The 136,660-nt window shown below is 53.5% G+C and overlaps 7 protein-coding genes across 30 annotated transcripts; 2 read left to right on the top strand and 5 right to left on the bottom strand.

The window, feature by feature from the left end:
* The first annotated feature begins 28,403 nt into the window (after positions 1–28,403).
* ZC3H12A (zinc finger CCCH-type containing 12A) lies at positions 28,404–38,053 on the top strand. Its single transcript, XM_038160910.1, has 6 exons — positions 28,404–28,557; positions 28,636–29,079; positions 32,041–32,180; positions 33,465–33,699; positions 35,026–35,132; positions 35,237–38,053. Exons 2-6 carry the CDS (start codon positions 28,679–28,681, stop codon positions 36,247–36,249), a joined length of 1,896 nt encoding a protein of 631 aa, XP_038016838.1. The 5' UTR covers positions 28,404–28,557; positions 28,636–28,678; the 3' UTR covers positions 36,250–38,053.
* Positions 36,344–45,171, bottom strand: LOC119711128. Of its 9 annotated transcripts, XM_038160920.1 has the most exons (5): positions 43,411–45,171; positions 42,946–43,002; positions 42,688–42,775; positions 42,287–42,610; positions 36,344–42,078 (listed from the first exon to the last, which is right to left on the bottom strand). In XM_038160920.1, the coding sequence occupies exons 1-5, from the start codon at positions 43,534–43,536 to the stop codon at positions 42,014–42,016; spliced, it is 660 nt and encodes a 219-aa protein (XP_038016848.1). In that variant the 5' UTR covers positions 43,537–45,171; the 3' UTR covers positions 36,344–42,013. The 9 variants fall into 9 exon arrangements, with proteins under 9 accessions (XP_038016848.1, XP_038016842.1, XP_038016843.1 ...); XM_038160914.1 differs by having other exon boundaries at positions 42,287–42,389; positions 42,456–42,605; positions 42,688–45,171; XM_038160915.1 differs by having other exon boundaries at positions 42,946–45,171.
* Positions 45,172–46,585: 1,414 nt separating this feature from the next.
* On the bottom strand, positions 46,586–53,052 carry MEAF6 (MYST/Esa1 associated factor 6). 5 transcript variants are annotated; one of them, XR_005259673.1, is made up of 9 exons: positions 52,902–53,027; positions 52,671–52,786; positions 52,496–52,583; positions 52,038–52,083; positions 51,322–51,514; positions 48,604–48,633; positions 48,443–48,500; positions 47,813–47,846; positions 46,586–47,352 (listed from the first exon to the last, which is right to left on the bottom strand). XR_005259673.1 is itself a non-coding variant. In XM_038160972.1 (8 exons), exons 1-8 carry the CDS (start codon positions 52,995–52,997, stop codon positions 47,344–47,346), a joined length of 612 nt encoding a protein of 203 aa, XP_038016900.1. In that variant the 5' UTR covers positions 52,998–53,052; the 3' UTR covers positions 46,586–47,343. The 5 variants fall into 5 exon arrangements, 3 of the variants coding, with proteins under 3 accessions (XP_038016900.1, XP_038016898.1, XP_038016899.1); XR_005259674.1 differs by lacking the exon at positions 48,604–48,633; XM_038160972.1 differs by lacking the exon at positions 48,443–48,500 and having other exon boundaries at positions 52,902–53,052.
* Positions 53,053–54,253: 1,201 nt separating this feature from the next.
* Positions 54,254–58,666, bottom strand: SNIP1 (Smad nuclear interacting protein 1). 2 transcript variants are annotated; one of them, XR_005259668.1, is made up of 5 exons: positions 58,403–58,666; positions 58,228–58,330; positions 57,248–57,813; positions 55,312–55,705; positions 54,254–55,205 (listed from the first exon to the last, which is right to left on the bottom strand). XR_005259668.1 is itself a non-coding variant. In XM_038160892.1 (4 exons), exons 1-4 carry the CDS (start codon positions 58,663–58,665, stop codon positions 55,441–55,443), a joined length of 1,197 nt encoding a protein of 398 aa, XP_038016820.1. In that variant the 5' UTR covers position 58,666; the 3' UTR covers positions 54,254–55,440. The 2 variants fall into 2 exon arrangements, 1 of the variants encoding a protein (XP_038016820.1); XM_038160892.1 differs by having other exon boundaries at positions 54,254–55,705.
* DNALI1 (dynein axonemal light intermediate chain 1) lies at positions 58,588–65,101 on the top strand. Of its 5 annotated transcripts, XR_005259669.1 has the most exons (7): positions 58,589–58,744; positions 58,867–58,946; positions 59,025–59,194; positions 59,453–59,543; positions 61,638–61,816; positions 63,648–63,812; positions 64,759–65,101. XR_005259669.1 is itself a non-coding variant. In XM_038160896.1 (6 exons), the coding sequence occupies exons 1-6, from the start codon at positions 58,664–58,666 to the stop codon at positions 62,699–62,701; spliced, it is 660 nt and encodes a 219-aa protein (XP_038016824.1). In that variant the 5' UTR covers positions 58,588–58,663; the 3' UTR covers positions 62,702–63,362. The 5 variants fall into 5 exon arrangements, 4 of the variants coding, with proteins under 4 accessions (XP_038016824.1, XP_038016825.1, XP_038016821.1 ...); XM_038160896.1 differs by lacking the exons at positions 63,648–63,812; positions 64,759–65,101 and adding an exon at positions 62,643–63,362 and having other exon boundaries at positions 58,588–58,744; XM_038160893.1 differs by lacking the exon at positions 59,453–59,543 and having other exon boundaries at positions 58,590–58,744.
* A 645-nt stretch (positions 65,102–65,746) lies between these two features.
* GNL2 (G protein nucleolar 2) lies at positions 65,747–75,735 on the bottom strand. The gene is made up of 16 exons (XM_038160891.1): positions 75,385–75,735; positions 75,222–75,306; positions 74,453–74,547; positions 73,424–73,563; positions 72,006–72,190; positions 71,682–71,748; positions 70,446–70,604; positions 69,773–69,886; positions 69,487–69,615; positions 69,068–69,172; positions 68,798–68,956; positions 68,536–68,652; positions 67,805–68,241; positions 67,094–67,173; positions 66,326–66,420; positions 65,747–65,929 (listed from the first exon to the last, which is right to left on the bottom strand). The coding sequence occupies exons 1-16, from the start codon at positions 75,446–75,448 to the stop codon at positions 65,780–65,782; spliced, it is 2,181 nt and encodes a 726-aa protein (XP_038016819.1). The 5' UTR covers positions 75,449–75,735; the 3' UTR covers positions 65,747–65,779.
* Positions 75,736–79,884: 4,149 nt separating this feature from the next.
* RSPO1 (R-spondin 1) lies at positions 79,885–106,705 on the bottom strand. Of its 7 annotated transcripts, none has more exons than XM_038161143.1 (7): positions 97,354–97,423; positions 96,905–97,229; positions 87,141–87,527; positions 85,119–85,310; positions 84,190–84,339; positions 83,664–83,852; positions 79,885–83,102 (listed from the first exon to the last, which is right to left on the bottom strand). In XM_038161143.1, the coding sequence occupies exons 3-7, from the start codon at positions 87,232–87,234 to the stop codon at positions 82,951–82,953; spliced, it is 777 nt and encodes a 258-aa protein (XP_038017071.1). In that variant the 5' UTR covers positions 87,235–87,527; positions 96,905–97,229; positions 97,354–97,423; the 3' UTR covers positions 79,885–82,950. The 7 variants fall into 7 exon arrangements, with proteins under 7 accessions (XP_038017071.1, XP_038017072.1, XP_038017074.1 ...); XM_038161144.1 differs by lacking the exon at positions 97,354–97,423 and having other exon boundaries at positions 96,905–97,024; positions 97,155–97,344; XM_038161146.1 differs by lacking the exons at positions 96,905–97,229; positions 97,354–97,423 and adding an exon at positions 106,572–106,705.
* Between the last annotated feature and the right edge of the window lie 29,955 nt (positions 106,706–136,660).

The raw sequence follows: 136,660 nt of genomic DNA, 5'->3' as shown, positions 1-136,660 counted from the left end.
TTTCCTTGGGGACTTATTACTGTGGGAAAATCCTATCACGTTTATGCAAAGTTTTCTGCCAGAGTCTATTGGGATATTTTAATTTCAGTTTCACAATGAGATATTCAGGAATATTGTGAATAAATTGGAATGATTTTACAAAGGGAAATTACGAACATTTTCACCAAAGGGGGAAATTTTTGGTTGGTTTTTTTTTTTAAACAAAAAGCTCCCAAAGTTAGTTTTCCCCTCCTCAAATCCAGGGGCATTTCCAGTGTGCTGTGTGAAGCTGAGCCCATGACTGCTGGTATTCACCAGCTGCCCTTGCTGCCAGTGCCTGTCACTGCCCACAGGCTTCCCCCTCCCCATCCCAGCTCTCTGCCATCCCTCACCATGCTTGGCTTCCTTTCTGTCCCTACAGACTAAAATTATAAATATTCCAGATGAAAAGCTTTGTTCTCTTAGAATGAAGGTGAAGGAAAGCCCATAAATTTTGCAGCCTACGTCTGAGAATCCAAAGGACAGCTGCAAATCCCCTTTTAAAGAAAAATCCCTCCTGCTTTATAAATATTAATTGCAAGTCAGTGGTAAGGAGAGAGAGGAGCAGCCTTTGGCTCTGATCTGTGATTGTTTGACTAATACAAGCAACAGTTGAAACACGCCAGTTATTATTTGATATGACACTAAATTAGGAGTTTCACACTTCATATTAAAGCTTGGCTTCTCGAGAGCAGGAGGAATGGGATTCTGCAGGTCAGGATGATGCTCAGCAGATCTGGAGATTAAATCACTGCCACGTGGGTCACGAAGGTGCCACCTGGGTGAGGTCCCCAGGCTGTCCCCAGGGATGGCATGGGAAGAGTGAGGCTGTGCTGATGCCTTGTGGGGCTCCCTAAAAACAGAGGCCAGACAAAATTAAGGCAATAAAAAGCAGTTCTATTTATTGAAGGCCTTCAGGTACATTTCAGGCAGACAAAGCCCCCCAGGGGCTGCACCCAAAATGGACAATGGGTCACAGGTTTTCACACTTTTATAAGTTTGGGCCATTTGCATATTGGGGGTTCATCTTCCAATTCCAGCTCCAGCTAATGAAGTCATTGACCCCAAGTTTGCTGCCCCCAACTCACTTTTGTTTCCATCTCTGGGGGCCTGAGGCAGTGAGGTGTCCTTGATTGCCAGGCCTGGAGAGGAATTGTTGTGTCTGCCCAAACTGGGGAAGCAGCAGCTCACACTGTGTGTGGAGTTTGGAGTTACACACTAAAGAACTGCAGGATTGCAAATATATGAAGAATATAAAAGCTAAAATCCTGAGGCATCAGTGCCAGATACACTCCAGGAACAGAACTGCCTCTAAATCTTATAACTAGGCACTGGAAATGTGGAAAATGGAATGTTTCTTCTGGCCAGCAACGTTTCCTTAGGGCCTGGGGGTCTGTGCAGTGAAGCCTCTGGAGAGGGTGGATGAGGCACAGCCCAGGGAAGGAGCAGGATGCTGGTCCTGTGTTTCCCCCCGAGAATCCTGGGGCTGGCAAAGATCTCCTGCAGCAGCACAACCAAAAATCAGGTCAGGTGTCTGCACAGGCAGCTGGGCAGCAGCTGATGGGGAGAAAAGGTGTGGCTCCCGAGGAGCAGGGAGTGGGCATGGAATCAATGGTGATCCAGGCAGAGCTGGCATTCATCCTCTGGTACATTAACTGGGCGTTCCTTGTACCCACCTGCACCACAGGCTTTGGGGAACATGGGGCATTGTTTCTTTTTTATGGCAATAATTAATTCAGCTGCTGTTTGGGAGGCAGCTTCGGGTGATGGGTGAGCTGACAGCCTCCTGCAGTCACACCAACACCACAAACAGCACCGATCCCAAAACCTGCCTGGGGCTGAGCAGAGCCCTGTGGATCCCTTGGGAACAGGCATACGAGGAATAAGCTGAGGATAACCAGAAAAACCTCCCCTGGATTCCAGGACCTGCTCACATCCTCTCACAATTCAAAGCCCAAGGCAGAGCGACCCTGAGTGACTCGGACCATTTGAAGTCTGTGCTGTAATGCTGCTAAAATTACCAACCCTCACAGTTCTCAGGAAATAGCCATTATCAGAAGCTACTTTTATTGCCATGGAAACAGAAAGATAACAGAGCAAAGTCCGGCCACATCTCTCAGCTGAAGGTGGATGTGTGTGATGTTTATGGATGAGCTGCTGGCCTGGGGGGGACTGCCAGGACAGGACAGGGATGTAGAGGGGTTCATGTGCACATGTGTGTGTGGATATGTGCGAGGGCACAGATAAAAATGTCACTGCCACATTTTCTGAAAAAATCCCCTTGCCCAGGATTTCTCTCCTAAGAAGCTGAGAAGCCTCAGAGAAAAAGGGAAACAATATTATCTCATTTGCTTCTCCTGTGTTTTGCTGCTTTGGAATGTGGTTGGAGATTGTTTATCCCACATGGGAATTGTTTTTACTTAATGACCAATCACAGTCAGGCTGTGTTGGACTCTGAGGAGTCAGTCACAAGTTTTCATTCTCATTCTTGTGAAGCCTTCTGTCTGTACCATTTCTCTATTCTTTAGTATAGTTTTAGTATAGCATAATATAATGTAATATAATGTAATGTAATATAATGTAATGTAAGGTAATGTAATATAATATAATATAATGTAATGTAATATAATATGATATGATATAATGTAATATAATGTAATAATATAATATAATATAATGTAATGTAATGTAATATATTATAATATAATAATAAATTAGCCTTCTAAGAACATGGAGTCAGATTCATCATTCCTCCTCCATGTGGGGAACCCCAAAAACACCACATAAAAATGTACCTGGGAACCTAAGGAAAAATACAGCTTTGTGTCAAACCTCCAGAATTCTCTGTTTGTGACCAAACACTGAATTCCGTTTTTCTGGGCTTGTAGAAGGTATAAGATTGATTCAGGCAAAACCCAGAGCAGGAAAGGAAGGTCACCTTGTTAACCCCTGCCCCATCTGCACTGCAGATTCCTCCTTGTCCCTCAGATTTGGGATGAAAAACTCCAAGGCAGGGCCGTGGAACATGGAAGGATGTGGGGCTGGTGCCACAGGAGCAGCTGCTCCTCCGAGGCTCTGGGGGCAGAGGCAGTGCCAGCTGACAGAGCAGCCCACAGGGCCCCTCTGCTCTGCAGAAGAAAGAGGTGGTGAAATTTTAATCAGAGCTTCCCCAAAGTGCACAGGGCTGTGAATGAGGCCCTCAGAGTGCTGCTCCACCTCCATCCTCTCATCTCAGGCACCATCATCTGCAGGGCCACCTTGGAGTGTTTTGTGCCCAGGCTTTCCCCAGGACTTCAAGCCACCCAGTTTACGTTCCTTTGAAGCACGAGACCTGCTCAATCTCTAATTTATATTTTTAATTAGGACACCAAAGCGTGAGAGAGCTCAGGGGAACCATGTCCCTTTTAAAAACAAAGTTATTGCTTTAATAAACATGGGAGGAAAGCAGTAATGGACATGGGAGCTTCCCCTGGTTAAAAATTTAGTAATCCAGCCCTGCTCTTAATGAGACTGAGGATTAGTCCCAGGGAACAGGAACCTTTTTCTTGGCAGTGTGATAAGGATGGATGACGTGGGGAGTGTGAATGCATGGCAGAGTCCCTCTGGCAGGGGCCTCTGGGGCTTTGGAGCTCCCTCACCTGCCAGCCTTGTTTGGGTCTCTCCATAAGGGAATTCCTGGCCAGGGCACCCACACCTGGCACCCAGCTCTGAGGAGATGCTGTGATCTGGGTAATGACTCTGAACTCTTGTTAAAGCCCATTTTGTGCTGTGCCTTTCATTATTCCTGTCATCTCCTCCATCCCCTGCTCCCTTTGAAGCAGGCGCTGCTCTGCGCGAGGCTGAGCTGCGGGGTCAGTGCTTCTGAGGAGCACATCTGCACAACGGCAGCAGCTCTGTCCTGGAACAAAGGGGCCCAAAACACCCCAAGGAGTGTCAGGGCAGTGGTGGGAGCTGCAGTGGTGGGGCCCACAGTGGCAGGGGCAGTGGCAGTGCCAGCACAGGGGACACTCGCAGCCCGTGGCACTCGGGGCAGCCCTGGTGACCGAGCTGTGGGAAGGCTGGTGTGTGGCAAGTGGCTCAAAACCAGCAGTGACACCCTTTTGGAAATAGAACCAGTGACACCAGAGCTCCTCCCGTCTCTGTCTGTGCTCAGGGTAACTGATTGAGCCATTGGGAACGGCCCAGAGTCAGGCAAAAGGAGTGTGGCTGCCCCTTTATTCTGCTTTTCAGCTTCTCCCTCCTCTGTTCCTAGTTAAAGGCATAATTCTCTGTCATATCTTGCTTGGCAGCACGTCAGGAGCCTGTGCCAGGCAAAGCAAGAAGTGAGACTAAAGGATTTCCTTTAGACGTTCACACACTGTAAGATTCTCTCAGTGTTCACCAGATTGTTTTGTGTTTGCCCTTGAAAATGCTTCTTGTGCAGAAAACTCTCACCCACCCCTGTCCACCCGGCCTGAACCTCCTCGAGACTGGAGCAGTGTCTGGCTGATCTCTGAATGGCCCCAGCTCTGTTCCAGGAGCAGGAAACCCGAGGGCAGCACCCCACGGAGCACACACAGCCACGAGACAAACAAAGGAGGATGGGTTTTTGCAAGACAAGCCAGTATAAAAGGCGTTTATTCCTTCTTTATAGTTCATTACAGCTGAAACGAGATCTTTCTGCTCAGAATTCAGATGCTTGGGATCCTTTCTAAAAGTGCTGCGAGCTCTTTCATCTAATTTTGGAAGAGATATATTCACATTGCTCCTGCTGCACTTTGTTGTGTCCCGAAAGGCTGACAAACCTGCGGGCAGAAATTGCAGGAAAATGCAAGTACACCCAGATAAAAGGTGATTACAGTGCCTGCCACAGACCCAGGCCAGGTGAGCAGTCACTGACCTGTCCTGTGGCTCCAGGCTGTGCAGGGATGGAGATTCCCACTGCACTGTGACCTCCTGCTCGTTCCCAGGTGCCCTTCACAGTGGTCCTGGCAAGGCTGGTGCACCCTCTCCCCCTGCAATCTCTCCTCCACCATTTAGGGATGCTTTCAGCCAGACCATCCTTTCCCCCAGCTGCAGTGCAGAGTGTGACACTGCCTTGCCCTGCCAGGGGACAGGAGTTGCCTGATGCTGTCACTGGGGTCATTCTGGGGGGTGGCTGTGTGTCCATCTGACGTCTGCACTGTGCAACGTCCTCCTGATGCCCTGTGCTCCCTGCTCTGGGGTTCTGATCCCTGTCTGGGGGTTCTGATCCCTGCTTGGGGGTGCTCCCTGCTCAGGGATTCTGATCCTTGTTGGGGTTCTGATCCCTGCCCTGGGGTGTTAATCCCTTGTTCTGGGGTTCTGATCCTGTGCTCCCTGCTCTGGGGTTCTGATCACTGCTCTGGGGTTCTGATCCCTGTTTGGGGGTTCTGATCCCATGTTCTGGGGTTCTGATCCTTGTTCTGGGGTTCTGATCTCCTGTGCTCCCTGCTCTGGGGTTCTGATCCCTGCTCTGGGGTGCCAATCCTTGTTCTGGAGTTCTGATCCTGTGCTCCCTGCTCTGAGATTCTGATCCTTGTTGGGGTTCTGATCCCTGCTCTGGAGTGCCAATCCCTTGTTGTCGGGTTCTGATCCTGTGCTCCCTGCTCTGGGGTTCTGATCCCTCCCCTGGGGTGCCAATCCTTGTTCTGGGGTTCGGATCCTGTGCTCCCTGCTCTGGGGTTCTGATCCCTGCTCTGGGGTGCCAATCCCTTGTTCTGGGGTTCTGATCCCCTGTGCTCCCTGCTCTGGGGTTCTGCTCCCTGCTCTGGGGTTCTGATCCCTGCCCTGGGGTGCCAATCCCTTGTTCTGGGGTTCTGATCCCATGCTCCCTGCTCTGGGGTTCTGATCCCTGCTCTGGGGTTCTGATCCCTGCCCTGGGGTGCCAATCCCTTGTTCTGGGGTTCTGATCCCGTGCTCCCTGCTCTGGGGTTCTGCCTTAATGCCTTTGCACAATATATATGCATTTATTAGTCCTGTGTTAAGCAGTTTAATGAATCCAGGCCTTTGGGGAGAATTAACAGTGAATTAACACTGCATCTGAAAAATTAAAGGAATAGTCAGGCAAATTTCTTTTTATTGACTTTTAGTGAGCCATTTAATCCAAACATCTCGTTAACTGCAGTATAACGATACACTGTAATGGGTTCTGCAGTAAGAACAATTAGCTTTGCAATTAGCAGAAGAGTGAGCTCTCTGCAACCAGGAACACCCCGTGGAGAGTGAACAGCAGCGTTTCCATGGGCAGAGCAAAGCCATTTTGCTTTAAACCCCAATATTTCCCCTGTTGACCCAGTGACCAAGGTGTGGGGAGCAGGTTGGCTGCTCAGGGTTGTCTCATTTCTCCCCTGTCACTGGCATGGCCCTGACCCCTTGGTTTTGAGAGGAATAGTGGATTTGTCTTTCCAAACAAGCTGGGGGGTCTGCTGGTAGATAAAACCAGCACTGGGAGATAAAAGAAACCATGGGAAGGATTCCACTGATTGGTGAATGGAATAAGATATTTGCTTTTACAAATAAACTGTAGGTTTGCTGAGAAATGAAATGAGACATTGAAAGATGGAAGAAACAATGGGGAAGAAAAACCCCTAAATTACGTAAGAATTAAAAATTAAAAGGGAGAGTTATACATTAGAGGGGAATCTTTGGGATCAGGGGTTCTGGGAAGTCTGAACCTCTCAAGTACCTCAGAAATGGGGAAGGAGAGAAGGGAAATGCAGCTGGGAAATTGGGATAAAAAGGAGGCTGTGTCCTCCAAAAATTGGAGAGACCCCAGGGGAATGCCCCATGGCCTCTGCCTTTATTGGAATAAAGTCAAAGGACTCCTCTGTCTCCTTTTTGGCCACAAACCTCTGGTGTTTGTGGATTAATTTTCCTGACACTTTGCAGGGTGAGCCTGCAGTCACCAGCCTGTCCTGTCAGCGCCCATGGGCTCCCCAGGTGGGTTCAGGATGGATTTCTGGGGAAGCCTGGCCTGGTGAGTGTGGCTGCTTTGGTGCAGGCAGGGAGCACCCACTGCTGCAGCCCTGCCTGCCCCAGGGATGCTCCCGGGGAGCTCGTGGCCAGGCAGGCTGCATGGCTGAGGGCACACACAGATATTTGTGCTCCAGGAATTTTCTCTGCCAAAGGCAGAGTGTCTCTGTGGCTGCCCTCAAGCCTGTTTCTGGGAGAATATCCCCCTGGGATGGTGCTGAGGTGTGGGATGTAGTGGCTATCCATCACTCCAGGCCCGCTCTCTCTGGAGCTTCTCTTCCTCGGAAAACTGAAGACAACAAGGTTTGACATCTCAGGCTATTGAATAAATAATAACCATCAAAATGTCAGCATTTAGGTTTTATTTAAATCTCCCCACCAACAACACTAAGTTAAACTTTATGATGCACCATTACAGCCTCCGAGAGCGTTCTGCCTGCTGAACAATCTGTTCCATGAAAACTGATATCATCTGCTTGTTATCTGCAGCACTGCCTTGTAGTGGGGCTTTATTGATTTTCTGCACAATCACAGTAAAAAGCCTCTTTTTTTTTCCCCCCCTCTGGTATCTTTTCATGATTCTGGATGATTTGTTTCCGCTCATCTGTCATTTTTCACCCACTCTTATCTTGGCTGGTTTAGAATGGTGCAAACCCGCAAGTCACTATTTATTTGCTGAGCCACATGACCAAACAGCAGCTGGAGTGGAGATGAGGAGAACTCCCCAGAGCTGCACAGACAGACAGACAGACAGACACCTCGCAGGGGGTCCTGCAGCAGGAGGCAGGAGCTGACAGGAGCTCTGCCACCCTGGGAGATGCTGGCGATGTCCTGCCCACACAGGTGTTGGTGCTGGGGGACACCTCAGAGAGGAGGAGTGTGGTGGGGAGGAATCTGCTGGCAGGGTCTGTGTCTGCTCTCCGCCTCAGGGACATGTCCCAGCACAAGGCACAGCTGTCTCAGGGAGCAGGGAAGGGTCACAGCTGTCTCAGGGGGGGTGAGGGGAGCTGGAAAGTGACACAGAGGTGTCCCAGCAGTGGCTCTGACTCGGTGTCTGAAGCCACCCCACCCATGGGGTCAATGTCCCCTTGCTCACGCCCTGCTCAGGGAGCTGCTGCCCTGTCCTCACTCCATCTCCAGCAATAATCTAAAGTCAATTTGCTGTAACAATTGAGACCGTTCCCTTTGATGAATTCCTGTTTGCCTTTAATTTGTTACAAGATGATGAGAGTTGGAGGAAATGTTCATCTGTCAGGAAAGTGCACTCTCAGACACTTAAATTTGTGAACTTTGATATCATCAACTGAGTCATTTTCCAGGGACTCTCTTCTAACTCCCAGCATTGTCAGTGCTGGGTTTTCTGTCTTTCTCACATCTTCTGTGGCACCAGGCTGGATATTTTACATTAGGAAGCCTACCTGTGCCTTGGTGAGATTTAGATTCTTTGAAATGTCACTTGCCATATGTCGCCATGATTATTATGAATTACATTCAGATGAAGAGCAGCTTCTCCTGGGTCTGTAGTGCCAGACCTTTGCACTTCACAGGGTGCCAAAGAGCCCCTCATGAAATGCCACTAATAAACAAACCTCATCTCTGCCCAGCCGGGCACTTGCTCCATTTTAAGCTTTTGATTTGGTTGCCTTTGAACTGAGGGTTTTGACTCGCAAGAGCCATGGCAGGGCTCAGCAGGGACATCCTAGTGGCACCAGGGTGCCAGTTAATGCCAGCAGAGCCATTGGGTGCCCTACAGCAGAGGTGTAGGGCAGCACTGTCTGCTCAGGCAAGGGATGCTGGAGCTCAATGCCAGACACAAAATTGGGATGGTTTTCCTGCTCTTCCCCCACAATTTTCCTGCAGCTTTAAAGCAGGCAGGGATACAAATAGGGGAAAAAAAAATCTCTTTGCATTTCTGAGGGTTATAAAATAATCAGGTGGCATTTCCCTTCATCACTACTAATCACAAGAACAAGCTCTCACAAGGAATTAGTTTGCACTAAACCTTCTGTAAATCTTCGAAGCCACAGACGAGAATTGCAGAACTGGAGATTATGACTTTTTAAAGTTAAATTCATTACCTCAAATTAGCATCAAACTCCACAGCCCTGCAAGCAGAGCTGATGGCACAGCCCCTGCCCTGAGCTGCACAAACCCAGCAGCTCCAGCGGGGTGAGGCAGAGCAGAGCTGGGAGCCAGGCTGGAGAGTCTCGGAGTCTCTGTGGTCGAGATGACCCCGAGCTGGTAGAAAGTCTCTTTTTTCCAGCCCTGCAATTGAAGAGTCAGGATTCCTCGGCTCTGGTTCTCAAGGTTATTTTCTCTTATCTAATACATTCTTTTCCTGACCCGCTGAGCTCTGTCCAGCAGGTTGGGTTGAAGCACACTGACCACCCTTGGGGTGGTGTTAGTTTTTTATACTAAGAACTACGTGTACTTTATTTACAATCATTTTCCAATACCTATCACCCATGTTAGACAGTCTGTCTCTACTCTAAACCAATCCAAAAGTGCCACCATCACCCAGAAGACGGAGGCTAAGAAGAAGAAGGAAGGACAAGGCACGCCCAATTCCCTCCATCTTTGCTCCTGAACCCCCATCCTAAAACCCCCAAAATTCTGTTTTTCCACTCTGTGACAAACTAACTATCATTCTACTTAAACTTTCGTGGCTTGTAAATCTTCACATAAAGTTGGTAATTTTCTCCATGGGTTAAAATCAAAGGCACAGGGGTCTTGGGCTCTGTGCCAAGGTCTCTGAGCCCCCTGGCAGGGGCTTGAGCCATCCAGGGCAGCCAGAGGGGTGTCCTGGGTTCTGACAGGAGAGGGGCAGTTCATGTTGCTGCGTGCTCCAAACAGGGTCTTCTCCTGCTAGAAAAGATCATTGGTTATTAGGCAGAATAGATTTTAGCATTGATTTCTCATCCCCTTCAAGACACCTTTTGCCACGCTGGTCTGTTGAAGCTGAGCCTAACAGCCTGGGCAGGGAGCTGTGCCCCTGCAGCCGTGTGAGCCAGAGGCGAGGTGAGGAGGATTTTGTGGACAGCTGGCTAGCTGAGAAAGGTAAAAAACATAGACATAAGGTCTATGGTGTGGAGGATTTTGTGGACAGTTGGCTAGCTGAGAAAGGTAAAAAACATAGACATAAGGTCTATGGTGTGGAGGATTTTGTGGACAGTTGGCTAGCTGAGAAAGGTCATGTAGACATAATACCCTTGGTTAAGCAAGAAGGAGACAAGTAAAGGAGTCAGCAGGCAGTATAAGGCAAGGACACTGTGCCCTTGGTGCAACAACAGGATAAGGAGGAAGATCTTTGGTTGGAAATATGAAGAAAAGCAGAAAAGCTGTAACAGTATAACTACAAGAATGCCAAAGTAGGTGCAGCTGGCTGATAAGTGACTGACCAATAATGAGCTCGCCCTTTGCAGTATGTGTTAGCCTCATTAACACCAATATAAATATGTGTGGCTATCAGGAAAGTTTGAGGCTTGCTGATCACTCATATTGCGTGCTGCATTTCCCCCGCCGATCCGACAGTGAGGGAGGAGGAATCCTGCTCTTAGAGTTCTGGTTGGATGAGCTCCCATCTCCCTGGCAGGGACAGAAAAGGGGCAGCAGGCTCTGGGGGGTGTTAGTTATATTTTTATCTATCCAAAAAAGAAAAAAAACAGTCTGAAGACAGGGGATGAGGGAGCTGCTGCTGGGGATGGTGGATCTGCTCCCCTGCTCCTGGGGGAAAATGCAGGGATAAATTATTACAGCTCCAAGAGCACAGGAAATTTCAGAAATCATTTTTGAAACTGATGAGTGTGAAATCCCAATAAATCGCTGAGGGGTGCTGGAAGGACCTGGGCAGTGGGAAACCCAAAGCTGAGCCACCCTGGTCCTGCCAGGAGCAGCATGGTCCCCCTGGCTCTTCTCAGGGGGTGGGAGGGGAGCGTGCAGAGGACAGGTCTGGCTCCAGCAAGCTGGGAACATGGCACAGAGTGCACCTGCCCCTCCCTGTGCCAAGAGCCAGCTGTGGAGGAGCTCATTGCTCAACACCCAATCCAGGTTCATTTCTTGTGCACAATGGAGGGAAATGGCTTTGCTGCTGGGATCAATCCTTCAATCTAACACCTCTCACTCCATTGTAACTGCATTTCATGACCTGCTCGAGGATTTTCAGGTTTTTCACTTGAGGGAACAAGAGCTGTGGAGAGAAGGACATGAGGATAAAGAGCTCTCTGGTTTCCATTCACTGCAGAATGACCTGGGCAGGAAAGGAAAACTCATGAGCTGTGATGATACACTGCTCATGTCGTGCTGCTCTGTGTTATGGCTTTGTGGGGTTTTAAAGCAGGGCTCACCACCTACTTGAGCATCTTCTGCCATTCATGAAATGCTCCTGCCAGCACGTGGCTGTGCCTCAGCCTCTGTGTGAGGGGAGCAGGGCTGGCCAGGCACAGCCAGAGCACCTCTGCCAGCCCAGAGGGGATTTGGCAACGGCAGAGGGGCACCATGAGGGTACAGAGGGGCTGGGTGAGGGTCCCTGCAGCCCACATTCCCTGAAAGGCTTTTCCAAGCAGCCTGCCTGGCAGCTGCTGCAGACCTGGAGGCAGCCACAGCACTGCTGAGTGCTCACTCAGCCCGAACCGAGGGCTGTGGCAGTGAGGGGATGGCCCAGCCCTTCCTCTGTGCCTTCAATCAGGTGATGCTCCAGTGAGCCAGAAACTGAACTGCAAAAGCCATTAGATCCAGCAGCAGCACAGCCAGGCTCGTGCTCACAGCCACACAGAGCTGTCTCCCCAGGCTGACCCAGCACTTCTCCTCCCAGTCTTATTTTCATCCATTTTTCATCGCCCTGGGCTGCAGCTGCAGCAGGCTGTCCCAGGAGCAGGGCTGGGGTGGGTTTTCCATCATGATTTTGGAGCAGACTGGTGAGGGGAGTGCATGGCCTGGAGCCCTGGGCACAAGCCAGCAGCAACAGGCTCCAGGGCTGTGTCCTGGAGGGGACCAAGGGGTCCCCAAGTGCCACCTGGTCCCCAGACAGCAGCTGGGTACAGTATTAGCAGGGATCCCCGACAAAGGAGAGAAAGGAATGACGGGGAGGACTCCATCTTATCAGAAGGCTAATTAATGACTTTATTATACTATATTATTCTATATTATATTACACTGTGTTACATTAGATCTGAACTGAATCTGCCAGGCACTCAGCTCTGCACACACTGCCAGAATCTTGTGACTGTCACTGACAGTCCCAACACACACACAATCACACACCTGGCCCTGACAGGCCAAGGGAACAAAACACCATCACTTTGGGTGAACCATCTCCACAGTGCATTCTACTTTGGCACAAACACAGGCCCAGCAAACAAGATAAGAATTGTATTTTCTTTCTCAGAGAATATGAAACCCAGAAACATTCTTGGGAAGGATTGTGCCTTGCTTTTCTCTGGGAAATGTGGCGGCAGCGGGGCCAGCCCAGGTGTGTCTGGCAGCACCAACCCTGTGCCAGGAGGGCAGGGCAGGACTGCCCCATGCCCCACACCTGCCTGCACGAGGGCACACATCCCCACGGCAGCAGCACCCTAACAGTCCGTTAATTGTGCCATTTAATGAGATGACAAATATTCATATTTCAGTAATGACTCTGCTGCATTTAGCTCCTCGCTGCAGTGACGCAGCTTGCACCCGTTCCCTCGCTCCTAATGAACAACCACTTAGAATTTTAAAAAGTGGAGAATATCTTTCTGAGTTAATTAGCTTGAAATTAGCTTAATCACAGCTCATTTAAACTTATCTAAACAACAGCATGAGGAACTCTAGGAAAACTTGGGCTCAGCCTTACTCAGCTTTCCACCCAGTGAGCCGGCCAGCTGGGGGTTCTACTCCTCTGTATCAGGCTGATTTGAATATTAATTGTGTGTGACCTGTTGCATTCAGCTCATGCAGATCCAGCCCACAACTGCTTTATTTACCTGCTCTGCCTCCTGCAATAGCTGTCAGGAGGAATGAATAAAGCCTGGGTTTGATCCTGAACAGAGAAACGTCATGCTGGAACAAGTTTATTATTTCATGCGCTTTTCAGGGTTCCTGAACACGATGTTAAGATCTGATCAATTGAACATCTGGGTTTCCTGGAGGCTGAGGCAGGATCATGCAATATTTACATCAATAGTCTGAGATCAAAGAAGGCAGCGAGTCTTCAAGAAAACCTCCACGCAGAGGGATGAAATGGAGAGCAGGAACCCACAGCTGAAATCCAAGTCAAGCCCTGTCCTGCCCTGCTGGAGCTGACAGAGAAGGACACGAGGAGGTCCCTCCATGCCTTAGGGAGCTGCTGGGACTTGGGTACCATCAGAAGGAAGGGATCCACGAGACCCTGGGATCCACTTGGCCCACTGTGGATGGGAGCACACCTCAGGAGTTTGCTCTCGTGTGCTCCCACCCAAACTGCCATGTTTTTAACCTGCTCTTAGCTTCAACTTCAAAGCAGGCAGACCCTTTAATGCTGAATTTCGGTTTCCAGAGCAAATTCCACAGCACATTCCCCCCACGAGCAGCTGGGAGCTGCCTGGTAGCAGGAGATGCTGATGGCAGTGCCAGGCCTGCTGCTACTGCAAATAGGAGGAGAGAGAAGGGTGAAGGCAGAACCCTCAGAGACCTCATTAGTGGAAGCATCTTCCAACTGCTGCCGTATGGCTGTCAAAGCCCAGCCCGCTCAGGGTTCCAGCACAGCCCACAGAACCCTGTCCTGGGCACAGAGGGGAGCAGGGACAGGCTGGGCTGGGCTGGGCTACCTCTGAGCAGAGAGCTCTGGGCTGCAGCTTGTTCCTGAGCTGTGCCACTGCCCATCTCCTTGCTTCAGATTTGGAGGCACAGCTGTCCATCCCCACAGCAGAGCAGCTGCTGATGGAATCAGAGGTGGAACGTGGGAAGTTCTGTTTCAGTTCCATTACACCAGGCTGAGGCTTCTTCTGCTGAGGGTGACGAGCAGCTCACCCCACACATCCTATTGAGGAAGAAGAGCAGCTCACCCTGATACATTCTGCTGAGGAAGAGGAGCAGCTCACCCTGATACATTCTGCTGAAGGTGAGGAGCAGCTCACCCAACACATCCTTCTGAGGAAGAGGAGCAGCTCACCCCACACATCCTGCTGAGGAAGAGGAGCAGCTCACCCCACACATCCTGCTGAGGAAGAGGAGCAGCTCACCCAACACATCCTGCTGAGGATGAGGAGCAGCTCACCCAACACATCCTGCTGGGGAAGAGGAGCAGCTCAACCTGATACATCCTGCTGAAGGTGAGGAGCAGCTCACCCAACACATCCTACTGAGGAAGAGGAGCAGCTCACCTCACACATCCTGCTGGGGATGAGGAGCAGCTCACCTCACACATCCTGCTGGGGATGAGGAGCAGCTCACCCAACACATCCTGCTGGGGATGAGGAGCAGCTCACCCCAATACATCCTTCTGAGGATGAGGAGCAGCTCACCCCACACATCCTGCTGAGGAAGAGGAGCAGCTCACCCAACACATCCTGCTGAGGAAGAGGAGCAGCTCACACAACACATCCTGCTGAGGATGAGGAGCAGCTCACCCTGATACATTCTGCTGAGGATGAGGAGCAGCTCACCCCACACATCCTTCTGAGGATGAGGAGCAGCTCACCCCAACACATCCTGCTGAGGATGAGGAGCAGCTCACCCTGATACATTCTGCTGAAGGTGAGGAGCAGCTCACCCAACACATCCTGCTGAGGAAGAGGAGCAGCTCACCCAACACATCCTGCTGAGGATGAGGAGCAGCTCACCCTGATACATTCTGCTGGGGATGAGGAGCAGCTCACCCTGATACATCCTGCTGGGGATGAGGAGCAGCTCACCCTGATACATTCTGCTGAAGGTGAGGAGCAGCTCACCCAACACATCCTGCTGGGGATGAGGAGCAGCTCACCCTGATACATCCTGCTGAGGATGAGGAGCAGCTCACCCTGATACATCCTGCTGGGGATGAGGAGCAGCTCAACCTGATACATCCTGCTGAGGATGAGGAGCAGCTCAACCTGATACATCCTGCTGAGGATGAGGAGCAGCTCACCCTGATACATTCTGCTGGGGATGAGGAGAAGCTCACCCAACACATCCTGCTGAGGAAGAGGAGCAGCTCACCTCACACATCCTGCTGGGGATGAGAAGCAGCTCACCCCAATACATCCTTCTGAGGAAGAGGAGCAGCTCACCCAACACATCCTGCTGAGGGTGAGGAGCAGCTCACCCTGATACATCCTGCTGAGGATGAGGAGCAGCTCACCCAAAACATCCTGCTGGGGATGAGGAGCAGCTCAACCTGGCATATTCTGCTGGGGATGACAGGCAGCTCACCCAGGTACCTCTCTAATTGCAGGTTTGCTGCAGCAGCAGATTATTTTCACTGTGTCAGTGCTTCCCAGAAGGAGCTCCCTTCAGGGACACTCTTATTTCCCATATCTTGGAAAATGTAAGTAGCATTTAGGGCCTGTTTCACCGCTCTGGTATTTGTGCCACTCTCATTAGCTGTATGAGGCAGCACTGTGCTTCACCACAAGTGGCACAACTCCCGTGTTTTTAAATCAGACACAAGATCAAAATACTTGAGGGCTCCTTCAGCAGAGAAACAAACACCCTCTGCCCACTGCGGTGATACCTGGTCCCTCCGGCTTAGTCATTACTCTGCAGTTAGCAACAAGGTGAATTTTAATTCCAGACCATTTTTTCAGTCCTGCTGCTCCTTGTGTGTGTTGTGTCTAATAACAACGTGAGCCATATGGTGCCTCCAGCACTGGGACTGCAGCCATGGGGTAACAGATGCAAAATAGCCCAAGATAATAGAGGGGAAAGTTTGTCTTCTCACTTTTGAGGAGCTTGAAGAGCTACCAAAAACAGCAACATGAAATATTCAGCAAATTAAACAAGGCTGGAGTACATAAAGTCCAGCCCAACTGGAAATTAGTTCTTCTGGGGACCCTTTCTAGGACACTTTGGAGGCACAGCTCCAGAGCCATGTCTGCAGGATGAGCTGCCTGAGAGCTGCTAAAACATCTCCTTCACTGATCCTTTTAGGAACTACCCAAAAAATGTCCTTCAGAGCTGACTGGGCTGGGCCTGGAGCAGGGAGAGGGCTGAGATGGCACCCTCGGGTCCTTGCCTTGGCTGGATTTGGAAGTCCCAGACTTTTTTCCTACCCAGATGCTGGCCTTGCCTACAACACACAGCTGAGCTCTGCAGAGTCCTGCCTCACCCAGACAGCCAGGTCCCATTGTCCAAGAATTTCCAAACTCGTTGGCACAAGATAATTGAAGCAAAATGAAAGTTAGATTGTAAGGGATAACTGTTACAGCTCCTGCAAAGAGCAGGACGAGTAGAGGCCAAGTCAAAGCAGCTCCTAGCCCATGCCAATACTGGGCTGAGACTCCACGAGGGCTTGGCTTTGCTGCCAGCTCCTTCCAGCCCCCTGGCTGCTCTGACACAGGCAAAGGAGTGGACTGAAGGCAGGAGTGTGTTGAACACCAAGGAAAGCTCCTGAGGATGCTGTGTTTGGGTTCACTGCTCTCAGGGCACAGCCTGAGTGCTGGGGAGCTGGTGTTGCTCATTAGAAAGGCATTAAAACATGATTTATAAATGACTGTGGAGTTCCACAAATGCCACCGCCCCATCAAACAGTTATTCAGTTATTGATTTGCATTAAACAAGTAGATAAATACTTAATCTGAGCAGCAGCAGCACTCTTATCATAAAGTGAATTAGTGCCTAAAATGTCTCTGGCTCATTAGCAGACTCGGAGCTGTGTCACTGCTCCCAGGGCTGCTGCCAGAGCTGTTCATGACCCACATCCCCCCCGGCCCCATGGCTGAGCTCCCCAGGCTGCAGGACATGAAATGAACCGAAGAAAGATTCTCTTTTAGAAGTGGCAAACTGACTGAAGGTTTTGTCTCTTTACATTGGTGGTGGAAAGGAAAGAAGGGGAGAAAGGTGCTCTAAAAGTTCATTTAGTTCTCATCATTCTTCTTTTCATTGTGTTAATAAAGTTTTCTTTATACCCTTTAAAGTTTTGAGCCTGTTCTGCCCCTGAAGCATTTTCTCCTAATCCTTATCTCAGCCCCATGAGCTTTATTTTAACTAGTTTTCCCCTCCTCTGCTCCAGCTGTAGCAGAGGAAGATGAGTAAATGATTTTTGTGAGTGCACTGGTGTTTGGCCAGCGGTCAGCCCGCCACACAACCTGCTTTGGCCAGTGCCTCCAGAGGATCCGTGGGCAGCAGCAGCAGCTTGGGGGGGACACAGCCTGCTCCCAGTGTCGGTGGGAACTGAGGCACCTCCCATCCTGCCTTCTCTCAGCACCCCAAATTAGCTGTGATGAGGTGTGGAGTGCCAGGGCAAGGGAACAGCTGCAATCCGTGCTCCTGCAGCTCCTCCTGTCTGTCCAGGGGCTGTGCTGGGGCACTGGGGCCATCCAGTCCCCTCCAGTGGCTCTGCAGAGGGGTGCACTGAGCTGCTCCCACGTTCCCTCCTCCCCATGGGTCACATCCCTCTGTGGCACTGGGGTTGGCTCTGGGCTGCTGGCAGAGGCAGTGAGGTATCAGGACAGGCAGAAAGGCCACAGAATTGTAAATAGTTTAAAAGGTAATTAAGACTTTGGACAACTTTCTTATTACAGGTAGGAGCTAATATTGATAACCTTCTTCCTGAACTGTTCTCCTGTGGAAGCATTTGCTGCGGGAAAGCAACTGAGCAAAAATCCATTCTCATCATCCCTTTTCACATCCCATCCTGTTTCCCAGGGCGCCTCCTCTCCTCCTGCCACCCATCAACAAACAAACAGCTTGGCTCTAATTGCGAAGGACACCCTTAGAGCTGGGAGCTGGAGCCCAGAGGGATGGAAGGGCGGGGTGGGATGTTCCCCACGCTGACACCGTGTCCCGGCACGGGGCGGGAGCAGCCTGGGCTGATTTACTCCAGATTGGAGCTGGGAGTAAATTGGAAGGCATGAATCATCCTGACGCAGCCGCCGCGGAGATGGATTACCTGCTTTGGCAGCTCGCTGCTCTCTTTCCACAGCCCTGCTTGTCTCCTCTCGGTGAAGTTTCATTTCCCAGACACAGAAGCTTCCTGCTCCATGCCCATGCCCCAGGGAGCCCTGTGTCACCCTCCAGCTGCTCCCATGGCCAGGCTGCACCAGTGGCTGCCAGGGGCACTGGGTGATTCCTGCTGGTTGGAAGCTGGTGTCCCCCTCCAGACCCGGGCTTAGGGCCCCCTCCTTCCATCTGGCACCTCCAGACCGTCAGCCACAAACAGCATTGGGTTGAAATAGTGCCACATCAGCTCTGTCTCCTACGTCAGTGGATGCAAAGTGCACCATCTCTTTCTGCCCAGGCTGCTACAGGTGTCCAGCACATCCCTTCCCAGCTTCTTCCCCCCAAGAATTGCATCTTCTTTTAAGACCTGTAGCCGAGCAGCAAGGGCTGGATGGCTGCTGCCCCTCCTTTGCAAGTGACTTTTACCTTCTCCATCCCTGTGGAAACCAGAGCTGGAATCACAGGGAATAAGGCTGCTCCACATTTCATTCACCAGGCAGACAGACTCTCCCACTGTGATCTCTGGGGCTCCAGCAAAGAGCAGCACACTGAGAGAAAGCTTGACTCGCTTATATGATGAGGCAGAACTGAGCCTTGCTCTGGTGCAGCAGGCCTAAATTCCCAGTTAAATACGGTCCTGACACCTTCTCACCTTAAAGAATTCAGCACTTCAACACCACAAATTATGAGCTAAACAGGCAAATAAGCCCCAGCCCCGTTTTGCAGTGATTGCAGCAATCAGAGCCCAGCTCAGGTTGGCTCCCAGGGACTGTAAATCCTGAACTCTGCAGGCACGGCCCGGGCTGATGGTTGATAGCAAGTGATTAGCCTTAATTCCCCTCTTCCTCTCTTTTAAGATGGTTCATCTGGAGCCCCCACGGTGTTCCTCTGATCACAGCCCTGCGCAGGAGCAGCACAGGGGGCAGAGGCTGCCTCTGCTCCTGCTCAGACACCTCCAGCCTCCCCTTCCTGCTTTCCTTCTTGTCTCCTTAACTCCTCCTGGCACAGATGTTTTCCTTGGTGGGAGGGGATTTGGAAGCAGAGGGAAATCTGGGGATGGAAGCAGCCCTCTCCTGAAGGGTTCCTAGAGCAGCCCTGCACCTGACACAAGCTGCTGCTCTGGGGCAGGTACATTTTGGGAGCCAACTTCTCCTACCACTCACAGCATCCAAGCTCTGGCTTGGGACATCCCCAGCTCTCCCCAAAAGCTGGCATTCCCAGACTATGCCATTCCCCAATGTTTCCACCGGGCCTGTGGGGCTCTGGAGTTAACGAGCAGGTTGTCTGCATTTATTTTTAAGAGGAGGTGGATTTTTGATCACAGCCTTGCTTCCACCCTCCTCTCCATCCCCTTCTCCAGCTTTCTTTGAACAAATCATTCCATTTGCAGAGTCCTGTTGTTTAATTTTGCCAGTTGCTGAGTCTCAACCTCCCGTTAATTGGTTTTGCCCGTCTTTGTGCATTCCGTTAAATGAGAAAATGCCACACATAAAATTTTAATTTTGAAAGCCGCCTTGTTTGTTTTATATTGAAATTACCCACGCCACGTCGGCCCACAGAAACAGACGCTTTCTCATTTCATTAAAAACTCTTTGTGATGATAAAAAGCAGCAGAAATGAGATAAAGAGTGGTGTTTCCTTAAAGGCACATGAAAGTGAGAGAGATAAATCCCGTGTATTGTAGGGATCAAATCCAGCGCAAGGCTGCGAAGTGGCGATACCAGCAAGGAGGCTGTGCCAGCAGCAGCGCAGCAATAGCTCCTCTCCCAGGACGCTGCAGGCTCTGCCTGGCCTGGCCTCTGTCACCTGCCAGTGCTTCTGTCCCCTCTGTCACCCACCAGTGCTTCTGTCCCCTCTGTCACCCTCCACTGTTTGCCCCCAAGTATCTGCAGTGAGGCACGCAGGAGCCCCCCAGCTGTGTGCACCCCAGCCCTGTGTGTCCCCAACGCTGTGTGTCCCCAGCCCTGTGTGTCCCCAACCCTGTGTGTCCCCAACGCTGTGTGTCCCCAGCCCAGTGTGTCCCCAGCCCTGTGTGTCCCCAATCCTGTGTGTCCCCAACCCTGTGTGTCCCCAATCCTGTGTGTCCCCAGCCCAGCGTGTCCCCAGCCCAGTGTGTCCCCAATCCTGTGTGTCCCCAGCCCAGTGTGTCCCCAGCCCAGTGTGTCCCCAGCCCTGTGTGTCCCCAACGCTGTGTGTCCCCAGCCCAGTGTGTCCCCAGCCCTGTGTGTCCCCAACCCTGTGTGTCCCCAGCCCTGCTGACGGCTGGCATGGTAAAACCAGCAAAGCCAAAAGGGCAGAGGGGCCCTTTGCTGCCTGGCAGGTGGGAATGGGGAAGAGGGAGCAGCTCCTTCCTCTCCAGCCTCGTGTTTCAGACCTGCTGTGTGAGCACACACAGGGGATTTAACCAGCTCCTCGTGAGGGATCCTCAGAACGACCAAAGCCCTTGATGCCTTAAATTTTAGCTTTTATATTTTTCAGATTCTGTGCTGCTTTAGTTTGTAGTTCTGAGCTTCATATTATGGGATGGTGAGCTCTCTGCACAGAGCAGGGAGACAAAACAATTCCTTTTCCAGCTGGGGACCAAGGCCAAATGATCCAAATCTCAGGCCCAAGAGCATAAACAACGTGGGCTGAAGAGAGAAAAACAAGAAGGATGGGACTGCATGGGCTGGAGCTATAATTGGACAATTAACTCCAAGATGCAAATGGAGCAGAACTTATAAAAGTGAGAGACCCTGTGAGTGCTCGTGCATTTTGTGACCATTTTGATTCATCCTGGGTGTAGCTGGGTATGTGCTCTTGTGCTGCTCAAGGTGCATCCATTGAGGCCTTTTAATAAATCCCTGCTTTATTCTTTAACTCCATCTAGCCTCTGTTCTAGGGCAGCCTTCACAAGGCATCACCCTCAGCAGCTTCAACAGCTGCTGGTCGTGGCAAAGCAAACTTGTTGTCACCACTGTGCTGTCCCCTGCTCTGGGGCACTTGTGGCCACTGAGCACAAAGGGAGCTGAGGCCACTGGAAGCTCCTGTGCACAGGGAGGTGTTCACTGATCCCTTGGGTGCTCAGTAATCCTATATTTATTCTGCCCAATGGGATTTGTAAATCAGCACAAATGAAGAACAAACTTCCAGCTTCAGACATGATTGCTTCACTTCCCTTTACATCAAAGTGAGTTTTTTCCACTTGATTTTCAATCTTCTTCAGCAGTTGCTGAATTGCTGTTCAGCTTTGCACAATTTTTTCCCACCCACTGCCATTTTAAAGGTCATTTAATTATTATTACAGAGAACTACAAAAAGATAGAGAATTGTTTAAATACCTTAAGCTACAACAGGTTATTGGCATGGATTTTTTATAGTCATGTTAAATGGATCAGTATTTACTGCTCAGAAGCCTTTCATTGCACTGTAACCTGCTGATGCTCAGAGCAGTGAGCCAGCCCAGCAGCACTGCAATGGGAGGTGCTCAACCTCTCCCTTCAGGAAGAGTCAAAGACATTTCTTTGGAAATTTCAGACCCCCCATCCCCACAGCATTCCTCTCTGGGCAGCTCTGCAGACCCTCCCACAGGGCTGTGGGGATCACAGCTGTGCAGGAGCAGCCTGAAGCATGTGGTAACAGCAAAACCCAGAAACTGAGGCTGCTGGTGAGGCACAGCACCTCCTGAGGAGTCAGAACAGGCTGCTGGGCCTCTGCTGTTCATGGTTCCTAGGGAGCTACTGCATGCACAGGTTTTCCCCTTAATTTCATCCGCACATTACTGTGACTGTTAAAGCAAACTGAAATGGGAAGCAAAAGCCAGCCTCCTGTTTTCATGAAAACATGTTTTCTACCAAAATGCAATTGTTTTCTACCAAAATGGGCAACTTTCCACCCTCACAGAAACACTGTATGGAGCAGGGAGGAAGAGAAGGAGGTGCTGCTCTTCCTGGCTTGCAAAGAGACAGGATTGCAAACGGGGACAGGGGTGAGGCACACCAGATCCACCTCCTGCTCTGAGCAATCAGAATTTGCTAGTAGTTACTGTAGAGAGAATTTAAGATTATAAACCTAAGGACAAGTTTTCATCTCTGCACATCAGATTGGACAGACAAGCCCAACAAAGAACATGAGTTTATCAGCAGAGCTGGGAGAGGCATTAACCAGCCTTGGCCAATCATTAACCTGCTTTCTGCATCTCATCATCCTTCTCATCCCAAATGCTCTTTCCACAAAGCTGAGACATTAAAGCAGAACATTTAGACTAAGCTGTAAAGCCTCGCTTAGGCCTCTAGGTGGAAGGCTGAGAAAGCAAATCTGATTCTTAGGAAAAGGGGTAGTTGTCCCAGGGAGGAAAATAAACGTGCAATCACTTCTTTGCCCCTTTTCTTATGTCAGCTGTGAATCAGGTGTGTGGGCTTGGGAGGATGTTAAGACTGGCGAGGTCTTAACTGAAACCGTCTGACAAACAGACCTCAGATCCCACACACTGCATATTGTGTCTCTTGAGTCTCCGCTCCAGAAGCTGTTTTGCAATAAATGCATCACTCCTGCACACGGTTGTGTAAAAGTGGAAAGACAGGCTGGGGCCGGGCCGGGCTCTCCCGTGGTGGCACAGCAGGGGGACCGGCATTGGGGCTGGGGGTGGCAGCGGCCCAAGCCTCCGGCCACAGCATCCTGAGCTCCGTGCTGTGCCAGGGCAGCTCCCGTGGCCCGGACAGCGCTCAAACCCGCAGCGCACAAACCCGCAGCGCACAAACCCGCAGGCAGCCCCGGGGCAGCAGCAGCCGCCTCGCAGCGGGGAAATCCCCCGGCGAAGGGAGCGAAAGCACGGCGTTGCCTCACTCGGCTGGGCCGCTCCCGGAGGGGAGGCCGGGGCTGCTCTCGGCTGCGCGGCGAGCATTGCACAACGGCGGCGAGGAACGCTCCGCTCGCTGCCGCACGGCTCAGCCTCGGGCCGGCGCTGCCAAGGACCTTTCCCCCGCTTCGCGGGCGGCTGACACCTTCTCCAGGTGGAGCCCGAGCAGGTGGGAACCACCTCCGGGCCCCTGCCTGCCGCCACGCTGACAGCTCCTGAGTCACAGCGCACCGGCCGCGGGCGCTGACATCACGGCAGCGGCGAGCGGAGCTGCGGCTGTTTGTCTGTCTGTCCCGCTGACACACATCCGTCCCGTGGGACGCCCGCCGCTGCCCCACATTGCGCAGGCCGGCGGGCAGCGGCACGGCCCCCACGACCACATGGCCCCCGTGACCCCACGGCCCCCATGACCATGCAGACCCCATAACCACATGGCCCCCATGACCACACGGACCCCATGACCATGCAGACCCCATAACCACATGGCCCCCATAACCACATAGCCCCCATGACCACACGGACCCCATAACCACATAGCCCCCATGACCATGCAGACCCCATAACCACATGGCCCCCATAACCACATAGCCCCCATGACCACACGGACCCCATGACCATGCAGACCCCATAACCACATAGCCCCCATGACCATGCAGACCCCATAACCACATGGCCCCCATGACCATGCAGACCCCATAACCACATAGCCCCCATGACCATGCAGACCCCATAACCACATGGCCCCCATGACCATGCAGACCCCATAACCACATGGCCCCCATGACCCCACAGACCCCACAAACCCATGGTCCCATGACCCCACAGACCCCATAACTACACAGACCCCATAACCACACAGCCCCCACGACCACATGGCCCCCATGACCACATGGATCCCATAATCACACGGCCCCCATGACCATGCAGACCCCATGACCACATGGTCCCCATAACCACACAGTCCCTATAATCCCACGGCCCCCACAACCACATGGCCCCCATGACCACATGGCTGGCCCTCATAACCATATAGCCCCCATAACCACATGGCCCCCAGAACCACAAACCCCCCATGACTCCACAGACCCCATAACCACATGGACCCCATGACCCCATGGTCCCCATGACCCCACGGACCCAAGGCTGGGGTCCCTGCTGACCCTGCTGTCCTGCAGAAGGAGGAAATGAATTTCCTGACAGGCAATGTGTGGTGAGAGTCAGGACCTTGAATTCCTAAGAAAAACATTGGGGAAACTCAGCCTGTCCCCCAAGTGATTCACCAGCCAGCTTTGCAGAGAAGGTCCCCACATTGTTCAGGAGTTAAATGTTGGGTTTGGGATTTCAGAGGGGCTGCCACGTCCTTCCCTGAATTCCTGGGTGCCCAGAGCAGACACTGCTGCTCTGCTTTTCTGTTCCCTAGAAAAACCACTTCCCAGATGGATGTGACTTCTTAGGAGATATTTGCTTAGCAATAGGCATAAATCTTCTGCTCTTCACATCGGTCTGGGCGAGATAAAATATTCTGTGACTGTCTATTTAAACATCTTATGTTAATACCATGAAGTGTTTGTTCAACTTTTATTATTCTTTTAGTTCTGAACCAGCGAATGCTCCCAGGCATGTCAGAGTACAGCAAATCCAGAGCTGCAGACACTGCATCCAAACTAAACTGGGGCTGAGCAGGCAGGGATATTTCTGGTTAAGGGGAGCACTGACATTTTCCGGCAGAGAGGCTGCAGCTGGGAAGAGCTGAGCAGAACAGTAAATGCTGCTGTCACAGCCACTTGCGCAATTGCTCGGTTTTCCCCAATTATTTATTACTTGAATTTGTTGCTCCTCTCTGCTCTTGATCTAGCTGCTGGAAAGCTGAGGTTGCCTGGCGAGCCAGGAGCGCTGCTTCAGAACGGAGAGGGTGCTGCTGGAGTGTGGATGCTCTGGGTGCTGCTGCTGGACACGATGCTGGGATGAGGTGACCACAAAGGGGAGGTATCACCAGATACTGAACCCCTGATGCAGCCTGGGCAGCGACTGTGGGACTGTTCCCCCCGGCTTTGGCACAGGGGTGTCAAGGAACTGCTTTCTGCTGAAAGCCCAGGTGATGGCGAGGCTTCTGCTGCCTCTGTCACTTCAGCCCTCATCAATGACAGATTTATAGCCCAAAAGGCCATCAAAGGACAGCTCTTTTCCTTGACAAAAGTGCATGAGAAAAAAATTGTCAGGGTGTGCCCAATCCATCTGTCATTGAGGAGATAGGCTCATCCTATAACTTAATGCCATCAATCACTAAGACCAAAGGTAGAGATCAAGGCTGCTTACTCACAGGAGTACCTAAGGCTGTGTCTAGTCAGGCACACAGTGACAGACAAATAAATTTCCCTGGTATGGTCCCTGGGGAGCTTGCAGTCTCCTCCAGAGCTCAGAAACATGCCTGCTCTGCAAGGAGCCCTCAGGCTACTCAGGGAGTAGTTACTCTGCCGAGTGCTTATGAGGATCTCCTTAAAGCCCATGGAATAAGTTGAAAATAGAATGTTTCAGAGAAAAATCCATCTACTTGTCTGCAGCTGCATAGGAATCCCATACTCGGGGGTGAAGGCAGCACTGGGAGGACCACAAGCAGTGTGACAAGGACTGCAGTATACAGGCTCCAAACGTCAGTTCTGCACATTGTTGATAAGCTCCTCCTCTAGACCTCACTTCCTGTATTTTCCTTTTTTCTGAGAAGAGCTGAGCTTCGTTTCTCCTCTGAATCACTTCAGCACACAGCACCGGGCTCTGGAGGCCAGGAGCTCTTGCCCAACATGTGAGTGGGAGTAGTCTTCCCTCAGTGCCTCATGCCACTGGGTGTGTGTCCAGCCTGGCTTTGCTCAGCTGGCAGCTTTCACTCCAGAAACCGCGATGGTTCTGCCATCAGACCCTTGTCCATCGAGGCCAGGCAGAGCAGCAGATGCTCTCAAATAGCATCTCCATGAACCTGAGTGGCTGCACTGTAAAAACCACCAGAAAGGGATGTTGCTCAGCTTTGCTTCCAGCATTACTGCTCAGCTTTCCTCATGAGGCATGATCACTCTCTTCCAAAGAAAGGGTGTAAATCATCATTTGTTTTCCCTTTCATTCCAGAACGTGCTGAGTCCTCTGTAATAAATTATACTGCTCACTGTAAAAGAAAATCCCGAGGCAGCTCTGTGAGCCTCTTGAGTTGCAGGTGATGGGAGAATTCAGTTCATCACCAGAAGCACCTGTGGGTGAGTGCAGTGAGATGAGCCATCAGGTCACTCCGCAGATGAGCAAGGCATTGAGCACACCAAAGCTGCTGGAAACACACAGATCCCAAAGCAGCCAGTCCCAGCCCTGTCAGCTCCCCAAGAAGCTGAGGAATGAGCTCAGCTTGGAGCAGGTGCCTTAGCAGGTACCTCATTGCTCAGGGTTTGTCTATACAGGATTCTTAAGAAAATTAAATTGAATTAACAAAGTCTAAAGTTGAACATTAAAATTCTGCATAAAATTCTCGTTCAGAATTAAAGTGGCCTTAATTCAGTTTAATTTACTCCCAAATGCTGCTAAATAAGGCCATTTAAGTTGTCTTTAATTAACATAATGGTCCCACATAGGCTTTTATAAATGAGATTTAATTAGCCCTCTTTTAGAAGTGAGTTAGCTGCCTTGAGCTTCCATAGGGAAGCAGCCGGGCCCAGGGCCACTTTGCTGACAGGGCTCCTGGTTGTGGCTGGTTAGCAGGACTTGCAAAGAGCTGGCATCACCTCCCAAGGAACTGGCACAAGGCCAGCTTCTACCCCCCAGCAGATAATGGGAGCCTTGAATATCAACTGTTTTGGCTGTGCATGAGTGTGAGATGAAAGGCTCTGCCTGAGGATGAGCTCTTCCTTTAAAATCTGGGACATGGGGGTGGTAATCCCTAGAAAAATGTGACATCAAGATTTTGAGGAATGTTCAGGAACAAGGAACCAGGCTGGAGGAAAGCTGACACTGAGTCAGCAGAGAAGGGGATGGAGGTGGAGGACAGGCAGGGACTGACCCCATCCATGGGACAGGGCTCCTGCTGTCATAGAGCCCTTTGGGGTCCCCACTGCCCCTGGATGCTCTAGTTCCTTTTTTGCACACCAGAATTCCCAGCTCAGCAGGATGAGATGCTGCTGGCTGCTCTTAATGACCATCCTGAGAGCACCTGGCCTCGCCAGCCCCTGTCCTCCCCTCGGTCTCACAGGTTCCTCCTTGGAAAAGCCCAGGGCTTTCTTGTGCTGTGATGGGGACTTCCACCTCTTTCCTGAGCCACAGATGTGTTGCAGAGGGACAGAGGCTCGGCAGTGCCAGCTGACAGCCACCACAGCAAGGGCATGATGCAGCTGCCCTGCTGCAGGCACTGCACTCTATCATCATCATCATCATCATCATTGCCTGGAGGTGGAGAGCCTCAGTGCATTCCCAATCCCAGCAAAGTTTCTGTGAATCTTCATATCCTCAGAAGCTGCAGCCTCCACCATAGCCCTAGCAGTACCAAAAAAAAAAAAAAAAAAAAATAATAGTACTGTTCAAAGCGGTTTGCAAATGTGGAAAAGAAAAGAAATAGTCAAAATCACCCATGAGGAGCTCTGAGGTGGGACCGGCACATGACTCCCTCTGGCTTTTTGGGTGGAGAAGCCAACAGCCTCCCTCTCTCCTGGCTTCTCTTTCACCAAATGAGAGCCATGTGGCTGCTGCCACTGCTTTGCATAAATCAGGAGATTCAGCTTTGTGCCTCTTCCTTGGGGTTTGTCCTATAGGAAGTAAATCTGTGGCCATTCTTTCTGGCGCAATAGACTTTAGCCTGGAAGCAAAAGCACACAAACAATGCTAGATTCATGCTGACTGGAGTAGATTCCAAGGGAAAGAAGTGTTGGGAAAGCACCTACTTAAGAACTAAGGATTATCTCTGATCTGAATCTCTGTGTGTGTGTGTGTTACTGTTGAGCACACAGTGCGGTTTCAGACACGGCCAGAGACAAGGAAAAATGATTGTTTCGGGGTAACCACAAGGAAGATGAATGCAAATGCATTCCTGTAACTGGGAGAGTTCCTCCTCCTGAGCTGGGCTCCGGTACATGGCCTCGGGGAAGCAAATTTGCAACTACCTTCATTAAATTGTATAGGCGTGATTAATCAGAAGTCAGAGATGTGAAGTTTTTGCACGTTTCACAATGTAGATTTTAACCCCTGCGGTTCCACACAGGTGCGGTTCAGCGCTTGGCAAGGGACAGACACTGGCGGGTGACAGATGTTTCCTGCCAGCGCCTATCTCCTCCGCACCGCGGGGCTGATAAGCTGAATCACGACCACCTGCATCGCGGGGATCCAGGCGCTGCAAGGCACATGTGTCACGGAGCCCGGCCCCGCGGCGACAGCCCGGCAGCACGGAGGCCGGGCCGGGGAAGGCCGGGCCGGGGAAGGCCGGGCTGGGCGGGCCGGGCCGGGGAAGGCCGGGCCGGGGAAGGCTGGGCTGGGCGGGCCGGGCGGACGCTGCCGCTCCACCCCTCGCTCTGCCCTTCCGCCCTGCGCTGCTCTCCGGTATAAATAGGCGCCGCCGCCTGCCCTGCTCCGGCCCCATGGAGAGGCAGCGGCAGCCCGGCGGTAGCAGCGGCCCGGTGAGCGCGGGGGCTCGGGGCGGAGGCCGGGGTTCGGCCGGGAGCGGGGCCGCTGCTAACGCCGCTGTCGCCCCACAGGTCCCGGCGGCGAGCGGAGGCCGCGAGTCCCCCGCCGGGAGCCATGAGCGCGGGCAGCGTCGCCCCGGGCTGGCCTGAGGCGCTGCCGGCCGCGGCCCGGCCCGCAGCGGGGATGAGCGGCGGCGAGAGCCCCGAGGGGCCCGGCGACGGCCCCGAGCTGCAGCTGAAGGTGGATTTTTTCCGCAAGCTCGGCTACTCCTCGGAGGAGATCCGCGTCGTGCTGCAGAAGCTGGGCCTGGGCGCCGACACCAACACGGTGCTGGGGGAGCTGGTGAAGCACGGCCCGGCCGAGCGGGACGGCCCCGAGGCCCCGCCCGAGCCCGCCGAGGCCCCGCTGGTCCCTCGGGGCGGCGCCGGCAACAAATCCCCCGCGCCCGGCCCCGAGGAGACGGAGAGCGACAACCTGAAGCCCATCGTCATCGATGGCAGCAACGTGGCCATGAGGTGCGTCCGGGCTGGGCGCGGGGCTGCCGGGGTGGGAGCTCTGCCTGCGAGCTCTGCCAGGGGCTCAGGGCTCGGAAAGAAAAGCTGTGCGTGCCCCGCTCAAAGCAGCCGCTTCTGGGTGCCGGGAAGGGGGCTGGTAATATTTTCCAAGGTGCTTCTCTGACACACGAGGATGAGCATCACGTTTGCCTTTGCGGGCCCGTCTTGCCGCTGCTCTGCCTGCCCGGAGCCGCCGGTCACGGGGCAATGGTGAGGGCAGCAGTGCTTCCTTTGAAACAGACACTTCCTCCTGTGCTCAGGGGATAACTGAAGAGACGTTGTCCTCTCGACTAGTGGCTTTGTGTAAGTTTCCGTAGCAGGAAGTTGCTCAATAAATAATTACAGGGTTAATTAGAGAAGGCTTTGTAATATGGAGCTCTTTTAGAGACTTGTCTCCAAATTGTGCCTCTTGTATGTTGGTGAATTTCTGTACAAGGTAGAGAGCGTTGAGATGTCAGAGGTGTCACCAAGGCAGGGCTGTGACTCATCCTCAGCATTTCATGTGCCCCAGTGTTGCTGGAGTAGGTCCTGTTGGACTCTGTGACCAGAGCCCCCAGTATCCATGAAGCAATCTGAATCTCGGGGCTGGATATTTATTGGTGTGATGTCCCCATTTTCACCCTGGCTTTTGCTCCCATTTTGGTGAGCACTGCTTGCCCTCACCCCAACCCCAGCAGTAAGTCTTCCCCACCTTTGCATAGCAGACTCTTGAAATGGAACACACCGGGTTCTGAACTAGGTCCTGAAAGCTTTTTTCTGTTGCAGCTCAGAAGCCGCCTCCTTTGTTGTTTATGTTTGTGTATGCAGATTTTATAGAAAATAACCCTGGGTGCGGGTGGAGCTGCCGTGTTGGTTGCAGAAGGTTTGTCTGAGGTGAAAGTGCTGCGTGGAGGTTTGTTTGCAGGTGTGGTTTTCGCCAAGCCCTGGCTGACAGTCCTGAGAACAGAACTGAGAAAGATGGGGCACAGGTGAGCCCCAGGGCAAGTGAGGAATGGTGGTGGCAGTGGAACAGGGCTGGAGGGTGAAAGCCATGCCTGGCACCCCTGAGGAGAGCCTGTTCCAGTTCCTACCCTCTCCACAGCTCTGGGAGCACTGTGGAAAATGGCCTTTTGTGAGCCCAGGCTGATAAGTGACTCTGGCAACAAAGTTAACCTTGGATAAGTGCTTGGGCTTCACCAGCAGGATTGGCTGCGTTTGTTAATGCAGAGCCTCTTACTGGTGAAAGTTACCCCAAAATGCAGAGGGGAAATCACAGCAGCTGTGAGTCAGGGCAGGCCAGAGCCCAGGGTCTGACATGAGAGAAGCAGCCTGGCTTTTTTAAGCAATTCGCTAGAAGGGGAATTCCACTCTGAAACTTCCTGTATTGATGGTGTGATGTTCCCTGCTGATTCATTTGCAGTGTGTACAGCGGCCTCCCTCAACAGCTCTTGACAAACTTATGCAAATCATAGTGGAAATTAGCTTTTACTTCCTTCTAAGGGAATTTTTCCTTGGCTGCTGCCAAATCAGATCAGCCCAATTAGCTGCCTTCTGGAGGTTTGAGGTTGGTAGCAGAGACTCAAAAAATAAAAACTATCAACAACCCAAAACAAAGACAAACAAAAAGGAGTCCACCAAAAAAGGATTTGTTTTTCACATTTATCTCTAAAAAAATTGTAGTAACCTGTGCCTGGCTATTTATAGCTAAATCCATCTGATATTGGAGAAAACTTTTAGAGCATCTTCTGATGGTGATTTTCAGCCTTCTGTAATTTAGGATTCTTATTGAAGGTGTGTTAGGTGTCTCTTTGGGTGTTAGTTCTGTTGCCAAGTGTTTAGTTCTTCTAGAACAAGTACTTTTGTACAGCTCTTCAACTTCCTTTGTAGTTTCAAAGAAAGGGTGAGGCCGGGAGGGGAACTGAAGCTTCTCTGTAGTGGTGCTGCAACAGTGCCACTGCAGGAATGGGGCTGGTGAGGGGCTGGTGGGGGCTGAAATGCCATTCAGGTGCAGATGGAAGGAGGAAGATTTGGGACACGTCGTGACCAGGTGAGGAAAACCTTCCTGAATTGTGAGAGCGGTTCCCCTGTTGGTGTAGTGCATGTTCCCAGAATGCTGTCACAGAACACGGACAGTTGGATCCCCACAGTGACGTAGCAGGCTGGAATAAAGTGTTGGAAGCTTGCCAAAACCACTATCAGCAGAAGAGCTGATTGCACTGTAAATACTAGTGCTTGTAAAAGAGGAGGGGTAGTTTCCTCTTAGAAGTTCTGGAAACTTATTGAATGACCTAATGAATAATTAAGAAGCTTTTTGCATCGGTACATGGCTTCTGACAAGCTTGTCAAACTTTGTTCTCCAACTGCCATGAGCTGGTCTCTCGTCCAGCCCTGATGACAGGAGATGATGCCATTTTGTGCAAATAGTGCATTTGTAGATGAGGTTTGGAGCCATCATGGAGTGAATCATCTTTCCTTGTGATGAGAGTGCGTATAAAATACCTTGTTTTCCTGAAGTGATCAGAATGAGTTTGCAAGCAAAGGCCCGGTGAGGGTATGGTGCACCCTGGCAGGAAGCAGCCGCTGGCATTAGCTGTCAGAGTAGCACAAAGGGGTTTTGGGTCACATTGTGCTCTGGGCTAAAAATAACCAGCAGAAGGCTTGAAGCAGAAACTGTTTCAGAGCAGCTGCAACAGTTCCAGCTGCTGTCTCCCTGCCAGGGAGTGTTTGGGTGTTTGCTGGTATCCTGGGGTGCTGACCTGAACGGGGGTGCTGGGCAGGTCTGAGTGAGGGTGTTGTTACACAAGACATCTGTGTTTGCTGCCTGTGCTCCTCAACACTTCACTGAGGCTTGTCCTAATTGCCAGCTCCCTTTGCTCTGTGCGCTGCCTGACTGGTGTGTACTGAATCATGAAGGGATTAAAGTGTTAATTTTCTCCTTTGCAGCCATGGGAATAAAGAGGTGTTCTCCTGCCGAGGGATCCTTCTGGCTGTCCAGTGGTTCTGGGACAGGGGACACAAGGATATTACAGTCTTTGTGCCATCCTGGAGGAAGGAGCAGCCCCGACCAGATGTACTCATAAGAGGTATGAAAACATGGAAACCAAAAGTAGCTTTTCAGGCTGACTGCTCTGTCACTTAGTGAGCTTGCAGAGTTCTGGCTAAGTCAGTAATTAACTTCAGAATGGAAAGTCTGAGTAGCAGGAGCTGCAGTGAGCTGAACTGACCAGGGAGTATTAGTCATTAACTTCTCCTCTAAGCCAGCTTTTGCCAGAATCAATTGGAATAATTCAGAAAACAAGGAATGTAATGCTGCTCTACTTCCTAACTTCTTGTCTTTTATTTCTTGATATTTTTCCTCTTGCAGGGACATGCTTTTTATTTAACTGAAGCATATTTAGCCAGAATTATTCAAATTGAGAGGAGCTTGCAGAGAGCTGAGATTTGAATAACTCGGCAATGATGAGCATGCAGGGTTGAATGCAGACTGGGTTGTGGAGAGACAGAATAAATGTTTTTGTTTATTTATAATATCTTGTATTTGTGGGGTTCCCAGGCAAAGGGAGGAATGATGAATCTGACTCCATGTTCTTGAAGGCTAATTTATTATTTTATGATACTATGTTACATTAAAGAATACTGTACTAAAGAATAGAGAATGGATACAGACGGAAGGCTAGAAAGATACTCATGAACCTTGTGACTCTCTCTCCAGAGTCCCGACACAGCTTGGCTATAATTGGTCATTAAGTCAAAACAATTCCCATGAAACCAATGAAACAGCCACCTGTTGGATAAACAATCTCCAACCACATTCCAAAGCAGCAAAACACGGGAGAAGCAAATGAGATAATATTGTTTTCCTTTTTCTCTGAGGCTTTTCAGCTTCCCAGGAGAGAAATCCTGGGCGAAGGGATTTTTCCAGAAAACACGACTGCCACAACAATGCTATTTTATCTGTGTGAAGGGCTGTGCAGGTGTGTCACTATCATATTTTCTGGGAAAATCCTTCTGCTAGGATTTTCTCCTGGGAAGCTGAGAAGCTTCAGCTTCTCCTGTTTTGCTGCTTAGGATTGTGGTCTGGAGATTGGTCATTAAATAAAAACAATTCACACGTGGGATAAGCAATCACCATCAGCTGTGTTGGACTCTGAGGAGTCAGTCACGAGTTTTTCACTCTCATTCTTGTTAAGCCTTCTGTCTGTATATTTTCTCTGTTCTTTAGCATAGTTTTAGTGTAGCATTCCGCGATACAATGAATGCAATACGAGCCTTCTGATATCAATGGAGCCCGACCCACTCACCTCTTCCCTCATCTTGGGGACCCCACAAGTACCCCACAGGTGTGCTGACAGTCGTGTTTGCTCTAGACCAGTACATTCTGCGTGACCTGGAGAAGAAGAAGATCCTGGTGTTCACGCCGTCGCGGCGGGTGGGCGGCAAGCGCGTGGTGTGCTACGACGACCGCTTCATCGTGAAGCTGGCCCACGAGTCCGACGGCATCGTGGTGTCCAACGACACCTACCGCGACCTGCAGAACGAGCGGCCCGAGTGGAAGAAGTTCATCGAGGAGCGCCTGCTGATGTACTCCTTTGTCAATGACAAGTATGGCTCGTGCCTTCTGTCTTTAGCTTGTATTCTTTCAGATTTATTTCTTGTGTACAGCATCGGTGCTTAACTCTAAACTCCATATAGAGTGTTAGTAAGCTCTCATCTCGTGTTGTCAGATCTTGTATTTGTGGGGTTCCCAGATGGAGGGAATGATGAATCTGACTCCATGTTCTTGAAGGCTAATTTATTATTTTATGATCTATATTATATTAAAGAATACTATACTAAACTATATTAAAGGATACAAACAGAAGGCTAAAAGATACTCATGAAAACTCGTGACTCTTTCCAGAGTCTGACACTGCTTGGCTGTAATTGTTCATTAGGTCAAAACAATTCACATGGAACCAATGAAACAGCCAACTGTTGGATAAACAATCTCCAACCACATTCCAAAGCAGCAAAACACAGGAGAAGCAAATGAGATAATATTGTTTTCCTTTTTCTCTGAGGCTTCTGAGGCTTCTCAGCTTCCCAGGAGAGAAATCCTGGGCAAGGGGATTTTTCCAGAAAATCTGACGGTGACAGTCAGACAGTACAATCCTTCTGGGCCTGAGAGCCAAGGACACCCTCTGCCTCAGGCCCTGAAAAGTATAAACAAAATTGAATTGGCAGGAGGGGAGCAAACTGGGGAACATGACTTCATTACATGAAGCTGTAATTGGGCAATTAACCCCTGATGTGCCAATAGACCGAACTCTTATCTGTCTGAAAAACTCATGACCATGGTCCATCTTGGGTGTAGCCTGTGTGAGGCTTTTGCACTGCCCAAGATGTACCTGTTGAAGGCCTTTAATAAATATCCACTTTATTCTCCTAACTCTGGCTAGCCTCTGTTTTGGGTAGCTGCTCCACAGCATCATGATCACATTTTCCTGGGCTTTTAAGAAGGATTTGTGTGAACTCACTGGCTTGTTCTAATGAAGTAATAGCAAGTGATGCATGAGAAGAGCAAACTGCTAGTGAAGAAATAATGAAAAGCTGTAGGATACAAAGCCAAAAGAAGTTGGTGGCATCTCAGTAGCTGCTCCTAATTTGGAGCTGAGAGTTCCAAGGAGAGCTCCAGGGTGTGATTTCCCCACAGGACAGTTGTTAGCAGCAGGTAGTAATTCTGGTCAACAACCAGGCATTGAACCTCTTCTGTGCCTGAAGGGAAGCATTTTGGACTGGGTGGCAGGAAGGTTATCTCTGCAGGAAATGGGAGAGCTTTGTAGGGCTCAGATAGCTTTTGATCTTCAATGAAATAGGAGGCTTTGAGAAGAAACCAAACCTCAACTCAAAAAAGTGAACTGCTTCTGACTGAAATTTGTTTTTCTTTAGGTTTATGCCTCCAGATGATCCTTTAGGGCGTCATGGCCCCAGCCTGGATAATTTCCTCAGGAAGAAACCTGTAGTTCCAGAACACAAGAAACAGCAGTGCCCTTATGGTAAGACCTGCCTTCTTAATGTGAAGATCAAGGTGCCTGTGCAAGTGTCACTCAGAATACAGTCAAATCCAGCTGGTCATTTCATGCTCTGCCTTTCCTTACAGGGAAAAAGTGCACTTATGGAATTAAGTGTAAGTTCTACCATCCTGAAAGGATCAACCAGCCGCAGCGCTCGTTAGCTGATGAGCTCCGTGCCAACGCAAGGCTGTCTCCAACCAGAAGCACCAGTGCCAAGGAGGAGAAGAAGGGGAAGCGGGGTTCCCAGGCAGAGCTCCTGTGCTCTGTGCCCACAGAGAGTGACAAAAGCTCTTTACAGAAGGTCTCTGCAGAGAGGAAGAGCTTGGCCCACAAAGCCAAGCCCAGTGACGTTGTGCTTCAGGCCAAAGGCTGTGTGTCGGGCACTGTCTCCCCTGACAGGTACCAGCAGCCTCCCATGGATTCTCTGTCTTACATCTCTCAGGAGCATCTCGACTCGGGCATCGGGTCTCTGGAGAACCAGCTGTCTGACATGTGGCCTCACAGATGTACCAGTCACTGTGACCATTCCCACGCGGAGCAGGTGCCCGTCTGCACCTGTGGCAGGCAGAGACCCGTGTACCCGCATTCCCCCAGCTTAGAGCAGAACGGTCTGGTCTCTTACAACCACAGCTCCCACAAACCTTCTTCCTCTGGTGCTAGCTTCTTGCAGTACAGCCCCGAGGTGTCTCGCTCAGGGGCACGCCACTCTTTCTCAGGGTTTGGAGTGCCTGTGCACGCGGGTGCAGCGGGGCAGTACAGCCTGCCCGGGGAGTTCGGCGCCGCCCTGCCGCGCTCGCGGGAGTTCTGGTCCGAGCCGTACGCGCTGCCCCAGGTGAGATCCCCCGGCGTGCCCAGCCCCCGCCCGGTGCACGGGGCCCCGGGGCCGCCCTACGGGGACTCGGGGCCCTACGGGGACTCGGGGCCCTGGGCTGCCTCGGAGCAGTTCGCTGAGGAGAGGGCCAGCGTGCACGTCAAGCTGTGCGGCATCTTCCACCCGCACCTGGTGGATGCCGTGATGAGCCGCTTCCCCCGGCTGCTGGACCCCCAGAGGCTGGCAGCAGAGATCCTCACCTACAAGGCCCAGAACCCGGGTGTGTGAGGCAGGTGCCGAGGGCAGGCGGGTATGGGGAGAGCTTGAGGGGCTGGGTTTGCCTCTGCAGCTGCCACAGATGCCTTCTGAGTGCTCCTTATTCCTTTGGAAGTACTGGGCTCCAGCTGGAGCCTGGGTGCCAGAGGTGCTGTGCTCACAGCAAATTGTGCTCTAGCCATGGCCACGTGCCTGTGGGAGAGGTGAGAACACCCCAGTGTCCTACCTTCCCCAGGGGCTAAGCAGGAAGGGAGGCTGTAGCTCTAGAGCAGGACTGCTCCTTTGGGGTTCATGGGAGTCTGGCACACCCTGAGCTCCTGCAGTTGTCCATAACTGGATGTGAGAGAAGTGGGTGCCGCCTTTGTAGCGGCCCAAGGCTAGTTTCTGAGGACCCAAATGCCTTGCCAGTGCTGCTGCTAGGTCCTGACTAAGCCTCTTTACTAAATCCCACCATTCAGATCTGTGGCAAATGTTGGGTTATTAATGTAATCTGAAGCTGGGTTTATCTGACTGGTTTTACTAGTGCACTTCTTGAATTATGTTTTCCACACCCCTCCCACCTCAGCTGATCTTCCTGAGGTAATTGTGCCCCATGGACCACGAGTGCTTAGTGAGCTCTCAGCTGCCAGGAGCACAGTCCCTGCTCAGGAGGAGTGGCTGGACACTGCTCCCGAGCTGTGAGTGAGCTGTGTGCTGGGTATGTGCTGACAGCTGCAGCGTCAGAGCAGGTGGGTGAGCTGAGCACGCTGTGAGTGCTGCTCTGGAGCTGTCTCTGTCCCAGGCTGGCTCTGTACAGCACTGACAAGGATTTATTATGTGCCTTTCGCCTTCAGACAGCAATAGAACAGCTGCAGTCACATCTGGACTGCTGCCAGGGGCCTTCCTGAGGAGCCTTTAATATTTTGTGTTGCAAAGCTGTTGCTTCCTCTTTTTCCTCACCAATATTCCCCTGTCCCCTTTGGCTGTGCCCAACTAGAGCAGCATCCAGAATTGTAGAATAAGAATTATTTGGCAAGACTGTTTCTATTTCATTTCCTCTTACTCTGTAAGATGTTTTCTATTGTAGGTACTGTAAGAGATTTTAAATATGCAAAACCAATTGCTGTAGTAATTGGTTCTGGTCCTGGAATTTTGCTGTGCAAGGGATGCAGAAATGTCCCTGGCACTTGCAGGCCAGAAGCAGTTGATTTGTTGATACACATTGTATCTGTGTGTGGTGTTGTTTTCTAAATACAATACGCCCTTCTGTGGTTAAACCAAGGTTGTTGAGTGGCAAATTAGGAAGGGGAGAGTGGAGGGCAGCCGGTCCTGAAACCCTCCTGGGAGCAGGGTTGTCTGTCCTTCTCTTCCCTCTGCTGTCCAAGGAATGACCTGCCCAGACTGGCACCATGTGCCATGAGACCACAGGGACACAGGAACCTGTATACCTGGTTAATAATGATACATTACAAATTAGTAATGTTTCATGTTAGTAAGCAAAATGCTTCTTAATTTTAAGTAACCTGATACTTTGCATATTTGTAAATGACAGATAAAATGGTTTTTAATGTCACTGTTCAGCACCTTGCTGCTTGCAGTTTTAATCAATGCTGTTCTCACCTCAGCCTTATGTTACCTGGCAAGGTGGGTTTGGGTTTCTGGTGGAATGCTGGTATCTGCTGCCTCTCTTGCAATGAGAAGATTAACATTTTGTACTCCCCAGCTGACACTTGCTGAACTTTCTGTATCACTATGCAGTATAGGCATGTACCGAATAGCCATGTGACAGCTCTGGCAAAGAAAAACTGTGTTATATAAATAAAAACTGCTGACTTGACATATTTGGGCTCTGGTGGCTTTGTGGAGGAACATTCAGCATTTTGGTTGGCTTTCCAGGGAAGCCAGAGAAATTCTCCTTCCTCCCTGGGGTTGCTCTGACAGGCTTTGATCTCTGTGTGCTGCTTATTGGCAGGCTGCTAATCGATGCAGTGAGACCAAAACATCCATGTGCTGTGGCAGATAAGGGCATGTGCAGTGTCTGCTGCTGATTTGGCCTCCCTGGGGTTGCTCCGTGCCCAGGGCAGGCACTGGCAGGGCAGGTGGCACGAGCAGCAGCCCTGGCTCTCTCTCAGCACCGCAGCGTTTGTGCCTCAGGTGCTGAAGCAGCATTTATTGCCGTTTAAAGCAGCAGAATTGCCACGCTCCTGGCAGCTTTGGAATCGGCATGGACTGTGTTTGGCTTTCAGGGGCAATTCCACAGTACAGCCTGGAAATGAATACATGTTTTATCCAGTTACAGTACATCTGTGTCAGATGTTGCGTGTGGAGTGTGTGAATGGTAACACGTCCAGGTTTTGCTCTGAAGGTTTGTTATGGACTGGAAGTGCAGCAGGAATATCAGTGCTCACCTTGTGGTGTGAGGATCTTCCCCTCCCACCTGCTCCACTGCAGCACAGAATGTTCTTATCTCACTGGTTAAATAACTTTATGGTTTGTATTGAAACTTGTGCTCTTCGTTTACCACAGGGCAGTGACTCCAGTTAATCAGAAACCAGGGAGGCAGGTGCTCCCAGAGACCAGCTGCATTTCAAAACAAACCTGCAGCTCTCAGGCTGAAGTCTGTGTTGACTGTGGGAGAGGAAGCCTCTGAGGCTGTCACTGCAGGGACAGGGCTCGTGTGGCTCTGTGTGTGTGTGGTGGGGGGGATGGAGAGGTGTGTCAGGGATCTGAGCACACCTTTAACCAGGTGAGGAGTTTGCTGCTGTCCTTAATGGGATCTGTAGTTGAAAAATGCTGCGGGATTTTAAGGCTGGTGTTCCTGTAAAAGACAATAGATAATTCTAGTTTTACAGGATGTGTAAAAGAGTCAGTGTTTGGTTTTGTGTCTCAAAGCTGCACTGAGAGACAAAGGGATCAGTGCAGAGGTTCATTATCACAACCAGGAGAGGAAGAGCTGGAGCTGACTGACTGGGGTTGTGATGTTTCTACTGCAGTGACAGTCCTGAGGGCACACAGTAGTTTGGGAGGGTCAGGCCCTAGCACAGATCTGGTTGAAGTTACTCCCCCAGGCTGCTGTGTGTGCTGCTGGGGCAGCCAGCAAGCCCAGCCACAATCCCACTGCTGTGCTCTGAGTTTTCTCCTTCGTTCACGCAAGGTTCTGTGTTGTGTCCCCGTTCCCCAGGCTCTCTGGAGCAGAGATTTGGGAAATGGGAATGCTGGTTGGAACTGTTGCTGCTGCACAGTCTTTCCCCTACCCACTCCTCAGTGCCAGGAGGGGTGGGGCTGCCTGCCTGGACACCTTGGCAGCCCTGCTGGGGCTGTTGGGGTGGGGGTTTTTGGGGGTGCATCATCTGCCTTAGCGCTTCCTGGGGCTTAGGGCTAGAGCCTGCAGTGACTGCTGCGTGTTTGCTTTCGGCTGCTTTGTCAAACTGGGTCAGCTCCCCGGGCTGTTGGAGAGAAGGAGGTCACACATGGGCCTGTTGAAGGTTTCCTGTGCTCAGGGGCTTCCCAGCCCTCATCCTGTCAGCTGTGTGCCGCTGAAGCCTCGTGCTGAGCATCAGGAGAGGCTGGTTCCTCCAGGCGGGCCAGCCTGCTCTCCAGGGCTTGCTCATCTCTCCGCTGCCCTGTGCTGCCCTTGCTCCCTGAACTTCCATTTGAACTCGGCTGGTTCCTCCCCTTGGGGCTTTCCAGGATGTGGCCAGCTCAGTTCCAACATCTTAAAGCATTTCCAGAGGCAGGGATGGAGAAGGCTCCTGTGCAGGCTGTGGGCAAGGGGATGGGGTGATGGGGGCTGTACATGGGAGCAGGTTCAGCATCCAGCCCCTGCTCCCCAGTGCTGAGCCTGCTGCACTGCTGCTCTCCCTGTAGAGAGGAATGGATGTAGGAATGGATGTGCTGAGCATGGCAGCAGCTGTGCACCCTGTACCCCAAAGTGCTGCAGCAGCACAGCCTCTCACAGCAGTGAGACAGGACTGCAGGAAGCGAGTTACTGCACACAGGAGAAGGGAAAGGTGCTGGGGGGCAGCTGGGTGCTGCCCCAGGGCAGTGGGGGGAGGCTGGGATGGTGTTGGTGATGCTACCTGTTTAATTTCCTCTTGCTCTGTAAGATGTTTCCTATTGTAGGTACTGTAAGATTTTAAATATGCAAAACCAGTTGCTGTAGTAATTGGTTCTGGTCCTGGAATTTTGCTGTGCAAGGGAGGCAGAAATGTTCCTGGCACTTGCAGGCCAGAAGCAGTTGAGTTGTATCTGTGTGTGTTGTCAAGATGCTGACAGCACTTGCCCTCCAGCCACGTGCTCTTCAGCTCTCTCATGCTTCCCTGAGGGCCCTGAATTCCCCGGTGTTCCCCAAGGCCAGGGGCTACCCCTGGAAGCCAGAGCCCTGTCTGGGGCAGCAGCAGCGGGCTCAGCCCTCCTGCCAAAGCCACCGAGGGCCCTGGCCAGGGCTGGGGAGCAGTGTTGCACAAGAGTGTTGAAGTCAATGCAGCCTCAGGTTAAGCAACAGGTCAGGAGCTTTGGCTGGGGAAAGGTTTCTGTGGCCTGGGAGGTGGCTCTGGCCTTGCTGCAGGTGCTGTGGGGAGGGGCTGCTCCAGAGGGGTGCAGAGCTGCTGGCTGTAGCTCATGCTGCTTGATGTCACCCTCCACCCTCCTCCTCCTGCACCCTGGTCTGTGGGCTGGCTGGGGATTTCCAGCCCAAGGATTGCCACGGAGAGATGAACGGAGGCTACAGCAGGAGCAGGACCTTGTCACCACTGTCTGGTGCTCCCGTGGTTCCAGCATGGAGAGTGCTGTGATTCCTGCAGGAGTGGGGGCCAGCTTGGGACCCCCATGGCAGCTGCCAGCTCAGTGGCAGGACCTGCTTTTCTGTGGCGTTTCTGAGCAGCACGGGGCTGTCCCCGGGTGCAGGGTGAGTCAGGCTGCTGCTATTGGCGTTGCATCAGTTCCCTGCATGCGGGAGCTGCACGGGCACGTTGGGAGGACAGATCCCTGCCGGTCCTGCTGCTGCTGGAGCCCAGCCCCTGCTGCAGGGGGTGCTGCTCCTGCTCTGCTTCAGCCAGAGCTCCTCCTGTCCCCCTCCCCAGAGAGCTGGGGGCCTGCAGGGCTCTGCTGCAGCTGTCCCAGCCCTGCTGGGGAAACACCAGGCAGACACAAGCGATGGAGAGCAGCTCCTGTATTGAGCAGTGGGAGGCTGGGGCAGGGTGCAGCCCCCTGTGCTGGGCCAGGCCCGGGTGCTGGGCAGCCCCCCAGCCCTGCAGGCTCCTGGGCCAGTTGTTCTGGCCAGCACGGGGCCCTCAGCCGTGCCTGGGGAGCCAGCTGCCCTTGACTGCTGTTTCAAGGAGCCGGCCCAGGTTGCGACATGTGCGGGAGCAGCTGGAGAGGATGGATCTGGCCCATCAGGAAGTCAGTGGGTGAGTTTTGCAATCCCTCACCCCAGTGCAAGGTGACTGAAGCTGGTGCTGACCAGACTCTTGTTCCTGGAACTCCCAACAAGCAGCAGAGCCAGGAGGATGCTACTCGGTGGGCTTCACCAGGCACAGTCAGCCTGGGGGCAGCCCTGGGCAGGGAGGGCTGTGGTGTGTCCTGGGGCAGACCCAGGGCCAGTGGCTTGTCCTGACCTGCCTCCCGCTGGCTCCTGCTCCTGGGGAATGCCTGCAGCTCTGCTGGATGGGCCAGGCCCAGCCAGCACCAAGGGATGGATGGAGGCACATGCAGGGGTACAGCTGGGGCTGCACCAGCCTGGGCAGGGAGGAATGTGTGGATCCTGCCTGCTTTGCTGAGGCTCTGCTCACAGCTTCACTTACATTTTCTGCCTGTCACGCTGGATGGAGCCACGTGGTTGCTGAGGTGCCTCCATCCACTGTCCTGGAAAAGAGCAAAGGAGGGAGGGGACACCAGTGGGAGCACCCAGCCAGGCTCCTGATGGGAACAGAGCTGGGAGCCTTTCCCAGGCTGCCCAGTGCCCCCCAGTGCCCAGGTGGAAGCTGGCGGATTACCCACACGGCAGAGGTCAGCACGTTGCCCCCTCCCCAGCCACTGGCTCCCTGTGCCCCTCCACCATTCCCAGCCCTACCTTCCGGGCTCTCTCCCTCACTCCCGCTGGCACTTTGGTCCTCTGCTTCCCCCAGCAGCTCGGGGCTGTCCCCACTGTCCCACCGCCAGGGCAGCTCCTGCAGCTGGAGCGGGGTGTGAGGGTCTGGGCTGGCACGGGGGCTGCGGGGGCTGCCACCCCCGGGACTCACCCGCTGGCGCAGGCTCTGCTGTTCCCGCAGCAGCTCCAGGAACCGGCTGCTCCACAGAAGCTTCTCAGCCCCCAGCTCGGTGCAGAGGAAGCGGACATCGGCCTCCAGAGCCTCCAGCCTCCCCAGCATGGCCTCGCTGCGCCGCTGCCACTGCCCTGGCACCAGAGCTCAGCTCCTGCCAGCCCCCACGGCACCGGCCACCCCCAGGGACACCCCTGGGCCAGGGACCCACCTGTCTGTCCAGGCTCCCATACAGAATCCGAGTCCACATCCTCCTCCTCCTCGCTCCCCTCCAGTCTAAGCTGCAGGGCTGTGCCGAGCTGGAAGCCAACACGGACAGCGGGGGCTCGCAGGTCCACGGGCAGCCGAGCCCATGGCCCCTGGCACCAGCCCTGTCTGGGCCCCCCTGGTGCCACCCAGCCGGCGCTGCCACCGGGCTCAGCGGTCCCGGGGCTTGCCCAGGGCTCGGGCTCTCCCAGCGGGGCGTTACCTCCTCGGTGACCTGGAAGGCGCCATCCCAGCAGCTCTTGTAGCACATCAGCAGCACCTGAGCGGTGTGCAGAGCCTGGAGCGGTGTCCCCGCGTCCCCGGGGCTCTCGGTGGGCACAACCCCACCCGCCCAGCGCCCCGAGCCAAGCACGCCCCGGGACGAGGGTGCCGCTCCCGCACCGGGCGCTGCGGTGAGGCGCTCCCCGCCTCCGGCTGCAACACCTGCCAGCCCCCCGCAGCAGCAGTGCAGCGATTGCACCCTGCCTGCAGCCCCCAGTGCAACACCCACCATCCCGCAGCAGCAGTGCAGCGATTGCATCCCGCCCTTAGCCCCCAGTGCAACACCCTCGAGCCCACAGCAGCAGCGGTGCAGCGATTGCACCCCAGCAGCGCCCCGGCCCCGCGCCCCGTTTGGAGCCGGCAGAGGTTTGGGGGGCTCCCTGGGTTCGGGCTGTGCGGTACCAACCCACGCCAGGCTCCAGAGCCGCCGCAGCGCCCGCAGCGCCGTCCCGCAGAGCCGCAGCAGCCGGCGGCCCCCGGCGCGCAGCAGCCGCGCCCAGCAGCGCCCGGGCGGGGAGCGCTGCCGGCCCATGGCCCCTGCGGGCCGGACTCAGCCTCAGCGGGGCTCCTGCGGGCCGGACACGCCGCTCAGCCTCACCGCGGCTGCCCTGGCTCTGTCCCGGCTCGCCGTGAGCCAGCACAGGCAGAGGGGAGCGGACACGCGGGACCCCCGCTGCCCTCCCCGCTGCCCCCTTACCGAGCCGTGCCCCTCCTGCCCCTCGGCGAGCAGATGAACTCCTGCCTAATCCTCTTGGTGACGAGGCTGTGCAGGGATTAGCGCTTCCCTAACGCTCCACCTTTGGGGTCCACGAGGACAGTGGTAGTTCTTCTGCGCTTTCCTTTGCTCAGGATTCACCTTGCACAAGCAAAGGACTCAGGAAATATTTCTAACCACTACTTTTAGCTTTAATTAGCTTTCAGGTAAAGTCTGTGCAGCTCCCTCTGACTCCTGTGCCCAGGCACTGGCTGTCCTGGGGGTCATTAGTCACTCGGGCTCTTAAGAAGTGAAACAGAAGTGTTCAGAAGCCAAATGGAAGTTTGAGGCACAACTGCTGGAGTCAGGACCCAGCGGGGAACAGCTGATCCTGTGATTGAATCAAATGTGCCATTTCTCTTTCTGCCCCACCAATGTGCCCCCCTCAGGCTGCAGAACAGGCTGTCCCCTGCTTGGGTGACAAGCACGGCCAGAGGCAGGAATGGCTGCACTTCACGTTGTCCCTGCAGCACGCCAGTGTGTCACAGGGAATGCAGAGCTGGCCCTGCCACACAACCTGCCTTGCACACAGGCTCCGAGCTACACCAGCCCTTTGCTGCTTCTCCAAAATGTTCCACCCAAAAAAAAGTCTGGCAGCTTTCCTCGAGGGTAGAGGTGCAGCAGAGACTTCAGCCTCTGAAATCCAGGTGCTCCAGCCACCCCTGCTTGGAGCAGCAGCAGAACTGTCTTCATACCGAGGCCGGGGAACCAAAACCATCCGCTGAGAATTCTTTTTTTCCCGCTGGAGGAAAAAAGCCTTGTTGTCCATGTTTGAGGAATTTTGGGAGATGGTGTTTAAAATGAAAGAGAAAAGGGTTTAAACTGCCTTCTTCTCTGCTTGAGTAAGATTCAAAAGCTGCTCCACAAAATGAAGAACCTTCCACTACACGGACTAAACCCCAAGTCAACTTGCAACTATGGAGGAGCAAAGCCTTGTAGTTTATGCTGTTACCTAGATCTTCCACCCCCTTGTACTTAAACTCTGTAGCTTAAAACACAGAAGTAGGCCGGCTTTGCAGCTTGGCCTTTAAGCTGCTCTATCCCGACCTCCCCGGGGAGGAGCAGCCACCAGCCCAGAGCAGACCCAGCTCCCTGCCGGATAAGCCAGCTCCCTGCAGGAACACACAGAGAGCTGCCTTGATCCCCAGATCACACACAGCCCGAAGCAGAATTCTGCTCCCTCGTGCTGCCGGTGCCTGGAGAGAGCTAAGGAAGACCCCAAACCCAGGGGAGCAGAGCTGCAGCAGAACACACGAACTCGGCTGTTCCACGGGCAGGGCACGCTCTGGAGATTCAGTGAACACTCAGGATTCAGTGCACACTCTGGGGATTCAGTGCACACTCGGGATTCAGTGCACACTCAGGATTCAGTGAACACTCGGGATTCAGTGCACACTCAGGATTCAGTGAACACTCTGGGGATTCAGTGCACACTCTGGGGATTCAGTGCACACTCAGGATTCAGTGAACACTCAGGATTCAGTGCACACTCAGGATTCAGTGCACACTCGGGAATCAGTGCACACTGGGGATTCAGTGCACACTCGGGATTCAGTGCACACTGGGGATTCAGTGCACACTCTGGGGATTCAGTGCACACTCGGGATTCAGTGCACACTGGGGATTCAGTGAACACTCTGGGGATTCAGTGCACGCTCAGGATTCAGTGAACACTCGGGATTCAGTGCACACTCTGGGGATTCAGTGCACACTCAGGATTCAGTGCACACTGGGGATTCAGTGCACGCTCTGGGGATTCAGTGCACACTCTGGGGATTCAGTGCACACTCTGGGGATTCAGTGCACACTGGGGATTCAGTGCACACTCTGGGGATTCAGTGCACACTCAGGATTCAGTGCACACTGGGGATTCAGTGCACGCTCTGGGGATTCAGTGCACACTCTGGGGATTCAGTGCACACTGGGGATTCAGTGCACACTCGGGATTCAGTGCACGCTCTGGGGATTCAGTGCACACTCTGGGGATTCAGTGCACGCTCTGGGGATTCAGTGCACGCTCTGGGGATTCAGTGCATGCTCCGGGGATTCAGTGCACGCTCTGGGGATTCAGTGCACGCTCTGGGGATTCAGTGCACACTCAGGATTCAGTGCACACTCTGGGGATTCAGTGAACACTCAGGATTCAGTGCACACTGGGGATTCAGTGCACACTCTGGGGATTCAGTGCACACTCGGGATTCAGTGCACACTCTGGGGATTCAGTGAACACTCTGGGGATTCAGTGCACACTCTGGGGATTCAGTGCACACTGGGGATTCAGTGAACACTCTGGGGATTCAGTGAACACTCTGGGGATTCAGTGCACACTGGGGATTCAGTGCACACTCTGGGGATTCAGTGCACACTCTGGGGATTCAGTGAACACTCTGGGGATTCAGCCCTGTCCCATGGCCCCTGTCCCACGTCTCCCCCCAGCAGCAGGGGTTACACAAACACATCCCAGCACCGACAGAGCAATTCCCCACAGCTCAGTTCAAACAGCAACAAGATTCTGGCGTGGCTGCTGCGAGGAGCGCCCAGCCGTGATTCCTGTCCCTCTGCAGGGACAATCCAGCTGGCTCGTCCCAGATCTGCAAGCAATGCCAGCAGAACCATGGACATTCCAGTCATGCCTTGCAGGAGGATCAGCCAAACACAGCTGGAGATCAGAGCCTGCCACTCCCTGCAGAACTCAGGAACAGCTACCCCGAGGACAGAAAGCACCAAGAGAACCTCCCATGGGTCACGGACAAGGAACAGCTCCAGTGAAGAACCCCAGCAAGTCCCCATAAAGCAGGTGGACACTAAAAAGCACCAGGAGTCAAAGTTTGGACTGAATAAACCATGAGAAGAGACAAACATGGAACTTTTATTGTTTATGTACAAATGACAGAGGTTTGTATTAAAAAGAGAACCCACCCAAAGTCAGCGACAGTGAAGAGCTGGCTCTGAGCTCTGGCCCTTCCTGCACCTAATGCACTGAGGGATTTTGGGAGATGGTGTTTAAAATGAAAGAGAAAAGGGTTAAACTGCCTTCTTCTCTGCTTGAGTAAGATTCAAAAGCTGCTCCACAAAATGAAGAACCTTCCACTACACGGACTAAACCCAAAGTCAACTTGTAACTATACACTTCAGCTTTAAAAAAGGCACAACAAAACCAACAAAATAAAACAAAACCAAAAGAAACCAAACCTGCAAAGCTAAATATCAGCAACAAAAGTAATTTAAGTCTCACAACATGGATGGGACACACTGAATCCTACCCCAGTTCCAGTGGAAAAGGAAATGCCTCTCTGTGGGTCTGCAGGTGACAGGGGGCAGCAGTATCAGCCTTTTCAGCAAGTTCCCGACCAAGGTGGAAGCACAGAACAGTCAGGAATTCACAACTGCTACAACTACAACACCACCTTTGTCTTCCTGCAACTCAGGTGATTTAAAAATGATGCAAAGTACACGGTCCAGGATTTCCTCCCCCCATCCAAGTCCCTCAGAGTGAGTCACTCCTGCTGCAGCTGCCATCCTGCTTCAGGGCTTCTCAGTGGGGAGTCACAGACCTAAATCCCAGGAGCATCAGCACTGATGGCTCTAGTAGTCCTGCAGAGAAAGGACAGCACAGGCACGTTACCACCTTCCCACTCCGATTCTGCTCTTGGAGCTGGGGGGTCTCAGTCCTCTCTCATCTCACACACCACTAGCTGCAGGCGAAACGGATCTTTTTCTTGTAGCTAAACACTGAAAAGCAGGACCCTGCCAACCTTGAGTATCAACTCAAACCAGATGCTTTTGATGCTCCAGGTCATGACAAGATAACGGGATGCAAAGCAGCTTTTTCCAGGAGAAGCACACAGGAGTTATCTGTGACCTGGGCTCGGAACAGCCCACCTGGGCTCAGCTGCTGCCACAGCCAGGGGACAATGCTGACCTCACGCTGTGACTCCTCAACCATGACAGTAAGAACTCAAATGACAGCAGCAGCAGGAGGGTTTTTAAAGCTTGTGAGTCAGCCAGCCCTTCCAGTGAGCAATGAAAACACAGACAGAGCACGGATACTTACGGCTCTTGGCTTTTTGTTTAACTTGAGATCAATCCTGTGGTTGGAAAGACAAGAGAAACGTCCATGTCAATACCTGACCCAACACCAGAGTGACTGCACAGGGCACAGCTAGACAGAGACTACGGTTAATCCATCCATTCCCACCTGGCTGAGCCAGGGGCTGTTCCCAGCGTTACTGGGCAGAGAGCAGCAGAGAAGAGCCGAGTTATTACTTGCCAAAAAGCAGATTCCATCCACTCCCAGACAGTTAATCAAGGGGCACAATCAATCACAGGGCACTTAGGCGGGTGAACAAGGGGAACTAGGCATGCTTTATGTTAATTTAATCTGCCAGAGGTGTAACTATGCCACAGGTCATTAGCCAGACATAGCGTGAGAGTTATTTACTTGGATAGAGAGAGGAGTTAGGATGACAGGGATTATAGGAGCCAAAATTATTGAGTTTAGTACATTTTTCCAAAAGGAAATATCCACGTCTATACTTATCTCCTTAAGCAGCAAAGCCAAAAGAATCAGTTTTTAAACTAAGTTTTAAAGTTAAAAAATTGTATCTATTCAAATATGAAACAGAAAGGTAAAGAAGAGTGAAGTTAATTTATAATTTGCTGAAGTTATTAAATAAAATGTTACCTCCATCACGCTTTTCTGTTTTTAAAAAAAACTTCCCAGCCTAACCTAATATACATACCTACAATTAAACAGATAAACTAGGGGTTAGCGAGGTCTCAAAAGGCACATCGGTGTCTACACACTAACAACACAGCACAAGTACTAATTCAAGTCAAACTTACTCAAAGTCATAATCAAACATGCCAGACGGGCTGAGGGGCAGCATTTGAAAGGAAGAAAGCAATAGAAATTAATATACTAATGAATTAAATCAATTAATTGATTAGCCACCCTAGCGAGATTGCTAAAAAATAAAATGAAATAAATAATAAAGCCAGTGCTCAAACACCATCAAGTTCTTCAGATGTCTTAACCAGGACTGGACACAAAAATCACTCTGGCTTGGCCACCCAGAGTCCCCCTCCCCACTGGATTTCCGGGAACAAGAGGGGTTAGCAGGGAGGTGGGTTTGGGTCACACAGGGCACCTGAGGAGCTGAAGGAGGGGCAGCTGCCAGACTCAGGGCAGGACAGGAACCCGAGGGCTTGGGGAACCCAAGTGAGGGGTCAGGAAGCTGGGGAGGGGGCTGGGCTGCCAGGGCAAGGCACAGCTGCTCAGGCAGAGGTGACACAGAACTTGGCGCCCCCCACACCCCGAGGCCGCTGTCCACAGCAGTGGTGGCCCACTCTGGGGACCTTTGCCAGGGACCTTTGCCAGAGCTGGGCAGTTCGGTGACTGTCCCACCCCCCATACAAGCGGCCTCCGGGCACAGCTGTGCCCACAGCTGGCAGGATTGGTCAGGGAATCCATCCCAGGACTGCGCTGCTGAGAGCAAACAGCACCGGGCCCCCTCAAACCCAGCCGAGCACACAGAAAATCTCCACCCTGGCCTTGCTGTGGTGTGGCAGGGAACAGAGGGACAGCACAGCCTCTGCAGCCACACCGAGGCCCTGTGTGCACCTGAAGGCAAAGGTCCCCGCAGGGGAAGCCAGCGAGGGCCCTTTCCCAGCACCTCCAGAACGGGGCAGCGAAGCCCAGAGTGTGCTGGCGAGAGGAAGAGCTTCTGAATAAAGAGAAAAGCCAACATTTCTTTTTATTTCTCTCTTTGTCACGCCAGACCCCTCAGGGGACAGACCCACAGGGCTGGCTGGAGCACCTGTGGGGTTGTGGGGCCTGCAATGCCCTCGCTGCACGTTGTTGCTGGGGTGTTTTTAACCTAAACATACTCGAGAATTGTTTGGTCTCGTCTGCCAAAATTTAGGGGATACTCAGTAACAGCAATCACAATTTTAACAGAGCTTTTATTACAGACAAATTTAATTCTCTTTTTATCGTTTTTCATTCTCTATCTGGCCCTGCTAAGCATTACAAACAGTCAGCTCCTGCCTTGCTGAGCCCCTCGGAGTGTCTGACAGGCTGGGGAGCACAGAAGCTGCCACAGGTGAGCAGGGCAGGGCTCCTCTGTCCAACAGCCCGGCCTGGCAGCAGCAGCCGAGGCTGCACAGGGGGCTGTGAAGGAACCCAGAGCCACACAACCTGCTGGGGGGCAGCTTCCCCCCAGCTCCTGTCCCTAAAGTCCGGGTCATGGACCAGAGCAAAGAGATTTCTGTCAGTTCCAGCACCTGCCCTGCACCCCACCATGCTGTTGGCCATGGTTTGTGCAGGGAGAATATTTTATAATTGGTTTGAAATGGCAGTTTTCTTAAGCTGTACTTCAGTTTTACAGGTTGTTTCTCTGGACTTGTTCACGGATGTAGTTTCTGGTGTTATTCCTGAACTTCTTCCAAATATCTACAGGCAAAAAAAGAGATTTGAACTTCTTTGGATTCCCAGCTCATGGGGAACCAAAGGGACATCCAGTCCTTTTGGATATTTGCCCAATTCAGGCTGCTGTAGGAAGGAAATTCTGACCTAAGAATTAAAGACATGCTAATGACTCAACACTTAATGAAGGCAAAAAAGGAGTTAAGCATTTTTCAAGCATTGTACCTACCTCGTGTCCCCACCCCAACTGTCCCCAGCCCCCCTTGGAAAGTTTTACCACTTTAAAGCCTTTCTCTATTGCGTGGCAGGTCCCTTACAGAGGAGAGCCTGTCCTAGGCAGAGCCAGCAGCTCAGAGCCAGCACAGACTGCCTCTGAGAGAGCTTTTAGAACTCTTAGAGAGTGTTAAAAGCTCCATTACTTCTATGAAATCCTGAGGCCCCAGCTTCAGCAATCCTTCCAGACAGCTCTGCAGTGTCTCCTCTCCAGGGTTTTCCTCCCTAGGGCCTGACTCAGGCACTGTCACTGCCAGGGCCCGGGCTGAGGGCACAGGGACAGCCTCAGGGGCAGAGCTGGACAGGTAAATCCAAGCAGAAAAGAGCTCAAGGAATCTGTTCCATGTGAATTTCAGGTCAGTTTAATAACAAACACTCCGAGGTGAAGGTGACACAGCACCTCCTCTATGCCAGCACTGAGACTCAGTTGGGATGTGGGAGCTGGAAGGGGCTGCAGTGAAATCCAGACACAGGGAGTGTAAAACCCCAAAACCATTCCCATTTGCTTTCCACCCTCCCTCAACGAAAGCACGAACATTCCTGTCCCCCTGGGCTCTGCAGAGACCAAGCAGCAAGCTCAGGAAGGAAGGAATGCTGGAAGGAATAAGCTGTATCCTGGAGAGATGGGAGAGCTGGAGAGGCTGCCCAGAAGCACAGCTGTGGCACAGCTGGAGCGAGCACCCTGTGCTGCTTGTTTAACTTCCTCAGCACTTTCCCCTCCTCTTCCAAAAGCACAAAAACCACCCAAAGAACTGACCCCAGCTGCCTGCTGGTTATTCCAACGTGTTCCCCTCAGGCAATAAACTCAATCCAGCCCCAGCCAACTGTCCAGGGGTGGTGAGCAGGCTGCTGGTCCCACTGACCTGTGTCTGTTTTTGTTCTTTCTCTTTTTGTGGCTGCTGTGGTGGCTCCCAGAGGAAGTGGAGGAAGCAGCTTTCTGGGGCTTCACACCCTGCACGGAGCCATCCAGCTCTTCAGCATCCTCCTGGTTGGGCTCATTCTCCTGGTTGTGGAAGTCTGGAGAAGTGTCACTCTCTGTGCCACTGCCCGGCTCCCCTAGAGCAGGACAAAGCCAGGTGAGCACGGGGGTGAGCTCCTGGCACAGCCCTGAGTGGGAGAAACAACCCCAGACCAGCAGCAGAGGCACCTGAGCCCCGCAGCACCAGGTGAATCAGCGAGCCTGGGAAACAGCTCTGCAGCAGGGACAGGAAGCTGCTCCTCAGCACTGAGGAACCACATCCTATTTGGTGCTGGTCACAAAAACGTTTCTCAGTGTCCTGAAGGTGAGTGGTCCCTCCCCAGGTCTCCTGTGACTGACACATCTACAGATGCAGGGCTTCAGCTCGTCCAGCCTCTTCCTCCACAGGGCAACAAACCAATTTCAATCCCTTCCACACACAACAAAGCCCTCTGAGCCTGGAAGGAACTTGGGAAGTCAGGAGCAGCCTGAGGGCAGCAGACACAGGGACTGGGAAGGGGAGCCAGACCCCAGCCCAGATCTGGAAGGGTGAGACAGGGCTGAATAGAGGGGAGAGTGTAATTCTTCCCAAATTCCGAGGAAAATGACAAAGGGACTTACGCTTCTCAATGAGCTGGTCCTGGACTCCAGCTAACGCACTGACAGCCTGCAAAACCAAAGGGGACGTCAAGCCAAGCAGGGATTCACTTCCAGGGCTCAAAGCACGGAGCCCAGGTCACACAGACACGTCCCTATGAAGTGCCCGTGGCCTCATGTGGCACCGGGGTGTGGGGCAGAGGCAAAGCCAGGGGACAGCAGTGACACCAGTGACACCATCCACCCCAAATACCCGGAAAGGGGCTCTGGAAGAGGCTGCAGGGTGGGATGGGGATGCTCAGGGCAGGGAGCCAGGGCAGGTACAGGATTTCAAATGGGGAAGTCATTCTGCGGGTGATCACTGAGGCACCAAGGGACAGGGATGGGGATAAAACAGGAACAGGAACGGGGACAAGGAAAGGGATGGGAATGGAGGCAGGCATGGGGACGGTGATGGGGTCAGGGCTCATCCCGGCACTCACCGCTGCTGAGGTGACCGAGGACTTGCTGAAGAGCCTCTCGGCCTCCTTGAACTTGCGGTTCCTGCGGTCGTTTTTGCTGTTGGAGTTCCTGAAACAGAGACAGGCGCGATGGCAGGGCCGGGCGGGCGGGGGGGCCCGGGCGGGTGGGCAGCGCCTCCCAGCGCCCCTCACTCACTTCTGGTTGGTGAGATAGCGATCCCAGCCGCGGATGATGTTGCCGTACATCTGCGTGTCCTCCAGGTAGCTGCCCTCGAAGGCGTAGATCTGCCGCTCCAGGTTAGCCAGCGTCTCCTGCCGGGAACACCGCCGCGCATGGAGCAGGCCCGGCCGCGCCGCTGCGGCCCCGCCGCTCCCCGGGCCGCTCCGCCGCCACCCGCACCGCACCGAGCCCTTCCCCGGCGCTCACCGCCAGCTCCTGCTTGCGTTTCACCAGCTCGGCGAGCTCCCGGCGGGTGTCGGGGATCTGCGGGGGCCCGCCGGCCTTGGCGTGCAGCGCGGCCATGGCGGCGCGGCCTGCGCGGGGCGGGGCGGGGCGGGCGGGGCCGGCGGCGGCCGCCAGGGGCGCTGCGGAGGCGGGCGGGGCGGCGGGCCCGGAGCGGGGCAGCGGTACCGGCACCGGCACCGGCACCGGGCCGGGCACGAGGGAAGGGCGCTGTGCGGTTCTGGAGCCTGGAAGGTTCAACAGCCCCCGTTCTGCGGTGGCTAGGGTCACTCTGAAAGGAATGAGGGATTCGTGTTTACAAACAAAGCGGGGGTAGATAAAACCAGCGCTGAGCGATAAAAGAAACAATGGGAAGGATTCCACTGATTGATAAATGGAATAAGAGAGGTTTGTCTTTACAAACAAACTGTAGGGGTGCTGATAAATAAAACGGGATACTGAGAGATGAAAGAAAACATAGGAAGGATTCTGCTGATCGATTAATGGAATGAGAGCGATTTGTCTTTACAGATCTACTGTAAGTCTGGTGATAAATAAAATTGGATACTGAGAGATAAAAGAAACAATAGGAAGGATTCTACTGATGGATGAATGGAATGAGAGAGGTTTGTCTTTACAAACTGTAGGGCTGCTGATAAATAAAACGGGATACTGAGAAAGAAACAATGGGAGGAACCATTCATTTCATAGGAATTCCACTGATTGACACAAGGAAAAAAGGGGGGCGTACATTAGAAGGGGGTCTGTCTGTATCAGGTGATTTGGGAAGTTTGTACCTCTCAAGTACCTCAGTCAGTAGGAAAAGAGAGAGGGAAATGTGGCTGGGAAATTGGGATAAAAAGGAGGCTGCATCCTCTAACAACGTGAGTGACCCCAGGGGAATGCCCCATGGCCTCTCCCTTTATTGGAATAAAGTCAAAGGACTCCTCTGTCTCCTTTTTGGCCACAAACCTCAGGTGTTTGTGGATTAATTTTCCTGACACCTCCAACCCAAACCCTTCTGTGATCCTACTGAACTCTGTCACTCCGATCCTCTGCAAGGACACTGGGGCCAGTTTGCCCTTTTGCAGTCCAGCAATTCTGTCTCTTCCCATTCCTGTGAGAACCCTGTCAGGGGACACGCAGCAAGCCACCCTGGCCACACGTGGGTGAGAAAGGGGAGTGATACAAACCTCCTGTGCTCACAGCCTCTCCAGGATACAAACTGTGCAGTTTTGAACTTATTTGGTTTCTCTTCTACAGAAACAAGTACTGAAACTTCAATTCTTTTGAGGGAAAAAAAAAAGACACTAGAAAAATATTACAACTGAAAGCAATCATGGCTAAATTTACAAATTGTTTATTTAAAAACCCTTGAAGTAGATATAAAGGAGCTTCTCCTGCTCAAACCCCGTCCTACCCATCTGAAACCCCACAGCAATGCCCCATATTTACACTATCCATGTGTACAACAAGCACCTTTGTGTACAGTCAGTACACAGCAGGGACCAACAGGTGAGACCACAAACACCCAGGTGAGTCGGTGACGTGTGGGACACACACTGAACATAAAGCAACGTCGGAGAGACACCAACAACTCTGAACTCCCAGTGAGTGGGACTGGTGCTTCTCTCCCTAAACACTGACTTCTTCACTGTCAAACAAAGGACTCGGGTAAGTTTTTATAAAAAGAGAACTTAAATAGTGCAAACGGGTTAAAACATGTCACCCTATCAAAGGTGTTTCTGTCTGACACAAACAAACCCTGGGGTGGGGTCAGAAATAAGGGCTCTAGCTTACAACCCAGACACTCCACATCCAGGACAGTTTCAGCATCGTGTGGGAACGGGAAACTTGGGTCACAGTCTCATCACCTGAAATTCCAGGAACTGCTTAACTTCTGTTTCACATTCCCCTGTGATTTCCAGGCGGAACTCCAGTGAAATGCCCATCCCTCAGTCACCGTGAGGCAAATTAAATACCCAAAACATACAAACACATGAGGGTCTTTGCCACGTTTCTGCCACTTTAGCAGTGATGCAGGTAAATTCTCCTGTCAGAACTCCCAACAGGCAGAGGAATTTGGCAAACTACGGAACAGGACGTGCATCAGGTACTCTCTAACTAACTTTTCAGTCTGTAGCATTTTCAAAGGGCTACAACAAAACAAGTCATAAAAATAATTTTCCAGATGCTGTCCGTGTTTGACATGGTTTGCTGGAAGAGTCTGGCAACATCTATGGAGGGTTTCCAGCACCAGAGTTTTCACATCCAGGTGCTCTTCGGCTTCTTGGGAGAAAAATAAAATAAAAATAAAGCTGTATTTCCTGATATGCAAAACTATCAAACGTGAATAACGAGCAAAGCCCCCCAAAAACAAACTATGGGAACAGACCAGCAACAGAGAAAGGACTTTAAGGCAACAAGAGGCATCAGTGCTGCAACGCTGCGTGTTCACATCCCAGTCCCGTTCCACCGCAAGGAGTTTCCCTCCTCCGCCTCTCCCCGGCTTCCTCCTCATCCGTTAACTGTCAGACTCTTCCTCCTTCTCCTCGTCCTCATCATCGTCCTTTGCGTTGGCCTCAGATTTGTCCGAGGACTCGTGCAGCAGGACGTACTCCCTGCTGCTGAAGCCAAACTTGAGCACGTCCTTCTCCTTGAGCTCGTAGTAGCGCTGGGGCTCGATGCGCTGGTTGTTGAGGAAGGTGCCGTTCCCCGAGCCCAGGTCGATGATGTAGGGCCTCACCCTGCGGCCCACGGAGCCGTCGGCTCGGGTGTACTCCACCAGCCTGCCAAAAGAACCACCAGAGAGACTGTGAACGTGCTGCAAAGGCAGCCAGGCAGAAACTGTGCTCTGCGAGGAGCTGGGTTTGCACTGGTACTCTTGAAACTTTTTAAACTATACTGTAAAAACATGAACTAAACTCACCTTTAGTACTTATGTAAAAAAAACCCAAACTGCATTATCAAAACCAATTCAAAAATTGTCTTAAAATTCCTTCCAAACCCCTCCTACTCCTGAGCTCTCACTGCTACTGGAAGACGGCGTGCTGCTCGGAGCAGGAGGGGTGGTCAATGGGGATGGGTTTTGTTACTTAATAAATCTTTTAAAAGCCTTAGAACTAAGAGCCTTGACATTTTTTTAACTATACTGTAAAAACATGAACTAAACTCACCTTTATTACTTATGTAAAAAAACCCAAAAAACTGGATTATCAAAACCAATTCAAAAATCATCCTAAATTCCTTCAAAGCTGCTTCCACTCCTGAGCCCTCACTGGAACTGGAAGACAGCTTATAGCTAAGAGCCTGGAAACTTTTTAACCTATACTGTAAAATCGTGAACTAAACTCATTTATCCATGTAAAAAAACCAAAACCCATGCATTATGAAAAGAAATTAAAAAACCTTAAATTCCTTCAAAGCTCCTCCCACTCCCCTAGCTCTCATCAATACTGGAAGACAGCTTGTAACTAAGAGCCTTGAAACTTTTAAACCTGTACTGTAAAATCGTGAACTAAAGTCACTTTTCCAAAAAAAAATCTGCATTATGAAAAGCAATTAAATACCTTCAAATTCCTTCTGAACCCCTCCCACTCCTGAGTCTCACTGGTACTGGAGGACAGCTTAGAGCTAAGAGCCTGGAAACTTTTAAACCCGTACTGTAAAAACATGAACTAAACTCAGTTTTTCAAAAACCCCTGCGTTATGAAAAGCAATTAAAAACCCTTTAAATTCCTTTCAAACTCCTCCCAGTCCTGGCTCTCACCGGTACTGGAAGACGGCGTGCTGCTTGGAGCAGGAGGGGTGGTCGATGGGGATGGGTTTTGTTAATTAATAAATCTCTAAAAGCCTTAGAACTAAGAGTAACTTTTTAACCTATACTGTAAAATCGTGAACTAAACTCATTTATCCATGTAAAAAAAAACCAAAACAAAAACCCCTGCATTATCAAAAGAAATTAAAAAAACCTTAAATTCCTTCAAAGCTCCTCCCACTCCTGAGCTCTCACCAGTACTGGAAGACAGCTTGTAACTAAGAGTCTTGTAACTTTTTAACCTGTACTGTAAAAACATGAACCAAACTCACTTTTCTAAAAGAAACCCTGCGTTATGAAAAGCAATTAAAAAATCTTTAAATTCCTTCTGAACCCCTCCCACTCCTGAGTCTCACTGGTACTGAAAGACAGCTTATAGCTAAGAGCCTTGTAGCTTTTTAACCCGTACTGTAAAAACATGAACTAAACTTGCTTTTCAAAAAAACCTGCATTATCAAAAGCAATTAAAAACCCTTCAAATTCCTTCCGAAGCCCTCCCGTTCCCGGCTCTCACCGGTACTGGAAGACAGCGTGCTGCTTGGAGCAGGAGGGGTGGTCGATGGGGATGTCGGCGATGCGGCGGTGCCGGCCCAGCAGGTAGGCGCTCTGCCGGTGGATGTACATCACGGGCAGGAACTCGTCGTTCTTGAAGGGGTACAGGCGCCAGCGCGTCTTGGGGATGCGCGCCTCGGGCGGCTCGCTGTACTTGATCACCACGCCCCGGAAGGTGTTGGTGTCCTCCAGCAGCGCCCCCGACAGCTCGAAGCTCGGCTTCTCCTTGTTGGCGGCGGGTTTCTCTTTGGCTTTGCTCTCCGAGTGCCAGGGCTCCGCGTTGGGCTCGCCGCCGCCCTGCCGCTGCTCCCGCCTCCTCTCGTTGTGGAGCTCCCTCTCTGCCTGCTGCTCGCGCAGGTTCTGCGCGTCCCGCTCGTGGCAGCGAGCTCCCGGCCTGTCCCCGGCGTTCTTCCTCCTGTCGGCGTGCTCCTTGTGCCTGTCCCTGTCCCTGTCCCCGCTCCTGTCCCGCTCCGCGGGGTGCCTCTGCTTGCGCTCCTCGTTGCCCCTGCGGCAGTGATCCTCCCGCTCCTGGAAGGGACACCAGAATCAAACGGCTGCACACCCACCTCGGCCTCTCAGAAAATCCCACACACCGGGAAAACACAGAGTGTGCAGCTCTGACACCACGTGGAACAGATTTCCTCGCCAAACTACTCGGGATCCCGCAATTCGCATCGAATAAAGCACCACGAGCAGGCAGTGCAGCCCGCTCCGGGCAAGGGACACAGCTGCCAGGGCCCCGACAGGAGCTGCAGTCACGGGTGGCACAGCCTGAGCCCCGCAGCGAGAGCTCCTGACTCGCCCAGATCCCGCCTCTGCTCACGGGACACGGCGCAGGGCCCAGTCTCAACTGGCAAACGGAGAGGCGCCTTCTGTGCCCGCCGCGGCCGAGCCCCCGGGACCCGCGCCCGCAGGGCCCCGCCGCACCGACAGCCCCCTCACCTGCTTCACCCTCACGGCGCCGTGGTGCGGGCTGTGGCTGCGGCTCCTCCTGCCTCGCGGGGAGCGGCTCCGCCTCCCGGACCTGCTCCTCCGCCGGGGCGACCTGCGGAACAACGGGAGGGGTTGAGCGCCGGGGCCGGGCCGAGCGCGGAGCCGAGCGGCTGGGCCTCCCTACCTGCTGCCTGCGCGCGGCCCCGCCGGGCCCCGCCGCTCCTCGCTCGGCGGCGACGGACTGCGCCGGGGGCTTCGCCGCTCGGCCTTCACCGCCACCTCCCGCCGCCGCCGCCGCTCTCTCCGCCGCTCCTCCGCCGCCTCCATGGCGCCCGTCCCGACGGAAGTGACGCCACTTCCTGCCCGCCGGCGCTTCCGCCCGCCGCCGCTTCCGCCGGCCGTTGTGCGCCTGCGCGGTCGCCATGGTGACGGGGCCGCGGCCGCCATGGCGGCGCCGCCGGAGTCGCTGCTGCGCTACTGCCCGCCCGTGCTGGTGTCCCGCCGAGGAGACCGGGCCTCCGCGGGGGTGAGCGCCACCGGCGGCGCGCAGCGGGCTACCGCGCTCCGCCGGGGCCCAGCGGGCCGGCGGCCGAGCGCGGCGCGGTGCCCTGGCCGCTCCTAGGGCGCTGTGCCGTCGTGTTCCCGCAGGGTCCGGCCCCGCGCAGCGCCAGCGGCTTCTCCGCCACGCAGCAGCCGCAGGAGCTCCTGAACGCCATCCTGCCGCCGCGGTGAGCGGGGCCGGGCCGGGGCCCGCGGTGCCCGCGGGGCGCCCGGTGACTCCGGTAACGGCCGGTGCTTGTCCGCAGGGAGTGGGAGGAGGCGCAGAAGCTGTGGGTGCAGGAGGTGTCCACCGCGCCCAGCACCCGCCGCGACGTCGTGCAGCTGCAGGAGCAGCTGGACCGGCAGCTGCAGCAGCGGCAGGCGCGGGAGACCGGGCTGTGCCCCGTGCGCAGGGAGCTCTACGCGCAGTGCTTCGGTCAGTGCCGCCGCTGGGCACACGGCTCGCAGCCCGGGGACAGCTGGCAGGAGCTCAAATCCTCCTAGTTACCCGTGAGCTGCGCTTCAGCCATGTCCATTTAAAGTTACCTACAGCCGTGTGGGTGTGACACACTCTGAGGGCGCAGCGCTGGGCTCCCGGAGGGAGGGTGGCCACGGCTTGGAGAGCAGGATCCTCTCAGGGCTCCCCCATGACTGCTGCGAGGCGTTACACCTTTTTAAGTGTTTGCTGTTGCAGCTTTAGGGGATCTGCATCGCCGGCATTGCCTGGAGGGCTGCACCACCACCACCGTGCTTTTACCTGCTGCACTCAGTGCTCCGGCTGCAATGTAACAAAACAAATCAATTATTACTGTCTCTAGGACATGTCATGGGCTAGTTTTGGCCCCTTTACCCCAAAGGCCCACAGTTACCTTTCCTGGACCCTCCTTACTCCCTCAAAACCCTCTTCACCCTTCTGTATGAAAGGTAAAACTCAAGGTATCATTTCCAGGACTTCAGTTTCCCCTCAGGGCCCCATTTACCCTTCCAGAACCCTATTTATTCTTTGAAAACTGTCTTTACCCTTCCAGGACCCCCGACAACCCTCTTTATTCTTCCAGGACCCCATTTATTCTCTGACAACCCTCTTTACTCTTCCAGGACCCCATTTATTCTCTGACAACCCTCTTTACTCTTCCAGGACCCCATTTATTCTCCATGACCCCGTTTACATCTCAGCCCCCCCCGACCCTTCATGGCCACATTTACCCTTCCAGAGCCCTGTTTTACACCACCGTGTCATAGGGATGATTATTATCAGCAGCCTTAAGCTGATAATATTTTAATATTTTATATTTTTCATATTTTATTTTTTCATATTTTATTTTTTTTCATTTTTCTTTTTTTTTTTTTTTTATATTTTCACCAAGGGAAATATAGGTTTGATATTAGGAAAAGGTTTTTTATGGAAAGGGTGATAAAGTTGTGGAATGTTCTGCCCGGGGAGGTGGTGGAGGCACCATCCCTGGGTGTGTTTAAAACAAGCCTGGATGTGGCACTCAGTGAGGTGTTGGGGCTGGGTTGGAGTCAGTGATCTTGAAGGTGTCTTCCAGAGAGCTGTTCACTGTTCCCAGAGAGCTGTTCCCTGTTCCCCTCAGTGACCAGAGAGCTGTTCCCTGTTCCCCTCAGTGACCAGAGAGCTGTTCCCTGTTTCTCCCAGCGGCCAGAGAGCTGTTCCCTGTTCCCCTCAGTGACCAGAGAGCTGTTCCCTGTTTCTCCCAGCAGTCAGAGAGCTGTTCCCTGTTCCCAGAGAGCTGTTCCCTGTTTCTCCCAGCGGCCAGAGAGCTGTTCCCTGTTCCCAGAGAGCTGTTCCCTGTTCCTCTCAGTGACCAGAGAGCTGTTCCCTGTTCCCAGAGAGCTGTTCCCTGTTTCTCCCAGTGGCCAGAGAGCTGTTCCCTGTTTCCCTCAGCGGCCAGAGAGCTGTTCCCTGTTCCCAGAGAGCTGTTCCCTGTTTCTCCCAGCGGCCAGAGAGCTGTTCCCTGTTCCCAGAGAGCTGTTCCCTGTTTCCCTCAGCGGCCAGAGAGCTGTTCCCTGTTCCTCTCAGTGACCAGAGAGCTGTTCCCTGTTCCCAGAGAGCTGTTCCCTGTTCCTCTCAGTGACCAGAGAGCTGTTCCCTGTTCCCAGAGAGCTGTTCCCTGTTCCTCTCAGTGACCAGAGAGCTGTTCCCTGTTCCCAGAGAGCTGTTCCCTGTTTCTCCCAGCGGCCAGAGAGCTGTTCCCTGTTTCTCCCAGTGGCCAGAGAGCTGTTCCCTGTTTCTCCCAGCGGCCAGAGAGCTGTTCCCTGTTTCTCCCAGCGGCCAGAGAGCTGTTCCCTGTTTCTCCCAGCGGCCAGAGAGCTGTTCCCTGTTCCCAGAGAGCTGTTCCCTGTTTCTCCCAGCGGCCAGAGAGCTGTTCCCTGTTCCCAGAGAGCTGTTCCCTGTTTCTCCCAGCAGCCAGAGAGCTGTTCCCTGTTCCCAGAGAGCTGTTCCCTGTTTCTCCCAGCAGCCAGAGAGCTGTTCCCTGTTCCCAGAGAGCTGTTCCCTGTTTCTCCCAGCGGCCAGAGAGCTGTTCCCTGTTTCTCCCAGTGGCCAGAGAGCTGTTCCCTGTTTCCCTCAGCGGCCAGAGAGCTGTTCCCTGTTCCCAGAGAGCTGTTCCCTGTTTCCCTCAGCGGCCAGAGAGCTGTTCTCTGTTTCCCTCAGTGACCAGAGAGCTGTTCCCTGTTCCTCTCAGTGGCCAGAGAGCTGTTCCCTGTTTCTCCCAGTGGCCAGAGAGCTGTTCCCTGTTCCTCTCAGTGGCCAGAGAGCTGTTCCCTGTTTCTCCCAGCGGCCAGAGCGCTGCAGGCACAGGTGAGAGGAGCCAGCAGTCGCAGCCAGCGGCACTGCAGGCTCTGTCCCTCCCTTGCAGACGAGCTGATCCGGCAGAGCACGGTGAGCTGCGCCGAGCGGGGGCTGCTGCTGCTGCGCGTGCGGGACGAGCTGCAGCTGACGCTGGCCGCCTACCAGGCGCTCTACGAGAGCAGCGTGGCCTTCGGCGTGCGCAAGGCGCTGCAGGCCGAGCAGGGCAAGGCCCACCTGGAGAAAAGGGTGAGGCGCCTGCACAAAAGGGTCTAAAGGCCACGGGGTGTAAGCAGATTGCCTTGCCAAACCACTCGGGTTCCCACAAGGCGCTCTGCAGGCACTGTGTGGACTATGGGGAAGTTGTTTCCTTTCCCGTAGTCTGCACAGTGAAGTTTTTGTCCAATATGCTAATTCCAAACCTCCACCTTGACACCTTCCTGTTTGCCTTACAGCGCTCATGTCAAGTTTCTGTTGTGGTGGGGTATTTTATGGGAATTTTTGTCTAATATGCTAATTCCAAACCTCCACCTTCCTGTTTGCCTTACAGTGCTCATGTCAAGTTTCTGTTGTGGTGGGTTATTTTATGGGAATATTTGTCCAATCTGCTAATTCCAAACCTCCACCTTGACACCTTCCTGTTTGCGTTACAGTGCTCGTGTCAAGTTTCTGTTGTGGTGGGGTATTTTATGGGAAGATCCTTCTTTGATAGTGTTTTGAAAATTTCTGCTCTTCAAATCTTTAGGATCTTTGAAGCTTCTTTATAATCTTTAAAGCTTCCAATTGTACAACGGATTCTAAATAATTAGATTAAAAACATAGTCCGCTGTCTCTGCTCGCCATGTATGAACTATGCCACTGAATTTCTCTTTTACTGTTGAAAATGATGCAGAGTTTAATTAGTCCTAGTATCCCAATTAATATAATACAATTATTTTACTGAAACCTGTTAATTTTTTTCAAGTCTTCACTCAAAACTAAAGTGAGATAACGTGAGTGATACCTTGGGGCCCCATGAGGGAGCTTTCTGCATGTGAAAATAGCAAATTTTATATCCTTAAACTCATTGTTTCAGTTTCCACGGGATGGCAGCAAAGACCATCAAAAGACTCAGCTCGCTGTCCTCGGGCTTAGCTGCACTTCTGAAGCTTGTTGTACAGCTTTAAAGACTGCACCACACACCACTTTGTCCTGATGCCTTAAAATTCAGCTCTTGTATTTTTCAGATTCTGTACTGCATAAGTTTGTAACTCTGAACTTCATCTAGAGCGTTAGCAAGTTCTCTTCACAGTTTAGTTAGTCTAAACAATCCTTTTTCCTTTCCTGAGAATACCATTATAGCTTCAGGCCCAAAAAGTATGAACAGCAAATTGAGGAGAACAAACTGGGAGGATGGGACTTCATAACCTGAAGCTGTAATTGGGCATTAACTCCAATATGGAAATGGACCAATACTTATACAAGTGTGAAAACTCTTGACCCATGGTGCATTTTGGGTGTAGCCACCCAAAATGTACTGCCCAAGGTGTATCCTTTGAAGGCCTTTTATTAAAACCTCCTTCATTTCTTTAACCCTGTCTAGCCTCTGTTCTAGCCAGGCTCTCAAGGCACCAGTCCTGTCTGAAGTGAAAATTGACTGCCAACAAAACCTGAGACATCTGTACTTATTGCCGCGGGTCTTCAGGGCAGTCAGGACTTGGTGAAGGGAAGGAGAGATCTTGACTCCATTTCAGAAGGCTGGTTTATTATATTATGATATATATTACATTAAAAAGACCACACTGTAACTATATTACAAAGAACAGAGAGAAAGATTCATCAGAAGGTGAGACAGGAATAGAAAGGAATGAATAACAAAGTTCTGTGACTCCCAGAGAGTCCGAGAGCTGCTGCCTCCTGGATTGGCCACCAAGCAGAAACATCCCACACTGACCAACCGAGGAAGCACCTGCTGCATCCCACAGCAGCAGATCACAAATTGTTTACACATGAAGCTGAGGCCCTTCAGCTTCTCAGGAGAAGAAAATCCTAGCAAAGGGATTTTCACAAAATATCACAACCACATGTACTCTTTTCCAAGATTGCAGAGCTGGAAGAGGAAAAGGAGGAGCTGGAAAAACAAGTGAGCAAAGAGAAAGCAAAATGTGAGGCTATTGAAAGGCAAGAAACAGAACGGCGAGAAATAGAAGAGAAGAAACACAGCGAGGAGGTTCTGTTCCTCAAACGGACAAACCAGCAGCTGAAGGTCAGTAAAAACCCAGAATTCCAAATACTAGTGGTAAAATTCTCATTAAAAACCATTAAAGCCCTAGTAACACAACACACCATTTAACATTAAATATTACCCAAGAACAACTGTGCAGGGACTGGATAATTATTTGTGCTTGTGGCTTTGGGGAGAACAGAGCTTCTGCTCTGTACTTTGTTTTTAAAAGGAAAAAAAAAAGGCCACATCTTTTGAGTAAGGAAAGAATGTCACCCTGAACAGCATCAAATGTTTCTGGCTACAGCTAAAAACATTTCCCTTAGAGCAAGCTGCTTTTTCTGCAGATCTTACTTTTTAAACTCCCATTTTCAGGCTGCCTTGGAATGTTTTAGGACACAAAATCTTAGATCAGATGCGTGTTGCCCCTGAATCCGATTCTTCCTTGAAGTACCTGTATTGACCAGCTGTGTGTGCCACTGCTGAGGGTCGCTGTGCTGGCTGCTCCCTCCATCCACTAACTGGCAATCGAATTTTCTCAGTAATCACAAAACTTGCTGTTCCCAGCTACTCTTGTCCCAGAGTCAGTTCATGTTCCAAATGCTAGAGAGCCAAATACTTCATTTAGCTCACATAGTCCAGCTTCAAATCTGAGAATTCAGACCACTGTTTTAACAGCTTTTATTTAATTTCCCCCTCGATGCTTCACATTCTAAACAGAGTCTCTCATCATACAGAGCCAAGGCCAACTCTGTTCCCTCAGAATGCAACAAGTGTGCATGCCAGGAACGACAAACTAATTTATAAAACATGTAGGAATGGAATTGCTGGGGAACAAACCTGGCCTGGCTCTCCTGGCAGCAGCACAGCATCCCTCAGCTCCTTGCTGTGAAGATCCAACAGAAAATTTAGCCCTTCACAGCACTGAAGGTTTATTTTTTCTACGTTAGGAAATCTAATTTGTCTCACTGTCTCATTTGTTTTTCAGGCCCAACTTGAATGCATCATTACAGCAAAGAATTAATTGTTTTGTTGTCCTCAAGGCAGGCTCAGAAGAGCTGTCAGAGCAAGAAGCTTGCAATTAGTGACAAAGATTTGTCTTCCTAAAACGATCTTGAGTTTTCACTTACCAGTAACAGCAGGCAGTGTAACTGTGTTCTTTCTTTCTCTCTTGAAGAGTTGAAATTCAAGAGCTTCATTAATTACTGCTCCCTCCTTCAGAGCCATCTCAGCAGTCAGCTCTTTGAACAGTGAACTTGTCTGGAACTTGCCTGTTGGTAACGTGCTAATGACCTTCAAAGCAGTAACTAATAAACATTTTTAAATGCAAACGTCTCTCTGACATTATTAATTTGAAAATGGTGTAGAAGAGTCAGAAACAATGTAGGAGTGCCTACAAGCAAAGTAAGTCATGTGCACCAAGAAAGAAATGGCAGCTCACTCTTGCACAGGTGTCTTGGGGGCATTTCCTTGAGTAGCTGCAACTGGTGTCAATGTACACAGAAATCCCTCTCAGAACCAGCAGCAGAACTGAGCACAGGCACACCAGAGCTCTGGGTGTGATTGTTTCTGGTGAAATGAAAGGGCACAATGGCAGTCACAGAGTCACTTCTCAATGGAAGCACACGAAATCCCTGCTTGAAGTACCTCTGTGAGCAGCTGGTTACACATAAGGTGAACACGGGAAAGAGAATTCCCTGCAGTCATGTGAAAAACCCCATAAAGCCAGTTTCCAGAACAAAACCCACCCAAACCCCACCGCTGAGCCACACTGGAATAGCTGCTTGGCTACTGCAGTGTTTGCTGGCCTGGGACAGCGATGTGGAAATACCATCAGCTCCAACTGCACAAAGAACTTTCAGATGATGCAGAAACAAAGACAGAGATGCTGCTCCTGGGGCCAGGACAGACCGGTCACACTGGGCTTTGAACAGGAACCGCAAGTTTTATAGTAAAAAAAGCCACCGCATACTAGAGCTGTTTTATGTAAAATTTAATAGAATAAGCAGCTATTGCTTATGTTTGTATTTTTTGGGCTTTGATCTTTGTCCCTCCAAGCCAGTTTTCTTCTTGTTCTTATTCTTATTTTTCACGTTGTGAGTTTCATAATACCGGACTCCGACTTTCTTGGAGCGCTGCTGCCTCTCGGCTCGTCTCCTCTGCAAACACAAAACACATTAGCAAATCCCCAGCATCCAGAGCCTCAGTGTCTGCAGCTCTCCAGTGGTGTTCGCTTTGCATTCCACACACGTTAAGTAAAATAAATAATTTCAAACTAAATGTTACTGATGTGACTCTATACAGAACCCACCCGCCCTGCTCTTGCGGGAGAAAGCTCCACCTCAGTCTTTACAGCAAGATCCAAGATTCAGTCTGGTGTGCACAGCCAGGTAAGAGGGGATGACAGAAGTTGTCACAGAACATTGATAACAGACTTCAGTTTTCATTCCCCTTCTGTTCATGCCCAAAGTCTCAAAGCTCTTTAGTGATATGGCCATGGATAAAAAAGCCAGCTTATTTCCCTGCTCAGCTGTACTACAGGAAAGCACACTTACTTCTTTGGATGTGAGTTTCTTACAAGGCTGTTTACCCAACTGGTCATCATCATCATCACTTTCCTCTTCTTTCATCTTTCTTTTCCTCTCTGTGCCTGCAAACAGCAGAGATCAAGCACTTGGTATCTTCCAGAACACTCATTTGTTTGAAGAACTTCAGGCTGAATTCACCATCTCAACTCCTTGAGCAACATATTCCCTTGGCTGTATTTAAGAGCCTCTACCAAAACATGAATGTTCCTTACAAGAGAATCACAGCTATCACTGTGAAAACTGCTCTCGAGAAGCAGGCTGCTGCAGCCCCATCCAAGCCCAGGAGAATTCCACAGTCCTGTCAGGACAGGACTCTCCCACCTGACCGTGCCTTTACTCAAACTGACTACAACTGAAGCCCAAGGAAAAACTTTTATCTTGAAATATCCCTGCTTTTCTAACATCCCAAACCCCATCCACTCCTCCCTGTAACACCCAGGGCTGCTCTGGCTGCAGCTTGCCCAGAGCCCAGGCTGCTGGAACTCAACACTTGCCTTCCCTGTGTCTTCCCTCACTGAGAGTGACATCTCCCATCACACACACAGCTGCTCCACAGGAAGGCTGCACCAGGTGAGCAGCAGCCCTTGGGACAGCTGAAGGGAGATTTAAGTTGTTTTATGGGAAAAGATCTTGCACGCAGGATCCAGTGGATGCTTCTCCCCTTAATGCCATTTTTTCCTCTGGCTCATAGGATTTCCAAATGTAGGTTAAGAACATCTACCAATCTTGTTTTACCTCTGCCTTCAGTTTCTTTGGGTTCTCCAGCCTCCTGCTTGGATTTTGCAAACACGCTGTCACTCAGTCTCTTGGGGATTCTATGGAAGATAAAAGCAGCAATAAAAGATTGTTGTTACACAAACAGTGACCACCTCTGAGAGCCATCAGACTCCAGCAGATCCCAGTCCCCTGTCAGCATCAAAGCCAGTCTTTGCACCAGAATATCGCAATACCCTTGTTACTGGGGTTACTGAGCTTGTCTGCTATATGAGAGAGAAAATGTAGCACTTAAACCTTGAAATCTTCCTCCTCACAAGGCTGGTGGGTGAGCTTTGCTAAAACTGGGCCTGCTTTGCTAAAACTGGGCCAGGATTCACTGCACATGCATGAAGACCCAGGCTTATCCAGCCTCGGGATTACCCACCACCAAGGAGAGATCCCAGGATGCAGTATTGCTGCCCAGATAACCAAGACAATGCTAACTCTAATCCATGGTTTAAGAGGCAGCTTTCCAAAAGTGAGAGCATTTTAAATTTGCTGGTAAATAGCAGCTCTTGGAATAATCTTTCAAAAACAAACTGCTGCTTGGCCCAATTCCCAACCCTTATAGCTAAGCCTGATAAGCTGTGGCAATTTATGTGTGTCAAGCAAGTCAGAAATGGAATCAATCTACAGCAGAGCCTCACCAACCCTTTCCCCCCCTGCAATGTACTGGACAGATTCAGGTACCTTATTGCTGAGAATCTCTTGGCCTTGGCTTTATCCAGAAATTTTCTGTATTTTGCAATCTTGTCCTCCAAAGCCTTAAGAACTGCTTTAGGGCTCTCCTGGGCACCTGGTGCAGTCGCCTGCAATTCCTCCCCTCCCGGATCCTGACGTTCCTCATTCTCCTCTTCCTCCTCCTCCTCCTGCTCCTCCTCTCCAGAGGAATCATTGTCTGTGTCATCAAAACCTGGCACATCCACAGGAACCAGGTCCTCTTCTGAGAACTGAGGTGCCACGTTAATCCTGCCGAAGTTCTGCCGAACGTGGGACATGAGCTGCCTGATTTCATTGTTTGTGTTGTTCCCCTCTTCTGGTGGCTCCACACCTGGCGCCACCAACTCAGAGACTTTCTCCTCAGTGTTTTCTTGGCTGGATTCCACAGCTGCTTCCAACACAGGAGGCTGCAGGGAAGAGCAGGATGTATTATCCCCAAAGTCTGTCCCACCACCTCCAGGAACAACTTCCATTTTCTCTTGTTGGAAAAGCCTGAGATGACAACATGATTACTGACATCTCTGTAAAGAGCACTGCTACTTGACCCTCACCAAATTCAGGTGTCACATGAAGGATCATGCTTGGGCAGAGCACAGGACATGCACTGACCAAGTTTCATGGCACTCTGGGAAAAGCAGCAGTGAATACCATTAGGAAAAGCAAATATGTGGGAAGAGGAGGCACGAGCATCACATTCTTACCTGGGGACCTGGCTGACCTGATTCTGCAATTGGTGGCATCACAAAGAAAGGGATTCTGCCCCTCTGCCAGTCATTGAGAACCATCTTGCTCACAGTCTGCAAATCAGGCTCACCACCCTGAGAACAACAGGAACAGTTTATGTCCATGTTTGTGGGGCACACAGCCCTCCCATGCCCCGTGAGCAACAGAAACATTGCCATTTCCCATGTTCAGAACAGGCCACAGGCTCTTCCAGCCCACAAATGCAGGAAGCTGGCACACCTTTAGCAGTTTTCCAGTCCTAGCAGCAAGTTTCTCAAGGAAGTCTTCCGTATCTGTCCAGTAATCAATTTTGTATGTCTTCCTGATGTACTCTGCTTTGGCTCTTTCCAGCACAGCACCAATATGATCTTCAGGGCTCTTAATCTTTTCAACTTGAACCTGAAAAAGCACAGCAGAGGATCAGTAGAGGATGACAGAAGAGGATCAACCCTCTGAGAGCATCACAGTGCCAACGAGCAAAGCCTTCCAGCCCCCAGTGCAGCCACATACCACTCCCTTCAGCACGATGTCTGTCTCCGAGTCTCCTGACGGATAAACCACCCCGGGGCAGTCGATGAGGAAGATCCGCCGCATCAAGGTGATGTACTGCCACACCTGGAACAGAGCAGCAGCTCCCCGTCAGTGCCTTCACACAGGCCTTCTTTCAGTCCAGAAGACCAGAGTCAAGGAAACAGAGCCTGATGCAGGATCAGGGGAGCACAGACAGGGAGCGAGGGCGGCTGAGCGTTCCCATCTCAGCCCTGCAGTGCAGCAGTGGCAATCTGGGAATGCTGCCAGAGCAGAGCCTCAGAGCAGGGACTGTCCACGAGCCCTCCTCAGGGTCACACAACCTGTGCAGGTCAGTGACAAGGTCACGAGGCTGATTTCACATGATCACATTCGTGTCTTTGACACTGGGATGTTCCTACCTTTGTTTCCCCTGCAATGGGGGCCACGCTGCAGACCTTCTTGGACCGTAGGGTATTGATCACTGAGCTCTTGCCAACGTTGGGGTAACCAATGAATCCCACACTGATCTGCTTCTTGTCAGAGTGTAACTGGAGAGAAATAACAGATCCTTTTACATCTTGGAGTGAGGGACAGAATTACCACTGCAGTCCTGAACCCCAAACGCTAACAAAGCAAAGACCACACACCCCAAACCAACCACAGTAACCCCCCAAACCAACCACAGCTCCCAGAATTGCTTTGTACCTTTCCAAACTGCCTCAGGAGCTGTATGAAAGCACCTTTGCCGAACGGGTTGGTGAGGCTGGCATGGAAAGCCAGTGTTGGATACTCCTGGGAAAGGACAGCAACCCAGCGCTTCTGGAGAGGCAAAGGGGACTGGGTTAGAGAGCTGGGGCTGGACAGTGACACTCTGTGCTCACACAGGAGGACACAGCATCTGCACTGCGCTCACAACTGCAACTGGCCATGAACATTGCTAGGGAAGAACCTTTGAAGCACTTCCCCAGCCCAACAGCTAAAAGCCCTGAGTATTGTTTGTATTAAAGACAAACAATTTCCCAAAAACGCCTTCACTGCTAGCTAAAACTCATTAGTTTAATGACATAAAGCAAACCAGCTGGGGTGGATATGGATCCTAGGCAGACTAACATTTAGCACACTCTGGAGACAACAGCTGAACTGTTAAATCCAGACAGAGGAAGTAGGGAATTTGTGGCTGGCGTGTGTTGCTCAACTTGGCCAAACTTGGACAGATTTACATGGTAATTGTTACTTTTACTGCAGGCAAGCAGAGAACTCCCAGCGCCCCAGTTGCAGTACGCCCTTCCCGAGCAGCATGGGGACTGGCATGGAGCTACAGCACAGCCACAACAGGGACAAAGAAGGGCCACAGAGTAACAGGCAGGACTGTGCTTACAGTGGCCCAGGTAGGAATGAGATCACATTTGTTCAGGACAAAAATGAGATGTTTCCAGTGCTTCTCCTTTTTAAGGTAGGATTCCACATGAGGGGAGCGAGTGCCCATGGGATCTCGGGCGTCAAGAACTTGAACAACAACATCTGACGAGTCAATCACCTGAAAAATAAAAAAAAAAATCCATACAGAAGTCATGGATTTTGCAGAAAGCAAGATATCTGTACCTTCAAAATGAAAACTAGTCATATTGGAAACTACATCATTAATTGAAAAGCCTTGTATCCTTCACAAACTGCTAGTTCCCCACAGACTAGTGAAGTTCAGACTAACATCCACTGATGCTCTACTCTCTCCTCTCCTAAATCCCCTCCAAATTCAGCCTGGACAGCTGAACTTTTACCTGTTCTTATGCACCCGGGAAAGAAAACACTACACGCAAATGGGAAAACTGAAGTGCTGCAGCTCACAAACCCCCAGAGTTCATCATCCATTCAGCACCAACTCCCTTCTCCCATTTCATAATGCATCAGGGGATAAAGGATGTTTTCTGGACCAATATGAAACACACAACCAAGCAGGAACCTGCTGTTAGTCCACGAAGCAAGTACAGCAGGGAGCTGTCATTTTACGACTTGTTTCAAGCCAAGTGAATTTGTTTCACAGCTTTTTCCTGCAGTTTTGGCAGCCTCTTACTGAAATCTGTTTTGCTCAACCATTCCCAGTGCTTTTAGATCCAAATGAAACGGTTTTAAGCTACATTCAGAAATTCAGAGCAAAAAGTCAAGCAATTTCACACCTAAGAGTCACTGAGAGCGCACACACTGCTCATACCACCCTGATTCACTCAGTCTCCATTTCTCTGGAAGCCATGGTGGCTTGTGGAGAACTGAGGGTCAGAACTCTCCCAAGATGACCCCATCAACATGCCAGATGTTTTTAGCCTAAAGAAACTTAAGGGAACACAACTCTTTTACTTGTGGTGAAGACCCAGGAATCCAAGAGAAACTTACACCCTCACTCTGCCAGTCCTCTTCTAGAGCATGTATTTTAAGAGTGTTTGTTCCTGTAGGACAAGAGCTCAAGAATCAAGCTCAGTCAGGCAGAGATTTGGAAATTAAAATCTACTCTTTTTGAGGTTTTATCATTGTTGTGTACAGGATTTCAGTGCTGTGCTGAAGCCCCTAACTGTGTAAAGGCTGACAGATGTGACTGCTGCAAACTCCAGGTGCCATTTACCTTGTAGAGCTCACCCCAGATTCTTTTGGACTGTCCTTTCTTAAAGATTTCCTCTTGTGCTTCATCCCTAGAAGACATCACCAGAAACATCAGCAATCACAGATACAGGTCAGGATCTTCTTCTCTTCTCTTAAGCTATTTACAGACAAAAGAGGGGACAAAGCCCAAGCAGCAGCTGGTATTTAGCCAAAATCCCACACTCAGCTATCTCCTTTTCCTCCCTCCTCACACAGTAATAGCATTGATGGAGGTACCAGATCCTTCTTTAGAAACAAGGCTGGCTTTTCATATGTGTATACAATGAATATTTTCCTTTCCAGTCACCTTACACCAGTGTCCTCTGTCACCAGGTCTCGGTCCTTGCCCTGGTCATAAGACTCTGACGAGGCCTCAGCATTCTCCACCAGAGACTGCACATCACTTGCAGCCAGAGTTGGTCTTTTCCTTTGTGATTTGGGGCCAAACGTTGTTTCAAATGTTTCTGTGTCAAGAATGTGAACTCTGGAGGTCTGAGGAAAAACAGGTTGGTGAAAAAAAACAAAGCCCAAGCACAATTTTTTCCCGTCTCTCGTGACACGCAGGGAAGGAGCCCCAAGTTCAACACAGCCCTGGCAGCCTCTTAACAAGTGACAGGCACTTCCCTAACAATGTTTGAGTTTTCCAGCTCAAGCTTTGAGAAACACAAGAGTGGATACTTAATAAGCAACAAAACATTCTGCACTTGCCAACGAACCATGCTTCAGTTCTTCCACCATAAATGGTGTCAAGCGCAATTACGAGCACCGTGATGAAAATTCAGCTGCTATCTTTGATCACTGCTTGTTTTTTTAACAAGAGCACAAATCTCGCCAAATTCTCAGATTTTTGTCAGGCATAATTACAATCAAAACTAGATTTTAAAGCTTGCAATGAAAGCCAGCTTGTCTTGGAACAGCAAACGCTCCGTGGCTGAAAGCAGCAATTTGTTTTTGTAATGCATGTTTTAACAGAACCTTTTCCCTCATTTAAATAACGTTCTTATGACATGAACTTACAGAGTTTCCATATGACAAAACAGCTACCAATAGCCCAAAATAATGGTTTAGACACCGTGAAAAAAATGGCAGGAACTAAAGCTTGATGTAGTAGAAATGAATGCTGAATGAACAAGAATTTCTGATACAGGGCACGACACATGTGTTTCAGTTCAAATTCATCAGGTGAGTGTCTGCAGGGTGCAGCAGCCTCAGGAAAGGCCCAGAAGCTGTTAGAGGGTTAGAACTTCAGCTGGCACACTAACCCATCACAAATCAGATCATAATATGACAGTATCATAACCTGTCACACAAGGCTTTGGGCTGGAAGGGACCTCAAAGCCCATCCAGTGCCACCCCCTGCCATGGCAGGGACACCTCCCACTGTCCCAGGCTGCTCCAAGCCCTGCCCAGCCTGGCCTTGGGCACTGCCAGGGATCCAGGGGCAGCCCCAGCTGCTCTGGGCACCTGTGCCAGGGCCTGCCCACCCTCCCAGGAAAGTTTTCCAGTAGGAAATTACCCCAAAAATCCTAAAATATTTATTAAATAATTTTTATTAAATAATCTTTGCCCTCACAGTTGATGACCCAGTGACAGGGAATCAGAACCATCCTTCCCCAAGGAATGCACTACAGCTGCCCCTTCCAGAAGCCAGCATCTCCCAGACTGAGCAGGGCCAGCACAGCTGTTCCCAGGTGTGCACACACCTGCCCAGCCAGGGATACCCACATGTGGTTTGATCCGGTCGTGGAACAGGGACATGGGCAGCTTCTTCTGCTTCATGATCACCCTGTAAGGATCCTTCATCACGGTCTCCATCTCCTCCTGGAATTTCTGTAGGGATGACTGCTTGATCACACGAGTATTTCCTGAGTGTAAGAAACAGACATCACACCTGGCCATTCCTCATCTCAGCTGCTCCAACTGGGGACACTAATCAAACATGAACCTTCCATCTGGAACCAAAATACCAGTGAAAACCAAAAGGGTTTTACCTGAGACCAAGCCCAAATAAGCAGCCAGTCCCTTTCTTTCCCAGCATTTATAGGAAATTTTGAAAGTGTCTCTAGGACTTTTAACAGCCATAGACATGGGCAAACCTTGGGGAACAAAACAGGAGCCACAACAACCCCCCCTTAGCGGGGGTGTGGAAAGCAAAGCCCCAAAGCACAGGTACAGGCAAGGGCTACAATGATGCCTCAGGATTTGAGCTTTTCTATTTTTCATCTATTTGTAATCCTGCAGTTCTTTAGTGTGTAACTCCAAACTCCACACACAGCGAGAGCTGCTGCTTCCCCAGTTTGGGCAGACACAACAATTCCTCTCCAGGCCTGGCAATCAAGGACACCTCACTGCCTCAGGCCCCAGAGATGGAAACAAAAGGGAGTTGGGGCAGCAAACTTGGGGTCAGTGACTTCATTAGCTGGAGCTGTAATTGGAAGATGAACCCCCAATATGCAAATGGCCCAAACTTATAAACATGTGAAAACCTGTGACCCATTGTCCATTTTGGGTGCAGCCCCTGGGGGGCTTTGTCTGCCCTGAATGTACCTGAAGGCCTTCAATAAACAGAACTGCTTTTTATTGCCTTAATTCTGTCTGGTCTCTGTTTTTAGGGAGCCCCACAAGGCATCAACAGCAGCAGGGGTCCCTCACCTTCCCACACAGCTCTCACACCACCATTCTGAAACAAACACCTTGCAACACACTAAACTGAAGTTTTGAAGCTTGCTGAGTCTGGAAGTTGCACAAACTCACCGAACCATTTGATATTTGGTTCCACTCTTGCAACGGTGCCTGGTGCCACAGTTGACTGAAACTGCAGAGGTTTGATCACTTTGCCACGTTTGTTCCTGAGGGACAAATGAAGACATGTCAGTGCACAAAGGGCAGCACTGACCCCTCCAGCCCTTGTGTGTGCCCAGCCAGAAGCAGAGGTGATAGAAAAAGATTTTAAAATAATAAAAAATTCAGGGAGCTAAACTTGATGTACTAGGAATGAAGGCTGAATGAACAAGAATTTCTGATACAGGGCACGACACATGTGTTTCAGTTCAAATTCATCAGGTGAGTGTCTGCAGGGCGCAGCAGCCTCAGGAAAGGCCCAGAAGCTGTTAGAGGAGTAGAACTTCAGCTGGCACACTAACCTATCACAAATCAGATCATAATATGACAGTATCATAACCTGTCACACAAGGCTTTGGGCTGGAAGGGACCTCAAAGTCCATCCAGTGTCACCCTGCCATGGCAGGGACACCTCCCACTGTCCCAGGTGCTCCAAGCCCTGCCCAGCCTGGCCTTGGGCACTGCCAGGGATCCAGGGGCAGCCCCAGCTGCTCTGGGCACCTGTGCCAGGGCCTGCCCACCCTCCCAGGAAAGGATTTTTGGGGTAATTTCCTACTGGAAATCGAGAATCTTTATTAAACAATGTATCTTTCTTTCCCAGTCGCAGTCCCGAGGCGTTCCGCGGCCTGTCCGTGGCGCGGCCCTGCCCGGCCGGTCCCGGGAGCGCGGCCGGGCCGCTCACCTGCGCTCCTTCTGCCGGTACATGTTGAGGCGCCGGATGGTCGCTCGGTCCCGCATGTTGTTCCCCCCCTCGCCCCCGACGCGATCTGCGGAGACAAGAGAACATCAGCCCTGGTTCGGTTCGGTTCGGTTCGGTTCGCTCCGGCCCGCGGCTCCGCCCGTACCGGGGTTGGTGCTGGCGCGGGAGGGGTTGATGGAGCAGCGGCCTTTGTAGCGCGGTTTCACCATGGTGCCGGTTCCTGTGTGGGTGCCGGTGCTAGTGCCGGTGCCTGTGAGGGTTCCGGTGCCGGCGCCTGTGTGGGTTCCGGTGCGGGTTCTGGTGTCGGTGTGTGTGCGGGTTCCGGTGCGGGTTCCGGTGCCGGTGTCGGTGTCGCTGTGTGTGCGGGTGCCGGTGTCGGTGTGTGTGCGGGTGCTGGTGCCGGTGCCTGTGCGGGTTCCGGTTCCGGTTCCGGTGCCGGTGGCGGGTCAGGCCCGGAGCGCTCGGCACGGGCCGCGGACACGCGCGCGGCACTTCCGGCGCGCGGCCGCGCTTGACGCGCTTCCGGGAGCCGCGGCGCGGCGGCGCAGGCGCAGGCGGCAGCTCCGGGCCCGGTTGCCACGGCAACGCGCGGGCTCGGCCTGCCCGGCCCCGGGGTCCCCTTGTGTCCCCCCGTGTGCCCCTGTGTCCCCCGTGTCCCCCGTGTGCCTCGTGCCCCGTGTCACTGCCCGTCTCCGGGGTGGCGGTGCCCGCCCGGAGCGCCGCGGTCTGGCCGGGTCCGGCCCGGGGCCGCGGGGTGTTTGGAAGGCCCGGCGGGGGCGCTGGCACGGGAGCCCCCATTGTTTGGAAGTGGTGTTTGTTCAGTGGCACATCATGGAAATCCTTCGGGAGAGCGACAGGAGCGCTCCCTGCCTCTCGCTGATGGATGGGGGCTGCTCGTGGGACGCTGGGACAGCCAGAGGGACACTGGGGCTGCTCATGGGACACTGGGGCTGCTCATGGGACACTGGGGCTGCTCATGGGACACTGGGGCTGCCGGTGTTACACTGGGGCTGCTGGTGTGACACACTGGGGCTGCTGATGGGCCACTGGGGCTGCCGGTGGGACACACTGGGGCTGCCGGTGTGACACTGGGGCTGCTGGTGTGACACTGGGGCTGCCAGAGGGGCACTGGAGCAGCCAGGGGGACACTAGGGCTGCTTGTGGGACACTGGCATGGCTGGTGTGACATTGAGGCTGCTAGAGGGACACTGGGACTGCCGGTGTGATCAGGGGCTGCTCGTGGGACACTGGGACTGCTCATGGGACACTGGGACAGCCAGAGAGGCACTGGAGCAGCCAGAGGGGCACTGGGACAGTCAGAGGGACGCTGGGGCTACTGCTGTGACACTGGGGCAATCAGAGGGACACTGAGGCTGCTGCTGTGACACTGGGGCAATCAGAGGGACACTGAGGCTGCTGGTGGGTCACTGGGGTTGCTCATGGGACACTGGGGCTGCCAGAGGGGCACTGCTGCAGCAGAGGGCCGAGCACAAGGCAGTGCTGGTGGGTGTTTTCAGGCACGCAGGGCTGTTCTTTCTGGGTTACTGGCAAAGAATTGTAAAAATTAGCAATAACAGCACTGTGTGTTTCTGTGTGTGGGTAAAGAATCGCGTGGATGGTGCATTAACAAATCAAATCTGTGCAAGGTCCGTGTCCAAAGGGTAAGCTCACATTCCTGTGACTGCCAGACTGTAATAGCAATTTGAAAGCTCCTCACCTAGGGGAAATGAACAAAGCTGAGCTGAAACTGTGTTAATTGATAGCAGAGCTTGGGCTAGGGCCAAGCTCAGCACCTCGGGGAATACTTGCCCAAAGCTCGGCTCTGGCCCATCCTTCCCTAACACTTATTAGCAGCAGAGCGTTCCCAGCCCGTGCAATGTCCTTCTGGTGCTGCTAATGCTCCTTTAAACCCAGAACAATAACAGAGCTGCTGGGATTTTGTTCTTCTAATGGTTTTCAGCGTTTTGCTGTGAGGTGTAGAGTCCCTGCTGTACAAGGGAGCCACGATGAGTCAGGCCTTGGGACATGTTTTGTAAGACCGAGTCTGGAGTTGGAGGCTGTTTGGCTTAAGCCTACACGTTCTGGTTTTTCTCTTAATAGAATTATCTGTGCCTTGGGCATTGAAAAAGTACACATTGATGTGGCTATAAAAAATCAATTCCAAATTGTAGATAATTGTTTAAGCTATCAGACTCGAGGCTCATGTAGAGGAGTTTTCCCGGGACAAGTGTGTTTTCTATTAGAGTCGATATCAATCTGTCAGAAGAGCCTTTTGATTTTCAAAATTTTAGACTAAATAGTTGAGTAATACTTTTGCTCTGCTCTCCCCAACTCTTTCTTCCTTTCCCTTAAGAAAACTCCCTCTTTATTGTTAGCAAGAGATCTTGGGGAGCAGCCAGCAAGTCTCTGTCTCTTTCTGCGAGGGAACAGACCCAGCCAGCTTTGGGCAGGAGCTCGGGCAGGGAGAGCTTGTCTCGGGGATGCCCCGGAGTTGGGTGCTGAATTCCCAGGTTGGCAGCGTTGTGGGGAGGGCTCAGACCCTTCACCAGCCATTGGGGTGGGCTACGAGCCTGGATTTTGTGTCACGAGCAAAGATCCTACTGGTAAGGTGTGGGACCTGCTTTCAAAGTGGCACCTCTCACATGCCCTGACCCGAATTCCAGCACTGGGGCCAGCAGTTGCTGTTGAACTTGCAGCATCCCTGAGGCTGCAGCTGCTTGTTGTGCATCTGATAACGTGCCAGTCAGATATTTTGCTCCACTAACTGATGTTTTGTTGCTCTGTGACTCACAGCTTTTCCTTTGCTGTTGATGCATCCCCCCATTTCAATCTTTAGCTTTTTCTCATTCTGTCTTGGCCACATTCATGTCCTGGCCAGGACAACAGGGTCACAGATTGTTGTCCATCTCCTCTGCTACGTGGCCTCAGCTCCTCTGCCTGACCGGGGCTGAAATGAAATAATTCTGAGTTTTATGTGGCCTCATCTTTGTCAAATCCCAGTGAATGTGGTTACACGATGCCATCGGAATGACTCATTCCCATAATTACATATGTTCTGAGGGGGTTATTCCCATTGTATTATTAAAAACTAGTGATGTTGGATTTTTGGCAGGGATTGTCTTCCTCGTATGATCTACAGATTTTGTCAATTAAATGAAGGAAAAGTAGATTTCCAAGAGTTCAGAACAAGACCAGACTTGCACTCGGAGCCCTTTTTCAGTGTGGCATTGAGCTCCTCTGTTTCATTTAACAGGCAAAAGCAGCCTCAGCCATCTCCCTCTGTTGCAGCAGTTCCTTGCAGAGCACAAGTGGATTTTGTAGCTGCTCTTCAAAATCACAGCGAAAGATCTTGTACTCAGTTTATCACCACAGCAGCTTTCCCAGCTCAGTTCCTCAGGCATGGCTTCCCAGGGATGCTGGAGCAGGAGCAGGAGGGAGGGCTCCTTGGCAAAAGGTTCCAGGTGGGACAGGAAAGACAAAGTGATCCCGGATTGTGGCTTTGAATGTGGAGTTCCCAAAATGGTGACTGAAACAACAGGGGAGCTCGGGAGGGAGGAGAGAACTGAAGTCAAGGAAAAAGGCAGGAAGGTGTGAGAGGGCTTTGAGAGCCCAGGCTGAGCTGTGGAGCAGGGTGCAGCCCTGGGAGCGTGTGGGGGCTCAGAGCTGGGCTGCAGAGCCCTGGGCTTCACCCTGGGAACGGCTGCCAGTGCTGCAGATCCGGCAGGCACCGCTGCTCTGGGAGATAAAGCAGTTAAAGAGGAATGTTTCCCCCTGGTTTGATCTGTCAGTCAGGAAAAATAACTTCTGCCCTTATGGGCTGGGCTCCTCTGTGGCCCTGTCAGTGCCTCTAAACCAACATTTTACCTCAGGCTGGAAATTACAATATACCACCTACCTGGCTGCCTCTCTTTTCCTGTTCTTCAAAAATCCTGGAAATTCCAGCGAGCAGCTCCATCCAAACTATGGTCTGGCATTCAGTTGGGTGTGATGTATCACCGTGTACATAAACGCCATCACGGTGATTTATTGATGGTGCCTGATTAAATACACTGGTATTTCTGTACTTTTAATAAAGATTTTTAAAATGTGATGCCTATCATGTCTGTCTGTGAAGTCTATTGACTTGATAAAATTTGTAAATATGTATCTGAATGATCCCTTTCAGTGTTCTCAGACAATGTAATCCAAACAATAGTTTTGGAGTTAACCTCTTTCTCACTATCCTGCTTTGTTTCCTTTAATCAAAGCTAAAATTTCTCCTGAGTGAGAAATCATTTAAACATAAACATGGGCTAAGGAGTATATACATTACCTCTACCTCTCTGGGGGTGGAAAGTCAGTGAATTACTGTGTGAGGAGTGCGTGTGCACACAGTTCATTGACTGTAGATGATGAAAAATACAGATTTATATTACCCAGAGAGGGTCAAGAATGTGATAGAAGCAGCGTGTGTTTGGTGACATTCATCTTCTTTAGGTTCCAAATCTCAGCAAATACGAGAGAAATGAAACAGTTCCAAACCCAGGACTGCAAGCTGTCCATTATTGCTGGCCCTTTGTTCCCCCATGGCATGGGATGTATTGCTCAAAAGCTGAGGAAACAGACTGGAAACCATCTGAGTTAATGGAATTCTGTCCAGCAAATAACACCAGGAAGCTCAGCAGGGAAAACGAAGCTGTTCCCTGTGCAGTGGAGGTCCTGACAAAGCATCTCTGTCTGTCTGTCTGTCTGTGCATCCAGCAGCTGCTTCTCCAGTCCAGCAGCAAGCTGGTCAAAGCACAGGGTGGGAATAGGTGCAGGAGTTGGAGCAGTGAGGTTCCCAGCCATGATCCATGTGGTTCTTTGGCTCTCAGATGTGGCAGAAGGCTCTCAGGAGAGGCTCGCTGTGTCTGTGGACATTTTGAATCAGTTTGGTTTGACTCCAGTTTTGGTGAATAAACAGATGAAGCTTGTTCAGCAAACCCATTTATTGATTTATTTGTTTAAAGACATGTATTTTACAGTGATGCCATGGAGACAACACCACAACAGGGTAATTTAGTGCATGGAAAGAGAGCATTCACATGTGTGTGAGTTGAGGTGACATCACCCAGCTAAGGACATCTCAGCTTGGACTGGGGAGCTCAGTGTGCAGTTCACGTTGGTCAAAGGCAAAATGTTCCTAAATCCATAACTGAACCAGCTCTCTGGGAGTTGGGAATAAGCACAATTCTTGAGCTGACTCAAAAAAAAAAAAAACAAAAAAAAAAAAAAAAGGAAAATAAATTTGATTTATTTTTTTAATACTTTTTCTCCTAATTGTTCTAAAACAATTTAATTTTAAAATCACCCCTACTGAAAAATCTTGGATATTCTTAATATGCATCTTAAACTTCCTGTTACCTTTGTCCCTTTTTTTTCCCATTTTGCTCTGAAAAAAAGGAAGAAAGTAGGGGAAAGGCTACAACAGAAAGAAGTTTGTCAGATTTTCTAATAATCCCTAGAGTTCTCTAAAATAGGTTCTGTTGATTTATTACATGCAGTTTAGTTTTGAAATAGTTGTGCTAATAGTGCCAGGAGTTACTGTAGGGAATCAAGTCATTACCAGAGCCTCGTGTAGGAAACTTTCCTAATGCATTCTCTTTTCCTTAATCCTCACTGAGAGCTCGGTGGGGACGTGGCTCCAGGAGGGAGGCACGGCGAGCCCGGGAGCTCAGCTTCACCAGCGGGTGCCTGGTGGCTGCTGGTAAAACTGGGAGGGAAATGGTTCTGCTTACGAGCAATGCCACGGCACAAACAAAATGCTTCTCTCGCAGGCTAGAAAATAGAGCAAGGTCGGATCATTCAGCTGGGAAGCTTTCAGAAATCATATGAACGTGATCCGTAAACAACTTAAAGGATGACTTTTAAGAACCTCTTTCTCCCCCTGCTTGGTATGCTGGTCGTTTATCATCGTGCTGAAATGGAATCCCCTTTCAAAGATGTAACAGCTTCTTGTTTACTTAAACACAAAGCGGACGATAGGCTGAAAGGTTTTCCTGCCAGCAGAGCAGTCACGGAGAGCTTGGTACAGCTCTGGAGCCCAAACAACTCTGCAGCCTCCACGTCCTGCCCCGAGCCAAGCCAGCCCTGGGGCGCCTGGCTGAAGGGAGCTGGGGTGTCCCGTGCCAGAGCTGAGTCCTCAGTGGGCACCACGAGCCACAGGAGAGCAGCAGGGCAGTGGATGTGGGCAGGTGACCCTCGGAGGGACAGGGAGCTCTCTCCTGCACGCCTGTTGGCTGGCTCTGCCCTCCAAACCTCAGAGCAGAGGGTGGTATGGAGGCGAGTACAGCGAGGATTGGATTCACCAGGGTTAGTCTGGAGTGAGGTTTCCCCTGCCCTCTGCCCTGCCAGGGGAGCTGGAGCTCCAGCACCACATTCCTGATCCACCCTGAGAGCCCCAGCACCTTCCCTCGGGACCAGAGAGCTTCTGCTGAACTCTCGAGAAATGAGATGTGTCTCTAGGTATTTACACAGAGAAATCACATTTTAAAACCCCAGGGCAGTGAGGGGGAGCCACCCTGTGACACTGCCCTGAGCAGAGCAGGCAGCAAAGCCACGCAGGGCTCGCCAGGTGTGGCTGGCACAGTCCTTGTCCCAGTTCCTCTGCTCAGGTGTCAGCTCTCGCAGAGCAGGAGAATCCAGGGAATTCCAGCCAGAGGCATGCGGACAGGTAGTTTCTACCCAATTCAAAAATTTGTTTCTCTTCTGCAGGAGCTGAGCTGTGCCTTCCCCCTCCCGCCTGCCACACGCCGGGGTGGTGGCGTCCCCAGCCTGGGATTGTCCCACAGCTGGGACTGGCCGAGCAGAGTCACAATGTCTCAGCAACCTGCGGTTGGTTGTAAGCTCTCATTCTCTCAATCTGCTGTGTGTTAAGTGGGTCCTTCAGTGGGGGATTCCTCGGGGCTCAGCGGGGTGCAGCTGGGGTCCCTGTCGCAGGGGCTGATTTGTGGCTGCACTGCAGCTGGCAGCATTTCCGGGGATTTTCTTAAAGCTTTGGTGAGTTTCCCTTCCACAAGTGAGTCTCTGTCCTGTGGGACACCAGCCTCCATAGGGGCCAAGGTATGAACCACACACTCAGGAAGCTGGTTGTCATTTTGATTTTGGGGTTTGTTTTTTTTTAATTTGAAATAATTCTTTGAAGCAGATTCAGGGCGGATGCCACTGACCTCTTACCACAAACACGTATTTGCAATGATAAAGTCATACAGCTTAAAACACAAAATAAGGGGTGAGGGAAGAGAGAGAGGCCCCTGCTGTGTGTGTCTGGGTCCCAGCGCAGGGAGAGTGGCCACGTGGGTTCAGTCTCATCCCCTGGCTGAGTGGGGCAGTGCTGGGGCTATGTGCTTGGGCTCCATTTGAGGCCTTTGATCATGAAATCAATCCCATGTCTGGGTCCTTCACTGGCTTATGCTCCACCTCTCCTCCCTGCAGTGTCCCCACAGAGCCCTGGGGACACTGTGGCTTCGCCTCCGTGCGCGCTCCCTCTCCTCAGCAGCGTTCCTCCACAGTCCAGGCGGGGTGTGTGTGCAGCCTCCTTCAGGATGTGGTGTGGCCTCTGTCAGTCCGTGGGTCAGTCTGGAGTATATGTCTGTCTCTGGACACGTTACATGGTGTAGCAGTGCTCTGTTCAATAAAGCTTTCATATACATAGCAGCAATGGAGTCTTGCCATCCGGTGACACACTGGCCAGCTACTGGGCAGGGCTAGCAGGTGTCGCGGGCACCGTGGCCCCTCTCTGTTTGTTCTTCCTCTTCTTGGTGCCAGACTTAGTGTCTTTGGTGTCTTTCCGATTTCTGTTCCCATTATCTTGCTTTCCTTGCTCTTCCTTTTTCTTCCTTTTCCCTGCAGTAAAGCAAAGGGGCAGTGTGAGGTGGAGCAAGGCATCGGGGAGCAGAATCTCCCTTCCCCCTGGTTAATTCCTGTGCATTTAATCACTGCTCAGAACCCTTTCCTCTCACCACACTCAGCACAGCTGCAATCCTTGTCCATTCTGTAACAAGATAACCAAACCACCATTCATCCTGAAGACACTCTAATTCTGGGAAAACCAGACCTGTTCTGGTAGAGAGCTCCCATCGCGGCAGCACACAGGTATGCACCCCTAAAGAAGAAACTGAAATGGGGTTTTCTTTGCCATGGGTTGGACTGAATCTTGGAGGTCTCTTCCATCCTTGCCATTCTGTGAATTCTGTAAAATGGCTGAAACCTGTGGCACACAACAAGCTGTGCCAAGGATCACCCCCCTGGGGGCCGTGCCCCTTCCACCCGCAGCTCTTCCAGGTGCCATCACATCTGCATTCCCCGCTGCACAGCACATTTGTGACACTGGACAATTGGCTGGCTGCTTGTGCCTGAGCTCTCAGGGGTGTGGGGAGGGATGGGGAGCCCCCCACCTCTGCTCACCTTCGGGGCACTGGCTCTTCTGCACCGTGCAGCGCCGCACCTCCGTGGTCGCGGGACACAGAGACACGTCCCCAGAGGGCGCATGCAGAATCCGCCGTGTCCGGTCTTCGTTGCCCTTCTTGAAGCCACAGAGCTTCCTTTTCTTGGAGCAGGGCCCCCACGGCCCCCACTCGCTCATTTCACATTGTGCTGCCAGATAAGCAGAGAGCCCAGCTGTAACTCCTGTTCCTGGCCTGCCAGCCCAGGCCCCCCGAGCCCACCACTGCATCCTCCCCCACCTTAGGCTGCAAGGGAGTCTGCGTTTCCCCAGCAGGTTCCTAAGTCCCTGAGCACCCCTTCCTTGGCACACCACACCACCTCTGGGTCAGAATTCACAAGCAGCAGGGGCTGCTCCCCATCCAGGCTGGTTCCCAGAGGGTTCTGCCCCACTAAGGGCTCGACAAGGGTACCATGAGGGGTTGGATCATCATCTTCACCCCCCTGCAGCAGTACCCACGGGCAGACATGCCAGTGCAGGGCTGCTTACCAGGACTGCTGCACTCCATGGTGCCGTTGGCAGCAGCGTAGCCTTCGGGGCATGTGACGTAACATCTCCCTTTGTGCAAATACAAACCTTCCTTACATTTTGTGCAAAAGTTTCGACTGAAACAGGACTCACAGTTCTCAATTTTGCATTCTGGGGGAAAAAAAAAAACAAAAAACAACGAACAAAAATAATCACCGAAGCCATCATGTAGTCCAATGTGAACAGAAGACACAAGAAGCTCCACGCTGCCAACCCAGGGGTCTCGCAGCAGCCAGGTCTCTGAGCATCCTGGCTGTGCCACTCAGACATGAGTTTTCTTTGCAGCATTCCCTGTGCAGGACAGCCCTGTGCTGCAGCTCTCACAGCCAGCCAGCAGCAGCCACTGCCAGGCCAGAGTCGGGCAGGGTGGGAAGGTTTTGGGCTGGGGCTCAGCTGAGCATCAGTCAGCCAAAGGGGACGGTGCAAAGGATACAGCCCTGGCTGCAGCTGCAGCTGCAGGACTGGCTGCATGGAAAGGGAGCCAGATGGAAAGCTGGCTGTGAGGGTGCTGTGCATGGACCTGCCAGGGGAGTGATGCCATGTCTCCGTGTCCAGCTCTTTCTGGTGCTCTGGCTACAAGATGCAAGTCGGGGATTTCACTCAGAGCCGCCTGAGTCTGGCGAGCAGTAGAGCAGGAAAAGAGGCTCTAAGTGCCTGAAAGGGTTTCCCTCCTCCCAAAGGCTGCCAGTCTGGCAACCCATGTAACAAAACTGCCCAGAGGTCCTGCAAGATCCCACACCCACAGCGTGCCTGAGCAGGGCTCCTCTCAGGCTGTCGTGCTCAGCCCTGCCTCACCCCTTCCAGGAGCCCCAGCACCTCCTGCCCCTGAGCAGAGGCTGCCCTGCAGAGCCCTGCCCCTGCCCACAGCCTTCCCTGCAGCCCCAACTCACTGATGCACTTGTTCATGTCCGTGTTGCGAAGGCCAAAGTATCCCAGGGGACAAGAAGGCAGGCAGATCCCAATCTGTCGGATATCGTTGCGCTCCAGGAGGATGAAGAGTTTGGGGGAGCACCTCAGGCACCCATTGAACTCAGAGCACAGGTCACAGCCCCTGGCACAGCCCTGACTCAGCTCCGTGCTGACTGCAAGAGCAGGAGAGAGGCAGGGGTTACTGCTGTGCTCTGCAGGCACCAGCTGTGACCCCAAACCACCGGCACCAGCGGCAGCAGGGGCACAACTGGGGCACAGCAGGGTCCTGCAGCGCTGGCACGCTCACAGCACTGCTCTGGATGGCCACGGGAGCCAGAGCTGTGCCAAGCACGGGCACTGAGTCACAACAGTGGCTGTGCTGAGGAGCAGGACCCCGAAACAGCCACCAGCTGTGCCCAGGCTCTGGCACTGTCCACCCCAGCCCTGAAACAGCCACCAGCTGTGCCCAGGCTCTGTCACTGTCCACCCCAGCCCTGAAACAGCCACCAGCTGTGTCCAGGGCCCAGCACTGTGCATCCCAGCCTGCTACCTCCCAGCCCTGGTGCCCGTGTGGGGCACACACTAACATGGGCATGTCTCATGGGGTTCAGTACCTCCTGCTGCCTCCCTTGCAGTGCCTCCATGCCAAGGAGCAGTGTGCATGGCCCTGGAGCAAAACTGTTCCATTAATTCTGTCCATGCTGCACCTCAGGCTGGATCTCACTCTGACCCTGCCTATGTTAAATTCTCTCTGGCAGTCAGGAGGTGTCACTGCCCCCAAAATAGAGATGTGTTCTCAGCTCCTACATTCAGTCCAAGAAAAATACTCAATCCCATGTCTTGAGAGTTTTCTGCTTTTAATTATCATATAAAATGCTGCTTGTTTTGAAAGCAATTGCATTCTTTGCAGACTAGAATGCAGGTTATTTTTATTAGTTTATTATGCAAGCCATGTCCTTGTTTATAGAAAAGCTGTGTATTTAAAAGATGTATTCTTTTAAATACCATGTTTACTACACTTCAAAAGCAAGCACAGAGCAGCACAGCGTTCATGTGCCAGGACTAGAGGTGAGAGAGTTGCTCTGTCCCCCTGCAATGGCCCAAGAGCTGCTCTGTGTCCTTGCCATGACCCAAGAGCTGCTCTGTGCCCCTGCCATGACCCAAGAGCTGCTCTGTCTCCCCTCCATGCCCCAAGAGCTGCTCTGTCCCCCCACCATGACCCAAGAGCTGTCCTGTGCCCCTGCCATGACCCAAGAGCTGCTCTGTCCCCCCACCATGACCCAAGAGCTGTCCTGTGCCCCCACCATGCCCCAAGGCCTGGCACCCCCCCTGCCTGCCCCAGCCCCACTGCCAGCCCTGTGGCTGTGGGGGCTGCTTCAGCCTTGGGAAGAGACACCGAAGGCAGGGGGGTCTCAGCCCCCAGCTGCCAGGAGGGTCCCCTGGTCTGGACTGGGACCCCCCTGGCACTGTGGGCCTTGGCCCCTCTACACAGAGACCCCCAGGGATCCAGCCCCATCCCTCCTGCAGGGCTGGGTTCTGGTGCCAAGCTCTGCATCCATGGCAAAGGTATGAACTGGGCTCGCACTGGAAATTGCCCTTTATAGCATTAGCCGTGACGTCAGGTTTTCCTTGCTCTCCCAGGGCTCAGCAGTCCCAGTTTTAATATAAAATCAATTTTATATAATTTAATTTAAAACAGTTTTAATGTAAACCAGCTCTAACATGAGCTTACACGAAGGAGGGCAAACGCCTGTGGCTGCTCTTGTGCCAATCCTGCCTGGCACGAGCCCCTCCAGGGACCCTCCGGGCTGGAGGCAGAACTGACCCCCCTGTGACCTCAGGGGACAGGTCAGGGGACATGGGGAGTGGGACTGGGGGATCTCTGCGGGCTCTTGGGGCACCACAGGCCCTGCCCAGCTCCCCGTGCTGCGAGCACATTCACAGCAGCACGACCTTCACGGCATCATGAGAGCAAGTAGAGAAGAAAAGCATTTCATACATACTTCGTCTTTGCCTCTTGCCCTTCGCCACTTTGCTGCCGCCTGTTAGATCCATGGAGCTCAGAAAAACCACCACCACAAGCAGTCCAAGCTGCATAGTAACTCCCCAGCGCTGCAGCCCCTCCGTCCTGGGGCGGTCGGGGGAGTGTGCTCCACAGCTGGGCTCTCTGCTGCCGCTAAATCCTCTCGGGTGGGATCAGTGCTGAGAGTCCGCGCACGGAGCCAGGGCTGGGACCATATCCACAAGCTACAGCAGCGGCAGCCAGCTTAGGTAGCAGGTAACATGGCTCTGCCTTCATCCCTGTCAGGGGTGCAGGAGCTGGGCCCTAGTCCCATCGGGGGCTCGGCAGCGCGTCAGCTGCTCGCGGTTTCCAGGGACGCCGGCAGGAACTGCAAAAGAGGAGAACAGGTTAACCTGGCAGACAGCATCGCTCCCACAACGGCTGGGGGCGAGCACGGAGGCTGTGGGGTGCGCTGGGGGTGCTGGCACCCGGAGCGGCGTGGGGAGAAGCGTCCTCCAGCCTCGTCCGTAAGTCCCTGTCGCTAATGCTCGGTGCATCCTTGCCATCTGCCAGGGCTGCGAACAGTAGTTAGAGCTGGAGCTTGTTTAAAATAGAGCCAGACCCCTGGGCTGCCCTCCCCGAGCGGCAGATGGCTGCTGCGGGTGCCAGGCGCACAAGATGTTTCCCATCAAGGGGGCACCTCTGGGGCTGGCAGTCAAGCCGAGCAGAGAGCGAGCCTGCAGTCCCCAGCCGGGGCCGGGGCTGTCTGGGGACGGGGTGGGATCCTCTGCGAGCTGCCCAAAACTCTGCCTTTCTGCTCTGGGGGGATTTCCAAACCTCCCATCTGCCGTCCCCAAAGCACAGGGCAGGGGCAGCGCTGCCGGAGCCGGGCTGAGCGCGGGAGATGCTCTGGCCCGGGCCCGCGGCAGAGAGAGCCCGGGAGGGACAGAGAGAGCCCGGGAGGGACAGAGACAGACCGGGAGGGACAGAGACAGCCCGGGAGGGACAGAGACAGCCCGGGAGGGACAGAGAGAGCCCGGGAAGGACAGAGACAGCCCGGGAGAGGCAGAGAGAGCCCGGGAGGGACAGAGACAGCCCGGGAGGGACAGAGACAGCCCGGGAGGGACAGAGACAGACCGGGAGAGGCGGAGAGAGCCCGGGAAGGACAGAGACAGCCCGGGAGGGACTGAGAGAGCCCGGGAGGGACAGAGAGAGCCCGGGAGGGGCAGAGAGAGCCCGGGAGGGACAGAGACAGCCCGGGAGGGACAGGGAGAGCCCGGGAGGGACAGAGAGAGCCCGGGAGAGGCAGAGAGAGCCCGGGAGGGACAGAGACAGCCCGGGGGGGACAGAGACAGACCGGGAGAGGCAGAGAGAGCCCGGGAGGGGCAGAGAGAGCCCGGGAGGGACAGAGAGAGCCCGGGAGGGACAGAGACAGCCCGGGAGGGACAGAGAGAGCCCGGGAGGGACAGAGAGAGCCCGGGAGGGGCAGAGAGAGCCCAGGAGAGGCAGAGAGAGCCCGGGAGAGGCAGAGACAGCCTGGGAGGGACAGAGAGAGCCCGAGGGGGGCAGAGACAGCCCGGGAGGGGGAGCGAGTCTGGCACAGGGCAGTGAGCCTGGCGTGTGGCAGAGAGCCCAGTGTGGGGCAGAGAGTCCGGAGCGAGTCTGGCACAGGGCAGTGAGCCTGGCGTGTGGCAGAGAGCCCAGTGTGGGGCAGAGAGTCCAGCGTGGGGCAGAGAGCCCAGCGTGGGGCAGAGAGTCCACCGTGGGGCAGCAAGCCCAGCTGAGAGTGCCACACTGCCTTCACCCAGCCATGGCACAGAGTGGCCCAATGTGCACGGCAGGACAGAGTGATGAGATGGCAACACCAGCAGGCCAGACTGGCAGCAAACCAACGGCTCTGCACGAACTTCAGGAGAGAGACGGCAAGCCCAGTTCCAGGCAGCAGCCAGGACTCCACATGGACCATCCTTTCCTGAGAGTGCCCAAACCCTTGCTCAGCTGGCTCCTGACAGGGCATTTTCCCTGTAGTTTTCAGGTGGTTTTCCCTGTGCCTGGTGTGAAGGAAGGGCAAGTTCCATGCTGCACCAAGAGATCTGGCACTGCCAAGCCGGGCCCCACTCCTCTCTGCAGCTGGCAGAGCAAAGCCCTGCCAACGGCGGACATTGTGCTGGAATAAAGGCGACAACATTTGCTCTGTGAAGTCAAATGAAACAGAAAATTGTTTTAATCCCTTTATAATAACTGCGCAATCACCGATGCCCCAAACAAATGGTGGCGACAGTGCTGGAAGTGAGCCCGGCCTCCGCCTGGGATGGACTCGGTCCCCGGGGGGCTGGTCCCCTCCCTGGCCCACCCTGCCCGGGGGACCTGCTGAAGGGCCACTGGCCCAGCAGCCCCTTGCTCCAGCCCACCAAGGGGGGGTATGGCCACACAGCAGAGCACCTGGAGGGAGGAGACTGCCCCAGCAGCAGGCGTGGGCTGCTGTGACCCAGGTACTGCTGAGCCTGGTGGCACAAACACTCAGAGTCACAGAATCACAGAATAATGAGGTTGGAAGAGACGTCTAAGAGTCCAACCTATGCCCTAACACCTCAACTAGACCATAGCACCAAGAGCCACGTCCAGTCTTTTTTCAAACACGTCCAGAGATGGTGATTCTACCACCTCCCTGGGAAGACAATTCCAGTACTTTATTATTCTATCCGTGAAATTTTTTTTCCTAATATTCAGTGTATTCCTGATGCACTCCCGGCAGCCCTGGCTCACCTGGGCCATCACTGCTGTCCCCCCACCCTGGTGGCTCTGAACTTTTCACCGTGTCCCCGCTGCGCCTGCCGGGGCAGGAGCCCAGCGCTCGCCATGTGCTTGTCGTTACAGCCCACGGCTCGTCCTCGGGATTTTCAAATAAATAATTAGTCACTTGTGTAAACACCAACTTGTTCTGCACTTCCGAGCCTGTTTACTGCAAGCTGCTTTATAAACACTGTCAAGTGCTTAAGCCGGGCTGGTGGGAGTATTCACGGAGCCGAGCACAGGGGGATCCCGCAGCTCCCCTGCACTTGTGCGGGGACCTGGGGGGCAGCAGGGGCAGCAGGGTCCCTCCGGACAGGTGCTGTGGGACAGTCCCCATGCCCGGAACAGCCACAGCACGCTGGGGATGGTGTCAGCGCAGCCCAGCCCAGCCTCTCCCGATGGAGTGCCAGCGCTCCGGAGGGACCGCGGCGCTGCCGGTGTTTAATTGGGGCGGCTGGCGGGGCAAGCGCGGCCGCAGGAAGCACACGCCGTGTTTACACAACACTGCCAGTTTGGGCACAGCCCCCCGGCGTGGGGACAGCAGCAGGGATGGATGTCCTGAGGGGGCAAACACGGCCCCGGTGTGCCAAGAGCCAGCGTGGAGCTCGTGCCACCGGCACAGACCCCATTCCTGAGGGCAGCCCAGGGCAGGGGAGTGCATGGGAAACCTGGAGGCCGCAGCACAAACCATGAGAACACACTTTTCCCTCCTGGTTTCCTTGCTTTCTGGCCCAAAGGGAGCCTGGGCTTGGCAAGGCTGCTGCCTCAGCACAGAAAGGCCAGCGGCATGCTAGGTGCTGTCTTGGCAGGTCACACACACAGGTCTCCGAATCCCCCCACGAGCACCAGGGGGTCTGTGGGGAGCTGTCTGGATGGACTGCCAGCTCTCCCCACCCTCACTGCAGGACACGAGTTATGATTCTTTCTGGTGCTGCAGCCATCAGTCAAGCTCAGGTTGCTGCAAGCAATTTCCAGTCTAAACATTCGCAGGATTTATGCCATTATCCAATCTACAGGAAGAATTTGGGGTAACCTGAATTGTTCTGAATTCATTTATGGAGAGACCTGGCCCCTGAATCTGAGATGGCACTAAGCCTTGTTTGCAATTCAATCAGGATAAATTGGTCCTTGGGAGCTCCGATACAAACCAGAAAATGTAAACCATCCAGATAATTTGCCATTAGTCCTCCTACACACAAGGTGAGAAAGACCAACATTATATCCCCAGGATATTTGAGACCTAATCCACAATAACTAAATTGCTGATATATTGCCTCTTGCTGAATGGACCGGGGATCCCAATGTAAACAGGCTCTCCAAAGGTTTACTGAGCCTTGGAGAGAAGGACCAGATGCTGGAGGCAGGACAGACCTGGTTACAGCAGCAGCAGCAACGAACCCCTGGGAACAGCCAGGTCACTGCCAACAGCCCAGCTGTGAGGAGAGGAATTTGGGTTTCCAGGAGCTGGATAGAGAATTTGAATTTCCTCTGTGTGAATATGCACAGAGTGGCTTCCTGCAGGAGTCAAGGTTTTACAGGGTTTGTTTGGTCCACATCTCCCAGCCCTGCACCAGGGAACAGTGCCCAGGACACACCACCCTGAGGCCTCCCAGTCCCAAAGCCTCCCAGCCCCAGGATACATCACCCCAAAGCCTACTAGCCCCAGGACACACCACCCTGAGGCTTCCTAGCCCCAGGACACACCACCCCAAAGCTTCCTAGCCCCAGGACACACCACCCCAAAGCCTCCCAGCCCCAGGATACATCACCCCAAAGCCTCCCAACCCCAGGACACACCACCCTGAGGCTTCCTAGCCCCAGGACACACCACCCCAAAGCCTCCCAGCCCCAGGATACATCACCCCAAAGCCTCCCAACCCCAGGACACACCACCCTGAGGCTTCCTAGCCCCAGGACACACCACCCCAAAGCCTCCCAGCCCCAGGGCAGAGTCCAGCTCTGGAAGGCTGTGGGTGGCAGCAGCAGCTCCATGCTGCTCACTCCCCAGCCTGCCTTTGTGGAGCTTTCAACAGGCCCCTCAAGCACCAGCAATGGCACCTGGTTATCCCTTGTCCCTGTCCCACAGCACACAGGGATGTGCCCACACTGCTGGTGCTCCCTGAGCCCGCTGCCTGCTCTGCCTGTGCCCTGTTCCCTGCGCTGGTGACCCCATGGCAGAGCTCCCTGCCTGCTCCACCAGCCCTGCCGTGGGAGGGAAGGGCTGAGGGAGCAGGTTTGGGCCCTCCTTCTCTCTGGGAAAGTCTCTCTGTGCTGCTTTGTTCCCGAGGGCTGGCAGGGCTGAGGCTCCAGGAGCAGCACTGGGAAACCCTCTGCAGTGGAAGGTCCCACCAGGCTTGGCTCAGCCATCCCAGCTGCCACAGGGTGTCTCACGTGCCTCTGGCAAACATCTCTGCACAGGCACAGGCAGAGCCACTTTGTTCTGCTTAATGCTTGAAGCAATAAAAGACGGCTGCATTAAGTCCCATTTCCGAACCAGAAGGTCTTCATTTGATATTAGACCCCAGTGCCAAGTTCTGCAAAATCCCCAACCCATAAACTTCGCTGAAAAAATAAAATAATAAAAGCCCAATCTGGCAGCGGAGCCATCCGCAGCATTGTTGAGGTCTGACTTCCTCCACCAGCTCCTGCCCTGCCTTCCCCATGCTGTGACACTGAGGAGGGGCTGCTGCTCCTGGCCATCCCTGTGCCCTGCCCTGGCAGTGGCAGCTGCTCCTGGCCATCCCTGTGCCCTGCCCTGGCAGTGGCAGCTGCTCCAGGCCAGCAGCTCCCAGCCCCTGCAGCTCCAGCTCAGTGCCCCTCAGCAGCTGCTCCAAGAAACGCTGTGATCCGCAGTGCCACGAGCCTCCCTCCAGGAGCAGAGCGCTTCAACCCTGTAAAACATCAGGAAATGTTTTACAGGGGGATTCCCGTGGCCCTCATGCCAGCACACAGGCAGCTCTGGAGAAGGAGGAGGAGGCAGAGCCCTGAGGCAGGCTGCAGGATCTGTGTCTGCTGCTTCTCCGCAGAAGCAGAGCAGCATCTGGAGCTGCCCTGGAATCATCCTGGCAGGCACAGCTCTGTGCTTGGGATCTGACTGCAGCCATGGGAGCAGCAAATCCAGCTGTACCTGGGTCTGTGAGGTACAGCAGGCACAGCTCTGTGCCTGGGATCTGACTGCAGCCGTGGGAGCAGCAAACCTGGGTCTGTGAGGTACAGCAGGCACAGCTCTGTGCCCGGGATCTGACTGCAGCCATGGGAGCAGCAAATCCAGCTGTACCTGGGTCTGTGAGGTACAGCAGGCACAGCTCTGTGCCTGGGATCTGACTGCAGCCGTGGGAGCAGCAAACCTGGGTCTGTGAGGTACAGCAGGCACAGCTCTGTGCCTGGGATCTGACTGCAGCCATGGGAGCAGCAAATCCAGCTGTACCTGGGTCTGTGAGGTACAGCTCGGGTGGGTTTGAGCCTCCTGCAGAGCAGCAACTCACCAGAACAGCACAACCAAATTTCAGACCAGGAAACAGAGCAGCCCAGTTCGGGGTAGCACAGACCAGGACAGCCAAATTTGAGCTTTTGGCTGTGCTCAGAGCATCACTGCCCTGAATCTGCAGAGCTTTTGGCCATGCTCAGAGCATCACTGAAAATCTGAAAATCTGGCTCTACCCCCAAAAAGGCTCCCTAAAGGCCCATTGCTGAGCAGGGACATGCTGAGCAGGTGCCCCAGGAGGTGGGGATGGACACACACACTGTGTCAGGTATAGCCCTGGGGGTGGGAGCAGGGGGGTCTGACACAGACCCAGAAGCACAGACAGGGCTGCTGAGGCTCATGCTGCAACAAGTGCACACATCCAGCTCAATACCCAATCTTCCTCTTATTTCTCTGGAAATGCATGCAAACAAGGGCTCACAGCTCCTTCCACCACAGCCCTGCCAGCTTTGTAAACACAAACTTCCAGGCTCACAGGGGCCCGATGAGCCATGAGCTGCTGTGCTGAGCTGCCACAGCCTGAAGCCCAGGGCAGAGCCCTGAGCACACCTGGGGCTTTCTGATGGCCATGTGCACAGGAACCATCTGCCAGGAGGAGCTTTCTGAGGGGATTCCCAGTGCTCTGGCTCTCCCAGACATCACTGCCTGGGAAACCTGAGCCCTGCAGAGCCAGGAGCAGCACCAACTCCAGCAGCAGAGGAAAACAAGCTGGGCAAAATAACCCACAGCCTCAGCTCTGGGCGTGTGGCAGGAGGGAGCGAGCAGGCAGCCAGCGTGTCCTCCAGAGCAGTTGCTGCTGCCAGCCTGGACTGAGCCCATCCAAACTCTTCCCTTTTGTGGGATGACAGCCCCCTGCAGCACTAGGACAGGGGGAGCAAGGTCTGAGCTCTGCAGGCCTGGCAGTTTGCTCAGTTTGCAATGAATCCTGCAGCCAGCCCACATTGCCCTGCTGCCCGGGGGCACGGGAGGAAGCTGCAGCCCCAGAGGATCTCCCTGGAGGAGGTTGGTTGTGAGGATGACAGGAAACCTGTTGGTATTTGCCAGGTCTTAGGCAAGGACAGGCACTTCCATCCTTGGCAAGATGACAGGTCACCCTCACACCGCACGGGGAAGGGGCTCTGCTGCCCGTGCCACCTGTCTCAGCTGCATGGTCCCCTCTGTCCCCCTCCAGGGCTGTCCCCCTAGGCCAGGAGGGTTGACCTGGCCCTCGGCTCTGTTGCTCACCAATCCCAGCCTCATAGTCCAGGAAGAGCTGTGCCAGCTCACATCTGACTTGGCTGATGGAAATGTGGGGTTGTGCTCGGCTCAGCTGCTGCCTGCACATGGTGGCACAGCCAGTTGGCCTTGGCTGTGCTCAGGGCATCCCTGCCCTGCATCTCCACAGCTTTTGGCCGTGCTCAGGGCATCCCTGCATCTGCAGAGTTTTTGGCTGTGCTCAGGGCATCCCTGCCCTGCATTTCCAGAGCTCTTGGCCATGCTCAGGGCATCCCTGCATCTGCAGAGTTTTTGGCTGTGCTCAGGGCATCTCTGCCCTGCATTTCCATAGCTCTTGGGCGTGCTCAGGGCATCCCTGCATCTACAGAGTTTTTGGCTGTGCTCAGGGCATCCCTGCCCTGGATTTCCAGAGCTTTTGGCTGTGCTCAGGGCATTCCCTGCCCTGCATCTCCACAGCTTTTGGCCGTGCTCAGGGCATCCCTGCATCTGCAGAGTTTTTGGCTGTGCTCGGGGCATCCCTGCCCTGCATTTCCAGAACTTCTGGCTGTGCTCAGGACATCCCTGCATCTACAGAGCTTTTGGCCGTGCTCAGGGCATCCCTGCCCTGCATTTCCAGATCTCTTGGCCGTGCTCAGGGCATCCCTGCATCTCCACAGCTTTTGGCCGTGCTCAGGGCATCCCTGCCCTGCATTTCCAGATCTCTTGGCCATGCTCAGGGCATCCCTGCATCTCCACAGCTTTTGGCTGTGCTCAGGGCATCCCTGCCCTGGATTTCCAGAGCTTTTGGCCGTGCTCAGGGCATCCCTGCATCTGCAGAGTTTTTGGCTGTGCTCAGGGCATCCCTGCCCTGGATTTCCAGAGCTTTTGGCTGTGCTCAGGGCATCCCTGCCCTGCATTTCCAGAGCGGGTGCCTGCACTCGGCTCCTCCCTGCCGCGTCCCTCAGGGTGGTGCTGCTGCTCTCGCAGCGGCCGCGCAGGGGCCAGGGAGCTGCTCCAGCTGAAAGGATCCTTTTTTCCAGGGTGGTTTCCAGGCGTGTGGCAGCACCGGCATTGCCAGGCCCGCGGTGCTGCTGCCATCCTCCCACCCAGCCTGCAGAGTCCCGGCCCCACAGCGGGTGAGTGCACGGAGTCAGGAGTTCACCCGCTCCGGGGTCACCCACGGAGCTCAGAAAATCACTCCAAACAGGGAACCCTGCAGGCAGAGGCTTCTCTGCAAGTGCCCAGTCCCTGGGAGATCTCAGCACAGACCTGGCCACCCCACACAGCATTGTCAGCACTGCCCCAAGCTCATGGACCTTCAGCAGACAGATTTTTTTTGTGTGGGTAGCTGCTGACCCCTGTGCAGCACAGTGGAGGCTCCATGCATTTTCTTCTGCCAGTTTTAAGCTGTTTTAATGCTTTTCACTGCAAGTGCCTTGTTAAACACAAACCACATCGCCTCAACGCCCCTCCTGGGTAGCCCGGGCCGTTCAAGGGAACACACATGCCCGAGAGTATAAAATACTCCAGCAGCCCCGGGGTGACCAAGCGCAGTGACCCCCAGGCACGTCTCACAGCACCTGGCTCCATCAGCACAGAGGCTGAAGCCACCTTGACCCACGCCCTGCCTGGGGAGCTGTGTCCCAGCCTCCTGTGGGAGCCCTCACTGACCCCTCACTGCATCCAGCAGCTCTTCCCTGCACATCAGCACAGCTGCTCACACCGCTCTAATTACTGCCATCATCCCCGTTAATTATTTCCCCACGGATCCCCGTTCCTACTGCACAGAGCTGTACTTACCCCGCGCTCCCCGGGCGCCTGCCGTGCCCCCATGGGCGTGTGGCAGCAGCCTGGCCTTAGGTGCAGCCACAGCAGGACTGAGAGAGCAGCAAATTAACTGCCCGTCCTCCCAGTGCCCCCGTGCCTGGCATCAGGGGGAGGGCAGAGGGCACGGCAGGACCCCGCAGCTGGTCCAGAACCAGCCAGGAGCTCCAGGCAGGGATCAGTGCCCCGGCTCCCTCTGTCCCCGTCCCCAGCCCGGGTGGTAACGCGGTGCCAGGGACACAGAGAGCAGCCCAGCTTCCCTGCAAGCCCCACACAGCTCGGGGGAGGGGAAGGGAGGAAGGGGATCCCACAGATGGTGCTGTGATTCCGCACAGCTCTCATTGTCTGTCTCATTATCCACGTTGCACAAGGCAAACCCGCAGGCAGATGCTGACACGGCTCGGGTTCTTCATTAGCAGCCCGCATTGCAAAAGCTCCATCGACACAAACATGCATGCTGAAGCCCTTACCTTCAACTTGTCACTCCCCCATCACTGCAGAAAAGACTCTACTGGGTTCTCAGATTTAAAATACTATAAGAACAACTACAAAATTCCTCAGTTCCTCCAGAGAAAGTTACACGCACGCTTCTGTCAAAAAAAATGAAAAATAGATTCATGGCGAGTTCATGGAGAAGTCTGGTGCGTTTGGAGGTTTTGGTGACTCATTTTTTAGAGCAGGTTTCTAACGGGGTCCCAGGTTTGGCACAGAGAAACAAACCCTTCTGCGATGTGCAGGATCTCAGCTCGTAAAGATCGCTCAGGCTAGCTCTACTCCATCAGCCCGCGCTGCTCCCTGCGTATGCAAAGCAGAAAGTTTGTGATCATATCAGAGCAATTTGCACATTCATAAATCCTGGTCTCAAGCCGCAGGCTCCGTCCCCATCCACCGGCTCGGGGCTTTTTATTATTATTATTACCAGAGTATCCAGCTTTGTAAAGGCATCCAGTGCAAACTCCTGCATGAGGGAATTCCACCCCACTAGTACCACCTCCTAAGACAATATCCAGCCAAAATATTGTGACTGTTGCAAAACCCGGACTGGAGCTCCACAAAGGACCTTCCAGCCTCGCATCCAGAGCCAACAGGGTCTCAGTAAATTACTGCAGAGTGACACACCATCCAGTTGTCTTTGTAGTCTTTTTTATTTATGACAGCTAATTCCGAGTTATTACTAACATTTTAGTGGTAAGTGGCATATGAAGTCATCAGCTGTCACAACTGCATCTGTTAATAAACATGTCAGATATTAAAAGCAGCTTATTATCCTCTGGAGGGGGGAAAGCATGAAGGCAAAGAGCTCAGAGCATGGTTGTTTTTTCCACTGCTGGCTGTGCAGCAGGAGGAAACACTCCTGCTCAGGAGAGCAGCATGGCTGTGGTGGGACTGCCTGGGACACCTCCCTCCAGCACACCCGAGCAGCCTGGGAGCTCTCCTGCCTGTGCTGTCAGCTCCCTTTGCCTCCTCACACTCTGGGGTGGACACGTGCAGAGCCTGCTTCATGGAGGGGAGCAGGGGACACCAGTGCTCAGGCACCTCCCCTGAGCCCCACCATGCCTGCTGGGGTGAGCAGATCCTGCACAGGGGCTCAGGCAGCAGCCAGGGCTCCCAGGAGCCACGCTGGAGCCTGGCCAGTGCTCCTGTGCAAGCCACACAGAGGAGCTGGTGGCCACCAGCCTCCCGAGGGCCAGCTGCCATGAGTGACCCTCAGTTTTCACAGGGCTGATGTGATGCTCAGGGCCATGGGGCTCTGCCCTGAGTGTGGGGCTCTTGTCCCAGGGGTGTGTGACAAGCTGCCAGGCAGCCCCATGGCATGATGTGCCCGTGGACCCTGGCAGTCCCCTGGGGAGACTTCCCAAGCTTGCAGGGCTCTGAGCTGGAAGCCAGAGGGCACAGGCTCTTTCAAATGGTGTGAGGAGCCCTGTGGTGGCTCCAGGATCCCTCCTGGGTCCCCTGCTGGGGCCAGGGCAGTTCCCCTTCAACACTCTGCTGGCCATGAGCCCCCACTGAAGAGAGGCCCCTGATATCCCTGACAGCTGCTGGCATCAGCCCTGTGGTACTCAGTGACTCAGTAGGGACCTGGCAGCCCCGAGGAAGAGGAGGGCAAGGGTGTGGATACAGAACATGGCACCAAGCACTCCCCAGACACAGAGATGCAGAGAGCCTCAGGAATTCCTCACACACCTGCCTCACACAGCGCTTGTGTGGGGGCAGCTGTGAACACAGAGGTGCAAAAACAACCCAAACTCAGGCGAGAGGGGAAACTCAACCCTTTCTGCAGCTTTTCCTCTGTGCTGTGTGTGTTAGTGCTCGTGTACATGGACATTTTATTCATCCTGAACTCTCCTTGGCACCTCGTTAAATGTCCCTCGTTTCCTATTTGTAAATGATGTCACTGAGATCTTTGCTGTCTCACAGGAGTGTGGTGAATGTGTGCTGCTTGTTGGCAGATGCTGAGCAGTCACTGTTGCAAGTCTCCATATCCAAGACCTTTTTCTATTTCTATTTACAGCTTTTTTTTTTTTTTTTTTTTTTTTTTACTTTCTATTCTAGGAAATTCTCAAGTGCCATGAAAAGTTGTCAGGGACAATGTTACTCCATTGACTGTGTGAGTAAAAAAATCTGGTGAACCCAAGATGGGTTTTTCATGCACATTGAGCAGCCAAACCTCCTTTCTGATACTGGAGTGGTGCAGCCTCAGCTGACAGCTGTAGATCAAGTTTCCAACTGAGCAATAAACCCCAAAGTCAGAGCTCTGTGCTGGCAATGCTGACAGACCCAGGTGCAGCAGCAGTACCAGCACAGCAGTGAGTAGCCAAGAGAGCAGTGGGGCTGGCTGAAGGCAAAGGGACACTCACAGCTCCCTGCTGCCAGAGGTGCCATTGCAGAGACATCTGCAATTTTAGTGTAAATCACACTAAAACCTGCACAATAAACCCAGTCTTACATTTCTTCCCCCTCTGACAGGAGCTCATTTACAGGCTTGGTTTTCTTTAGCTAATGGCTCTTGAGGCTGATCCTAAATTAATGCCAAACAGGTTGTTTCTCTCCAGTACAAAAGGACATGAAATTCCCTGTTTTAGCAGGATGAGATGCCAAGCTGCTCCAGATGGAAAGCAGAGGGTTCCTTGACACCCACAGCGGGTTCCCCAGGCTCCTCTGCCTGGGACATGGGCACAGTGGCTCTGCACAAAGCTGAGGGGACAACTCCCCTCTGCTTCTGCCCGGGAAGTGCCAATTGCCCCTCATCCCCTAGCCCACCCTTAAAGTGCATGCTTCTCCTCTACATTAAAAACCTGCAATATTTTGGTCCAGTTTCATCCCTCTGGAGCTCCTGCTTTGCAAAATCCTCTGCCTCTCTTGGAGAGGGGGAAGGTGTCTCCATGGAAGGCTGCCCCTGCCCGGGGACTGCAGGAACCAGGAGCCAGGACAGGGGGGCTGTGCCTGGACCCAGGTCTGCACCAAGCAGATCCAGCACGGAGCACCACAGCTTCTTTCAGACCCACATTAACCCTACTAGTGCCTACAAATTCCCAGCTGGCACAAAAGGTGCATTACTCATCCCTGGTGCCTCATCAGCCTTTGATAACATCTCAGCATAAGCAACAAGCAGAAAAGACACTCACAGAGAAAGAGAAGGAAAGCGAGTAGCTCCTGAGGTGTCTGTGACACTCCCAGAGTGGACACGAGTAGCTCCTGAGGTGTCTGTGACACTCCCAGAGTGGACACGAGCTCTTTTTCTGGCTGCTGCTCTGAGGTTCTCTGCTGCGGGGTGAGTGATAGCCCAGGCAGTTGCTTGTACCAACACCTGAACATCAGCAGAGCCTCAGGAGCACAGCTCTGCCAGCGCCCACTGCCTCCAGCCCTGCCCTGGCTGCGAGGCACTGCCGTGCTCCTGGCAGGGCTGGCAGGGTCAGGCACAGGGGCGCTGGCATCACACCTGCTGTGGAGCTGGGACAGCCAGAGGATGCGGAGCTGACTTCCAGCCAGGATCACCCGGGCACGCCTCTGCTCTCCTGGGCTTCCCTGCAGCCCGTGCTGCTGGCTCCTGCCGGGAGCCTCTGCAGCGGGGATTGTCCCCAGGCCCCAGCCCAGGCTGGTGCTGAGAGCCACAGCTGAGGAGGCCATTGCACAGGCATGGAGCAGAGAGAGGCCCAGTCTGGCTCTGCAGGATGAGCTGGGATGGAGGAGGCTGGCCAGGGAGCAAGGCTCAGGCTCCCAGAGCAGGGCAAGGGGAGGCCAGGACGGGGAGGATGAGGAGGGAAAGGCTCCCTCGGCGGGAGGAAGCAGCAGCACAACTATGGCAGCTCTGCCCTTTCTCTTTCTGCCTCTTGCCCCCTTCCAGTTTTTGGATGCAATCATTGTGTGGGACCTCGAGGTGCGGCTGGCCCAGCCCGCAGCCCACAGCAGGGTTGGACAGTCCCCTTTTCTTATCTCAGCCCAGCTGCAGAGCCACGCCAGCACCTCCAGTGTAAAACCCTCTGTAGGTGACAGGACAGCAGGACCCTGTCACCCCGGAGGAGGGGGTGAGATGCCCCATCCCACCCAGATGTGGGCAGGCAGCAGCACCCCCTGCCCCGCGGGCTGCTCAGGAGGGGCCCAGCAGGACTGACCTGCTCTGGGCTTGCCGTGCCCGGGGAGGGGTAGCTCCTGTGTGCCCCAGCAGCTGCCTCGCTCTTCAGACCCTTCTCCAGGCCCTGGCATGTCTGCTGGCACCCCGTCCGTGCAGTCTGGACATTCCCTCTCCCCAAGGAGCAGCATTCTGTGCATGTTGGGAAACACTCCTTTCCCATTTGCTCCCAAGGCCCTTTCCCCTGTTGTTTGAGGAATGCTGTTTGAATTAGCTGCACGGATTGCAAACAGACCCCCTTGTTTTCCTTTCCCAATGCAGGGAGGCTTCTGTTCTCTCTGGCCTGCTGGATTAACCAGGGGCCTTACACACTGACCTCTCTGCAGCTCAGGGAAGCTAATTTAATCCCAATATTGTTACAGATCACAGCAGGACGGATGTCACAGATTCCTTGAGGCAAAGCAGCATGGAGTGCTGGCAGGGACAGCAGCACGCTGGGTTTGTAGAGGCAGGAGCTGCTGCAGTTTTTCTGTTAAATTCCCTCTGCGAAGCTCATGCAGCTGGGGAGGACAGCAGCACTGGGGAACAGGGGGATCCCCTGAGCACACGGGTCTGAGGACATGCTGTGCCTGCATCCCCAGTGCCCCTGGCATGCCAGGGGGTGGAGGGTGGCTCCGAATCCTGGCAGAAGAGAGGGAGATGCAGACTCACATCTCCTCGCTATTTCTTTCTCATTATTATTCTTTTTCCCTTGGTACCTGCTCCTGAAAGTGGTCTGTGATGTGAAGCTGAGCCTGGAAAAGGCCTCAGCACCCTCACAGCAGGGCAATCCATACCCACCTCACTTGTATTTTCAGGGGGAAGATCTGCATTCTCACCTTGTCCCAGCTCTGCCTCCCTGGCCCCACCTGAAGCCATCGCTGTCCTGGCACAGCCCGGGAGGGTGTCCAGCCCCCTGAGCAGGGCAGAGGGCTGCAGGAGCCACCAGGGCTTGGGGGGAAGCCCTGCCTCTCCCAGCATTGCTCAGGGGGCTTTGATGTTTGGGAAAAATAAATTACTTTGGGATACTATTCAAGAGAAGTTTGAATGATGACACATCACAGGGCTGGGACTTCCAGCGTTTCTTGTAAACTCCATCCAGAGCTGGAAGTGGAAGAGGCCACTGGCACAGCCAGGAGGACGTGAAACCAAGAGCCTCTGCAGCAGGAGTGGCTTTGTGAGCAGCTTGTCCCTCTCCAGGCATCTGCTCCCTCCCTCCTGCCTCTGCTGCTGCAGATGTCCCTGAGGACCACGGGGCAGAGTTTGAGGAGCACGGATGGGGCACCCAAGGGAGCCACAGCCCTGGGAGCCAGTCCTGGGAGACTGGGACAGGCATGGGAGCTGGGCATGCAGCCCCTGCTCAATGCTCAAGCCCATCCTTCTCTCAGCCATGATCAGCTCTTGGGAACATTCCTGCTGGATGACATTTCCCAAGGCATAGAGAAAAAAAAAAAAAAAAAAGGGAAAAAAAAAAAAAAAAAGCACTTTTTTCCCAATATAAATTCTTGCAACATTAAAAACCCCACACAATAGTTGTAAGCCCTGGAACGGCTGGGGGTAAAAAAGTTACAGTTCAACATGGAAATAGCACTGCCATCTCCAACTGGTGAGTCCCAGATGTGGGACATCATGTGTGACAAAACCCCACAGGCGGGACATGCAGGAAGCCTGGAATTGTTGTGGGCTCCCATCCCCGTGTGGGGACAGGCTGGTAACCCTGGGAGCCCCGTGGGTCACCTGCCACAGCCAGAGCAGAGCCCTGCATCCTGGGCTGGCACTGGCAGGGACACAGAGCTCCCTGCTGGCCCAGCTGTGCCCACGGAGAGCAGGCTGCAGCAGAAGGGACCTGTGGCAGTTTTGGGACCCTGGGGTCCCAGTTTGGGATTTAGAATCCCAATTCGATTTTGGGATGCTGGGGTAGTTTGGGAATGCCCCAGGCATGAGCTGGAGGTTCCTGCTTATCCACAGAATAGGTGTTGGTGCTCTGGGCTGTCCAGACGCAATAGCAATGGTGGGAAGTGCCTGTCCGTGTGTCCTCACCAGCAGTGGACGTGTGTCCCCTGGGCAGGGACCCTTCAGGCTGGCCCAGGAGCATCACTGCACTGAGAGCAGCTGAACAGATCAGCAGCAAGCACGAGGAGGGGAGCCCTGTGCAGCAAAAGCAGTTCGTGATGTGCTCGCTCTGCTGCATCCTGAGCCGCTTGCAGAACATGTTAATTACATGCAATTGCTTTAATTACAGCTTGGCACTCTGCCATGCCCGTGCCAAGGGCACACGTCTGCCGTGCCCAGCCACCTTCTGCCATGCAGCACTCCTGCAGAGCTTTCCAGCAGAGCCAAGAGCTTTGCTGGTGTGGATGGGAAATGTCTACATATTGTGTCTTAAACTATATAATTAATTGGATGCAGCAGTGAGCAAGGAGCTAATTCTGCCCAGGGGTTTGGGTCATTGTACAGACATGGAGCAGAGAGAGGCCCAGCCTGGCACTGCAGGATGAGCTGGGATGGAGGAGGCTGGCCAGGGAGCAAGGCTCAGGCTCCCAGAGCAGGGCAAGGGGAGGCCAGGACGGGGAGGATGAGGAGGGAAAGGCTCCCTCGGCGGGAGGAAGCAGCAGCACAACCATGGCAGCGCTGCCCTTTCTCTTTCTGCCTCTTGCCCCCTTCCAGTTTTTGGATGCAATCATTGTGTGGGACCTCGAGGTGAGGCTGGCCCAGCCCGCAGCCCACAGCAGGGTTGGACAGTCCCCTTTTCATATCTCAAAGTTGGCATACAGATGCATACTGTGTGGGCCTTCTGTCACACCCTAAGGACTTTCTACAGATCCATTTCCCCCCCAGCAGCCCCTGAATCACCTCAGCTCACCCCACATCACCCTGTGCCACCAACCCTCCTTACTGCCCATCATCCCCACCCCAGTAACCCCACACCAGGCACCAAGTGCACACACCACACACTTCAGACACCCCTGCCTGCATTTGCATGGATTTTAAATATCTACAGGACGACAGCATGAGGGAGAGATGTATTTCAAATATCTACAGGACGACAGCATGAGGAAAAGATGTATTTTAAATATCTACAGGACGACAGCATGAGGGAGAGACGGGTCAAGCCTGGCTTTTTCAGGAGGCACACCATCCCAGCACAGGGCAGGACAAGCAAGAACACACCAGGGCAGCTGTGGGGCAGGGGAGCAGGAGGTGGGGCAGTCTCTCGTGGTGCCTCTGCCCTGGGAGCTTTGGAGTTTCATTTCCAATTAAGTTTTTCATATGGTAACATTCAGAATTTTGATGGGAGATGAGGCTACTTTTGCCTAAGAGAGAACATACTTTCACTGCTGCGCCTGGCCCAGGAATGAATTCTCCACTATTAAAATGTAATTTAATTTATCTCCGTGGGTTTTGTGATGACTGGGATTTGTTCTAAGGAGACCTTTAAAGGAGAATTTTTGCATTATTGAATGTATGTGCTAGGAAGTTGAGTTCTGGCATCCTCTGATAACCAAATTTCTTTTCTATCCTCCACTATATCAATCATGATAAAAGCCCCTGCCAAAGCCCTAACTCAAGCCATGCTTCTGGCATATTGTGAAACAAATCAGCAGGGGAAAAAAGCAAAACCCAAAAGATGCTCTAGTACAGTATTTTTTAATGTAAGTTTCAAGGATATTGATGGTTTACCTCATCAGGTAAATATTTGTAACACAGTTGCTTTCCCAGGGTTAAACCAGGAGCAAGTGGCTGCTGAAACTGCAACTCATTTGCTCTGACAGACCCCGGGCAGCTTAAAAATGAGTTTTCCTGAGATCTGAGGCCTTGCACTTGCCAAGCAATGGCACTGGTGCCTCCCCAGCCAGGGCTGCAGGTTGATCCCGTTCTCCAGGGGTGTCTGAAGGACACCCAGCTCCCCCAAACACAGAAGACCCCGCTGGGCTGTGCACGGAGCGATGGGCAAGGGAGCCGTGGCCCTTCGCCTCGTTGTGACATGGTGGCCACACGAAGAGGGTTCTTTTTCAGAATCCTAATTTTATCACTTCCCCGACGCACCGTCTCGCGCGGCGCACCAACAGCGAACCAAGCTGCGGAAAGAGCTCCCTTCCCTGGGAGCTCTGCAGGGCACAGGGCAGCGGGGAGCCAGCTGGCATCACCGGCACCCCGTGGCACACAGGGCTCGCTGGCACCGGCGTGGCACCTGGCGGCCCCCGGCTGGCCGAGGACAAGGAGCCGCTGTGGTCCCGGCTGCAAAGCTGCTGCTCTGCTTTGCCTATGAGTCAAAAGCTGTGAGCTCCTGGTGTCAGCTACTCGCTGCTCCAGCAGGCTGAAGTGGGAGAAGGGAGAGAGCTGCCAGATCCAGCTGCTCCCCGCTCCAGGAGCTGATGGAGGATTAGCCCAGCAGCGTGTCTCTACAAATTGTCAGTTCCCAGAGTACACAAAACAAAGCTCTGAGGATTGAGTGTCTCAGCGCAGAGGCAACGGCAAAGACTTTGGGAACCTGATAGCACTTTCCACCCAGCCACGGAGACGTGTGGACCCCGGCCTCCTGCGGCCCCGCAGAGCCCAGCCTATCCCACAGCAGCTCAGCCTTGGCAAGCGCAGCTCTGGCGCTGCTGGCTCCTGCCTGCGGCCCCGCCGAGCCTCTCCCTCTCCAGGCTGGAGCCCCGCAAACCAGAGAGGGTTTGTAAAGTCACCAGAGATCCCTCCTGGGATGTCCTGGGACACAGAAACCCATTCCCTGCTCTCCGGTGCCCACTGCCACTCTCCTGCAAAAGGCTGGGGCCTCCCCTCTGCTGCCCTGCCACGCACGGTGGCAGAGCTGGAAGCTCTCGCTACTTGTTTCACGGGAACTTCCGACATTTCAAAAATTGTTTTCATTCTGGCTTGGAATGAAGACAAATATTTCAGAAATTTCCTGGATAACATAAAGTTTAAAATATCCTCCAAACTAAAATAGAAGTGTTGGGCTATCTCAGCTCTCGCATTATGTCATATCATGCCAGCTCACAGTACGCTATGCAGAGTCACAGATGACTTCTCACGAGGAGACGTAAACAAAAATACAAATAATGTCAGCGAGGGAGGAGAAATGAAACGCTGAAATGACAAATTCTCTAAAACTGCTTTTTTTCCCCCTTGTGCAAATTAATTCTCCATGGGAAATCGCTTGGATTTTTTTTTTAAAAAGAGCACAGTCTGGCCAAAGCAGCTCCGCTGTTCTCCGGAGCGGGAGGAACGTGATGCCGGCGCTCCCCTCCAGCCCGTCCGGCCGCAGTCCAGCAGCGCTGCTCCCGCAGCCGGGCTGCTCCGGGATGTCCCGGCATCCCTGCCCCGTCTCCCTGGCCGCGCTTGACCCCTTCTCGTGTTCCTCGCAAGGCGAGGGCGGGCGAGCCCGGCGCTGCCGGCTCGGGGCCCGTCTGTCCGAGCGCGGACAGCGCCGGCACGGAGCGCACCGGAGCAGCGAGCAGCTCGGTGGGAGCGCAGGGCGACGTTCCGTGCTCCCGCTCTGCCCGGTGCCGTGGCACGGCGCTTACCTGGCTCAGCTCCGCTCGGCCGGGGCTGGCTCCTGCCCTCCCTGCGCCCCGCGCATCGCCCGCCCAGGCGGCCGCTCAGCGCCCCGAGCCGGGGCTCCGCGCCGGGCAGACCTCCGGGCGCCGGCTGGCACCCATCCCCCTGCCTGCCCCGTGCCTCTCCAGAAAGGCACTGCTGGGAAGGAGTGCCGGGGCTCATGTCTCCGGTGCTGTATCCACCCCTTCCCACCCTCTTGGGGTTCGGTCCTGCCAGTTCCACTTGTGGGCTGTCCTCACCACTTTGGGCCTTTCTACCGCTCCCCTTCTTGTGGCTCTGGATGTCACCACAGACACGCTTTTATGAGAGTGGGCTTGTGCAAGGCTTGTATAAAGTGTTCTCAGAAATACGAGGTCCTGTCATTTGTAAAACTAATAAAAATGTCCAATAATTTTTACAAGGGAAAAATGAGTCATTGGATGGCACATTTCTCATTACTGGCATTTTACAATTAAAATGAGCATCTATTGAATCAATCCAAAGCTCTTATTGTTAGCAGACACTAATAACTTCCTGAGCTATTGAAGATACTTTTTTTTCTGAAGAAACATGACCCTTTGCCACGGCATTTCTCGTTGAGAGTGGTATCCAGCTGAGACCAGCTCTGCTCAGCTCCTGCTGGAGGCTTTTCAAACACATCCTGATGAGACTGGTGGCTATAACTGGGTGGGAAATTGTTTTTAAGCCCTCAAAAATGTTCAAGATTTCAAAATTTTTCCCGCTCCACATGGGGACGAAACCAGAATTGTTCAACATTTTTTACCAAAAAAAAAAAAAAAAAAAAAAGAAAAAATAAAAAAAGTCCTCATGGAAACCATCTCCGGAATAGCCAATAGCCATGGGTCACGCTGAGCCAGGGAAGCTCGGACTGCCACAATGGTGGCTGCCCTGGCATCAGCCAAATTTCCTCCCAGGGTGGTACACCCATCCCGGACCTCGTGACCTTTGCTGGTGAGAAATTAATTCATTGGAACTTTCCTGGTTTCACTGCAGCCGCTGCGTGTGCCCCACGCAGAACAAGCCAGGCCAGCAGAGTGGAGGCTTCACCACCTCCTACCTTTGGAAGACCAAGGATTTTGCAGCTGCTTGTGTTTTAAGGACAGTCTGTACAGTCAGAGCCTAATTTTCAACAGGCACTAAGCCCGTCTGCTGCTGCTCTCTGAAGATCAGGCTCCCTCCAGATGTCTTGGATGGATCCTGGTCACCATGGTCACCACCTGCTTTTTGGAAATGGACACCCCGATGGAACAGAAGGTGTGGTCTGAGGAGGATTCAAAGAGAAGAAGCCCCACAGAGGCACAGGGGGACTCTGAGTGGCCTCAATAGTCCTTCCTAGTCCATGGAGGCTCATTTCAGCCTCAGGAGATGAGACCAAGGAGAGCCAGCTTGACTGCAGGACTTGTTTCTCAGAGTTACTCCAGATGAAGCAAAAGAGATCAAAATGCAAAACCCATTTCTTCCTTCAGCAGATGTGTCCAGGGAAAGCTCCCCAGTGCAGGATTTAGCAGAGGAGCTCCAGGTTGCTGTCTGGCTTTAGGAGTGCTCTTTTTCTGTGCACAATCACCTGTACATCCTCAAGGCAGAGTGGGAAGCCCCTTCCCCTGCCATGATGCCAGAGAAGAGAAGCCAAATTGCCCCGTGTGCTCAGTGAATACAGTTTCTGACTGTGAATGGACATCTTTCCTCTTAAGCCCCAGCAGGCCCCCAGGCAGCCAGGCTGCTGTCACTTGTGGGAAGATTCAGTTCCTATTTGTACTATCAAACACGTGCAAAGCTTATGAAAAACTGCCATGAAATCCCACTGCACAGCAGTAACAATCCTGGCTTCTAAACACCGAGTGCCCTGCCAAAGGGCTGGCAAATCCAGATCCTGCTGGGCAGAGGCATCCAGATGCCACATGTGCCACCACAGATCCTCTTGGTGCGGATCTGCAGCAGACCAGCCCCAGCCCAGCCTCCCCAGAAGCCAGCTCTTGTCCAGAAATGAACACCTGCAGGACTCAGAGACATCCATCATGGAGACTTCTCTCTGTCTTGGTTGGAAGAGTCCTTATTTGCATGGAGCAGAAGGCTGCAGCTTGGTTTTTCTGGTTGAGCAGTCCAAACTGGGCACCACAGAAGGGACGCCAGGCTCTGCTCCCCTGGGCACCACACTCGGGACTCTCCTGTCCCCATCCTCCCCCGTGGCTCTCTGGAAGGGATGGCTCTGTCTCTTGGGAAAGCACCACGGGAGTGGGGGTGCTGATTCTGGGGAGAAGCAGATGAGTTTGTTTTTCCATTCTCTGTTGTTGTGCAATGGCCCCAGCACTGGAGACACTTCCCACTCCTTTTCCTTTGCTACTGAGCATGGGGGTTGAATGACAATATGTATTGTCATTTATAAGCTCTGTAGGACCCTCCTGGGACCCACGTACATAAATCTTGGGTCTGCTTCAGCATTCCTTTTTTTCCTCTTGCATCCTTGCAACACAGCTTCTGCCTGTCCTGCCTGTCTGCAAGCCCGAGCTTTTTGCAGGGTTTGGAGTCCTGTTCCCCAGAACATCGGTCTGTGCTCATCTGCTCCTGCTCCGAAGGGAGAGCCTCGGGAACGAGCTGCTAATGCAGCTTGGCCTGGCCACGGTCCTGCTGCGGCTGCCAGGTGCCTGAGCACAGCGCGCACAGCGGGCACTGCCGACAGCTGGCAAAAATGCCGGGAAATTCCCTTTATGGCTCTGTATTTCCTGCTAAATTTTTACGGGATTTCCTCAGCACCCAAGAGCTCGGTCACTGGCAAAACCTGCTGCCCTGAGGGGACAGGGCTGGCGGCTGCCCGGCTCGCTGGTGCCCGGGGCTGCCCGTGCTGGAGGTGCCATCAGCCCGGCCGGGTTCCCGGCCGCAGGGACCGCTCCCAGGTGCCACCGCAGGCGGTGGGGTGCCGGCTCCCCGGGGGCTGCCGTGTGCCCGGCCGGCAGTGAATTTGGCGTCCCCGCCGCAGGGACATCGGCTGATGTCGCAGGATTTCCTCCCCCCCGCCGGGAGCGCACAATAGGGGGGACAGGCTGCTCCGCAGACACCCTAATCCCTCGGCGATTGTGCCGCCTTTCGGGGGGTGACAATGGCTCAATGCAGGTTTGCAAGGTTAGCAGGAACGTTAATCCTTACAGAAGAAAAATGTGACAATTACTTAATGCCGTGGCTGGGAGCTTTTGTGCAGCCCTTCTGGGCAGTGTCTCATCGACAGGCGCTGCCGAGAGCAGCTGGCCCGGGTACCTGCGACAAGAGGGGACAGCAGCCGGGGCTGCCACACGTCTGCCCAGCCTGGCTCGGCTTCTGCTCGTCCCTTGGAATTCCCATTCGAGCGAGGGAGTTTCTGCCACCACCCAGTGAAAGCACAAACATGTCCGTGGCCAGAGCACAGCTCTGGGGAGCAACAGAGCTTTTTGTTGTCTCAACTTAATTTCCAGAAAATCGGGTGTCTCTTGCAATTCAGAAATGCTGCAGAAGAAATGCGGCTGGGGAGCTGCTGCGAGAAGAACGCGGAGGGCACACGGCTGCCAAGCCGCTCTGGGGGCACGGGGGGGAAACGTGCTCCAGGCAGGGCCCAGAGACCCGCAGAGGAGGGCAGGTGGAGGGAGAGGGGCTTAGAGGGGCTGGGGAAGATGGAACAGCAGGATTTTGGTCACTGGACAGTGATCCCGAGGGTTGGTGATGCCGCCATCCGGGAGGAGGGCAGGGAGCCGCTATCCTGCAGGGCAGAGCTGCCCCACGGTCCCGCTGTCCCGGTGCGGGCTCGGCGGGGTGGGGGACAGCCCTGGGCTGGGAGCCTGCGACAGCTGCCGGGGGCCGGGAGAGATGTGCGAGCGCGATTGTGTCAGGGCAGAGCCCCGGCCGCTTCCACGGGACGGCCTTCTCCTGGCAGCGGGGACTCGCTGGGAGGTGCAGGAATGAAACACCCTCGGCGCTGCCAGCGCAGCTTGTGTGCGGAGAGCTGTGACAGCCATCCGGGGATTTCTCTGGCTGCGGCGGCGACTGAGGCGAGGGAAGGAAGGGATAAAGCGCTGAGATCACAGACGAGATCCCGCCTGCTCGCCCAGAGGCAGGCGCAACACCACAGCACGCCCCGCCAACCTGCTCCCGGCGGCGCTGGCGAAAGTGTCGCCGTGCTGTCCCCCGCCTGACCCCGCAGCTGTCCCGCGGAGCGCGGAGCACCGGAGCCGAGGGCAGCGGGGACAGCCGCGCATGGCCAGCGACACGGGGGACCCCCGCAGCGCTGCCTGGGGCGACCTCTGAGCCTGGACGCCTCGCCAGGTGTCCCTGAGCGAGACCGTCCTGGCTGCCCTTGGCTGTCCCGCACGCCTGGGATGTCACCAAACCAACCCGCGGAGGGAGGGGAGTGCCAGAGACAGACCCAGACCCCGTGGGCAGCTCGGGGCAGCCTTTCCTCACCCGTCCCTTCCCTCCCTCACCTGTCCCCTTCCCTCCCTCACCTGTCCCTTCCCTCCCTGCTGTCCCTGGCCACACCCGGGCACAGCGGGCAGGGCAGGTGGCAGCAGGGCGGTGGGGCAGCAGGGTGGGCTGAGCGCTGAGCACCCTCCTCGGTGTGGGAGCAGCCCCCCAGGTGCCCCCCAGGCCGATCCTCGGGGCAGCGTGCGTGTGTTGCGCTCCCGTGGGTGTGTCGGAGCCATCGCGGCTCGGCGGAGTTCAGGCACTGCGGGCGGAGAGCGCAAATCTGCCTCTGATTAAATCGGCCCTTTGTAATATAACCTATATGAGCCTGCACTTAACACCCATCATCGTGAGGAAAGCCCAGGCTCTCTTCCAGCCGGTTGGGCTGCGTGCCTCCGGGGCAGATCTCCCAGGGACATGAAACTGCCGGGGCAGGAACTTGGATGCATTTCTGTGCGGATTCTTCCCCCTTCTAGAGAGGCACAATGGGGCTTTGCATGAGTGATACAAACATGCCAGTTGTACTTAAGGTTGACAAATAATGTAAACCACACAATCTGGTTTGAGGGAAACGACTTCACCACAATTTATTTTAGTGCTTTAAACATCACGCCAAACTCTGTAGTGAATTGCTAAATTAATGCCGGGCTGCCATCTAAATAGACATCTTCAGATCACAAGCATGTTATAGGGGGAATGGTTTCCTTTGAAATGGTTCCCACAGCTTAAAGGCTGCGCAGAGAAAAAATGTGCCCAGGATTCAATTGCTGCCAACATGTGGTGGCCACATTTCTCCGCTGCTATTGGCCAAGATGTGCAGTAAAGCCGAGGAAGCATCATCTGAGGTGGATAGATAAACTGGTGATTGCAGAGAGACAGGGAATGCCATGAGCAGCTCACTCTGAGGAAACGGGTAAAGCCAAAGAGCCTCTGTTCCAAGCTTCCAGCCTGGAAGAATGTGCCCTGCCCAGGGAGGCATCTGCTTGTCCCCATGACACATTTTCTCGGCTGCTTGGGATGCAGCAGAGCCCAACAGCAGCACAGTGGATGTGTCCTGCACTCTTGGTTTACGTTGGGGCCTTGGCTGATGCTCTCAGCACTGCTGCACTCTGCTCTGGGCTCTGGCACCGCTGGCAGCTCCCACGTGCTTACAGCCTTGTCCTACACCTCCTGACACAGAAGCCTGCCAGATCTCCTTGGCATGGGGAGCTGGGACTCTGGGGCCAATGATCCCCACAGGTGACAGGGAAGGGAACAAATGAGACCAGGACATCTTCCTTCCAGCTGAAGGAGCTGGGGAGGTTCACAGTGAGTGCTCAAGCCCCACATGTGCACTTCAAACTGGAGATACCCCAGCACCCATTGACCAAGTGTGGACAAAGGATGAGCAGACAAAGGAGGGAAGGGAGCAGTTATTTGTCCACTGTCCCCACCCTGGCAAGTTGGGGCTTGTTTCCCCATCACCAGCCTGAAGTCCATCTTCCATGATTTCGTGGCTCAGTCGCTCTTTCCCCTTATGGTTTCCTTCAGCTGAGCTGGAGGAAGAATAAAGAAATGTCTCTCTGGGCCCCAGCCTCTTACAGGGCTCATAAATATGTCTCTGCTTAAAAACTCAAGGATTAATTAACTCATGAGTATCTCCTAACCAAAGTTCTGGGAAAGAGCACCCTCCTGCGTGGGAGGCAGCACATCTGTGGGAGGTTTCCCTGGGGCCTCTCCCCTTTCCACAGATGCCTGGCTGGGATGGACCCGGAGCCAAGCGGTGCCCACCAAGAGGGATCCTGGCCTGGCACTGCCACTGCCTGCCAGCTGTGCCCCGCTGGGACCCCAGTGCCACGAGGCACCTGGGTGGCCATCAGCATGGGCTCTCAGGCCATGCTGCCGTGTTGCCTTTACAGTGTTTTCAATTAGGTGCTTGACAATGCCCAGGCTTGGTGGTCCCTCATAAATTTGGAGCGCTGACGGTGCCATGGGAAAGTTTGGGCCAAGGGGGGTGGTGCCTCGGGGTGCATCACGGGGCTGGGCTCTCTGGACACTCAGCCCTGCTGAGCCCCTTGCCAGAGCAGCCACTCCCGCTGCTGCTGGGGTGGCTGAGCCCTGCCCATGGCTCCCACCTCGTCCCCACACCCTGGCCCACCTGGGCAGCTGCCAGCTGCGCTACTGGGTGCCCCCTCTCCCCAGAGGTGCTGGACAGGCAGCCTCCCTGTTGTCCCTGCCTGCTCTGGAGGCGGCAGGCGCGGGGCAGAGCAGCTCAGGGCACAGCACCTCTGCCTCAGCGTCTGCTCAGGCTCTGCCTGGCATCAGCTCTGCAGCCCAGTGGTCCCATGTGGGCACCCTGGCCAGGGAGCTGGGCTGGTCCAGGGCCCGGCTGTGCCCCCGGGGAGGGAGGGAGGGTGTCTCCAGCAGGCGTCTGGTCCTTGGCACGGCGTGTGAGCCCAGCCATGGCCGGTCTCCGAAGAGCCGAGCTGCCAGCAGCCACTCCTTCTGCAGCGGGTCTGTGCAGGGCTGCTCCGAAACAAACAACTTTTGCAACATGTTTTGTTTTCCACCATTGCATTTAAAAAGTAAATAAATTAAATTCATTTTGCTGCCACTTCACGATGTCAAGTGTAACCTGAGCGCTGCTGGCAGGGGGAGCAGCGCGTGGTGCGAGGCCTCCCCAGCTCGTGGCAAGGCTGCCTGGCTGGGCTGGAGCCTGGGAGCTGGGCAGGGAGGGACCCAGAGGAGCTGAGCTGAACCTGTGCCCATGGCCCCTTCTGCCCTGCTCAGCCCCAGGAGGAATGGCCCTCGTGGCGAGCTGGGCTTGAAGGACTGGTGCTGCCATGGAGAGGGGTGTGGGGAGCTGAGATACCCGAGCGGGCAGGGACCATGCCTGGCACACAACTGCAGCTGAGGCTGGTGGTGTCCCCCAGGCTGTGCCCAGGCCTCTCTTCCTTCTGCTGAATCAGTTCACCTTCTTCACAGTGTCTGCAGGTGTCACAGTCATATTTTCTGGAAAAATCCCCTTGCCCAGGATTTCTCTCCTGGGAAGCTGAGAAGCCTCAGAGAAAAAGGAAAACAATCTTATCTCATTTGCTTCTCCTGTGTTTTGCTGCTTTGGAATGTGGTTGGAGATTGTTTACCCACAGGTGATTGTTCCATTGATTTCATGTGAATTGTTTTCACTCTTTGGCCAGTCAGTGCCAAGCTGTGTCAGACTCTGGAGAGAGTCATGAGTTTTCATTATTAGCTTTTTAGCCTTCTGCAAGAATCCTTTCTGCATTCTTTTGTATAGTTTAGTATATATTCTTTAATATAATATAGTATCATAAAATAATACATTTTATTATTTATCTGAGATTTTTTTTATCTGAGAACATGGAGTCAGATTCATCATTCCTTCCTTCGTCTGGGAACCCCAAAATACAATGTGCAGGGATGGTGCTGCTGCCACAGGCTGCACACATCCATCCTGGGCTGCTGTGTGCCACACGGGCTGCACACACAGTGTCACCCACAGGGCGCTGACCCCAGCGGGAGCTGTCCCCAAGGGCTGTCACTGGAGGCCAATGATCTCCCTCAGTGAGGGTCCTGTCGTGTCACTGCTCTGGGTGGAGGAGAGGCCCTGGGCACAGCTCTCTGCCAGTCCATGCCCAGTCCCCAGGGCTGAAAGCATCTCCCATGGCCAGGCTCGCCCTCCCCAGGGGCAAAGGGACTTAGCACACATCACCACCACCCCCAAGGCAGCCCCCCTTGTTTTCCCCACCCCTCGGGGCTGCCGCAGCAGCAGAAGAGGCGGGGGGATGCCCAGTCCCAAACTGGGTGTTTTCTGGGGCTCTCTGGGCCATGGGGGTGCACAGGCCTGCTGGGTGCTGCTCTCCTCACACAGCCTGGGGACAGAGCAGCTACGCTGTGGCTCGGGGCAGTGCACTCCAAACCCCTCCAAACGAGCAGCAGGGAGGGATCCGTTTGCACTGGGAGCACCATCCGGAGGCCTGGATTTTCTCCTCTCTGTGCAGGCAGCTGTCTGCACCCGGGACAGACCTTGGTTCCTTTGGCACGGCGCTCAAAGCACCCACTGATGTCATGTGAAATGGAACTTGGCCCTGGGTGCGAGAGGGCTCAGGCTGCTTCCAGCTGGCCTCCTTGCTGCTTCTCGCACTGTCTTTGGGACATAATTAATTTTCTCTGTTGGAAGGGTAGTTTCCAGCTAAGCAGGGATCCTCTGGGTTTAAAAGTCAGCGAAAGTGATTTCCAAAGCACGGGACACCCTTTCCTCCCAAGAGCTGGCTTGGAGAGGCAGCAGCAGCGCTCCCGGGTTCCTGCCTGCCCCATTGCCATGCTGCTTCGTTTTTGGACAAGCCTAACTGTCTGGCTTTACCAGACACCTCTAGACACAGCCTGGCTCTCTGCAGCACCGTGGCACACGGCTCTCCATGGGCACAGCTGTGCTGGCTGTGCAGGGTGTGCTGCCAGGTGGGTGGCCCTGAGCAGTGGCAGTGGCTGCAGACCAATCCACCCACTTGGCCTTCTCCTTCTTCCACAGAACTCCTTCCTTTTGCCTCTGCACTGCCTGCAGCAAGGCTACACTGTGCTGGAAGCCCAGAGAGTTCCTGCCCTTTTTCAGCTTCAGCCCCAGCTGTGGGAGATGGCAGGTTGGGCCCCCAGCATCAGCTGGGCCTGACAAGATCATGGTGCCCAGGATGTTGTCCCCATCTCCACCCTGGTCACTTGCAGAGGTGTTTGATGAGACAAACCTCCATCCCATCCCATCCCATCCCATCCCATCCCATCCCATCCCATCCCATCCCATCCCATCCCATCCCATCCCATCCCACCCCATCCCATCCCACCCCAGGGGTGCTCCCATCAGGTTCTTCTCGCAGCGGGAGGAGAAGAGGAAACATTGCAGCAAACTGTTTTACCAGAAAACACGCAAGTGACTCTTTTAATAATGACATCCAAATGAAAACAACGTGAGCTTCAAAGTCTGTCCTCAGGGTGCTTTGTGGTTCACAAGCTTTCGTTTCTGACAGCAGTGCTCCTTTCCAGCCCAGGGAAGGCACCCAGGAGCACCAGCCCCTTCCCGAGGTGCCTCTCGCCACTCAGGCACCCTGTGGGGCCACGATTTGGGCAGGGAGAGTGGCTGCTGGCAGGGCCTCGCTGGGACACCAGGGATTCTGTCACTGCCCAAATTGGCCGTTCAGCATCTTCCTCAGTCCTGCCCTTGGCCGGCAGTGCTGGCGAGGATCCGCGTGGCCTCGGCTGGGGCTGCTCCAAAGGCCATCTCCTGTTCCCAAAACGCAAATGTTGACGTTTGAGGAGGGGAGATGCTGATGAAAATGGAGCTGGCTCTGTTTGTTTGTCAAAGCAGCTATTTTAAACAAGTTCTGTTCACACAGCTTGCAGATCGGAAGGAAGTTTTCCCAGCCATAATATCCTAGCTCAGCGCTGGGCAGACAATGGTTCAGCAGTTGCCCGGGATTAGCTGGTGAAATCACCCTGTGCAGCCTGGGAAGGACGTCTGGGAAAGGGCAGCGCTGGATTTTGTGCTGGGGAGGCCGGGGGGGTCAGGAGCTGCCCGGGGAGCCAGGAGTGGCATGACGGGGGGTGGGGGCAGCCAGGCTCAGAGCAGGTCAATGTGCAGCTGCTCCAGCCTGTCCTGGACAAGAGCTTCAGGACAGCCCTCCCTGGCCCCTCACCATCCCTGTGTCCTGCTTTTTTTCTCGAGGAAAATGGTTAAATGCAAAGTTTAGGATAAGATACTTCCCAAAGCAGCAAGCCTGAAAACAGGGCACCTTGTCACCTGCAGTGTGACGGGGAGAGGTGCCCTGGTCCCTGTGCAGGGGGAGCAAGAGACCCCATCAGAACATCTGCCTGTGCCCTGTGCCCTGACCCCTGATCCCTGATCCCTGTCCCCTGTGCCCCGAGCTTTGTGCCTTGTGCCCTGTGCCCCATTCCCTGTCCCCTGTCTATGTCCCTGTCCCCTGTGCTCCGTGCCCTGTGCCCCATGCCCTGTCCCCTGTGCCGTCTCCTGTGCCCTGTCCCCTGTCTGTGTCCCCATCCCATATTCCCCATGCTCTGTGCCCTGTCCCCTGTGCTCTGTGCCCTCTCCCCTGTCCCCCGTGCCTGTCCCCTGTGCCCTGACCCCTGATCCCAGTTCCCTGTCCCCTGTCCCCTGTGCCCTGTGCCTGTCCCCTGTGCCCTGTCCCCTGATCCCAGATCCCCGTGCCTGTCCCCCGTGCCTGTCCCCTGTGCCCTGACCCCTGATCCCAGTTCCCTGTCCCCTGTCCCCTGTGCCCTGTCCCCTGATCCCAGCTCCCTGTGCCCTGTCCCCTGTGCCTTGTCCCCTGTTCCCTGTGCCCCATACCCTGACCCCTGTGCCCTGTCCCTTGTGCCCTGTCTGTGTCCCTGTCCCCTGTCCCCCGCGCCCCGTGCCCTGTCCCCTGTGCCAGGGCAGCCCAGCCACCAAGGCTGTGGTGTCAGGGCTGCTGCTCCCGGCGTGCTGCCCCCAGGAAGGCAGACAGGGCTCCCGGAGGGTGGCAGAGGCAGCAGCGCCAGCTCCTTTATTCATTACAGCCTCGTGTACAAATAAAATCTTTACAAGCTTGCTTCGAGCCTTTAAAAATGCCGTTTAGGACGTGCCACTTGCATTGTCTGACTCGGCCCGCTGTGCACCACAGCTGGGCACGGGGGCACTAAAATCTGCTCTCCATGTCCAACCCAAGGGAGTTTATTTTATTTGCAGGGCAAGGGCAGCTCTTGCCAGCTGTGACACCCCAGTGCCCACTGCAGACAGGGCATTGCCAGTTCCCTTGTGAGCACCTGGGTATCGTGATATTTTTGCCCCCGACGTCCGGGAGGAATGATGAGGAGGGCTCCATCTCATCAGAAGGCTAATTAATTACTGGTTTATACCGTATTATTCTATACTGTATTACACTGTGTTTCATTACATCTAAACTGAATCTGCCAAGCACTCCACTGCACTTCTCTCGTGACTGTCAGCTGTCAGTCCTGACACACACCCCTGGATCCAACTGGCCAGTGAATCAAAACACTCGCACCAGAACCCAATCAACCATTCCCTTCAGGTCAACAATCTTCCACGATGCATTCCACTTGTGAACAACACGGGAGCAGTAAACGAGATAAGAATTGGTTTTTTTCTTTCTCTGAGGTTCAGAGAATGTGAAACCCAGAAATATCCTTGGGAAGAATTGTGCCTTGCTTTTCTCTGTGAGGAGAAATGTGGCGACACTGGGGGTCTCACGGGACAGGGACACGGAGCCCTCGTGGATGCTGCTCTCACCAAGAGATCCTCCTGCTACCTCCTGTGGTTCTGCTGGGGACATCCAGAGAGTGGCTGTGGCATGGCTGCGATGCCACCAACATCAGAGGGAGACACAGAAGATTAAAGCAAATTAATCTGGGCCAAGCCTTTGGCTGCTCTGCGAATGCCAAGGCGTGAAAGCTCTGACTCCGGAGGTGCACATGGAAACTCCACCAAGGGGAATTAATTGCAGCAGCAGTGGCCCTTACTGTGAAGATTTTTTCATTAAACGCTCAGATGAAGCTTTCTGCTTCTTCCTCCTCTTGGTGAATCTTATTGTGATTAAACTAAAGGAATTCTTGTTAAAATGTTAGTATCCTACTAAGGCCATTTGTTGTTTTTCTCAGCTGCCTCTGGTCTCTTTAGAGACTTTGCTGCCTTTTCCTAACATTTTCCAGCTCTTCCCCCTCCACGCTGCCCTCCCCCCTGTTTCTGAGGCAAACTGGAAAGTTACAGTTGTGGTTGAGCCGTGGCTGCGGGCGGTGAGTCACGGCGAGGATCCCCACTCACAGCTCGTAAACAGGAGCAGAAACACGAGAGAGAGAGAGAGAGAGAGAGAGAGAGAGAGAGAGAGCTCTGCCCGGGGCTGGGCCCGGGGCTCACCGGGGTGGGCACGGTGGGGAGGGGATGGGCATGGGGACACGGGGATGGGATGGGAATGGTGGGGAAGGGATGGGATGGGCATAGGGACATGGGGATGGGATGGGAATAGTGGGGAGGGGATGGGATGGGCATGGAGACATGGGGATGGGATGGGGATGGGCATGGAGACATGGGGATGGGGACATGGGGATGGGATGGGAATGGTGGGGAAGGGATGGGATGGGCATGGAGACACAGGGATGGGGATGGTGGGGAAGGGATGGGATGGGCATGGAGACATGGGGATGGTGAGGAGGGGATGGGATGGGCATGGAGACATGGGGATGGGGATGGGAATGGTGGGGATGGGATGGGCATGGAGACATGGGGATGGTGAGGAGGGGATGGGATGGGCATGGAGACATGGGGATGGGGATGGGAATGGTGGGGATGGGATGGGCATGGAGACGTGGGGATGGGGATGGGGATGGTGGGGAAGGGATGGGGATGGGCATGGAGACATGGGGATGGTGAGGAGGGGATGGGATGGGGATGGGAGTGGGCATGGAGACAAAGGATGGGAATGGGGATGGTGGGGATGGGATGGGGATGAGCATGGAGACATGGGGATGGTGGGGAGGGGAGGGGATGGGATGGGCATGGAGACATGGGGATGGGGAGGGGACACGGGGATGGGATGGGGATGGTAGGGAGGGGGTGGAATGGGCATGGAGACATGGGGATGGTGAGGAGGGGATGGGATGGGCATGGAGACATGGGGATGGGCATGGAGACATGATGGGAATGGGGAAGGAGTCATGGGGATGGGGATGGTGGTGTGGGGATGGGAATGAAGACACGGGGATGGGGAGGGGATGGGGATGAGGATGGTGGGGAAGGGACAAGGATGGGGATGGGGATGGTGGGGTGGGGATGGAGATAGGGATGGGGATGGGGGTGGAGATATTATGGGATGGGGAATGGGGCTGGAGACACAGGGATAGGGATAGGGATAGGGATAGGGATAGGGATAGGGATAGGGATAGGGATAGGGATAGGGATAGGGATAGGGATAGGGATAAGGATAGGGATAGGGATGGAGAAACAGGGATGGGGATTGGGATGGGGATGGGGGCATGGAGATGGGGATAGGAATGGGGACCATGCCTCTCCCTGGTGTGCAGGGCGAACCCAAGGCTGTTTCCTGTGGCCATCACTGAGCTGGGGGTCAGAGGAGAGCCCCTGGTCCACGCTGCTCCCACTGCTGTGCACGTGGCCATTCCCACCCTGTGTCCCACCCTCCCTGCATCACGGGATGACTGCACAGAGACCTTCCAGTGACGTGACAGCAGTGCCTAAAAGCTTGCTAAAAAGCTATGGAAAAGTAGAAGAGTGATAGGTCGGGGGTTTTTTCCGCAGCTAAGGAAAAAAATGCTCATTTGTGGGCATTTTCCATTCAGGAGCATCCTGTGCAAATGCATTGTTCCTCTTTGAATTCCTCAGCATATGGCATTCTGTGCTGTTAGAGTTTAATATTCTTTTCATTACCGATATCTAATACAGACAAGTCTTGAGGGTTACACAAAACATATGTGAGCCTAATTTGTTTTTACTGTGCCACATGGTTTTACTCCCTGCATCATTCAGTTTGTCTTTTTTTTTTTTTTTTTTTTAATCATGTGATCAGCAAAAACTTAATGCTATTTTTAAGCATGGTAAGAAAGTGAAAAACACATTTACTGTGACTGCAGAGGAAAAGGAGTGTAGATTCTCCTCTGCAAAACTAGCTGTTACAGCGTGACAGCGAAATGACACTGCTGCTGTAAAAATGGCATTGCTTCGGCAGTGCAGTTTGTCAAAGCAGTTCCCAGCTTGTAAGGAGAATTCCTGAAAGTTCTGGGCTTGGAGTGATTGATCTGACTGAGACAGATGAGACTGGGCTTCATAAATGTGCAGATTTGAGGCGACAAGGCACCTTTCTGTGGGGGAGCTCACCCTCTTCCCGCCCTTCATCCTTCCCCAACCTTTCCTCATCTGACGCCTCTCTGGAAAGGTGGGCATTATTTATTGCATAAATCATCTCTAATGCTCCTTTTTACCCCTCAAATTATATTATGGCACCCACACTCCTAAGGGGGGATACAGAAATATGAGTCCCTGCTGGTTGTGGGACTGCTGGCACTCCCCATGTGAGGAATCCATGCTCGGTTCTCTGCTCTGCAGTTGGCCACACAGGTTGGGGTTAAGCTTATTTGGGAATTTGGGAGCCTGGGAATGAGCAGAGCAGGGAACAGGAGAGGGTGGGTCACTGTGTGCTCTCTGCTGCTGGAACAGAAAGGCTGCAAGGGCAGGGTGGGGAGATGCTCACTGCCACCCAGGCAGGGCCCTGTAATTTCATTACATTTCTGTAATGAAATAACCAATATTAGAGCCCAACCAGCCTTAGCTGAAGGTGGATCTTTAGCCCAAATCTGAGCCCTCTGACCCTTAATGATGGAGACCAGCAGAAAAGGAGAGCACATGTGGGGCAGAGGGAGAAGGGTGCTGCCCACCCATGAGCTTCCCTTCCAGAGGTTCTTGGCTGCAGGAGGCTCCTCCATGCCAGCACTGGTTGCCCCAGTCCTTGAGCTGGCACTGGGCTGGTGTGGCAGCACCATGCTGCTGCCAGCCCGGTGCCACACGCCTGGATCCTGCTGTGGCAGGTCAGGGAAACCTGAGCCCTGGCATCTGGGGCTGCCAGAGAGCTCCAGCCCTCCCCAGGCACAGGAAATGCTGGTGCTGCCACACGCCTCATCCTCTGCTCCCACACATGTGCCTTGTTAGCAGTGTCAGGAGCCTCCAGCTCGTGGGTGACTGCTAACCACAACCACCAGCATTAACCTCCTGCTTGGAGGTCATTTGCAACAACCCACAGAAATGCCTCAGAATTGGGCTATATTGAAAGAAGCTGGTGCGTTCCTGACATAATTAAAAAAAAAAAAAAGAGCTTTATTATTTATGTATTTGGGCCTTTGAGAATTCTGGAGTAGAGTAATAAAACTGCTGAGGACATCTGGAGCTTCCAGGGCAGGAACCCCAGAGTGGCTGTGGAGTAGGACAGCTCCATTAATGGGCTGAGGTCATGGTTGCTGCTCTCTGCTGCTCAATCACAGCAGTTGTGTGCATCCAGATGATCCTCTGGGGACCAAAGAATCCAGTGTGAAAACAATCTCACCATCCCAGGAGGAGCCTGGCCTGAAAGGTGGAGCCTGGAGCAGCGCATGTAAGCTAAGGAGACATTAAATCTTGCCTCACATAACATGGATGGAAGGGCAGAACAGGATGCCCCAGCAACTTTCCCAGTGCAAATCCGTCTGTTCCTTCCTTCTATCCGTTCCTTCCTTCCTTTTCCTAGATGGAAAACTCTAGAACCTGCCATCAAGTGTCCCTGTGGGACTCCCAGTTTGCTCAGCAGAGGCTGGATGCTGTGGGGGGCTGCCCCACACGTGTGTGTCACACACACCCAACACAAACAACCCCCCGTGCTGGGGAGCCTGGGCCAGCTGTGCCTTTGGGGGCTCCCGTGGGTCACCAAGAACTGGGTGAAGAAGCTGGTTCTGTGTCATGGAGCACATCAAAACCTCTGGTTGCACACAGGGCCTGGCCTTCAACGGGTTAAGGGTGATTTGAAAGATTCCTTTTGTTTAGATTCATTTCAGGTTTCGTGATTTCTGTTATTGCTGCACCAAATCACTTGCAGGCGCTCGAGGTGGGGTGGGCGCTCGGAGAGCAGCAGCAGATGTGAGATAATTGGAAGCACAACAGCAGCCACAGCAAGTGCTGCCCTGCTCCTCAGGGCCCAGGGCTCCTTCAGCACACCCACTTTGGAGATTGCACTGGCCACGGAGAGAGCCTGGCAGAGGGCAGGGTGGGGTGCAGGATGTGGGACAGCAAATCTCTGCCCTTCCGTGGATACTGAAGCTCAGGCTGATGCTCCTGGCATCCTGGCTTGGCTTTGAGGTTGGACCATTCTGATTTTCATTCCGTTCAGAAATGAAGCTGGAAAATATGAGAATTTCTGCAGAAAGGTGAATTCTGTCTGCCAGGAATTTGGTGAGGGAACAGACCCAGACATCTCATGGGTGCTTCAGTAGATGGTCAGTGTGATGGTGGACAGGGAAAACCCATCCTGGGATGGGATGGGATGGGATGGGCTGGGCTGGGCTGGGCTGGGCTGGGATGGGATGGGCTGGGATGGGATGGGATGGGTGGCACCTCTCCATCCTGTCACTTTGCTTGCAGCATGCACTGGCCTGCAGCCCCCCTGTGCCTGAGCACCAGTGTGACATGCTCCAGCTCCCCAGGTGTGACTGGTCCCGCATGGGACTGTCACCTTGAGGGCAGCCACTGCCTGGGGGTGTGGGCAGCAGCGCTGGGAGCCCTGAGAGAACTGTCCTCTCCCATTGCAGAGGTGAGTGCAAGGTGCTCTGCTGTCTGCCAGCAGCTCTTCCCTGGGCTGAGGGCAGAACCTGCTCCTTCCCCCAACACAGAGCTGCTGTGATAACAGATATCCCTGCGTGGCAAAGCTCACCACACCCTGCCTTGTTCCCAAGGCCCGAGCAGAAGCTGCTGCTCCTCCAACACCTGCAGAGAGGCTCCTGTCACGCTGGGATGTGCCTGTGCCAGGCAGAGCAGGGCTGATTGCAACGTGCCCCAAAGCTGCTCCCCGTGCCGCCAGAGGGGTGAGAAGCAGGAGGCCACACAATGGAAATTCAAAGCAGCCCAATGCAATAACCAGCTGGAGCTGCAGGTGCTAATGAGATTGTGTGCTGGCTGTTGTTCCCCAGCCCAGATCTGTCAGGAGCTCCCTGGACCCCACCATGGCAACCTTGGCTTTAATGAAAGAATCTCTGCGTGGCACTGGAGGGCAGATTCACCCGCCCGGGATCTGTGGCACTTGCAGAGTCACGAGACAGGCTGTCTCTCTCCAGAGATTAGGCTGTGGGAATCTCTCAGGTTGCTTGGCACAGGGAAACAGGGGAACTTCTGTGTGAAGCTGAAGAACGTAGTTCATTAACTTTTCTCACTCTCCCTTTGGGCCAGATGCAGAGCGTGCCTGGGGGTTCACGCCCCAGGAAGGCGACAAGGCTCAGGGTTAATTAAGGAGCTGACATTCCCAGAAAAGCTGCAACCTTTCCTGGGAAAGCATCCTGGTCCTGGAAGCCACTGGTTTCCAGAGCTGCCAGTGCAGCCAGAAGGGTACCCAGAGTGTCCCCAGCCTCCCCTGCCTGCCCTGGGGGGAGCAGGGGGTGACATCTCACTCCTCACTCTCTTGCTGCCCTGGAAAGTCACATCCACCAGCAAACCCCCTGGAGAAAACACGTGTGTCTGTGTATTCCTATGTGTGTGTCTGTGTGTCTGTGTGTGCGTGCATGTGTGTGTGTCTGTGTCCATGTGTGTGTATCTGTGTGTGTGTGTGTCCATGTGTGTATCTGTGTGTGTGTGTGTGTGTATCTGTGTCTGTGTCTGTGTGTGTGTGTATCTGTGTGTCCATCCGTGTGTACCTGTGTGTATCTGTGTGTGTATCTGTGGTGTATCTCTGTATCTCTGTGTATCTGTGTATCTGTGTGTATCTGTGTGTGTGTGTGTATCTGTGTGTCTCTGTGGTGTGTATGCCTGTGTGTCTGTGTGTATCTGTGGTGTGTGTATCTGTGTTTGTCTATGTGTATCTGTGTGTGTATCTCTGTGTGTATCTGGGTCTCTGTGTGTATCTGTGTATCTGTGTGTGTGTCTGTGTGTATCTGTGTGTGTACCTGTACCCATGTGTGTGTATCTGTGTGTATATCTGTGGTGTCTGTATCTGTGTGTGTATCTCTGTGTGTGTATCTGTGTATCTGTGTGTATTTCTGTGTGTGTGTATCTGTGTGTCCATCCATGTGTACCTGTGTGTATCTGTGTGTGTATCTGTGTGTCTCCGTGTGTCTGTGTCTCTGTGTGTATCTGTGTGTATCTCTGTGTGTCTGTGTGTGTGTACCTGTGCCCATATGTGTGTATCTGTGTATCTGTGTGTATCTCTGTGTGTGTGTGTACCTGTGTCTATGTGTGTATCTCTGTGTGTATCTGTGTGTGTATCTGTGTATCTGTGTGTGTGTACCTGTGCCCATGTGTGTATCTGTGTGTCTGTGTGTATCTGTGTGTATCTGTGTGTGTTTATCTGTGTCCATGTGGCTGCACACACGAGCACACACGTGTGTTTACGTGTACCCAGCTGTGTACATCTCGTTGAGACTCGAGAGGTTCATTTCTGTGCTGTCAGCTTGGCCTCAGGGCTTGGCCCCCGGGCCAGCGCTGTGGGACTCGTGGCCAGCACAGCCTGCCTGGATCAGTGCAGGCTGGAAGGAAATTCTGGAGCAGTGACAGGGAGGGCGATGTGTCTGCCCTGTCCTGTCAGAGCATGTGGTTCTTCTTCCAAAATCACAGCGCTTCCTGCAACCTGCTCCATTCAACCAAAATATCTTTCGAAAGAAATCTGGAAATAGACTCCAACAGTATCAAAACATCCTGTTTTGACATTTTCTGAATGAATCACTTTGATTTTTTTGTTTGGAATGACCTCGCTGCCTTTTTTGGTACAGAAATGGATTGTGTTTATCGACAAGTTGTAACCAAACAAAGTCATTGATTTTTGCCTCACTGAAACATCTCGACCCCCTCCCCCAAACCTTCTTTGAGGTTTGATTTGCTGTAGCAGAGTATTTCTAAATATTATCGCTTTGTTCCAACTTAGAGCCAGATTTTGCAATCCTGAGTAGAGCCCGAGTCTGGCTGTGCAGTCCTGGGCATGTCCTGCTGGGACTGGGGCAGGACTGAGGGTGTCACCAGGGCAGCCCTGGCTTGGGGACATCTCTGAGCCCCCTGAGCCCAGAGGTCACCACAGGCTCCTACCTGGGGCTGGGGGTGATGGGGCCGTGGCTGATGTGGCTATTAGCACTATTTGACAACTTGTCAGGATTAGAAAGCTCATCATAAAACCCTCCAAAATGAGCAGTTTTTGTGTGTGTGTGTGTGAGTTCAGCTTTTCTGCCCCAACCAGGAACAGATGTCTGAACTGGTTGATGAATTGGAAACATCTGAAACAACTTTCCAAGCCGAAGTACAATAAATATACCTTTCATCACGATCCCTGCAAGAGGGTTTTAGAGGCAAAAATCACTGAAGTGTTTAATATGGACCGTGGTGAAGAATCATTATAACAAATGAACCAAATTAAATGAGAATTTCTCCCCATTTCAGTGACTTTGCTGGGACTCCAGGTATCACCTCCTGAGCTGGCAGTGGGGCTCTGTCCTGCCAGCCTTCTCGAATTGCTCTTCCGTGGTCTCATACTGTCACGTCCCATAAGTGCAGGAGGATGGAGAAGTGGGGCCACGCCAGAGGGTGTGGGGCCCCAAAGGGCACCCAAGCTCTGCCCTGGCTGCAGGGCAGGAGCCAGGTGCTGCTGCACAGGCGTGGGCAGCTGCCATCTCACAGGACATTGGGACCCACGTCCAAGAACAGGACAGACAGAGGCAGATGCATCCCTGGTGCCTCTGGAGCCTTTCCTGATGCTTCAGCATCTCCAGAGGTGCTGGTGGGGCCGCAGCTCTTCAGCCAATGCCCCTGACACCTGCCTTGCCCCCTGGGCCACCGGTGCTGCCACAGCCCAGCAGCTCCACGCCAGGGTGGGATGCAGGGGGAGGCTCAGGCTGACCCCCAGCGTGGCACCTGGGGCTCTGGGGCTGCCCAGGAGCCAGCCCCGTCCAGCCCAGGAGCAATCAGCAAAGCATCCTCGTGCCTCAGTGCCGGGAACATCTGCCAGAGCCTGCGGGCTGCCTGCCAGGGTTCAAGTGCTGCCATTCCAGCACTGATCCCGCGACCCACAGAGATGAGGATCTTTCAGCAGGAGTCATCAGAAAGAGTTTATTTTCCCGTGTCTCCACTTGGTTTATTCCACTGAGCAAAGCTGCGTTCTTTTGATTTATTCTGAAATCATTTTCTTTTTCCTTTAAGAAATAAAGCCCAGTATTTCTTCTTTCAAAATTCATGTGGGTTGCACAGGATTTGAGGGTCAGATTTTCAAGTGTGAGCACATCCACGAAAGCCTCCCCCTGGGCCCATAACTTCCTTTGTACAGGGAACCTGATACGAGACCCTGTGCTGGTGCTGCCAAGTGCAGGGAGATGCAACCTTGCAGGAGGCCTGGTGCTCCAGGGGAAATTCTCTCTCCTGCTCCCCTCCTGACTCCCCACCAAGGAAAAGACAGGTGTAAGGGGTTTCAGAATCACCACTGAGAACTGTAAATATAGAGACAGAACTGTGAGACCACATTTGGGGCTCTGGCTGTGCTCAGGAACCCACACTCCATCCTCTGGTCTGGATGGAGCTGCCAGTGCCTTCAAGCCCTGAGCCCCAGCTGCCACCATCACGTCATCACCCTGATGGAAAAGCTGGAGATGACACTATGGGGATTTATTGGACGCTCACTGGCACACACTGAACCCCTGCTAACACCTCCCACGGAGCCCTGCCCTGGGGAGAGCACTGGGCTGTGCTGCCCTTGCAGTGACACCAGCCCTGTCCCTGGGAGAGCAGGGAGCTGTGTTATACAACAGCTTTGCACAAATGCATTATAGGAACGGCTACAGAAACCCTACAAGTGCTTTGAGCACAGTGAGTCACCAGAACATGACTCACAAACAAAGGAGACACCTTTGATGTCTCCGTTCCCCAGCGCCCCTGCACTGGTGGCGTGGTGGGGCCTGGGGAGCTCGGGGGCTATCACAGATGTCCCTAATGGGACACTGATGCCTCTGCCATGCCACAAGGCCGTGGTGCCCCTCCCGTGAAGGAAGCACGGGCAGGGATCCACGGCCTCCAGCCTGCCTGCCTCAAACTTCCCTGGGGTCTGTTGGCTAATTCCCACCCATGGCAATGGATCAGCTTTTCCTTATGGTGGGGATCAGGGGCCGGGGGACACGGACGTGACACCCACACGTGCACCAGGGGCTTGGAAGTGCTGCCTCAGGTGATTAGAGTGAGGAGCAGCCGGGGTCCAGGTGTGGGGGCTCGGCCTGGGCCAGGAGAACCAGCACAATCCGAGGCAACTTTCTCATTTAAGAAAAAATATTTTGGAAGCCGCCACCTCCCTCCACTTGCCAGCAAGTTTAGAGTTTCATAAAGTCAGCCTGGTAATGGGTTACAAATGTACCTATCAGTTTTACATTTGTTTTCATTCAGGCTCAGCGAGTCTCCACCAAACCTGGCGATGGCAGGGAAGGGAAGGGCCCCCCCGGTCCCCTGCCCTCCCCGCTCCCCTCCCAGCACACCCACAAGTGAATTGTTCTTCCATAATCTAAACCAACACTTCTCTCCGGCAAATTGGATTTCGGTTAAACCCTGTGACTTATGTGCAAATCCTGACAGCAGCTCGCCTTGCGCAAAGCTCCCTGCGGGGCGCGGAGCCACGGCGGGCACGCGGAGCGGGGCCTCCGCTGCTGCTGCTGCCCCTCGGCCAGCCCTGCATCCCGGGCACTGCAGCCCCCAGGGCCATCGGTTCACCCTGCATCCCGGGCATTGCAGCCCCCATGGCCATCAGTCTGGCCCTAAATCCCGGGCATTGCAGCCCCCATGGCCATCAGTTCAGCTCTGAATCCTGAGCACTGCAGCCCCCATGGCCATCGCTCCAGCCCTGAATCCTGAGCACTGCAGCCCCCATGGCCATCGCTCCAGCCCTGCATCCCGGGCACTGCAGCCCCCAGGGCCATCGGTTCAGCTCTGAATCCTGAGCACTGCAGCCCCCAGGGCCATCGGTTCAGCCCTGCATCCCGGGCACTGCAGCCCCCCATGGCCGTCAGTCTGGCCCTAAATCCCGGGCACTGCAGCCCCCAGGGCCATCAGTTCAGCCCTAAATCCCGGGCACTGCAGCCCCCAGGGCCATCGGTTCAGCCCTGAATCCCGGGCACTGCAGCCCCCAGGGCCATCAGTCTGGCTCTAAATCCCGGGCACTGCAGCCCCCAGGGCCATCAGTTCAGCTCTGAATCCTGAGCACTGCAGCCCCCCATGGCCATCAGTTCAGCCCTGCATCCCGGGCACTGCAGCCCCCAGGGCCATCAGTCCAGCTCTGAATCCCAGGCACTGCAGCCCCCATGGCCATCGGTTCAGCCCTAAATCCCGAGCACTGCAGCCCTGTTGGTCCAGCTCTGAATCCTGAGCACTGCAGCCCCCAGGGCCATCAGTCCAGCCCTGCATCCCGGGCACTGCAGCCCCCATGGCCCCATGGACATCCATCACTCCAGCCCCTTGATCCCAGGCACTGCAGCCCCCCGCGGCTGTTGCTGCACCCCAGATCCTAGGCAGCACACTCCAGATCCTGGGGGTTGTCCCCACAGTTCTTTGGCACCACTCTTACAGCTCCTAGGCATTGTACACCATGTCCTGGGTACATCCTGGATGTTGCACCCCAGATCCTGGACATTGCACCTCTATTTAAGCAGCAGAAAGCCAATCCCAGCAACGAGAAAACCAGCAAAGCCTGAGTTCAAAGAGCCTCTCCCTGATGTTGGAAATTCAGAATATAAATGTTATGTGGCACAAGGCATGGTGGGCAATGGCTGAGGTCATAAAAACTAGCTTTTTTTCTGGACATTATTGAATTTTTGAAGCAGTAATAAAGTGCAGTTCCCAGAGGAGTCAGCCGAGCAGGTCTTGTCTGGATCGTGTGAAGCTGAAGCTGAGCAAAGTCACCCATTTCTAATTCAGTTACATGGTGATTACATGGGCTCTCGGCTGAACAGCAACGAGGGGTTTTATTTTCTGTGATGAATGAGCATTTTTAGTGTCTGAAGTAGCAGCTGTCACACAGCTCATAGTTCTGCCAAGAAAGTAATTCAGAGGGGAAGGATAAATTTTAACTCAACTTCTTTTTTATTTTGAGATTTAGGACCAAAGATTAACAGAAAAGCCCCCAGTCCTCAGGATCCAGCCACGCCCGGGTGCTGGCCAGCTGTGGATGCTGCCACCACTGCACAGTCCCCTGGGACTTCTGGTGATGTCACCTCCCAGCCTGTTCCACACTTCGCCTCAGCCCACCACCTTCCCATGGCCTCTGCCCATCCATCCATCTGCCCCAGAGGTCAGGGCACGGGACACACAGCAGCTCTGGGGTTTGTTTGCTGCAGCTCCCCAATGCCTGAGCAAGAGCTTCGTGAGAAGATCCACCTCTTGAGCACTCAGAGATGTTACTGGGTCCCCCATGAATGACTCTGCTGCCGAGAGCTCTCTGATGGAAAAAAAATCTATTTAATTTTGTCGTCTGTTAGCAATTTAAGTTGAAGAAGTGGTGCTCAGTTCCATTGTTTTCAGCCCATGGTGTTCGTGTGAGAGGTTTCTTTGATTCAGGATGCTGCAGTGCAGGAAGGAGCTGCAGACACTGTGCAACAGCACATTGGTGAAAACACAGATAATTGATCAGGAGCTGATTGCAAGCAAGATACCAATGTTGTTGTTTATTTAAAGGGATGTCATCAACTTAAAATTCATGTTTAATTTACCAGTTAATTCGCATGCTAAGACTGGAGAGATTTTGCACTGAGTCCAAGAGAGTGAGATCAGGAACGGGTGGTTTTCCCTGTCTCACATCTCCTTCACTTTATGCTCTTGGCTGCATCTCTGCTGTATTCTGCACTCCCTCAGAGCACAGACCTCACGGAAGCACATGCTGCAATAAAACCAAAGCCACAATGCTGTGCATGGTCTGTGTTCAAAGCTTCCCCAGCACTGCCCTCGTGGCATGTCCCACCTGGCACTCAGGGTTGGAGTGCCCAGCAGGAGCAGGTTATTGCAGCCTGGAATCCCAGCAGGCTTGGGATAGTGGGCAGTTTTATCCTCCCCCTCTTCTCTCTGAATCGCATTTCTGGTTTGCATTAATCGGCTTCATTGTTCTAATCAGAATATCTACAGCACAAGCAGCAGAGACAGCATTTGTCTCTTGGCACTGGCTCTGGGTGTGGCCGGGCAGGTGCTGGGGAGCTGCAGCGCTGCAGAAGCCACCCCTTGGGGCACATCCTCCCTCCCCAGCACTGCTGGAGAGCTGCAGCTCTGCAGAAGCCACCCCTTGGGGCACATCCTCCCTCGAACTGCAGCTCTGCAGAAGCCACCCCTTGGGGCACATCCTCCCTCGAACTGCAGCGCTGCAGAAGCCACCCCTTGGGGCACATCCTCCCTCCCCAGCAGTGCTGGAGAACTGCAGCGCTGCAGATGCCACCCCCGTGGTCCATATCCTCCCTCCCCATCACTGCTGGGGCACTGCAGCGCTGCAGATGCCACCCCCGTGGTCCATATCCTCCCTCCCCAGCAGGCAGCTCTGCAGCCAGGCAGGGAGAGGAGCTCCAGGAGCCCCAGCAGGTGCAGGCAGGCCGGGAGCTGGGGTTGCGTGAGGCTGAGCCCAGCACTCAGCACAGCTCTGTCCTGGAGCGCTGCAGAGCAGGAGCTCGGTGCCCGCAGCCCGAGCACACTGGGGGCAGCCGTGCCGAGGCTGTGCTTTCCCAAATGAACACACGCTGTGCTGGCTGCTCACGGTGCCAAGAGGCTGCTGACGGGTCACCCAGTGCCGTGCCCACGATCTGGTGCTTTCCTGATTTCACCAACCTCCCCCAGCAGTTTATTGATACCAGAGCAGCTGCTGCCCAGAGGAGAGGTCAGACTTGCTGCTGGCACAGGGCGGCCACAAAAAGAGATTTCCTTGTGTCACAAGGAGCTCAGCTTTCCTGTGCTGCAGGTTTGGGTTACAGACCAGCTTATAGAAATGCAGCAAAACCTGCATCCACTTCTTGAGCAGCAGCTCCTGGAGACCTCCTGGAGGAAGGAAGGAAGGATGCTCCAGCAGCACCATGTCCCCCACATGTCTTGTCTGTCATTATTTATCCTGCTTGAAGTGTCGGCACAGACACTGGTGGAGCACTTAATGTTCTGAACTTGGCCCACAAACTCTGCAGTGACATTAAGCAAATCTGCTCCTTATTGTTATTTATCTGTTTAATGAAGCAGCAGGGACAGCTCCATAATTGAGGTCAAGCTGTGTTGCACTCAAAGTAAAACTCATTGCAAGCCCTCTCTGAAGTGTCATCATTTTCAAAAGAAAGCTCCTTCTGAGATTTTACAAGAAAACTTCTTATTTAGGTTGGTACTTTCAGTGGAAATTTCCCTGAAGGGGAAGACTTTATATCCCAGGATCAAACAAAATAAATCCTCTCAAGTTGTGAAAAAATAATGACTAAAAGTGTCTATTAATCCTGAATTAAAATTGCTGGGTTTTTTACTAGCTGTCCTGCTAGCTCTGAAGAGGCAGAGCAGGGGTGGAGGCAGAGGCGAGGAGCACGTGTGCTGTGGGCATGTGGAAGCAGAAAGGGTCACTGGCGTGGGCAGAGCTGAGCGTGGGGACCCATCTGGGTGAGATGAAGCTGGGCATGGAGGCCCAGGAGGAGCACCAGGATCCTGCCAGTCCCACCAGGGAGGTCAGGGAAAGGTCTCATGGAAGGTCAGAGGAGCACTGCAGGATGCAGCACACCGAGCTCACCGGGGCTGGGGCAGCTCCCACGCCAGGCTGGGGGGTCTGTTGGGACCCCCTGGCTGTGGCAGGGCAGTGATGGGCATGAAGTCACATCTGGGTGGCTGGAAGGGGGTGATGGGCATGAGCTCACATCTGGGTGGCTGGAAGGGGGTGATGGGCATGAGCTCACATCTGGGTGGCTGGAAGGGGGTGATGGGCATGAGCTCACATCTGGGTGGCTGGAAGGGGGTGATGGGGATGAGCTCACATCTGGGTGGCTGGAAGGGGGTGATGGGGATGAGCTCACATCTGGGTGGCTGGAAGGGGGTGATGGGGATGAGCTCACATCTGGGTGGCTGGAAGGGGGTGATGGGCATGAGCTCACATCTGGGTGGCTGGAAGGGGGTGATGGGGATGAGCTCACATCTGGGTGGCTGGAAGGGGGTGATGGGGATGAGCTCACATCTGGGTTTCTGGAGCCGGCGGGCAGCGGCGGTGGCCGTGTCACTGCCTCCCTTCGCCGAGCCAGTGGCGAGTGTTCCACGCACAGGGGACTGAGGGCTGTCCCTGCCTGGGAGTGACAAGATGAATGGGCTCATTAGTGCAGCTTTCACTGCGCTCTCGTGCTTGTACACAAGCGCCGAGCCCTCGCTGCCGTGCCAGCGCTGATTCATGTGTCAATAAACAGCGCGGGGGAAGCGCTTTTCCCTGCCAAAGCAAACAAACAGCATCTTCTGGGTCAGGGCTACAGCATCCCTGCGAAACCAGTGGCAAGGGACGCTGTGATTCCCTGCTCTCCCGATGACCCCATAGCCATGGGACAGCAGCCACAGCATTCTAGGTACGTGTGTTCATGTTACAGAGCAGCAACAAAATGTATTCACGTGCACTTCATGCTCTCTTCCTTTAACAGATACAGCAACTTTACAATCATATTTGGCAATAACCAGGCTTTTATCAAAAGCTTTTGATAAACAATGGCTTTTGATAGCCACAGGGTCAGCAGGTGTGGGGCACCCTGGCCCAAAATGTCCCTGCTCCCAGAGGGACAGCACATTCCTCTGCCTGTCAGTGCCAGACACCTTACAGCCAGAAGTGGAGAGGGATGGAGGAATGCATTGTTTGATGGTAGGTTTATCAATAAAAAGGAATTATTGGCCTGTATCCCTCCTGAAAGTTTAATAAAAGTCAAATGATAGTTTTGTCTTCTTTCTCCTTTTTCATTTATTTCTAATTCAGACCTGCGCTGGCATCAGGTCAAGAATGCTTTTAACCTTTCCAGCAGGCCTGGCGGAGGCATGCCCAGGAGCAGGATGGGCAGGAGGAGACTGCCTGGGCTCTCCACCACCGTGGCACCCCGAGGACAGGCGCTGGCACTGCCTGGCAGCCCTGTCCCGTGGCCCCTGGAGCCACAGCTTCCCCCAGCAGCCAGCCCTTTCAGCACGCAGCGTGCTGCTCAGCAGGTCTGACGGTCACACACTGATGCACAGCAGCTGATAAAGACACTCCAGGTTTGGGTCCTTGCACCTTGAACAAATCTGAGAGCAGGTGAGAAGTGCAGAGGTGCTGGGTCAGCCAGGGGGGCTGGGTCAGCCAGGTCAGGGCACTGACAGAGCCCTGCTCCCTTTAACACTTCACCACCCCAAAGCCTGGCCAGGCAGCCTCTTCCAGATCAAATTCCACCCTGATTTGGTGGAAACAGCTGGATTTGCCAAAGGATAAAGGAAAGTGTTTTCCATTAACACATCTAACACCCCGTCGGAGCAGTTCTGGCTGTACACAAGTGCTAATGAGATTTCACTGTGACACCACAGGAGGAGAGACAGTAATTGGGGCATTTTCTCTTCATGCCTAGAGTGGCTGAATTAATTACTGGAATTAATCCTTCTGCAGGAGGCAGAAGCTCTCTCGTGGGGGGAAAGCAGGGGGAAATGAGCTGGTTTGGTGTGATTATCACCCGACAGAGGACAGGTGCAAGCCTAGTGATTACAGACGTGCTGTGGGTGGCTCTGCTGGGGATGGGGGTGCAGGCACAGAGAGCAGAGGGATGTGGGGCACTCTGAGCACCCTCAGCTCGTTCTTCACTTCACTGAAAGCTTTCTGTGTGCCATGCCTGATGTCCGGGGAGCATCTGGGTGGGCAAAGGTGGCCCTGGAGGAGGTGTTGGCCCCCAGGGTGTCCCAACACTGCTCACGGGGGACTTCCCATTCTGACACTGCTGCTGGCACCCCAGGCAGACCCCGTGGGAGGGGGATGGACTCTGCAGTCCTGGCCCCATGGAGCAGCTCTGGCTCCCTCAGGAGAGCTCAGTTCCCAGGGAGCTGCCCCACGGATGTGCTGGAAGGCCTTCCCAGAGGATTGCAGCAACAGAGGGAAATATTTCTCATCTTAGCAAATGAGAAAAGGGAAAAATAAGGTGAGTGAATGTTTTATTTAATGGACAATTTAATTGCTGACATCTGTGATAAAAGCTGTTTTTTCCCCAAACTGGAATTTGTTTCTATCTCAGGATGAAGCAGGGATGTGGGGGCAAATTCTTTGGAAAGTGCCATTGAGTCTCATCCAAGGAGGATGGGAATGAAATGTGGCACATGTTAAACATGTAAATGAGGTACTGATTTACTGATTTATCTGTTTCTCGCATGAGATCTTCTTTGGCTGCATCAAAATTACTGTATTATTTATAAGTCTTAAACATTTAAAATTAGATGTGTGGTTTTAAAACAAAACATCAAAACCTTAATGCAAACCACATTGTTTCAATAAGAAATTAGATTTAAAGAAAGCAAATTCAAAAAGTTTCTGTGCTGGATCAAACCTGCACCTCATGTGGTTCACATCCATGTTGGACCTATTCTGTAGGACTGGGTTCTCTTTGCAATGATTTGCAACAGTGAACTCAAAATAAACAGATCTGGTTTTATTCATGGAATATTTCCTTGTTATTGAAAAGCATCATTTTCTGCACTGTCCCTTGACATTTCTTGGGGAAATCCTGGAGCCTCGTAGCTCACTGGAGGCACCAGGACACCCCACTGCAGCCAGCAGCGTGATGTGCAGGCAGCTGCTCTCCTGCCGTGCTGCCAAGGGCTTGGGAGCTGCTGCTTCCCTCTCCACAGACTGTGACAGCCCCTCCAAGGGTACAGAGCCTTCCCCTTGCCCTTGCTGGGCTGCTTGAGAAGGGATTCAGAGGGATCTGCAGGGCACCATCACCCTCTGGCTGTCCAAAAGCAAGATGAAGTGTGAGGAGCACTGCCAGCAGCCCCTGGTGGGCCTGCTGCTCTGGAGCCAGCAGAGCTGCACCTGCTGAGGAGATGGAAGGGCTGAAGCTGCTCTGGTCACTGATATTATGATTATTATGATTTTATGATATTATTAGTGTGATCCATGCCTCTGAGCACTGTGGAGCCTGGGCTGTCAAGCACCTCCAGCTTCTGGCCACTCATGCAACTGTGTGCTCTGCAAACAGGGGAGAGCACTGACGCCTCTCACTCCCTTCAGGGGTCACTGCCCTGGCATGGCACCCCATAAATGTGTCATCAGTGAAACACAAGCCACATGACACTGAACCACAGTCAGTGCTGCACCAGCTTGTTTGCACTTCCCCTGCAATTGCACTCGCAGTGAGGATTACGTGGAGGATGGAGGACTCGGGGGCTCCACAGCGTGGGACAAGGCTCAGTGGGCAGGGGGATGTGCTGAGGGCCATGCTGTACCTGTTCTGTCACTTCACAGTGCTAATGTTCCCAAAATGTGCAGCTTTCTCCCCACGAGGCTGAGAAGGACCAACGCCCTCTGAGCACAAGAGGCCCCTTGCCCAGAGGCCTGGGGCTGGCAGCAGGCAGAGAGAGCGCGGCGTGGAGCTGTCCTGCTCCCTGCCGTGAGCAGAGACCAGGGGCTGTGGAGCTGTCCCACTGCTGGGGTGCCAACAAGGAGACAAAACCCACCCCATACCCGTGGAGCAGGGCAGAAGGCGAGCCGCGGCTCTCCGTGCCGCCAGGCTGCCATCAGAGCGTGCTGCAGGGTCCCAGATGTCACTGCCTATTGTCATCGCGGGGGTCCTTTGTCAGCCTCTGCCCCGTGGTCCTGGTGGGTTTTTTTCATTTGTGGTGTTTGTCACAATGAGTCAGCGTGACCCTCTGCAACTCGCCCCTCCATCCTGCCCAGCACTC

The sequence above is a fragment of the Motacilla alba genome, chromosome 23 (genome assembly GCF_015832195.1).
Source record: "Motacilla alba alba isolate MOTALB_02 chromosome 23, Motacilla_alba_V1.0_pri, whole genome shotgun sequence".
In the NCBI taxonomy this organism is placed as follows: Eukaryota; Metazoa; Chordata; class Aves; order Passeriformes; family Motacillidae; genus Motacilla; species Motacilla alba.
Note: the sequence above shows the minus strand (reverse complement) of the source record. Positions and strands in the feature narration are given on the sequence as shown.

Bases quoted from the DNA above. Each gene is read 5' to 3' on its own strand.
- ZC3H12A (XM_038160910.1), top strand. From the start codon at position 28,679: ATGAGCGCGGGCAGCGTCGCCCCGGGCTGGCCTGAGGCGCTGCCGGCC. The intron at 29,080-32,040 runs GTGCGTCCGGGC...TCTCCTTTGCAG, and splicing joins GGCAGCAACGTGGCCATGAG to CCATGGGAATAAAGAGGTGT. The intron at 32,181-33,464 runs GTATGAAAACAT...TGTTTGCTCTAG, and splicing joins ACCAGATGTACTCATAAGAG to ACCAGTACATTCTGCGTGAC.
- LOC119711128 (XM_038160911.1), bottom strand. From the start codon at position 43,536: ATGGGCCGGCAGCGCTCCCCGCCCGGGCGCTGCTGGGCGCGGCTGCTG. The intron at 42,606-42,687 runs GTGGGTCCCTGG...GTGCCAGGGCAG, and splicing joins ATGGGAGCCTGGACAGACAG to TGGCAGCGGCGCAGCGAGGC. The intron at 42,079-42,286 runs GTAGGGCTGGGA...GCTCTTTTCCAG, and splicing joins TGAGGGAGAGAGCCCGGAAG to GACAGTGGATGGAGGCACCT.
- MEAF6 (XM_038160972.1), bottom strand. From the start codon at position 52,997: ATGGCCGCGCTGCACGCCAAGGCCGGCGGGCCCCCGCAGATCCCCGAC. The intron at 52,787-52,901 runs GTGAGCGCCGGG...TGTTCCCGGCAG, and splicing joins AACGCAAGCAGGAGCTGGCG to GAGACGCTGGCTAACCTGGA. The intron at 52,584-52,670 runs GTGAGTGAGGGG...TCTCTGTTTCAG, and splicing joins CGCTATCTCACCAACCAGAA to GAACTCCAACAGCAAAAACG.
- DNALI1 (XM_038160893.1), top strand. From the start codon at position 58,664: ATGGCGGCGCCGCCGGAGTCGCTGCTGCGCTACTGCCCGCCCGTGCTG. The intron at 59,195-61,637 runs GTCAGTGCCGCC...CCTCCCTTGCAG, and splicing joins GCTCTACGCGCAGTGCTTCG to ACGAGCTGATCCGGCAGAGC. The intron at 61,817-63,647 runs GTGAGGCGCCTG...CTCTTTTCCAAG, and splicing joins AGGCCCACCTGGAGAAAAGG to ATTGCAGAGCTGGAAGAGGA.
- SNIP1 (XM_038160892.1), bottom strand. From the start codon at position 58,665: ATGGCGGCCGCGGCCCCGTCACCATGGCGACCGCGCAGGCGCACAACG. The intron at 57,814-58,227 runs GTGAGGGGGCTG...TGTCCCTTCCAG, and splicing joins GCGCCGTGAGGGTGAAGCAG to GAGCGGGAGGATCACTGCCG. The intron at 55,706-57,247 runs GTGAGAGCCGGG...TTCTTTTGGCAG, and splicing joins CACGCTGTCTTCCAGTACCG to GCTGGTGGAGTACACCCGAG.
- GNL2 (XM_038160891.1), bottom strand. From the start codon at position 75,448: ATGGTGAAACCGCGCTACAAAGGCCGCTGCTCCATCAACCCCTCCCGC. The intron at 75,307-75,384 runs GTACGGGCGGAG...TTGTCTCCGCAG, and splicing joins CCGCGCCAGCACCAACCCCG to ATCGCGTCGGGGGCGAGGGG. The intron at 70,605-71,681 runs GTAAATGGCACC...TTTATTTTTCAG, and splicing joins TCTGGGGTGAGCTCTACAAG to GTGATTGACTCGTCAGATGT.
- RSPO1 (XM_038161146.1), bottom strand. From the start codon at position 87,234: ATGCAGCTTGGACTGCTTGTGGTGGTGGTTTTTCTGAGCTCCATGGAT. The intron at 84,340-85,118 runs GTGAGTTGGGGC...TTTTTCCCCCAG, and splicing joins GGACATGAACAAGTGCATCA to AATGCAAAATTGAGAACTGT. The intron at 83,853-84,189 runs GTAAGCAGCCCT...CTTATCTGGCAG, and splicing joins CATGGAGTGCAGCAGTCCTG to CACAATGTGAAATGAGCGAG.